The 143548-nt window shown below is 45.8% G+C and overlaps 3 protein-coding genes and 2 long non-coding RNA genes across 7 annotated transcripts in view; 3 read left to right on the top strand and 2 right to left on the bottom strand.

Moving 5' to 3' along the window:
* Nucleotides 1–4119: 4119 nt before the first annotated feature.
* On the bottom strand, nt 4120–5629 carry LOC133223561 (uncharacterized). The gene is made up of 3 exons (XR_009728607.1): nt 5531–5629; nt 5006–5171; nt 4120–4295 (listed from the first exon to the last, which is right to left on the bottom strand). It is a non-coding gene; the product is annotated as an uncharacterized LOC133223561 (long non-coding RNA).
* Nucleotides 5630–62816: 57187 nt separating this feature from the next.
* Nucleotides 62817–104460, top strand: SESN3 (sestrin 3). 2 transcript variants are annotated; one of them, XM_061374493.1, is made up of 10 exons: nt 62817–63045; nt 85592–85657; nt 88783–88980; nt 89750–89932; nt 90312–90548; nt 91843–92011; nt 94259–94374; nt 96717–96907; nt 97325–97469; nt 98282–104460. In XM_061374493.1, the coding sequence occupies exons 1-10, from the start codon at nt 62947–62949 to the stop codon at nt 98366–98368; spliced, it is 1491 nt and encodes a 496-aa protein (XP_061230477.1). In that variant the 5' UTR covers nt 62817–62946; the 3' UTR covers nt 98369–104460. The 2 variants fall into 2 exon arrangements, with proteins under 2 accessions (XP_061230477.1, XP_061230478.1); XM_061374494.1 differs by having other exon boundaries at nt 62819–63045; nt 91864–92011.
* A 10483-nt stretch (nt 104461–114943) lies between these two features.
* On the bottom strand, nt 114944–121643 carry ENDOD1 (endonuclease domain containing 1). The gene is made up of 2 exons (XM_061374343.1): nt 121054–121643; nt 114944–116322 (listed from the first exon to the last, which is right to left on the bottom strand). The coding sequence occupies exons 1-2, from the start codon at nt 121603–121605 to the stop codon at nt 115189–115191; spliced, it is 1686 nt and encodes a 561-aa protein (XP_061230327.1). The 5' UTR covers nt 121606–121643; the 3' UTR covers nt 114944–115188.
* On the top strand, nt 115934–124877 carry LOC133223549 (uncharacterized). Its single transcript, XR_009728603.1, has 3 exons — nt 115934–116034; nt 118641–118826; nt 124785–124877. It is a non-coding gene; the product is annotated as an uncharacterized LOC133223549 (long non-coding RNA).
* Nucleotides 124878–135302: 10425 nt separating this feature from the next.
* CWC15 (CWC15 spliceosome associated protein homolog) overlaps nt 135303–143548 on the top strand; it is a 17339-nt gene continuing 9093 nt past the window's right edge. Inside the window, exons 1-5 of one of the 2 annotated variants that reach the window (XM_061374362.1) lie at nt 135303–135432; nt 137723–137861; nt 139842–139954; nt 140868–140959; nt 141733–141843. In XM_061374362.1, the coding sequence (XP_061230346.1) occupies nt 137731–137861; nt 139842–139954; nt 140868–140959; nt 141733–141843 (447 nt within the window). In that variant the 5' untranslated portion in view covers nt 135303–135432; nt 137723–137730. The other variant, XM_061374363.1, reaches the window with a different exon arrangement.

Here is a 143548-nt window from a genome sequence, read left to right as displayed (position 1 = left end):
AGTAAGTTTAAGCCATCTAACAACTAAAGTTCAAGGCTAGACTAGTAATTTTGGGTTCCTCTACAGACAATTTGTGGTTACCTTCAGAGAGCAGCTTAGAGACATCTAGGTTGAATTGTCCTTTCAAGGTGCCTTTCTCCATTGCCTAGAGTGGAAGCCTAAAAGGCCAAACTGCTAATCTTTAAATAGCCAAAGGCAGATAAAACAAGTTCCAGTGGCTTTCAGTAGTGCGTGGTAGAGCCCTGTGAAAGGTAGAAAGTTCAACTGTCCACTCAATGAACCATAAAGTCTCTCTTGTGCAGTTAATTCTGTCTGAGGCTGAAGACGACCGCTTTGCCATCGGCTTTCGTGCTGTAATCATCTCCCATTATCTTAAAAGACCTATTTCTGGGAGCTTTTTTATGCTTTATTGTTGATATTAATTGAAGCCAAAGGAAAAGAAAGAAATGGTTAGTGAACACCAAAGTAAGAAGGGAAGGACGTTGTGGTTGTCCTGCCAAACCTATATGGAGTCAAGGCAGATTTCGTGTCTTCTGGCTCTTCTGTGCTGCTGAAAGGATTCATTGAGTATTCTGTGACAAGTAATGACCTTTCCTCTCCCACTCATTGGGTTAAGGTCCTGAAGCCAGTTATAGGGTGTATTAGGGAGCTGTAAACACAAATAAGTGCTGCTCTTTCAGCTACTAGAGACAAAAAAAATGGATCTCATGACTTCCTGCCAATAGAAAGGCACATGTGTTTTCTATCTGTTGGTAAAGAACCCAGTGATACCGAGCTTTGCTGGAGGAACATCTGTATTTTTTAATGGACATATAAAACCTTTCCTTCATGAACCAAGATTCATTTCACATCCAATATGTAATTCCACCAGTCTGCAAAGGCTTCTGTGGCTCACTAAACAGTTCTTAGACATATTTTCAGTTCCAAAAGACAGATCAAGAAATGAAAAATCTCTGCTCCCCAGCCCACTCTTCATCTCACCACCAGTAGTTAGGGGAGCAGTGGGTATGGAGGAGGAAAGAAGCAAGTTCCTGTGCGGTGTAGAGAAATGGAGCAGCAAATGGAGAATCCTCATAGAGCTGAGCTGAAAAAGCATGGGTAAAAAGGAGTAAAAGAGTAGGACCCTGGCTGGATAGAGAAAGAAGAAAATCTCCATCCATAATGACTGAGTGACATGAGGTAGACAAAAGAAGCTAATACCCATCATTTTCTTGCACACGTATAGAGTTACCTGCTAAAGACAACTGAGATGGCTGATGGAGAAGAAGACAGGATATTTGGAAGTGAGCAGCTTAAAGGAACGTGAATAGATATGTATATTTGTCAGTAATTGAAGTTGGAGCCAATGCTGGGGTAGAGTCATTACCAACTGGGGTAAGAGATGGAGACTGATATGAGAAATCCATTCTCTAAATGGAAGTGACTGGCCAAAAACAGTGATATGATGAGAATATGACTAATAATGTGACAAGGGCCCAAACCACAGACATTAGGCCTCGATTCAGAGCTGGATCTCTCTCAGTGCAGTGGCAGTGAGAGCCAGCCCGTACAAGAGCAGGACTGAACTGTGAAGGCTGGATACAAACTTGGTCTTGCAGAGATTTGGGTTTGGCTTCTCTTTACTGAAAATGACATTTATTATAATAAATGGTGGCTGAATTTCCAAAATCTCGAGGCTGAAGCGTGTTCCTGCTGCTTCTGTGTTTACCTTGAACAAAGCTGAATACCTGCATTTAAAGCACAGCTCCAGAAATCCCACAGGAAAAGAAAACTTTCAGTAAGAACCAGAAATATGCAGGAAGCACAGCTTCTTTGACAGAAATGGTCTCTTTCATCATGAATCCCGTCCAAAATCCCAATAGGCAAAGACAAGTGGGTATGAGCAGAGACTCGTCTAAATGAAGTTCATCTCAGGGTCAGTACTAAAAAGGGTGGAAGGGTGGAGGAAGAGGGATCCCATTTTGGTGAAAGGTTTTATCCCTTAAAGCCTACCTTACATTGTGCATTTTCAGAGTCAGATAAGGGAAGAACATCCCCTATGGCTGCTTATATATATTGAGTTACAGCTCATTATGTGGAGGAGAGGAGCTGCTAGCCTACAGCAGTTTCAGGCTGTTCATACTGCAGTTGTGAACGAATTAGGTGGTCTCTTCCTGTGCCTCATTAACCCTTAGAGGCACAATGTCATGGAGAAACAGGAGAGATTATTTACAGTAGACAGTAGATACAGTTTTAATTAAGGCAAGGTCCACGCTGAGGCATCCCATCCAAGGTCTGAGTCTCCTTGAAGCTCAAAGTAAATTGGATAATCTGGAATTCCACTTTGAAAGCAACCCCCTACAATCCACAGAGTATCTCTAAAGCACAGCTGCCTTCTGCATAACCAGGCAGAGGTTGATTCATCTCATCGCTCATTACTTTTATTGCCAACTTCATAGGTTTTGATTGCACAATGCAAAAGTGATAACAGCACCGCAGGGCAGCAGAATGACTCATCAGGCATTACTGCTCCCTGTTAGCAAAGGCTTTTCTATTTACCTAGGTGCTTGTGCTGCCTTCATCTCCCTGGTGTTTGAGTGCTTCCCAAACAAATAGAACTCCATCTCTGCCCGTGCTTCCTCTGCAGACCCAGCAGGAGTGTTAGGCTGCTGCGTGTGCCAAGGTTCTGAGACTAATATGCAATATAAGGCATGACCTGTCCCCACCAGACCATTGCCAGCTGTGAGATGGAGACTAGGAATATGGTGCCCCAGCAGAGAGGTAAACAGGGAATTCACACAGTTGGTGACACTCATAAACATAAATAGCCAGTCTCCTTACATATTTTTTTGAGACTAATAGAACTTAATGCCCTCAAAGATTTGTTTCTTTGGCACAGATTTTGCAAGGGGAAACAGAGCCAAACTTAGCTCCCAGATCACTGGACATGAGGTATGCCTTCCATCTCATCCCAGGCAACAGCAGGGAAAGCAGTGTATTTTCAGATTTGTTCTGTGTGATGATGTTCCCAGGAGCTTGGATCTGCAGGAGAAAGTGAGGATAACAGCAAATGGGATAACCCCCGTGTTGTCCTTTGGGAAACAGCTGCCTGCTGAATACTGAAAACAGGGACAAATTTGCTCTGGATAACCCCTCACAAATGTGCATGCTCATCACCATCCCCTTCAGATCCCGGAGGACAGTAACACCATTGATCTGCAGTCACAGAAGAGGATAGTTCCCCTTGAACCTGGGTTTAAGTGAACCTGACAACCCAAAGAAAATGTGGGTCTTGAATGCCCATCCCTTGCCCCTTGGCTTACAAGACCAACATGAAACCTAAACTGTAGTCCTCAAACAGCTTGGGACAGTGGATTAAAAACCCCACTGCAGTCACATTCAAGCATGCACAATTGGACTTGAACCAGGGAATGGTTGCACAGGGACTGATCCATCATTCTGTCTTGTTGAGGACTGACTCAACTCTGAGTTTTCCTACAACCCCAGAAGCATTTGGTCCGGGGCTGACACTGCAGGCACCATCCTGTATTAGTAACACAGTCTCCAATGGCCAGATCAGGGTCTGGGGCTCCAGATCACACCCACCTCTAATGACATGATGGTCCAAAACTTCTGATAAGAAGAAAGACCTACACATGCCACCAGGGCAGTTTCAGACAGCATGGATGCTGACCTGCACCCTCTCTTCACCCTCCTGCAGATCTTCTGCATACAGGGACCATGATGGCTGCAGAATGTGGCCCGCAGCGGGTTTGGAGTGGGACCAGAGACAACATAATTCCTGGAGAGCACTGCACACCAGGGATGTCAGAGGGGCAGGGACAAGTATTAGTTTAACATGTTTAACTTGAGCTTGTACTATTTTAAGATGCAAAACCTCACAGAGGCTCCAAACTGATTGCAGCTAAAAAAGACTTACTCTGCTATTTGAGTTTATTTCTTTATAAAAGGCAGAATTTATGCTTTATTTAAAAATACAGTTTCTCTAAGTTGGCAAGGTCTTCATAGCTATGTGGCAAGGATTAATATATCTGAGTTTCTAACCGGATTTTTTATCTCCCAAATATCTTTCCTGCCATTACACAGGACCAGGACCGTATGTGATAACATCACATCTAGCTTTGTGATGGAATGAAGACATGTAATGAGGCTGGCCTCAGCGTGGGGTCTCCCCATTTGAGTCCTTGCAGAGGAACGGGAACAACAAGAGCCAGTTGCATTCAGGATCCCATAGGTCTGCACAAAGACCGGTGTCACCGAAGCCTACTGTTGCTGAGCCACAGGCGGTTTCCTTCCTACCACAGACATCAAAGGAGAATATAGCTTCTTAATTTGCAGTCAGAAGATGACACTGAGATGTCCGTGTCCTCTGCGGAGCAGCAATAGGCTACCCTAAATTATAAAGGGCAGGGAAGAACTGTTTTGGTTTGTTTTTATGAGAAAATAGAGTTTGAGGTTATGGGAATTCCATAAAGGACAATGTCTCACAGTAGTAAAAGATTATAAAACCGAATTACAGTTCAAACCAGTAAGTGTTACATTATGCACGGAGACACATTGACTGTAAGGCTTAACAATACACCAAAGCCGCCAACACTAGAGCAAGGCAAAGGGCCTCCTTTTAAAACTCAGTTTAATAGTGCCTGACATAGAATGAGTAATAATGTTAAGCAACAGAGAATGGACCATAAAACAGTGCTATATGCAATAGCTATTATCCTATGTGCTAATCTTCATATCACATTATTTCCTCAAATAATCATAATATTGTGCCAACAGCCCCTTCATTCCAACTCATTATTTCTCCAGCTTGCTTCCTTCACAAGGAATAGGACTCATGCTAACAATGCCCTCAGGGTCCATGAGCAAAGCTGCGTGCTCGGGTACCCAGAACAGAGGAAGTCTCTTTCTTGGTCCTTTTCTTCAGTTGTCTCTGTTTGTTCCTTCATGCAATTACAAGGTAGTAGGAAAGATTTTCATGGAATAGAATAAAGAAATCCTTTACTGTCACAAGTCTTCTGACTGCTCTTCTGGTTTATGCCTGTCACGTGTTTATTCTCCTTGTTCTCACTTCTCACCAGTTGGGTTCTAATGTTTGCGCCTCTCTTGGTGCAGTCTCTGCTCTAACATTGTACAGCGTGTTCCTGCTGAGAACTATCAGCTTTGACTTTCTGCAAATAAAAAACCCTCTTGTCATTATTTTGTCACACTTTCAGCTTCTACTAAATAACTAATTCACAACAATAAACCTCCTGGTTGCCATTAGAGGCAGGCTGCCAAGCGGTTCAGATGCAATCTCGTGTTATGTTGTTTTTATAAAGGTTTCCCAAAACCCAGCGTGAATAGACTCGGGTTTTGTGACTTAAAGTAAAATATTTGTTTAATTTTACATTCAAAATGTTGCTACCCAGAGCTGGAAATGTGAATGCAATGATTTGAGGCCATTACGCCAGCACAAACAAACTTCTCGTGCAAGCTCATACACAAACCCAAATGTCTACATGGAAGAGGTTAAAATAAGTAAGCTCACCTTGTTCTTTCTTTGCATCTCCCTCTCTGTCCATGTCTGTCCCCTACTATCTGCCCTTACATTTCAGTTCCTGGCACTGGGTCTGGGTTTTTGGGGTGATTTGTACAGCATCTATCACAGTGGGAGGGGAACATAAATAAACAGCAGTGAAGTTGTCATTTCAGATCACAAGGTGTACGTGCGTCTTACCTGTGGCCCGTATCGGGCCAAATGCATCATTTCTGCCATGCAGCAAACAAAGCCCTGGATGCTGATCAGACGTGAGGACCAGGCGTAATGCTGATAAGGCAGAAGGAGGAGGGGGGCCCAGGGTGGGATGTGAGCAGTCTGACATCCCTGACAGGGCTGAAGGAACTGAAATGGCTTTGAGCGATGTCAGCAGCAGAATACCAGATGCATTATGGAAAACTTCGTTTCAGTGGCCTCAGAGGGTACAAACCATCCCTCACATTTTCCTACACTGTTGTTTATGAATTCCACCGTGACACGGTCCCACCAACCAACACAGAATGGCTTTAGCAAGATTTTTCTTCTACTTGTATATTAACCAATTCATTGGTGCACTGATGCTTGTTCCATCCATCTAATGACACAACTCAATGGGTCTTTGCAAGATTTTGTGCAATAAATGTGGCGGCCATTAACTTTCCCTCCTCTTGGGCACTTGAGAAGATAAAAACCCCCTCTTTCTGCTGTAAATTTCTGCTATAAATCCACAGATGCAATTGCACACAATCCAATTTCAGCCTCTTGGGCCCACATTCATCCTTGTCCAACTATTCCTCTTGACTGAGCTGATTAGATTATAGACAAGGGCAGGCTCTCTAAATGCAAGGTCATGTGGCTTAAATTAAATCTAAAGGAGCTACAATAATATATATAACAGAACTTAGACATCTTTACTATGAAAGAGGTGGGGAAAAGGTGCTCAGCTGGCTCCACTCTGGCATCATTTGGTCTTGAGAAGAATAAAGTGGCTTGGTCTTCCTTTGGAAATCCATAGGGACCTGGTTCCCAGAAATGTTCATAATCTGATTTCTCCCAGAAGCCAAATTTCTGAAACCATTTGATGTTCCTGCAGGTACTGTGTAACCTATGGGTGACATGCTGCCCTCACCACTGCCTTTGAGCAACCAAATGGGAGGAAATGGGACAGACGCCAGAGCGAGCAATAATGCTGCCTCCCGTAAATCACACTGCAACTTACTGTACACCATGTCTGGGCTGCAGAGTACAGGTTTGAAACCTATGCTGTTTTAAAAAGCTTGTTGGCGTGGTGTACCATACAGTTATTTTATCCTACGAACAAAGCAGCTCGCGATTTTCTGGCTATTGTCTGCCTTTTTTTCCCTTCCTTTTAGAACAAACGGATGATGGAGTTACACAATATGTGACACACGCTGCTTATTTACCAGGATCATAAAAGGCCCCTATTTCCCAACACACAGAGTGAACTGAACAAGCCTCTGTGCTCAGAGTTCCCAGCCTTGGTCTGGCTAGCCATCAGCCCAAAAGCGCTTCCTTACGAGTGCTTCCCCACTCCTCCTCATTGCCTGCTTGCCCTCCTTATTGCTTTGTTTGCCCTCCTCACTACTGTTTCTGCTCCTCTCACCCCCCTGCATTCAGCTTTATCCAGCAAAGCATTTTCTCTTGGACCCCATCAATACTGTCCCTGTTAACAAGCACTAGAAGTGAAAATCTGAGATTTCATTCGTGGGAATTAGAATGAGAATAAAGTGATTTGGCTTGAACTGAAAGGTTGACCAGCTGAAGTAATGAGAACAAGGCAAGAGTGGTATGGAAAGGGTAGCTAATCTGCATTTTGCTAATCTGATCTAGCCACAGAGCCAGGAGAAGCAGCTCATCAAGCAGAACAAATGCTGAATGCTCATGCATTTCTGAAATGTACTGTCATCAGCTTACATCTCAAAACCAGAACCGTTCTGGGTATTTAACTGGAAACAACTGAAATTCTAGAGCTGGATGTGAAATTCTGCTTTGAGGTAAGAACTGAGGCAGAACTAGAGCTGGCCTGCTGCACAAGGGGTAGAATATGAGCTATAAGTGCTTCATTGCTAAAACAAGCTGCATTAGCACTGGTCCCCCAGCAGCCTCACCAGGCAGCCTGGCTCAATCCTCACTGCTGTGATGCATATTTTGGGCATCTACTGCCACTATTTAACTGCACAGAGCTACTCCAACTCATAGTTTTGGGGTGATCCAGCAGGTGAATGAGAGTTAAGTCCTGGGAATAAACCAGGACCTCGTCTTTCTGAATCCAGCTCTTCCCCAAGAGCCCAAGTGCAGGGAAAGCTGCATGGCCTCCAGCAATGTGGGAATGGTGAGCAGTAGCAGAGAGGCTGGAGTTAAAACAAAGCTCCTCTCTCAAGCATTTGAGCTTAGGCAGAAAACATTCGAGCAAGTGTTACCAGATGGGAGATGGGATGCTACAGCAGGGCCTCATGGAGGCTGGGGGCATTGGTCTCCTGGTGGTACCCCTGAGAAGCTGGCGTTTCACCAGCCCGTGCAAGTCCAGCAGGTACAAATGAACTGATGTTGGAGTAGTGCTTTCCAAAGCAGAAAGGGGAAGGGCAAGCATAGAATATGAAGGAGGGAAGAAAACATCAAACACAAGGAAAGAGCAAATGAAAAAGGATAAGAATGGAGGAAGAGTGGGGGAGAGCTGACACACAGAAACAAGTGAAACATGGCAGGAAACTGACAAGAGACAGGGACCTTAAATGCACCCTTACAGGTGCCTTTGCTTCATTTTCACCTGCACGTGCCTTTTGACCCTTTGTAGGTCAAGCTCAAGATTGCAAGTCATGAACCTTGCAGAGGAATGTGCCTTGTTTTGAAGGGTTTTCCTTCAAATTCCAGTCAGTCACACCAACAAAAATACTGAGCAAAAGCCACAGCTTCGTTTGATTCAGTGCAAAGGTCAGCCTGAATGAGAGCTTGGACGAAGCCAAGGAAACAGCCCAAAACACACTGTTAAAAGAAGCAACAGATTCACCTCTAGTGGTTCATGCCCAGGGTGGCTATTTCTGTTATTATTTATACCCTTTATGGGATAAGATGAAGATGTTCATTCTATCTTGGGAACAGCTGCTGGCTGCTGATGCCATGTCTCTCTACCACATCTCGCCAGCTTCAATCCAGCCAGATCAACCCCCACCACACAGATGCAACTTAAGCCAGCATCAAAGTCCTTTCCCCAGACAAGCTCTGTATGCCTGTGCAGATGGGTCCTGAACGGTTCCATTCAGGTTTTGGGAATGCTAAATGCTCATCGAAAACATGCCATTTATCACGCTCCAAACCCATCCATGTGACCCCTGGGATCATTTGTTTGCAGGAGTTTGACTGCTGGCATCCATGTGAATGCAGTACCACAGATGCCCCTGCTTAGGACACCCTGGCTAATCTTTATGTCTATATAACACTCTGAGGATGGTTCTGTCCATGAAATTTAGCTTTCATGGGAATTGCACTGAATAAAGAAGTGGGTGCAAGGACCAGGTCCTTGAGACCTCATGGGGAATCCCAGCTGGGTCCCAGTGCATCCTCAGGAGAGGACATCAAGCACCAAGGGAGGTGTCACAGACACAGGCTCCCCAAAGCAGACGCTGCTGAGGCCAGGGCTGGTTGAGCTTCCCAGCTACAGGGCCTTGGTAGCCACAGGGAACATGACTCAGCCTCCAGGAGGGGCTGTGGGTTGGGTGTGAAGAGCAAAGATTGTATTCTATAGCAAACAAAACCCCCTAGATTTGAAGAGATGGAATAAAGATGTAAATGCTCTGCCCCGCAGCAGAAGCATGGGGAGAGTCAAAACACCCTGGTGGGAAGGGGCTGAGTCCCACCCTGCGGGTGCAGTTAGGGACTGCAGCCCTGCTCATGGGATGTGAAAAGAAAACATGGCAACAACAGAGGAGAGACAGGAAAACCACCCTGCAGCAGCACACAACAAAACCTCAGTGTCTGTGTTGGTGGTAGTGTGAGTACCTAAACCAAGGAAAACAAAACAGACCCAATGGAGGGACACACAAAGTGCAGATGTGCTTCATCCACCCTGCACACCAGGGGCCAAGCACCAAAGGACTGAGCTCCCCATTCTCTCCGCACACTGTGAAGGCTGCATGTGCCCATGTGGGTCTGGGCCATTCCCAGCTGCAATCCCACAGTCCCAGCACCCACTGGGCGAAGGCATTGGGCATACAAAGTGCCTATGGTTTGATGAAATGCACTTCAACTCCCCCAAGGCTCTTCCCTACTGGGATCACCCTGATGGAAACAGCGTCGGAAACATTCCTGTTTGTAGCCCCAAATCCCTTCAGCTGCAAAACAAATAGTTTGGTCTCTTGTGCCAAACCTTCCCCCTTCTGTTGCCGCTCCTGCTTTTTCTGCCATGCCCCAGCACTCACTGATCTTGGTTCAGGTTAAAGCTGGTGGGAAATGACAAATCCTTTCCACATAAATCTTAACACTGGCTTGAGTTCGTTGAGAAACAGTGGTGATTTATGGGGGATTAGCAGATCAGAGTTGAGGAATGTAAAGAGGTTTAGGCTAACTAAGTGGAATGCTTAGAGCTGGGTCACGGAGAATTTGATGCAGGCTCAGGACTCTTAAATGGTGTGCAATAAAAAGCAGAAGAGGGAAGCGTGCGTTTCAAATGCCCCTTGCAGCATGGGAAATTGTTTTCCTATGTTACAATATGGAGATAAAGCTTAGGCAGCCTTCTGTGTGATGCTGGTTCCTGAAGGTTAGCGTAAACAGAACACTAAAGGTGCATTTATTTATGGTGTATTTTTATTGATTGTAGTTATACATTCCCAGCAGATGGAGGAATAGTAAGACAGTAAAGTCAGAAGGCAAATGGAGTGAAGTCAGGAGGCAGTGAGTCCCTATGAAATGTTAAAGGCAATGCAGTCAAGAAAGGGCTAATGGGTCTTTTTTTTTAATGGGAGAAGAAAGAGAGTCAAAAATAGAACAAATAGAAAAAACATCTTTTCTTTGGTCATGATGGGGAAAGTGAGGAATAACCCCCTTGTGCCTTGCTTTGATTTTGTTTTCCCCATTTGCTTTGTGGTGCTCTGTATCGTAAGTAAGCACATGACACTTCCTGAAGCTCAGGGCTTAATATCAAATCCCCAGGCTCGTAAACCAGCAGCCCCTCACTGGGCTTGTCAACAGCTGCCTTCTGCTGTTGGCTCACCCCAAACTTCGAGGCACATCACCAGCCCCGTGCATCGCACCCCACACAGGAGCACAGCCCTGCCCTGCCTCTGTGTGCGAGAAGCAAGCAGTGAGTATCAGCCAGGCAATCAAACGCTGAGGTTCAGCAGGCCAGGGGGATAATTACACATAGGCCAGCTCGAGTAAAATTATTTGGAATGACGCAAGTTGGTGCAGAATAATGCTGGTGTCAGAAGCCCTGACAGGGCCAGTGGTCTCACTGCAATTACTCATGTGAATTGCATTACGCAGGACTAGACCCTGTTTATTGCGTAACACTTACATATTTCGCTGCCCTGTAGTAGAATAATCTCTTTATCCGAGTAGTAATGAATATTTCTTATACGTTTTGCAATAAAACTTCAGAGCACTGCCAGACGGTTCTCTTCCTGAATTACCCCCTCTACTTAGTTCATAAGGCCAAAATTTCCTTTAATTTCACCAACTGCAAGACAAGAAGAGCAGCAATTAAACTCACCCGTATAAACTTTTTAATGTGGTTTTAGGGGATTCTTTAATGTTTGTATGTTACAGATAAGCCACGCATCCACCCATCCACTTAATTACAGGCCTAGTACCTCCAGTCACTCTGTTTTTTAATTGAATTCACTGCCCAGTTAGAATCTGGAGGAGCCTTTGCCATAACACGCCTGCCACCTGCACCTTCTACCGTCTTAGCTATGAGCGTCCAAAATGAACAGTTCTTTACCACTGTGGGACACTGCAAGCAGGTTTATTTTATAGCATTTCTTCCTTCATTCTCATGTAGAGGGCAAGAAATCACATCTCAGTATCCTGAGCTCTGAGCAGAGAGAGATGCACAGGGGTTAAATGATTACCTGTCACCTCCATTAAATGCAATCCTTTTGGAAGTGGCAAGTGATTCTCACTTGACTTGCTTCTGCGTAGAATCATAGAATAACTAGGGCTGGAAAGGACCTTAAGATCATCAAGTTCCAACCCCCCTGCCATGGGCAGGGACACCTCACACTAAACCATGTCACCCAAGGCTCTGTCCAACCTGGCCTTGAACACAGCCAGGGATGGAGCATTCACAACTTCCCTGGGCAACCCATTCCAGTGCCTCACCACCCTAACAGGAAAGAACTTCTTCCTTATATCCAATCTAAACTTCCCCTGTTTAAGTTTGAACCCATTATCCCTTGCCCTATCACTGCAGTCCCCAGTGAAGAGTCCAATGCACAACCCAAGACCCTTTCAGAGAACCTGTGTCTCCAGGCTGGGGTGTGACCAAGAAGCTCTGGACATCTCAATGTGGGCACCTTGTTCCTGATTCACAATCACCTGAAAACAGGGAGTAGAACCAAGACAGGCATGGATGAGCTAAGCAAAGAAACCTACCTTCCTATAAGAAGCCCACCATGCCCACCCAGGCACAGCAGCACTTCTCTTTCCAGCCCCTCTGATTATTAATTGCAAATAGTTCAGACAAACACCACTGGTCAGTGGTATTTCAAGCCACCCTTCAGTGACAGAGCAACATGTATTTGCATAATAATCTTCAAATCACCCATGGACTTTGACTGAACAAGGTTTCATTAGTGGATGGTAACAAAAGCTTGAGCTTGCTGTAATGGGGTGAGATATTCATCACTGAGATGTGAAGGTTAGTTGCTGCAGTGCAGCTATTTGTGTCAACTGAAAGAAAACAACCATGGGGAGGATACTGAAAAAGACCTAATTAACACACGGCCCCTGTGTTCAGCTATTGGGTCACTGCAAGAACCACCAGGGGTCACTTATCTGATCCCAAGGGTGGCAAAACCCAACTTGTTAAAATGCAGTTCACTTCACCAAAAAGAATATTAACATTTGCATAAGTCATTAAAGAGCGATGTCCTTTCCGACCCTAACTGTTCTGTGATTCCACGATTCTATGATGGGGATGGAACACTGTACCTTAAAGAAGCTGATGGACTCTCAACAATGACACCCTGCACTGCAAACTGCATTTCCACCAGCACCAGGGGAATTTCTGCCATTCAACACCAACGTCAGCAGAGTCACAGCAAAGATGAGGAACTGGTCTCTGGCTATTTGGCTGTCAAAGACCAATGCCATAAGGCAGCCACTAAGGGCTTTTGTCCTCTCTGCATCAGCAGCTCTCAGGGCATGAGTGCAAAACTGACTTGATGAAACACAAAACCCACATGGGAAAATTCGTATGGCTTAGTGCTTCAGAGCTGAAGTCTGCACTGCCAGTGACACCTGTATAAACCTCAAAGCGGGCGTCACCGAAGCTTGTACTTGGCCTGTTGGGGCAGGGAGCAATGCAGAAAGGATTAAGCCCAGGACTGGATCCAGCAAGCAGTAACATAAACCTCAGTTTGGCCACAGGGTGGATGGGGCGAGAAGTGCTGCAAGCGGTATGACATGTCTTTAGAACAAACCACAGCTGGTGTCACTGCTGGAACATGCAGAAGGGGTGGGAGGAGGGTCGCTCATAACCCCCTGGACCCATGTTCCAGACAGAAACCACCTCACTGCTGGGGTCTGGGATGGGTGAAAAGATCAGTCCTTCAGAAAGTTTTGGGCATGGCCCTGAAGTCACTGCAGCCCAGACTGAGCAAAGAGGCACTTTGCATTAGGAAAGACCGAAAGTAATAACACAGAGCACAGGGAGAGCAGTCCTGACCCCAGCCCTGCTGCTGACTCTGTCATCTCATGGGATGTTTCCACCAAAAAGCTCATTATGGCGAGTGGCATCAGGGACCAAAGCTGTCTGTGAGCCTGGCAATGGGTTAGCTTCCGTTCGCCAGAAACACTTTCACTTTCAGGCTTTCCCTACCATTGAGTGTGTTGTGTTTTGGTGTTTCTCTCTTCTCATCCAGGCTGTGAAAGGGGCAGTGTTAATACCCCCTGCAGAGGGGATGTTGAGGTACACCTAAGCCAAGCCTATGGAGGATTTATGCGAGGTCGCATAGGAAATACATGGTGAGACACATATAGGGACTTGGAGCAATACTGAGCAAGCCCTAGGTCAGTGTTGTAATGACCAGTCAAACGCTGACTGTAATGACGAGCTCCATATGCTCACTCTGCTAACAGATACAACTGTTGCCAGGCTCAATTATCAATAGCTGTACAGGCCTTTGGATGGAAGTTTCTCTAGATGTAGACAGTCCCAAATTGATCCTGCACTTGCTCATCAAAGCAAGGACTATAGTAAGACAAGCGTGTTTGCACTGCACTTAATGAATAGAGCTTTGGCTCTGACTTGGGATCAGGGTGCTACTGCAATGTAAATACAGAAGAGTAATGATTACCAGGAGAGGGGCTCTTGAAAGGCTCCATCCCTCACAACGGAGATTTCTGACAGTCAGTGACTCAATGTTCTCTCTTTCATAACCATAATGACTCACAGCCCCAGGATGGAGAACGAGTGCAAGACAGCGAGTGTTATTGTTCCAGAGCCATCAAAATAAGCAAGGTCATTTTCAGTATTTAAAAGAAAATGAAAGCCCATTGGATTAATTTGGGGGGGGGGGGGGTTGGGAAGAGGGGAAATGCACAGGAAAAAAAAAAAAGATAGATGAGTAAATCTTCAAAGATTAAAGTTCACAAGGAGATTCAATCTTGAATTTTATAACCACAAGCAAGAGAGAGCAGGAGCTTGACTTTGATACCATTTGCTCAGCTATAAATCAAGATTAACCCCATGTGGATTTATGAGGGGTAAATCTGGCATAACACAAGAGAAGGATCAGGCTTTGAGTGCTAAGTGCATCTGGGTACCTTCTGCATTGCCTGACACTACGAGGATCAGAGAGACTGCTCCTCACCACTCTGTGGCCTTACAACTTAGAAACACGTCTTAGGATAAGTAAATTATCTCTGAACATGTAGGAAGGATTGCTTAAACACAGGAGGTAAGTAGCATCAGCTGCAGCACTCGCTGCAGTATGTCCCAAGTGATCTGCAGCTCCTCAAATCAGATGTCAAGGTTAGGCTTTGAGATGGCTGATGCAATGCAGCTTGGAATTTGTATTTAAAACTAAGGCAGTGTTTTTACACTTAATGACATACCAGCTGTAGATGAGAAGCTGGAGTCTCTCACTGTCATCAGTGGATGTACAGCCAGAGTCTTCCAGTTTATCCTACCTGAGGAACACAGACACTGGCCTCCACCAGACCACAACCAGCTCAAGGGCTCGACTGTTACAAGGTCAATAAACAAGAGCACTATGCTCACTTCTGAACAAGGTGGACTGTGATTTTTAATGCATTCCTGAAGTGGAAACCTGCTTGGCTAAGTGGTGTGGTTTCCCAGAAGTACTGAGTACCTACCAGGAGGTCACTGGGTACTTGGTACACCTGAAAATCAGCCCAGTCAAATGATGCCATCAGGGAGAAAAGCCTCTTCAGTGGGGCCATTTCTGTAGCTGTTGTCTGATGGTGAGATTTCTAAAGGTCAGCAGTAGCTCCCACAAATGTTTTTTACACATGGATGGTACACCCCGATGAGCCTCATCCCTCTCTTGTGCAATGTCCCTGCACACCATTTGGTTTCTGTCTTTCACACAGTAAGTTACACCACAAGGGGTAAATGATCCATTCAGGTGATTGACAGCTGGACAACATTTCTATCCTTCCTAAGAGGACACACGATACTCTCTCCCCATCAGAGAAGCATTTCTGCCAGTGGCATCACCAGATCAGTTTCCTAGATCACAGGGAAACTGTTCCTTCATGTTGGTGTCATGTGGCCTGACCCTGCTAGCCTTGCTCATGCAAAATGCCACTGGTGGATACTCCACAGTGTTGGGGCTCATCAGAGGGAAGAGAATGCTTTGGAGCGAGGTGACAAGTGCCAAGGGGTGAATGCTGGCTTCATCTTTCCAGCCTGGCAGAGGGAGAAAGCACAGCCCATCATGCCCCAGAGAGTTTGTGATTCTGTGAGAGGCAGCTCCTACCCAGACCCCAGCCACTGGAGAACTTCAACCTCCTGATTGTAAATGTAGCCTGGAGGGTCATTGACTAAGCAGGATGCCTGTTAGTGTCCCCTGGTGCTGCATGTAGGACAATGAGCCCTACGCACCACCCTTGGGAAGAGGAAATAGCACCTATAAACTTTAAACAGGGAGAAGAATAAGGGGCAAGTTCGGCATTAGATCCCTGGTGGTAGGCACTACCTGGGCAAATATTTGTCAAAGATAGCTCCATCTCTTTGAACAAGGAAGGGAAGTGGAGGGGCAGGGACCTGCCCAAGGTCAACCAGACAATCTGGGGCAGATCCAGAGACCTTTGGGTCCCAACCCAGCCCCCATGCTCTAAACAGGGCCATGTCTCACCAAGAGCCAACAGCTTTGCAGCTTGCCTTGCCTGTGTTATGTTTTCCTTCTTCTCAGTGCCTGAGCCTTGCTGGATGTTCTCCCGATTTCCTGAATCATGTTTCTAATTTCCTTTCACTGTAGTGAGCAGTACTCGTGCAGGCAGTTGCTTGAGTCACTGAATCCAAAGCATCTGAGACCTAGGAATAATGTCAGCCTTCTAAACATCTAATCAGCAAGCCTTCCCTCTTGCCAATCAAAAATGCCATAAAGCTGATATGGTCCTTTGCTACAGACAGCCTGAGGTCCTTGATTACCACCAAGGACTGGCATACAAACAAGTATCCCATGAAGGTCAGAAACTGCTTCTGCATAACATACGGACTAGGTCACTGGGATTTCTGGGGCATGGTGGTGTACCTGGAGTATAAGGAATGGGGCACATCAATACATGATGTACGGTTGACCCAAGTTTCCCATTCTTTGGAAGCGTGAATGAAGCTAACTAATGTCTGGATGAAGGAGAAAGGAAGCCACACTTTTCCCATGGATAAGTTTGGTTGCAGGTCTAACATGACACAATGTCTGCTGAAAACTGGGGCATTTTCTGTGGACTTCTCTGGGCTTTGGGCAGACACGTGCTTTGGAAGGACCAAAATGGCACCAGCCTGATACAGACATTTCAAAAGCCCACTGGGGAGGTTTTGCTTCTGTTTTTTACAGTGTTTCCTTAGTGGGAACCAGGTGCTCCAGTAACAATACAGAAACCTCATAAAATCCCACAGCAAGCCTTGCTTATCTAAACATGAAAACCAGCTCCTGCCCTGCAATGATTTCTGATCTACAATCACCTGAAGCCTGCAGATGATCTGCAAAGAGGGACTCTGCACACCAGTCACCCACTCCCACCTGCCCACTCCCTCGTATGTGGGAGCAACCATCAACAGAAGGAGAGGAGAAGGAGAGCTCTGTTCTGCAGAGAGGAGCTCCCAGAAACTGCTCTTTTACTGTCAAAGTAATTGCTGCTTTGCACAGTCCCCCTTGCTCCACATGTCCCTTAGAGTTCTCTTTTCTTCTACCTGACGAGTAGAATATCAGCCATGCTAATGCAGCTGGTAATTGCACTCATGTTGCTTATACATAGCCTCACATCATCCTTGTGGCCTGTTAAAGACCTGGTGCATTCACTGTGTCTCCTGCTTAACTCAAGGAGGCTCCTTGAGGTGCAGAGCATCTCCAGCTGCTTGCTGGGCTCCTTCCATGCCCACCAGCAAGGGAAGGCTGAGATAAGGTCCAGACCCCAGCCAAGCAGCAAAACACATCTCTTGAACCTGTGCTGGTGCTACCTGGGGCTGTTCAGGTGGTTTCACACACACCGTGCAGGCCCCCAGCACACTCTGCTACTGCAAACACAGCAGTGGTGATAACCAGCAGCGACAGTGTGGTGTAGTCAATGCACTGGAGGGAAGGGATGCCATCCAGAGGGATCTTAATAAGCTTGGGATATGGGCTAGAGCAAACCTCATGAAGTTCTACAAGGCCAAGTGCAAGGTCCTGCACCTGGGTCGGAGCAATCCCAAGCACAAACACAGTCTGGGCAGAGAATGGATTCAGAGCAGCCCTGAAGAGGGACTTGGGGGTATTGGTTGAAGTGAAGCTCAACATGAGCTGGCAGTGTGCGTTTGCAGCCCAGAAAGTCAAACACATACTGGGCTGCATCAGAAGCAGCGTGATCAGCAGGTCAAGGGAGGTGATGGATGCGCCCTTCCTGGAATCATTAAGGCCGGGCTGGATGTGGTTCCGGGCAACCTGATTTAGTTGAAGATGTCCCAGCTCATTGCGGGGGGTTGGACGAGGTAACTTTGAAGGTCCCTTCCAACCCAAACTGTTCTATGATTCATTGCTGACAAGGTATCGGGGTGATCTGGTACAGACAGAAGAGTAAATAATGAGATCGTTGTACACAGCAATTAGGATCCATTCAAACAAAATATAGTTTCATAAAGCCTGATTTGTATCTACTGGTACATGGAGCAAAGCTCAGATGATTTAGGGCCAGAGACGAGGAGCATCTCCCCACAGCACATAGCATGAGAGGGTAAATGACCTTTGGATATTTAAACAAGAGAATGATGATGACAAGGAAGGTGATTTTACCTCTTCATATGGATTTGATAAGTACCATAAAACTGTATTCAACTTAAATGTCAGCGCTTTTAAAGGGCTTTGAAAACAATTGTAGAGGTGGCAAAAACCTACACAAACAGTGTGAGGGTAAGAAATTCTTGCAATGAGAGTTATGTGAGTCTTGTACTGTTCAGTTTATAGGAAGAAAACCAAGAGGCAGCTCTGACTGGTGTGGATAAGGACACTCACCACGAGAAATGGGGGATCTCAGTTGGCTATGATGCTCAGCAGGAAAAGACATGAAAACCTGAAACCTCTGACCAGATGAATGAAAAGGGAATTAAAATGCACAAGGAGAACTTTATCCAGATGTAGGTAACTGGGCTCAAAACAGAGGTTCATTGGCCTAGAACACATGACAGATCACACTGTTTGAAAGAATGCTAGACAAGATTTAAGCTCAATTCACTGACCTTCACCTCCAAACCTAATGTTGGGGGCTGCTTCATGTAGGAGATGAGAAGGCACAGAGCAGGGTCTGGATGGGGCCCGCAAGAAGAGCATCCCCACATCAGAGACCCACAGCATCAGTCCTCCCAGTCTTGCAAATACAAACAGCAAACCCTGGGAAACAATTAGCAATCAATGTTTGGGGTTTTATCCTTGCAAGACAATTCTGTATCAGGTAGCTGAAGTTGCTTACCTGGCAAGAGGTTGCACTTTGCATGCTGTTGTGGAAAGGGGTCCTCAGCAGTGAGGGCAGAGGAGGGGTTCTCTTCTGCTTGCAATGGGTAGCACAGCACCCTGGCTTCTCCAGTGCACCCTGTGCTGCTCTTCTGGATAATTTCCAGTGCAGTCCCACAGTGCTGAACCTTTGAAGCAATTGTTGGGCAGAAATAAGCACATGATGGTATATGGAGCTGTTAGTGTGACCTAAGTGGAACAAACAGGAACCTGGGACCCTTTGCTGGGGAAAACTAGACACCTAAGCTGATCCTGACCCTGCATGTCAGATGGGAGTTATAACCCAAGGGCAAAAGCAGCACCAACAATAGCCTGGGGAGGTTTCCACCCATTAAGGAGAGATGCTGCTGTGTTCTCCTGTGCATAACTTCATACAATCAGCCTGGGGAATGTCCGGGCTCTTGAACAAGAATTGCTTCCCGTGTTTGCTGCGCAGTGAGATATCTGAAACAGCTAAACTGAAGCTGATTCTTCCTGCCAGTGCAATCGAGCAAGGAAACTCCTGTTTGCCTGAAGCTGATGGCAACTGGCAGTGTATGTTTTCCTATGGTGGACAACACCTAAAGAAGGATGTAAAGGTTGATAGGACTCAGAGTTCACAAGCTCAGAGCAGTGCAAGTAACACCCTTTCCACTTCCCCCAAGCTATCAGTGGGGACAGCAACTGCTTCCTCTCTCGCACACAGCGATTTTGGGGCTCCATGTCCAAACCGCCAGCACCATGTTAGTAACCAGGTCCTCCTGCTCCTGCTGAGGTTGTCTTTTCCCCCACCCTGCTCCATTTGAGGGGCTCAGGAACTGGGCAGTCAGCACTGACCCTCCACAGCACTTGGGTGGATCTCATCTTTGCAAGCGGGATGTTTGAGAAGAAATGGGTGTCACTGCCCAGTCCCCACTGGTAACAGTAGGCCATCAAGTCTGAAACTATACAGGACAAGTGCTTGAAGGACAAGTTAGTCCTGCTTCCCACAAGAACACAATGGTTTCCTTCAGAGATCATCACACATGCATGCCACTCAGGTCAACAAGTGGTAGCATTCATCAGAACTAATACAGCCAGCTTGGATAAGAAGGTTACATGGATATCCTGTACCCTACAAAACTCGCTTTTGCAGGCATTAAATCACCATATTTATCCTGGTACTTGGTTCCCATCTCCTCTACTATTTGGCTTCAATTCCTCATGTTCACTCCAGAGTATGATCAGGGGGCAGCACAGATTTTGCTGTTGTAACTCACAGGAAGGTCACAGTATTAACCACAGGCAGTATTGCAGACGGGATTCATATGCATTTTCCTTTTGTGAGCCATCTGCAGACAGGGATGGCCTTCTCACTCTCTAAGCCCTGGAAGGGAACATAGGGCTGAATGACCACAAAATAGATTCAATATTTTCCCTTCAACCTAGTGGGATTTTTATCCAACTGAGATGATCTGCACTGGGACCTTGGATGATGTTGGCACTGGTGGTTTCTACTTGGTTCGTTCCTCAAGATCCTGTCACAAAGGGGCACAAAGCAGGGACAGATTTAGTGGGTTGCCTTAGGAGACTTCAGCTTTCTTACAGATCACATCAGTGACATGGGCCTATTTGCATCTTCCCTGCTTGCCTCCAGTTCCTCCACACAATCCATTAGACCTAAGAAGCAAGACGGGAGCTGTGGTGAGCTACCAGGAAAACAGGAGGTGGAAGACCATGGGGTGGTCTTGCACCTTTCCCAAGCAAAGTCCCACTCCACAAACCCTTCCTTGCCAAGTGACTCAATGCAGGGAGTTCCGTCACCCCATGGGTATGAAAACTCACCTCATCAGGGCTGTCTTCAGGCTGACCTGTGCACTTTACTCGTGTCTGGATCTCAGTGAAACAAGATTCTTGCACCCTGTGTCCTCATCAAAGTAAAACCAGGGACAGAATGGGCTACAGGTAGATGCTGGAGAGAGGCAAGTCTGGCAACAGCATGGTGATTGCTGAAATGAAAGTGCTTGTCTCTTTCTTATTGCATATTCACCACTCAGAACCAGTACCCACCAAAGCAGAACTGGTAAAATGAATGTCCTTTCCAGCTCTGTCCTTGCCCCAGCTGCCTCTGTATTACCCACTACTCATGGCAAACAGACACATCTGACACTGTTGTGCGAGGAAAGGAGCAAGAGCCCGCTTTGTGTGGTGCCTTCTTTACCAAAGGGATTTAGGGTTTTGGAGGGGCAGAAGGTGAAGGACAGCACACCAGCACGAGGCAAAGAGTCAGTCAGTGTAATCCACACATTTCTACAGCTGAATGGCTTCTGCCCTCAACTCAGGGGTGTGAGTTTGACCTTTCATCTTGGTTTGTGCTGGTGGTCACTGCAGGCAGTTGCACCACAGAGCATGGACTGGACAGTCCAAAGCGGATGGACAGGATGGTAACCACTCATCAGGTGCCAGCATGTCTCCACCACGTTAGCTCATTCACCTGCTAGGCTTGGGATATCCCTTTGGCAGATCAGGGAGTTGGTATAAACAAGCTGCCTGAGAACACCTGGAAATAAACAGCAGGTTCTTCCTAACATGATTTCTTACACCTTCTTCTGAAGCAGCTTCAGTTGGTCCTTCAGTGTTCCTTTATCTGTGCCAAGATCCCCAGGTGGGAGAGTCTCTATTCATGCAGATGACGAGAGTGGCTGTCCATGGGTGATGCTCATGACCTACAGCCCTTCTTTCACCATAGCAACTACCTGGACTGTGCTGAGCAAACTCCCACATCAGTGACTGCTGCCTTTTGACTGCTGTCACCTCACCTCTGTCCTGAGGGCTTAGCAGAGAGTGAAGGGGGAATGGAGGACCCAAGGACACTGTGGCCATGTAAGTCTGTAGGATAAGACACTTACCCTGGCACCCTCAGAAGATCAAAGGGGATCCCCAGAAGACCTCACATGTACTGTGCTTCCCCCCGTGGCTGCTGGACTAGTCTGTGTTCATCCCGCGGGGTGGAAGAGCCAACCTCAAACCATACTTCAAGCATTCCATCACTTACATAGTCCTAAAAGCAATAGCAACAGGTAAGCACCAAGCACCAAGCCCTTTGTGATGATTTAGCTAAAGGAACAGCAGACTTGAAATAGGATCTCTAACTGCAGTCTGCAAAGACACTGGCACTGCATGCTCAGATGTTCAGTTTATGTTCTCAGGTTGCCACAATAAAATACACTCCTTCATTTCAGTAGTGCAGAGATAAGCCTTGTTTGTGGGAGTTGTTATTCCTATCTAGCTTTGCATGCTGGTGATGCAGCCAAGAGGGAATGTGTAGGGCTGCAGACAGTCTTAATATCTTGAGCCAAACCTGAACTCTATAAAGTCAGACTTGGACCAGCAGTGTTTATATAGGACAGCATGTGGTCCTTCTGCTCTGTTATGTGAGGTAGGCACCAAGACTTCTCAGCTCTGCAGAGAGGAAATAGGAAATACTTTGAATGTATGCATCTTTACTTTCATTTCCTTTATTTTTTTGCATTATTATGTGTAGCCAAACATTTGCATTTGTTACAGCCTGCTACTTCTAGCAGAGACCCAGGGTTTCACTGTGCTCCAAAAGTTTCTTGAAGTAGGTTTTCTAATGGTTTTCTCTTCCTGAAGGTGAAATTTCAGCCTGTATCTGCAATAGCTTCACAGAACTGCATCCTGCCTTCTGTCCATGCCTCATTCAGCACCTCAGCTGTAACACTAGGGCAAATACCCTGAGGTCAATACAGTTAATTACCTTTGGTGGAACTGGGATCAGTATCTGTCCTTCATATGCTCTCTCCATTCTCCTGAAGAATTCTTTATGGGCTGCCAGGGTCTCTTCGCTGGTGGGCTGGCTTTAAAGCGTTTCTCTTCTTGGTAGTAAACTGCCTTTTCCACTGTTTCCTCTGGTAATATCTAGATTTTTGTAGGCCACCTCCATAGGTGGTCTAATTTGTGCCAGATGCACACACTTGTTAATGTGCCCATGATGATATATTAAAGCTCTATATTTAGAAATGCCTAATAGGGTATTTCAATGGTAAAGATTAGAAAGGAAAAAAGTGAAATAAAGTTCTGTTCCATAAGTGCATGAGACACCAGTGAAAATTAACTGAAAAGCTGGGTTTCAGTGACTGCTGAAACCAGCATCGGATCTAGGTGCAACAGACTAGTGGAAATTCACCCTGACGGTAAATAACCTCAAGCACAGATGCCCGTTTCAGTGCTGCAGCAGCTCAGAGAAGCTTTGAGATTCAGGCTCAACAAATCACTTCAGGTTTGGTTGCTGTATTCATGGGGATAACACCTCAGTAAACCTAGGGAAACAGAGCCATGCTTTCTCTCCATCCCATTTGAAGCAGTCCAGTTATAATCTTAAAACCTCTTTCCAGACAAGCCACTGCTGACCACAAAAAAAAATATACTGCAATTGCTGAAAATACTCATCAGTCTTGAAGAGTCTGAGCCCTTTTGAGACAATGGACCAAATCTGGCCTTGAACACTGCCAGGGATGGGGCAGTCACAGCTTCTCTGGGCACCCTGTGCCAGTGCCTCAGCACCCTCACAGGGGAGAACTTCTTCCTAAGAGCTCATCTCAGCCTCCGCTCTGTCAGTTCAAAGCCATTCCCCCTTGACCTCTGCCTACGTGGCCTTGGGAAGTTCCTCTTAAGCTTTCTTGTAGGCCCCTTTAGGGCACTGGAAGCAGCTCTAAAGCCTCCCTGGAGCCTTCTCTTCTTCAGGCAAGCTGCATGGAAATCTCCTGATCTGTACACTCTCATCAGATGTGATGGAGAACCAGTGCAGAGGAGTTTCAGAGACATCCAGCTGGTTCCGTTAAAGAACATAGAGCCTGAGCACCAAAATCTAGGTAAGAATATCCCAGGGTTTGCAAGACTTGAAATTCCTGAAAACTTTGCCAATTCATTCTTTCAGGGAATAAATCAACAGCCTTCAACTCACTCTTTCTTACTCCCTACCCCACCTCAGGTGGGTAGTCTAAACATATCTGGAATTAAGCAAGTAACTGCTTTATAAGTAGGTCTTTTCTTTTTGCCACTGCTCTATCAGTGCTTGAACAAACCCATGAACTTAACTCAGGTTTCTCAGCTAAACAGAACAAAAGGATGAAAGCATCACCTGTGCAACAAGAACCCTCTGAGCTAAGTTCCATGAGCTCTCAGCATATTCTTTCTCCTTAAAGTGGTCTTCAGCTGCCGTAGATTGCTGCAGCACTATCTTAATTAATCCCAGATGGAGATCTCAGTTTTTTCCCCCTTTCTTCTTTCCCTCCCCACAAATTTTAACCAAGTCCAGACTCTGAGAGCCTCTGGCACCATTCCTATAAGCCCGCAGGATTCACAGTATTCAGAAGCTGCGGTAAACAGTCTGAGGATAGTGATGTTCACTGCTGATCCAGTGAGGATTCGCAGTGTAGCAGGAGCCTTATGACAAAACCATGTGAGCAGGAGCAGATGACTGTAACAGCACAGCATCGCTATACTGTTTTCTCACATTCAAGCCATGATTTGTAAAATACCCAGTTACCCAGATGGCTCACAGAGCCAAAAATACTCACAATTTCAGGGTTTAAAACTTAACTATGAATTTTCTACATCGCTTTTACCTCTTTCTGTTCCCCGCATATTATATTCAATTTCATCAATAATATATGTATCTTTTATTCTTCCCTTCCTACCTCCATATCCTTTTAGTAATTCACTGTACATATGGTGAATGCTATTGTATTTTGAAACCAATGCTTTGTCAAATTAAGCTTGATATCACTCCCTCAATTTCAGTGACTTTGCTGTCTGTGAGCTGGCATGGTGCAGGGAGCTAGTAGAATAATGTCAATAGTTTGTGCTGTTTTGGTCCCCTCACTTCCATAATCTTATATATTATTCAAACTACACTACCAAAGTGTTACTATGCCTTGTGGCCTCCTGAAGACTGAGCATACGGCTGAAGTGCAACCCCTTTTGTGATGGTCCTCTTTGCACTTTTTAGCATAGAGTTGTAAATTTAAGCAGGGCTGTGGACTAGCACTGATTTAATAATGATAACACTTCATGCTCTTAGAATGCTCTCCACTTCCAGAGGGCTGTTGAAGCAATCATTAACTCGGCATGGTGTCAAAGCAAAGCAAGTGGGTTGGTGTTGGCTGTGACTACAAACAGAAGAAGGCAGAGCAGTGAGGCTGGGTGAGCTATGGCAGCACTCCCTGATCCTGCTCCTCCATGCAGGATCCGGTCCCACTGTGCTCCTGAGCCGGGCCATGCTTAAGCAGCAGTCCTTAGGAAGCAGGCAGGGCAAGCAGCTCCAGCAAAGCCCTGCAAGGATGAACCTCTCCATTGCCACCCAATGCCACTGGTGCTTGACGTGGTATTGGGCCACTTATGTATTCTGTGTGTCCATCCTCCAGAAGACAAGGAAGGAGACTGTCCTCATTGAAAAGGAAAAGTCACTGGACAGAGAAAGGATTCTTTCTGTCAGGATACTGGTATATAACGTACTATGACAAGATATACCTTGCTATATTCTAATGATGAAATTATAGGCTGGGTTGATAAAGGCCACAGAGCTCATCTAAGAGATTCCCAGAAGGTATCACAATTGCTTATACATGGCACTGGGTCTCAAACAGTGGGAAAACCAGCAGAGCATGGTTGAACATCAGTTAAACACCAGCAATGACAAGTTTCTAATGTAAGGGTAATCGGGAAAATATCCCCAAACAGGATCCCAGCAGACCTTTTCTTGACCTTATTTTATTTAACATTTTTGATTATGACGTGGAAAGAAAAGTTATTTAATAAAGTTGGTAGCATAAACATAGGCATAATAGCAATTAATGATGACAGTGCACCACTGACAGGGCAAATATCTAACAACAAAGGCAACTGATTTTACATACAAGCTGGGGGATGTTGTGGAAAACTGACTAAGGCCACACACGGATGAACAAAACCTTGTAGCCAAAAGCAAATGCAACTGAAGTGATTGAATGAACACAGAAACCCTCAGTAGGAGTTCAGAGATCATGGTATCTGTGGTGTGATCATCCAGCTTTGGTGAGAACACCTCAAGAGCAATTTCAAAACACTGGGTACCATTCAGGCTAAAGCTCTGGGAACAACCAAGGGAAACACGTTTGGAAGACTCAGAGAGTACAGTCTTTTCAGCTACAGAAAAAGAGACTAAATGGTGCCTTGAAGATACCATGTAAGTGAGGAGGAATTTGAACCACTAAGGGTTCACTACTCTCATGGACAAACCTACAACACGATCCAATGTCTATAAGCTGTCGTTTGACCCATTCAGAGCAGAAAGATGCATTTCAAAGGGTTAACCACCAGAACAGCTCCCTGATGGCTACGGAGAATTAACTGTCAAAGGAAAATCTAGAATCAGGGCTCATGTTATCTTGTAAAAGTCCTGCCCTTGTTCTGGCAGATTCGTGGCAGTCACAGCTTTACAGATTCTGGCTTCAGTGAGTGACCAGGACTTGGGATAAGGCCTGTGTTATGCAGGACATCAGACACCTGATACGATTTCTAAGCTTTACAGTCTCAACTGAGAAACCCAGCAGACGACCATGCTCCAGCTATGTGAGCACTCGGGTTTGTAGGTGTATCCTGAACTGAAGCTAACTCCCAAGGTAAGACTTGGCTGATAAGTAGTAACTCCCTTCCTCCTCAAAGCACTTAAATGCATGAAAAGTCAGAAATGCAGTGGATTGAGTCAACTAGAGCTTTTTAAAGATCCATTTTAAAAGTGGGGTAAAATTCTTCTTTCACCATCTGAAAGCTAGCAGTGAGATTCAGTTGCAGTGACACCTTTACAAGGGTGTCTGCCACATTAAGCATGTGTATGTGATCTAGGTTTATAAGTTCCTCTGTACCCCATTGAGGTCTAGAGTCTCAATACACATGGGCAGGTATCTGAGATGTCCCAGGATATCCTGCCTATCCTCCAGCTGCTTTTCCAGAAGGTCTCAGATCTGCCTCCTATCTACCTGCCCTGCATGGATATCTTGATATTGCAAATCACCTCATATGGCACTATATGCCATGTGTAGGCTGCCAAATCTTACCCCAGCCAATGGAGCCTAGAGACTGTTACCTTAAAGTAGGTATGTGCCCACCGGAATCTCTCACTGATTGCATTGATTAGATCTTCCTTGATTACAGTGAGAGTTTGGACACCCAACTCATATGTAGTCAATATCCAAAAGTAGGTGTCTGAATCTGCAGCTGCACCCCACCCTCGAGGCTTGCTTTGGTTTGGTTTGGTTTGGTTTGATTGCCCACCATGAACATCCTGAGCCACATGATGTATCCTTGACTACCCTGCCTGCCTTCCAACTATCATTCATTGGGATGCTCCTGTCCACCAGCCTCATGCAGGTGTCTCACATGCCCTCAAAAGTCTCAAGCAGCACAAAATGCTGTTTTCAGGTAATCTAATAATGACTTAGCACTTACTGTAAGGTATTTGTCTGTGATCACTGATGAAGAACAAGGATCATATTCAGAAGGTGATCAATCCCATCTGTTCTAGGATTATTTGTTTCACAGCACACCAGCCTTGCAATGTGCTATTGGTTTAATCCAATCTTGAACATTACATGTAAAACCTTTTGTGCAACTGTATTTTGCTCACTTCCTATCCGCTTCTTCTTGCCCAAGAGCCTGCCTCACATTGACAGAACAATTTCCTCTAGTCCAACAATCAACTGAATCAGACAAATAGGAGGTGACATTTGCAACTTGCTTTTTTTCCCCTTCAGCAGGATGGGAATAAATTGCTGAGTACAAGTACATCCAATGGCTCCAGGCATGCTATAAAGGAGGTATAGAAAGGGAAACTATTCAACAGCAGGCAAGCATTTGGGGAAATATCCACTTCTGCGGTTAAGCCAAAGCCTGCACTCAAAAGCAACCAGGTACAAGAAATAATCCTTCAGCAAAACAAAATGGGAAAAGGAACCCTTATTGGGATGCTTTGTTTGGTGATGGGCCTTTGTGCAGAGACTGCCCAACGCTCCAGCTGCTTCTGAGTTGTGCTCAGCATTAGCTTGACATAGGGAACCTTCTCCCCATGGATACAGCCATGGCAATGCTGATCCTGCCAAGGATCCAGCCCATCATCCATGCTCCCCAGGCAGGCCTGGGCTGAGCGGACTCACTGCTAAAGCCTTCCCTAGCTCATTTCAGAGAAGAGACATGCCCTATGTGTTCAGTGCTGGCCCTCAGTGATGGAAATAAAGCTGAGAGCAGTTCCATGGCCCTCCGCCAAGAGTTGTATCATTCAATTCTTTTTAATAGGAAATGCATGTCTGTCTTCATTTGCCCACTGGCGTCCAAGCTTTTAGAGCTCCTCACTTTGTTTGCGAGCCTTCTCTTCAACTTTAAAAACTAGACGTTCTCTAATAAAGACAATCATTGATCATTCTGTAAGATCACTTAGCTCCAGAAGCCAGAGCTTTGAGACAGCAGATACCTCAAGGTTAGCGAGTGAAAAACTGAGCTCTGCCTGCCAGGCACCCACTGGTGTCAATGTGGAGGAGGGATGAAGAGAAGAGGGCCCACAGTCCTAAACCTAGACACGGGCTCATGAGCAAAATGCAGACCTCCTGTCCTTTGTTACCTCCTGAGCTAATATGTTGAACCTGTTTGACTTCAAACATCTCTGAGGATGTTCGCAGCCTCCCATTAGAAATGACAACATTTGCACTAGTTATTTTCTAAACTATTCATTATGAGCATGGCTCAGTATCTGAAACACACATATTTATGAAAAAGAAAGAGAGAAATGGAACTCCCCTCCTGTCCAGTTGGTTGAGACTAGTTTCTCGTGATTAGCAGAACAAGCTCTTGATAAACTACAAAATGCAGCGATCAGGGCTCTGATAATCTGCATGCTGCAAGCAGCACACAAAGCTATAAATACAGGATGGGAAAAAACAGTGATCTCAGCAAGGCAACTGCCAGTAGGTGAGCTAATGAAGCAGACACAATATTAACGTCAATCCCATAGTCTCGTCTGAGCACTGGTAGAAATAGGAAAGGCCATTATCAGATTGACATCATCTCAGTCCTTGCAAGCACACTTTTACAGGAAAACAAGCCAGAAGGGTCTGCCAAGCTTAATGGCTCTTTGTTCAGGAGCCTTCCCGGTGTTTAGATAAACTGCCTTCTAAATTACGGAGGTTAAAAGTGAGTGATTCTGCTAACACAGCTCTTACCAGCAGGCTTACAAGCATGTGCCTAGACTTCACTTGCAATGCACTCAACCAGCAGCGTAAGACACAGCATGAAGACTGGTTAGAAGTTCTTCCCTGTGAGGATGCTGTGGCACTGGCACAGGGTGCCCAGAGAACTTGTGGCTGCCCCATCCCTGACAGTGTTAGACCAGGGGCTTGGAGCAACCTGCTCTAGTGGAAGGTGTCCCTGCCTGTGGCAGGGGTTTGGAACTGAATGAGCTTTAAGGTCCCTTCCAACCCAAACATTCCGTGATTCTATGATTGGTACAAAGATTCGATGCCATGTGCCATAAATGGCAGGCCCATGTTTGGATCCAAAGTCTCTGTAAGTCTCTGGAAACTCTTGGTTAAGATAATAGCCAAATTGTGCAAGGCACCCTAAAATTGGCTAATTCCACCCTGTGTTCTTCAACTTGGACATGCAAACTGTGCTTCTTCCACCCAAAAAGAACACTTCTCCAGCTACTCAGTTGGAGAAGGTAATACTAGCATCGAGCATTCCTTAAAGACCCTTTTGTGTTGTTTCCATAAGTTCAGCTGCACAGGACTAAAACCAAGAAAAAATACACAATTAATGAATTTTGAACAACTCTAAAACTCATGTAAATTCTGTTTTATGCAGCAAAAAACATCATGACTTTAAGGTCTGCTCAATTTGTCAGTCAAAGAAGATGTCAGTGGTCCCTAAAAAAGGCTGAGAATTTATCTTTTGGTCATATAAAGTTCCCTTTCTCTATCCTGCACAGTCACACAATAATTGGATTTCAACCTCATTTTTGGTCCAGGACCCAATATTGTGTAGCCTGCATTTCTATGGGTAATTATATGGGGTGTGTGGGAAAGGAATTTCCCAACAGGGGGAAGAAGGGAAGCAGTTTTGTGCAGGTTGGTCTCGCTTCAAGGCCCACCGGCTGCTGGCAGCCTCAGGGAGGTTTTGGAGCAAGAGAAGCACCCTTAGGAGATGGATTAGCGTGGCTGAGCACAGCAGAGGTGGTCAAAGGTGCACAATCCATCAGGATCACTGCCACGGATCCTGTGTGTGTGTACGTGGGTATTTACGTGCGCGTGTAACGTAATACATCCCCATTGTCAGTTTAAAGGATCACTGCCATCTCGCCAAGTATTTCATGGTTTTTTATGGTCTGCTTAGCCTTGGATCAGCTGAATCACTGAAACGGACCGGGAAGTGCTGTCTAATAGACTGCAGGCCTCTGTGAAAAACCACTGTCAGTGCTGCAGCAGCGCGCTGTGCATGTGTCAGAGAAGTGCACTGTCAGCAGGACAGCGCCTGGGCGTCTATCCACGTTCCCCTTACTTCTAAAAGAGCCAATGACCTTCCAGAGGCCTTGATCAAAATGGGATGAATAAAAACTAGGTTAGGCATCGTAGTTCTCCATGCTGCTCCTTTTGTTTTGCATGAAGTGGTCTGCATGTCCATTTGCGGGTATGGAGATGGGGTGTGAGCACTTCTTGGGCACTCGGTGTGAATTCATCCACACAGGCTGCTACTGTGGTGCCAGGAGCAAACTGCACCTCCAGAAGAGAATCTCTGAAGCTACAGAACAAACAAGTGACAAATGAAAGGCAGCATCAAAGCACAAAACTCAGCCCACAAACCCAGGCTGCTTTCCTTGTTTGGTTGCTGCTCTCTTTGCTCTCCTGCAGCCCCTTTGGGTGAAGGTATGGGCAGAATGTGCCTGCTCCTACAGTTTGGGTGTGTTTTGAGCCAATGTGCTTGCACAAGATACAAAAAGCACTGGGTGCACAAGGGGAAGAGGCAGGGAGAAGCAGAACCAGTATGATGAGGAGATGGAACGTAAGCTTATAAGGTACCCTAGATACCTGGCTTTCAGTGCTTCTTCCCAGCACTGGGAATTTGGTCAGGCAACAGCTGCCAAAACCTTGCTATTAGCATTATTGAGGGACAAGGCATGCCCCTTGTCCCTCAATAGGGAGGGATGGAAAAGGGACCATGAAACACTCTTTTTGGGACTGAAGTCCCTCACAAGCACTGGAAATCCTTATGCTGATTTCACCAGCCTTTGGATCAGGACTCCCATCCACTGAGGAAGATGGAACAATGGCTGCAGGACTGCTGATTAAGCTCATTATGGTACACTGCTGTGCCAGAATGTACCAGCCCTACCAGGACTATGTGAGCTTCTCAAAGGGGCCCATGTATTTGTCCAAGTGGTAATGACTCGGGAGTCATTAGGGACCAGAAAGGCTGATTGCCACTAAAAATCCCACACCCTGGCTGGGCATAACAACTGGTTCTAGCTACCCTTGGTGAGTTAGGAGGTAACAGCCCTTAAATCTCTTGCTTCTTATTCTCATATCTTATATCTGGGATGAACCTTGTGTCTGTTCTTATGGGGTCAGAATCCTGCTTGTACTTCTGCCTGGGAAGGAGACACATCCGACACATCCTGCTATGGAAGCAGGTCTCTGACCTGCTGCTGAGCCTCTCAGATGTATGAATGACCCAGCAGTGAAAATTCAAACCCCAGACCTGACTGCATCCTCCATCCCTTGTTGCTGCTGGTGGCTTCCCTCCTGCCTGTGCCACATGCCAGGCATGGATGGGATGTGTGACCTAACTGTGGGCCAGGGACACCCTGCAGGGCACCACATGCAGTGATCTTTGATCAAGTCCTTGCACAGTCCCAGCACTGTGGTCTTCCCTTGATGCCTGATATGAAGCAGCAACTCACATAAGGACCAGCAGCAGGGTCCTGCTGGTACCACTCGGAACACTTCATATACCCATCAATGGCTTCTGAGGTGTATGGACCCCTTAGTGGCTGCATGGAGGAACAGAAGCAGAAGGGAGGGTCTACAAATGGCTCAAAGTGATGTATTGCTGTCAAAACTGAAGAGATTTCTAGGCTTTCTAAGGAGGCAGGCCATGCTCAAACAGTGCCTGAGATAAGGGGTCCCTGGCTTTGGAGGACCTCAGCAAACTGTTGACACACAGATGATAAATGCATTATTGAGAGCTTGCTAACAAAGCTGGAAGCACAGGAGCAGGCAGAGTCCTTTGCACACTGCATGGCTGATGCTGTACTTCCACCAGCAGGCCTCAAGGCCTTTCAGGATGATTATCCCCACTCATGGATGGGGAAACTGAGGCAGCACCAGTGGCAGCTCACAGCCACCCCACAGGCTGGCGAGCACAAGGAGGGGGAGCACTTGGATGCCACACTCAAGCCTTGTGTTAGGAGATAATATGGTAGCAAAACCAGGCAAGCCTAATCTGTCCCATCCTAAAGAGAAAGTACCCCATTGGGCTTTACTTCTGTGCCAAGCACTACAGATTAAACCAGATCTTTCCTTGCTCACTGCATCCCAGCACAGAAAGGAACTATTCAGGAGTTGCTGGCAGGAACAGTGTGAGCTGCCCAGGCTCTCGGAGGCACCAGGACTACCTGCAGGCACCCAGGGAAAAGCTCAAGGTGCTACTGAAAGTAAATCACGCATCAGGGTACGACAACATTCACATACAATGCTGCAAGGAAGCGTTATTTAAAAGCCGTGAGTCAGGCTGCAGGTATTGTACCATTCAGCTTTGCTGAGTGCTCTTTATAGCACCCTCTACAAGGATATGGCCGGAAGAAAATAAAGAGGGGAAGAACAGAGATGAAGCAAATCTTTCAGAGCAGGAGAGGATGAATCACAGGTTCCCAAGCACTCTTTCCCATATTTTGTCAAAGCCAGTGGTTCCCGTGCTGTGTATTTCAAATGAAATCTGTAATGGAAAATGATGTGAGATGGAAAATCCAACTTTCTAACCAGCCTCTGCCCCTTCCTCATTCCTTTGCTCTTCCATCCTTCTCCAGGTGTCTGCTCCTTGCTTTCCCATCCATCAGCTCCTGCAGCTCCCCTGTTCCAAGCCTTAACCATCACTCCCCATTCTGCCTCTCTTGGGTGTTACCACATCCTGCTACCCACCAGTGCTTGCCAGGGTACTGGGCACTAGCCAGGGTACTGGGCACATGGGGCAACCCCTGTGACTCACTGTGTGCCTTTCCTCACATGGGCCCTGGGCTGTGCTACACATCCCTTACAGGGGACACAAATACGATACTGCAGGGCACAACAGGACATTATAGTGTGAAAAAAACACAAAGAAGAGGTCAAGAGGTATTTTTGCCACTGCTTTCTGCAGGGCAGGGATGGGCATGTTGAATTTGAGATGGCTTAACTCTCTTTTCTTGGGATGTCCCTTTTGAGAGCAATGCCAGGAATCCCTCCATCCGGCAGAGTGTACTTCATCTTCAGTCTGACGGGGAGGGTTCCACTGCTCTGTTTCAGCAGAAGGCTCCCAGAGGTAAGCTAGCCTTCCCTGACAGCGCGCTCGCCTTCCTCCCCCACGCTCCCCCTCACCCCTGCCAAACTGGATGGACTGGATACCTTCCCAAGATACACCCCGGCTTTCAAAGTGCCGCTCTGCTGACATGGTTCAATTCATGTCTCCCTTCGGCTCCTCCATGTACAGTGACACAAACTCCAGCTGCCTCCCAGGAGAGCGGGAATCAAGGGGGCCCGAGGTGCTGTACAGCCTGGGAGGGCAGGCTCAGGGCCACCAGGAGCAGCCAGGAGGAGGTTTATCCCCAGGGGATGAGCCCTCAGCAGAGCTGTGCGTCTGTGGTGCCCATGGGAAGCTTATTCAGTCTATCAATCAATCAATCAATCACGTTCCTCTTCTATACTCACAGTGGCTTAAGATGCATCATCATAAATTACCATAGCAGGAAAGGTGGCCCACATACTTTCAGTATGGGTTTGGTACCCTTGACTGGGAGAAGATGGTTGGTTTCCATTGATGTAGAACCCAACTGACTCTAACTTAAATAAGAAGATCATGAGGAGCAAAGATGAGCTGATCCACAGCATTCACCTCTCCTCCCACTGGTGAAAGCCCCATTTTGCCCTTATCCTTAGAAACCTTTGTCCCCTCCATACAAAGCTCCCCAAGGACAGGACAGCACCATCAGGGTTTATGTGGCCCTGCACAGGATTTGGTTTCTGGACACTCAAAAATACAAGAGCAATTTTTGGTCACACAGTCTCAGTATTAACTTACTCAACTGGAGTGAAAAGAAATTGGGTCATATTTTGAGGATGTGTGTGCAAATAATAGCTCTCAAAGTCCCATTTATTTTTCTAGCTTTCTCTTTATTCGATCTGCAATAGCCCAGCACCCAGAGTGACCTCTAAAACAAACAAGTAGATGTACTTTTTCACCCAACACACAATTAAATTGTGATACTCGGTGGCATGAAATGCTGTGCAGGCCAATAATTTACACAAGGTCATAGAGGCCAATAATTTACACAAGTTCATAGAGGCCAGACCTACCGAGGGCTGCTGAAAGTAATGTTCTGGATATAACTCCCTGGCCAGGAAGATCTCAGACTGCCAACTGTGAGAAGATGCGTCTATTTACTGAACTCCTATCACTGACCAGATCGAGCCTGGACCAAGCTCAGAGGACTTCTGCTCTGCAAAAGGATGGCTCTTCCCTCCATGCATGACCTCTCTGCCATGAACATAAAGCTTTTATTTCTCCAGCATAGCTGGAGAGCCACACTTTGAGGTCAGATGTTTGCTTGTTCTGGAGGGGTATTTGTTTGCTTGGGTTTTGGTTGGTTTTGTTTTGAAGAGTGATGCGGTTAAATAAAAAGAGGTGCAGGCTGGACTCTTGCATTATTCATCAGTTAGGCAATCCCAAACAAAAGCCAGGTTGGCATTAGTGGGAGTTTCATGTGCTACTTGTTCCTCAAGGAGATCTGCTCCATCAGTGCTAATTGGTAGCCTCTACACCAGGAGTCCATGTCTCCATCTCCAACTTTCCCAGGGTATGATGACATGGAAGTCACTTGTGGCTGCTGTAGATTGCAGACACCGTCCAGCCACCCACCTTCCCCATGGGTTCAAAGGGAGGACGCAGGAGTATTGAGGCAGATAACCCACACGAGGTTGCAAGGAAAAGCAGAGAAAAGTGAGATGGATGAGCGACATCTGAATAGGAAATGGGATGCATTACATTGGGTTTTCTCTTTGTGTACAGAGACACATAGCAAGGCTTGCAGGGACGAAGAGCTGATGGTAATGGTCCAGTAGAGACCCCATGGAGCCAGAGATGTGCTCAGCTATTCCTGTGGTGTTGAAGTGTGATGTACCCATGGGCTGACTCATCCTCATGCTACTTTGGTGGATCCCCTTTGTTGTCAGGGCAGCACTGTCAGAACAAAACAAGGAACCACAGAGCAGTGATTTCAGAAGCTGAGGAGCAGCATTTCCACTGGAATCGTCCTATGTTTGCCATGGTCTTTGCTGTGAAGAACACATAAGGCTATGGCATGAACTGAACTTTTAAACCCAGGCCATTCAGGTGGGTTTGAAATTGGGACATTCTTTACTTAATTAAAAATGAAAGGCTCTTTACAGCATTAATCTGGCCTTTGATACAGTTAAAACTGTAAGGAGGGAGACAAACCAGAATCCTAGCTGGGGTTTGGAGATGTTGCTTCTTCACCTCAGTGGAGCACAAGTTGTTTACAAAACTGATGTTTACAATAGGAACAAAGTGCCCTCAGATAAAGCAAGAAAACCCCCTTTCACCTGTGGGGAGAACTGGTAACAAGATGCCTGAGCTAAAACCCCTAGTTGTGCAGGGCATAGCAAAATGAGTTATTTTGTGCTGCTTTCTGTTGATTTAAAGTGAGATGACACAGAGACAGATTATCTAAAACCACAGACATTATAAATTGCAATTTGGCCTCCAAAGCTGAAATGCTTTGATCTGTGACTCGATTGGGGCCAAACTGAAGAGCATTTAAAGAGGGGGAAACACGTACAGGGGGGAAAAGGCTTGGACATAAACATTTTCTCAAGTTACCGTAGCTGACCTGAATGTCTTTGCCATTACTTTCATCAGAGTTTAATCGGGTCCACCAGGAAAGGTGCACGGAAGCATCCACACATGGAGTTTCTAAGACAAAACATGGGAGTGTCTAGTATGTTCATTAACCACAAGCCTAGAAAGTGTTCCTTCTTTGCTGCCCAGTTTGGGGCTTATATTTGGTCTGGCTTTTCTGTGAGAAGTGTGCTAAGAGATTTTGGAGCTGATACAGAAGAAATTGGTTTGATTTGATTTTTTCAACTAGAGTCAGAAAACCTAGAATTCGGCAGCTTTGAAAGTCCTTAAGTGTTAAGAATATGCTTGAAGGTAGGTGTGCGAGTCAGTGTGAGCAAAACTGTCCTGCTCTTTAGTGAAAAAGATTCCCCATCTCTCCCTCCCTCCCTCCCTTTGGAAAGGTTTCTGCTCCATGCTGCCCTTCCCACTCTACCCAACAGGTCATGGGGCAAAAACCTGGCTCATTTTCTCATCAAGTTATCTCCTCTCACTGCCCTTTATGCAGTCTGGAGGCCTTCTGCCACCTCTTCCAATATTTACCTTTTAAAATTACTTTTTTCTTTCACCTTGTGAGCAGTTCTCCTTTGTGCTCTCAGCTCCCTTTGCACATGCCCTCACTACATCCCAGTGTCAGAGGGAATCCAGTGGAGTTTCTCTGGAGCACAGCAGAGAAGAGTTGTCTGATTTGTTTTGCCAGGAGTTTGGCACAGGTAGTTTAAAGCCAGAGGATTTTCCCACTTCCCAAAGCATAAGAAAAATGCACTTCCAGTCCTTCTCCTCTTGCCCCTGTTAGTGCTCAGCGAGCATTAGCACAGCAACATGAAGAACCCCTCCACACCCATCAGTGCCACCCTCTCCTCTTTTAGGGGTGCAGTCATACCTGGGGGAGGGGGTTACATTGTTTTTCAGAGGCTGACCAGCACAGTGCTGCAAATGCTACTTTCCATCCCAAGAAGTGTCCTTCCAGATGAGAAGAGAGCCCTGGACTTCCTAGGATTATCCTAGTCTGGAGGCAGGATGCTTTTGGTGATGGTCTTTGGTGGTCCTATGGTCTAGTCCTGTGTCTGCCATGGCACTGACTGATTCCCTGCACACCATAACTCACTTGGTTGTTCTGCCTCAGCAAACCTTTGGAGAAAAATCAGTAGTCATTTATCCCAGGATAATTGCACTGTTTAATGAGATAGCGGCCCTTGTCTTGCTTTTCTTCCTTTAATTGCTCCTACTGAAGACAGATCCATCTCCAGAGTAGGAGGAGGAGGATTTAATGCAGTATTTGCACAGACCTGAGGGATGAAATGCTGATACAAAAGTGTTTGGATGAGGGAGTAAAGATGACTTAGAGGAGCAAAGACTTTCAGAAAGGCTCAGCTTGGAGAGGTCAGTAATTTAGCTACCAATCAACGTACTGCTGAACCAAATGCCGCTCTTTTGTGTGCGATTCCACTCTCACCACTCATGTGCTTAAAATTAAGCATATGCTTAAATACTTTGCCAGATGAGGTCTTCAGAGCTCCATTAGTGCTGTATGTTTTTTCTCTAAATTCACTGTAATTGTTTCTCATTGAATAGATGCTCACTAAGTAAGATATAAAAAGAGCATGGGAACAAAGGGGCCCTCAATCTGAGACTTTGATCCACATATTATTCAAATACATAATGACTGCTTTGATTTATGGATTTATAATTCTATTGAGGCATTCTGGAGATTACCCAAAACATTCCAGCTCCAGTCGATGCTGGAGGGTGTTACCAGAGCCCCTGCCTGGAATTAGAGGGATAAAATTTAGTTGCCTGTTTGCTGCTGAGATTACATCACAGATTGCAGGATAAGAGCAAGCTGCACAGCAATGCACTCACTTATATTTGGTGCTAATTGCAAAGGCTTTTTCCCCCCCCCATCACCCAAGAAAAGCATCTGAAAGTACAGACTCTCTTCTACCCGCAGTATATAGAGTTTTGGCAGTATAACAAGACAGCAGACTACATAGTGGGTGTGTTGAAAGAAGGAGCAGATGGTAGCTTGCTAGCACAAGGATTTAGCAATGCATTTAGAAAACAGATTATTTTGGAAGATGAGAAATTATGAAGTATGATTATCCCCATCCCTCTACTCCCACTCCCCTCCCCAAACATATCCCCACAAAATGTTCCTTTGGCCATGCACCGCAGGAGTGACTCAGCTCTGACACTCCGTAAGACTACTGCAAGAACTCAAATAGGTGACTGCTGTCAAGAATAAGATGCTCTGCTTTTCATTTGCACCAATACCAGCTTGGACCCTTAAAGTCACCTCACCTAACACAGCAGGCCCACCTTGTTGCTAGCAGAGAGATTACTAGTAAAGGGACGTGGCCTGCAAGAGGGACTGTTCCTAGATGTTGGGACTCATCACCTATCTCAGGACCTGGTCTTGCTACCGCCACTGCTGTGGGTAGAGATGTTTCGCTGTCAGTGGTTACTTGGATCTTGGATAAGGACTTACCTTCACACCTCCCTGGCTGTAAAATTTCCTTTCTCCCATTGATTGTATGTTGAGAGGTTTAGGTGTGGGATAGAGTGTGATGATTGCGCTGTGTGGGTGAGCAGAAAGAATAAGACTTTGTTAAGCGACAAATCTCTCAATATGATCCATATAGTCTGGCTTCTGGGAAAGAAAGAGAAATGGGGGGAACCTGTACTGGTAAACCCTAGAGAGCCTTGTTTCTACTTAAGGAGTCATCTCCTTCTTCAAAGGTGGTCTTATCATGGGGAGAAGAAAGGTGAAGGGCTTTCTACTGCAACTGGGTGAAATCCCTAGCAGTGACAGGGACCTAATATGAGTATCAGCAGGGGAATCTCATGCCCTCAGCCCCTGTGGCATCTTGAAATTAGATAATGGGAAACCACAGAGACAATGCAGATCCTGAACAAAGAGTTTAATTTGGGTCCTTTCCAGTTCAGCCTATCAGGATCTCAAATTCTTGAGACAAAAGGGTGAGATTCACCTGGAGACCTGGGTCACTTTGGGTGTTTCAACTCATGTCACCCTAAATAAGAGGTCTAAAATTGCATTCTGAAGGTGCCTGCTTCTTCCAGCAACTATATAAAGAGCCCAGAGTAATCAACATAGATGATTACTTTGTAGTATTGTATTTACTTATCTCACCCAGCTTAACTGTATGACCCAGTTAAGCTGTGTGAGATAAATGCCACCCAAAGATCCTGGTTAACTTCATGTTCTGGTGGTAGGAAAACCAGACACCTGCAACCCAAAAAAATAACTGTGTTATCTGTGCATGAGAATAGCATTGAACATGGCTGTCCTTCAGCAGTGCACCCTGACTTAAAGCCATAAGGAAGAGGAGGAGGCTGTACCTGCGAGTATATTCACTTTGGAGATGAAAATGTCTACTTCAGCATGAAATGACACCAGGCTTAGTGTGTTATTTCACCAGCTGCACCATCAGATTAGTTCATATCACTGCACAGCTGAAAGGAGTTCTTCAGTGCAGTGACACTGGACATGGTCACTCCAGCAGTGTCCATCTGACTGGAGGTGATGAACAGCAGCTATGTCTCAGTGATTACCACCAGCTGAGTGTTTGGATCTCATTTCTCAGCTGTGAGAGGAGTGCAGGAAACCTGATCTTACACCATGCATCAACCACTACCTCAGTGTTTCAGAGGCGAGGCACATACCTCCAGAAACCACCTATTTTCCATTCATGCTAAGGCTGTGTCCTTTCGCTATCCAGGATCCCAGGAGAGGTTTCTTCTCTTTTAGATAGACTGGTAAGTCTGGATGGTCTTGATCTCACAGCAAAGCTGGGTGCCTATAATCAGGAAGGAATTGCTTTTTTTGTGGATGGGGCTGATCTGGTGGTGGAACAAATACAGTCCCATCTTCTCCTGTGGAATGTGGACTACTCCTAAGATCATAGAATCATAGAATGGTTATGGTTGGAAAGATCCTTAGGACCATCTAGTTCCAAATGCTGGAAGAACAGACTTTTATCTTGCACCTGTGTCATCTGTGGCTTATGAAAGCTGGTGAAGAACTATCAGGTCCTTCACTTAGAGATAGTCAGCACGGCTTTCACAGAGCTGATTCTGCTTTGAAGGAGTCAGTAAAGTGTTTTTTGCTCAAGAGGTCTTTGCTGAGTATTTGTTGTCCCGGTCACTCTCATCTACAGCATTTTCTTTCGGGATCAGTTTGTGGGGAGACAAATCTCAGAGGAATCAAGTGCCTTTGCTCTCCTTAGTCTCATTATAGCACTGTGTAAAGTGCAGAGGTGGCTTAGAAACCTCCTTCTGGTCGCCTGTGTCACCAGGGCCATACTGCCATTGGGCTGGCTGCTGGTTGCAGACTTCCCAATTAGCTGCTGCTTCTTTTTTTCCCCCTTAAAACGCTGATCCGACACAAAGACAGACACTTCGGGAATGGGATGATCCTGACAATACTCTGACAGAAACCAGGCACGTTTCCAGAGCAGCCCCACTTGCCAGGTGGGTTTCCAAACCCTCCTCGCTTCTTGTCGGCTCACACACAGCACCCCTGGCAGGATGCCCTGCTGAATCCCAGGAATAGGGATGTGGGATACAGAAAGTTTCCAGAGCTTCCCTATACTGCATGGAAAGAGGCCAGCAAAGGTGTCTGAGTTGCAATGCTAAGAAAGGCACCCTTCCCAAGTCTTCTCTGATTGGGAATGCTTGTAAGCGGTTGACACACAAAACACCATCTTAAAGTTTTTTCAGATGACTTTTGGAACTTTGCCATCTCAAAGTTTTGTTTGCTTTTGGAGCAGACTTTTCCCTCTTTTTTGGTCCCATCCGTGGAACTGAGCATGGAATATAACACAGATCCATCTGTTCGAAACTATGGATTACCTCTGACTCCATCAATAGGAAGGTGTTGCTGCACTGCCTGAAAACACTTCTAGTTGTAGCTGTGACATTTCCTTGGCAGCTTCATTCTTTCTCCCTGGAAGATCACCATAAACAGCCCCACTCCCTACACATCCTCCCAAAGGGTTCTCAGTCATGGGGCAGAAGAAGGTGTTAATCTGGTCAACCTCTCTCGTTCCTGGTGGCCACAAGGAAAAACCATTCAGCAAGATGCAGCTCTTTCTTTTTTATCAAGTCCACAATGGTCAAAGGCATGTCACTGTTTCCTCTGGGCTGGAGGACACAGATCAGGCTCTGTGTGGGACTGATGCACTCCCAAGGACAATCCAGAGGGAACCCCGGGCAGATGAGATGTGGAGTATTATGGCAGCCTGCAGACATGATGGAAGCCACAACAGCTCTTTTGACTACAGGATTACATTTAGGGAAATCTTCGATTCAGGACTGACTTTAGACACGCTGCTTGTCCCTTGGTGGTGTGATTGCAGCAGTGACACACCAGCTTTACAGAGCCTGCGCCTCCAGCCCATCCTTTCCATCCTTTTCTCGCCAGGCAACCAGGTGGCGGCAATGCCCCAGTGTGTTCAATGGTGCTGCACTCGGAACCCTGTGAGAGCCTGACTCTGCTGCACAGACCTTACAGCTCATCCAGTTCCAAACCCCTGCCATGGGCAGGGACACCTTCCACTAGACCAGGTCGCTCCAAGCCCCTGTGTCCAACCTGGCCTTAAACACTGCTAGGGATGGGGCAGCCATAGCTTCTCTGGGCACCCTGTGCCAGCGCCTCAGCACCTTCACAGTAAAGAAATTCTTCCTAAAATCTAATCTAAATCTACCCCCTTTCATTACCCCTCCTCCTGTCCCTACTTTCTCTTATATGAAGTCTCCCTCCAGATTTCTTGTAGCCCCTTTAGGCACTGGAGCTGCTCTAAGGTCTCCCTGGAGCCTTCTGTCCTCCAGGCTGAACAAGCCCAGCTCTCTCAGCCTGTCTCCATAGCAGAGCCGCTCCAGCCCTTGGAGCATCTTCGTGGCCTCTTCTGGACTTGCTCCAACAGCTCCACGTCCCTCTTTAGTTTGGGACCCCAGAGCTGGGTGCAGCACTGCAGGTGGGGTCTCACAAGAGCAGAGCAGAGGGTTGGAATCCCCTTCCTTGGCATGCTGCAGTGCCAGGCACTGCTCTCTTATGCTGCAGCTGCAAGCAGGGCCAGGAGCAGCCAGGAGCCCCTTGCTGGCACAGGGCTGGGCTGGCAGCTGATTGAAAGCACTTGGTTCCCTCTTTAAAGAAAGACTTGAAAGGCTCCACCATGGGGGAAGAAAAACACAGGAGCAGTGGTATGAGGAGCTGGCTGGAGGGACAGAGACAGGCTGCAAGCTGGGGTTTAGCAGCTGAAGCCTATTAAATAGAGAGATCAATCAATACCCCTTTGAATGGGAAGGAAAGATCAATCTTTCCTCTTTCCCTGCTGCATGGTTTACCACTACCTCTGCTCCTTTGTATTCACTTCTTACAGCCAGGTGAATCTGGGAGAGGTGGACTGTGGGAGGCTGGATTTGGCCTAAGAAACTGGCACTGGAGCAGGATCCTGCTGTGCTGTGCTGTCTGTGGCAAGGGTCCCCTCTGCATCCCAGTCTGGCCAGCTGGTATTCACCTGCCCCTGGCACAGGACTTGGTGCTGTGCAATGGACACATCGCTCTAGGCACGGGGGTGGGAAGTTAGTGACAGCCACACTGGTATAACTCATACTGTTCAACAACAGGGTGAGTGAGGTACAACACCTGGTTTTGACCAGAATCAAGTGAAAGAGCCATCCTTATGATTTATACCCACGGCTGAGGAGGTTGCTCTCCTGTTTCCCACAGTGAGCAACACTGGAAGCTTCAGAAGATGAATCTAGCACCTCTTCAATAAGCAGATACGGTCTCTCCCAGTTGGAGATTAGCTTCAACCCTAATGTGTTGCTTCAGAACTGTTCCTGTCAGCATTTTGCTGGGATCCTGTACTTGTCCATGGCTAAGCAGAAAGCCCACAAGTCTCAAGAGACTGGCCTTCAGCAGTGGCCCATCCCCTGCCTACTTAATTTGGGAAGCTCCAAGGCACAGGCCAGCATTCTCCCATAGTCATCCGTCCCCCCCCCCCCCCCAAGAAACGTGCAGTGCTCTAAGCATGGTTTTTATTCAGAGTCATGGAAATAGTCCCCCAGTCAGACAGGCACAGCTTTGTATTGTTAGGAGCTGGTTCCACTGGGGAATTTCTGAACTGAGATTGCCCAACTCCCGCTCGGCAGGGCCGGCTGCCAAGGTATTTGGGCACAAAACGGTCAAGTGAGGTTTCATTCTTTTCTCTTCTTGTTTTTTTGTAGGCAGACAATATTTTTATGCCCCGTCATGGCTGGGCAATCAAAACAGCAATTAGGTTGCATCAGCAGATGTGCTTGCTTTCAGTGACTGCCGGTCTCAGCGGCGCACAAGCTGTGTTCTGTTTGGTACAAAGATCTTTTGATTTCCAAATAAAACTTGGACCTTTTAAAGTGCTTCATCAACCATCTGTAAGCTGAGCAGGGCATTTGCTTCTAGCACTCTCAGCCCAGAGAGCTGCAGCTGCTTATCCTGAGCAGCCACGGTAGGTGAGCAGAAAATAGAGCCCCTGCATCTGCTCGGCGAGGGCAGGCAGAGCACAGCCTGTGCCATCGCTCGCAGTGCTGGATTGGAACAACAGAGCTTGTTTTGTTTCCATATCAGCACAAAACCAGCCCAGGTTTTGTTCCCAGGTCTGCCATGGCCAGCACAGCTCCATGCCATTGCTCTTTCCCCCAGAGTGGCCTGGCCCAAAGTTAAGCAGCTCTCCTGAAAACCACATATTGTTCCTATGGGATCAGGGATGGTGATGGTACTGCATGAGGAGTCATCTGCCATGAGCTCCCCATGTCAACAGAGAGAGAAATAGAGAGAGAAAACAGAGTAGATGTTTTCCCCATGCCAACAGAGAGAAAGCAGGATAGATCATCTCCTAAGGGCTCCTGCCTCTATAAGTGACAGGAGAAGATGAGCCACTGAAATGTGGCACTTCTTCGCCTATAGATGGCCAAAGCTAGGTGCCAGGAATCCTGCCCTCTACCTATACATAGCATCTGCACCCATCACTTCCCAAACATCCTGCATTCCCCAAGCAGCAATGAAACTTGCTGGTACCTGTCACTTCGGAAAGCCAGGTCTCAGCCATGCCTCAAGCTTTGCAGGAATTTCTGCAGGTTGGAGCAACTTGGGGATTAACTACAATAATACACATGAATTTCACTCAAATTAGCTGGGATGCAGCAAAGTGGATATATAGGTCTAGAAGAGAGATTTGTCTCCTGCCAGCTCAGGTCATCATGAGTGCATTCTGGCACCAAGGGAGGGCAGGAACATCTACCTCGTGGCATGAGCACCTTGTGTTACAGCACACCACCCTGGAATCATGCTGCAAGGAGACAATGCAGGGAAAGCTCAGGGCTTGAAAAGCACTTAAGAAAATGGGGCTCCATTTTCATTTGAGCTCCTTTGGTATTAATAGAGTATGAACAGAGTTTAACATGTTACTTCATATGGCAAGAGCACAAGCTGCTCACCTCTAGGTTGTCATTAGGCTGCCTGGAAGGAAAAACAGTTTCATTTCTCCATGTTAAGTCATAGAAATAATGTTTGAAGTTAAGATAAGCCTCTTATTTTTTTCATATTGCTCTTACTTCTGTTACATTCACTTTGCTCTTTTCTTTCCCCTCAGGTCTGCACATGCAGTTGTGCACTGAGGATGGTCAGCTTGTAGGAAGTATGTGATTCAATGGATGCTGCTCGAACTGGCTCAGAAATGAATTCCACTTCCAGGGTCTGCACCAAGGCAAGTGAAGATCACCTAAAAGTCTGTTTCTGGCTTCAAGGGAATCCTACATATTTTGTGCATGTAAGGAAAAAGCCTCCCAAAACAAAACCCATAAAAAAGCCCCCAGCAATAAAAAGAAGAGAAGCAAATTCTGCACCTTCCAGCTTTGGCCCTGGCCCATCGGTTAGTGACTCTGTGTGGCAATGGCCAAAGCACCAGCTTCATGGTGAACGTGGGAGGAGCCAGAGAAAGGGTTCATGAATGCTGAGAGGGCAGGGACTTTTCCACATGAAGTTATGAGGGCCCTGAGCTAGGGCTGATGGAGTGGTTGTGATGGATGAGCCCAGCACTGAGAGCCAAAGGGTTCCCTGGGGCTTTCTCTCCAATTTGCCCCTTGCGGGCAGATTTCATCAGATGCAATTTAAAAGATATCAAGCTCTTTGCTAACTTCATTTGTCTGTATAAATAACTGCTGCAGCTGACAAAGGGCTGTTGCAGCATCACAAAAGGGATGGGAGTTAGTACCCAGAGCTGGAAATAGGATGACAGGCTTGATACAGCAGTGTTATTTCTAGGTGAGCCGTCCAGGGCATCTTTTAAATCCTCTGCAGCACCCTGAAACCTCATCACTCCTGCTTGGCTGGGACACTCAGGCTGGGTGCAAAAGGTTGGCTGATGAACTTCCACTCATTACATGGATGGAGGATTTCAGCTGTGCACATCCCTTTCAATAGACAGGGGTTTGGTATCCAATGCTACTCATCATACGTTACTGTGCAATTTATGTCTACTAGAGCCCTTATAAAATCACCTCTATTTCACCAGCCTGTGTAACCTCCTTACTGAAGCAGAACCACTAAGGCTAAGGGCAGTAAGTGACTACCAAAACAGTCCACTGCACTGTGGCTCCTGGTTTCTCCTGCCTATACCAGGACACGGCTCTCACCAACACTAAGCCTTGGTTTGTCTTCTTACCCTGGACCCATGGCTGGAGAGTGGCTACCAATGGTAGCCTCAAGGATCTATGTTTATTGACCTACGCACTGGGGACTGACCTGCCCAGAGCCCTGGGGGGACTCAGCCATTTCTCTCATGGTGTACAGAGCTGGGCATCAGGACATGGCCCTGGAGCAACCCAGGAACCAAGGAGGGTCCCCAAACCATGCTGACTGCAGTATCGGGGAGGGCATGGCTATACGCACAGGACACATCACCCAGGCTAAGGGGGGGAACCCAAAGATCAGCATCAGACACATGTAAACCCTGAAACGCCAATATACCAATATACTGTAAGGCTCAGACTCATCCCGTGTCACTCACAGGAATTTACAGTGATGCTTCAGATGTCAAATGAACTGATTTACCCTTTGGGAGGCTCCATCTCTTTGGGAAGCTCACTGCAAAGGGAGTCTGGCACATCTATTGTCCAAACTTAAACACCTCTGCTCTGCATATAACTCAGGTGAGCCAAATAATGCCCAAGAGATGTTTGTGAAACTGCACAAACACACACTGAGTTCCTGGGAGGAAAATGTTTGTTCATTCCTTAATCCCTTATCTGGTGTGCTGCAAATGCTAAAAGAGGCCAAGGAATTTTGCTCAAGATTAGTGATGAACTAGGAACAGAGATTAGCAATGTGTACCAAACAGGGGCTCCTGATGCAGTGGGATTTTGAAACAGGTGGCAAAAGGAAGGTATGAATCACAAAGGAAGATGCTGTTTGCTTTTGAAAGAAAGCCTCAGCCTATATATATATATATATATATATATATATATATGTTCAGTTTTGAAGTTGCCTGAGACTCTCATTTTTTCCTACCTCATTCTTACAAGAAGAACAAATGCAAGGGGCAAGCAGGGGAACTGCAGCACCCCCTAAATACTTTGTCAGCCCATTTGTGTTCCTCTGCACTTCAGCAACTACAGAAGTGACCAGATTTCTACAAGAGCAGTTCACAGCACAGTGCTGCCTGTTGCATGTATTCAGTAAAAGCTGCTACTGAACATCTTATTCCTTTGTGGCTTTTTCAAATAAGGTTTACACCCAAGGACCTGCTTTACATGCAACACCTAGGCAGAAACACCAATAAAGACTTCTCATAACAGTGGCTGTTATAAAAGTACTATTTAGGCAAAATCTCCATCTCCCTTGTTGGATCCTATCCCTTTAAATGATGACTTTGCAGTATCCCCAGGATGTCCTGTGTAATGCCCTTAGCTAAAGAGCATCTCTGCTGGCAAGGGATTTTTCAGCTGCTGTGCTTGCAGTACAACCTAACGTAAGAGTACAGCCAAGTCAAATGGTTTCTGGAGTGCACCACTGCAGTAAGACAGATACAGAAGTCCAGTTCTCAGCTGTGCCCGTGACCTGCACCATGACCTGCACCGAGTCACTTCATCTTCCTGTTTCCGCTCCAACCTTTTCCCATTTATCTCCATGACTTGTGAGCTGGGCAGATGAGTTTCACTGTGTTTGTACAATATATGCTAAACCAGAGCTGTCAGCCTGATTTGTGCCTCTTGGCATTGCCAATGGTACCAGTTCTTAGGGATTTACTGCATGTCTGCATGGTTGGTGGCTCTCATGAAGGCTCCTTTCCTGGGATGATGCACTGAATTAATCTTCCTTTGGAAAGGAAAGTACATATTTAGGCAAACTTGAAAAGGCAGGAGCTAAGCTCATACTTGAGAATGGAAATAATGCAGAGGTAAGGTGGTGCTACTTTGGGTGTGCTAATCATTATTTTTAACACTTGGTTAAAACACGTGCTTTAACAGCAGCGCGGCACCAACATGGAAAGAGCGCAAACTACATACTCACAACAGTAAAATTAGTACAGAGTCAAAATGCTCCTGTTGCAAAGGCACTAGACAAGCAAGCATCTAATTACCATGTTTTAGCAGTATGGAAACACAGTTAATTTACTCAGGGTTGCATAATGCGTCTGCATATTGTGTTTACAAAGGGAGATGCTGCCATTCAAAGGCTGTGGGGTTGTCGGTGGGGATTTTTCAGTGTGTTTATCAGCCCCACGCTCCTCTGCACAATGCCACTGGCGGCTCCTCCTCCAAACAGTGCTGCTGAGCCAAAATCTGTTTGCTCCTTTTGCACTGTGCAGAGCAGGCTTCCAGAGAACAAGAAAAGGGGCTGGCAAGGAGGAAACATGGACTTTCTACTTTGCTGTTGTTGATTCCACGGCTGGCTTGTTACAGCATGTGTTGGCCTGCTAGCCCGCCTCTAGAATGGGGATAATGAGTCATTATTCTGCCAATAACAATGTGTATCTTTATTTAATTCTCCTCCTGGCACTGTCTGCCAGCAGGTGATGGAGATGGCCTGTTTTGGGTGACAGCAAGCAACTGCCAAGCATCTGGTGTGCCCGGGTGTATGGACACACCGGCTAGGCGACAGCACCCAAAGGCCACCTCACCCATGGGCCTTTTGGGGAGGTGCTGGGCAGGCAATCACCACCCCAGGGAGCTGGGCACAGTGTGCAGGGGCAGCCTCCCACTGCATTCACTTGCGTGGAATTCAAAAGCAGGTTTATTGTATTGCCCCTCAAAAGGTAGGAGGCAAAAGTACTTGCCTGCAGGCTATCCCAGGAGCCTGTGGCAAAGTGCAGCCTGCAGCTAGATTTGTGAAGGGAGACAGAGGAGGTGAGACCTTCCCCTGATCTCACCCATAAGATGCCCTGAGACTTCAGGGGAAAAGCTTGCTGCTACCTTACAAGTAATTTGATAAAGTAAATCCTGAGGTGAGCAAGTCATATTGCTCACTTTGGTAGCTTTATCCTCGGATCCATCCTATCTTGTTATTTCATGAGTTTCCCAGTTTATCTGATGCTGGGGGTGCACAGATGCTGCTGTGCTGTTTTCCACCAAGGGTACCTGCTCCATCCCAGTGTTGCCTGTATCTTGGCATCAGATCTCACTGGGCTGGCATGCCGCGTACAAACCATTACATGCAATAACAAGTAAAGCACTGCTTGAACCTTAGCACAAAGAAGCGAAAAAACAAAAACAATAAATGCATTTTCCACAAGGGCAGAGACAGCAGCCTTTGAATGGGAATTGCTGATCGGCTTATGACTCAGCTGGCTGCTCGCAGAGCACTTCAGTACATGCTCAACTTGGGACAGCAGCTGGGGCTCTGATGGATTTGATAATTCCAAAGCCAGATGCACACCGAAATGCGTGGCAAAGGGTGTGGGATATGGTCGAGGTCTGTAGCACTGGTAGAGCATGGGGACATGTTGCCCACATCCCTCCTCATGAGGGGATCACCCTGCTGCAGGCGGCCCCTCAGGATGAGCTGGGTTGCACAGTGGTGGATGAAGGGCACTGTGCTCGATGTGGTGTGGGGTGCAAAACATAGGGCTTGTGGGATACATTTCACCACCCAGGTCAAGCCCTGCTTGTTGTAGTGGGAGGAGGGAACTGGCCCAGGCGCCAAAATGTCTGTGACTCTGCTTAGATCATACTTATAATGTTTTTCTGCATACGGATCTACGTAAATAGAAAGGAACCATTCATCTCAGCTGGGAGGACTGGCAGCCTTTGGAGTCACCCTGTCCACTGATAGCCAGGCACCTTGTTTTTTCACCCGGTCTTTGATTTCTGCCTTCCTCCCCCCACCAGCACTGTTCCCAGGGCATCATCCTCGTGAAACAGCCTTTTGTTCATAGGTGCCTGAAGCCAACATGCCTCTTTGACTGGCTGCTTCATTTCACGCCGACACCCTTAACTGCTGGTTTCATCTTCCTGGTAGCGATTGTCTCAGATGAAGTTTCAGTATCACTGTTTCTCATCTGCGGCTTCAGAGTCGCATTTTCACCAGCCAGAAGCCAAAACCCTTGCACTTGCCTGACCTCTGCAATTACCAGCAGGACTCTTGCTCCATGGCGCTGCAGCCTCTGGCCATGGGGAAACTTTAGATAAGTTCATCCCATATGGATAAGCCACAGGGCACCCAGGAACGGCACAGAGTTTGCTTTAAATGTCTGGCTCTTCCTGCAGTCTCATTCAGACTCGCTGCTGAGGCCTCACTTGCTGTGAAGTAGTTTTGATTGCAGAGTCACTTGAATACTGCCTATGATGGCAAAGGGCCTGTCCTCACCTCTGGAGGGTCCACTTGTTTTCTACTGGTTTTGCTTCTTAATCTAAAAGCCACTAGCCACTCTAGACTGCAAGTCTCTCATAGATCTTCCTGAGCAAGAAGCAAAGGAAAGCGTTAAACACAACTATTTGGGCATTTCTCACCTCCAATGCGTATTTATGCAAAAGTTTATGCAAGTCTCTTGGAGCTGCTCGGGATATTCTGCCAGATGCACACCACCTTTGGTTTTCATTAACCATGAACATCCGTCTGACTTCAGCCAGCAGCTTTTAATAGCTCTGCAGCAAACCCCACACATTTGCCAATGCCTTCAGTGGTGTGAGGAGCCCACAGCATTGTATATTTACCATGTTCTTAAAAGGTGATGAGCAAAGAGTGCTAATACTTCGCAAGAGATTTGAGTGGCAAAATGGCAAGCCCACCAAATGCCCATAATGCTGTCGCACCGAGTGGGTCCGGTTTTGATTTCAGCTACACATTTCAGCTGCAGCACATGGGAGTCTGAGCTGGAAACCCCCGTTACATCATTGCTGCACTGTGGGTGTGATGAGGTCCAAATGTGAACTGTGAAGACCATCAAGTCACCCACAAGCTGGTATCTGGGTGCAGTGCCATGGGAAGCATCAGGTTCACTCCAAGCCCCCTGGAGATTCTGCAGCAATTAGACCTGACATTTAAGATAACTGAGAGGCCCAGGACCTGACTGCCTTCCTAGAGGTTCTTCTGAGTCAGCTGTTTGTCCCCAAAGGGAAAGCTGTCCTATGGAGCAGCAGCACCCTGCAATGGGCTGGAGGCTTATGGTGCTGCTCACTGGCTCTACTCAGGGCTGGAAGAGGGACAGACATCCAGACCATCATCAGGGAAGCTAATGTGCTCTGGTCATGGGCTAGATGTATCAGTACAAGCTCCAGGAAACACAAGCTTGGAGGTTTGGCACTGGCTATGGCCATGCAATGGTTTACCCAGGACAAGAAGTATTCTTCTCTTTCCATTCATTCCCCTTTTCCCAGCTTTGGGGGATGGATGGAACTGTGGTAGTGAGGGGGAGGGAAAATCTGCTGCTCAGGTTTTCCCCTGTACTAACCAGTGGCAGCTAATTAGATGGCTAATGTCCCACCAGGCCTTGTATTTCTCCTAGGAAACCCTGCCTTGGCTAACCACTTTAGCATGAACTGCAGGGAAGTGTTGATAGCAGAAGAAAACGAGATCACGCTAAAGCTATCACACTGTCCTTCTTGGTGAGAAGAATAAAATGTATTCCCATCCGTCACTCAGACAATGGTGCATGATCTGTTTAGCTCTTCCCATTGCTGTCATTATCAAGAGCTCAGCAGCCACATCAGCTTTGTCTTCAGTTTGAGTATTTTCCCGATTTACTTTCTCTGCAGTTTATCAAGTGTAGACACTGTTCTTTGATAAATCCATGGATAACTGTTCTTTCTGGACTCCTATTTTCACCATTCAACACCTCGCATAAGTGTATCTTAACATAATTCAGGAAGTCTTGAAAGGTGAGTATCAGTAGGCAGATTGGGGTCTGATTCTGCAGTGCCTCGTGTCCTTTGTAACTCCACAAAGCTTAAAGACCTCCAAAGCAATTCTAGGTGTAGGAAAGGAGAATCCAGTCTCATGGAATTGCAAATCCTGTCTGTTTTTCAATATGAAGCTGGATGTCGGTGAGCAACATGTCTCTAGAGACCAACTCTCACACAAAACAAGACACAAGACGCCTGTGGCAGCCCCAGAAAACAGCAGTCCCAGCTCCCAGTGCCTTGTATGAAGAGTGAGCCACAGCACACCGAGCCAGCTTGGGTAGCAGGCAGCTTGGGAAGATGATGGTATTTTTAGCATTGAGGATCTTCATTGCTGCTGCAATGCCTGCCCAAGACAGGTGCCTCCACAGCAGCCAATCCTTCTTGCTTCTGAATAATCTCTCACATCCATCACCCAGTGGGTAAAAGGAAAACATGCTGCAGAAAGGATATGCCCCGATTAGGATTTTCACTGGACACCAACTATTTTGTCCAGTATTTTTCAGATTAAATGCCAACTTCTCTGCTTTAAGACAGATACCTACAGGTCTGTGAAGCCAAAGACATGATTTACTCACTGATGTTCCTCTCTCCCACTGATAGCCAACTTGGTGATGCTTTAACAGCTGCCCTTGGGGCTCAGAACACAACTGACAAAAATACCTGGCACGGTTGCAAGTTGCTCACCACACTGACAAACAGTTACCAGTCACTTTCTTCTGCCTTCCCTAGCTTAATCATATTGCAGACACCACTTGCAAACCACATCCTTCTGTTGCAGGATGACTTGTCTCCACCGCTTGTGACACGTTTTCTGATTAGATGCATGAATGCCATGTTTATCATGGGGAGAAGTCGCTGCAGAGGTGTGGAGGATCCCCAGTCTGAACAAAGGATGCTTTGCCTACCAGAAGTGGGAGCTTACTCAAAGCACCAGGACCCCTTAGCCTTTAACTAAGCACTATCCTTATCCAGTGATTGAATTCTTGGCTCACATTACTTGCATGGTAGCACATCACTGCTACTTCACTCAAAGGGAATCTCACAATCTTGCCAGGGAAGTAGAGGGAGAAATTCACTTCTCATAAACTGACTGTGAAGAGACAAATTCTCTGCCTCCCAACAGGAACGTGCCTATGCATAGCCTCTGTGTTAACACAGATTACAAATTGCAGAATGACACTGAGCATGGTTACCACCAGACATCTCTTCCTGAAATTCAATAGACATTGACATTTATATCCAGCCTTTGAGATTTAGCATGCTTCAGCACAAATGCACATTTATTAATACCGCAATACACTGGGTCTTATTGACTGTTACTGAGTCTCATTCCACTCACAGATGCACTTTTTTCCCGGACTGTCATGCTTGAAATAAGTTAAGCCAAGAGTGAATGATCTTTCAACAGAATAAGTAATATGCTTAAGGCCACATTCAGCATTATTTTCCTTACCTCCCTTGACCAAAGTGATATTTATAGAGAGGGTTACATTCTGCTCAGCAGTACATTTGTGTCAATGATATGTGACTCCAGTGATTGCAGCAGAGTGGCTCTGAACATATATTGACAAAACAGGGAGCGGGAATTTGGCCCAGCATTCTCAGAATAGGAGAACTGGGACTGGAGTTATGCCAGGGAAGAATTTGGCCTGTGCTGTTTCTGAAATGAGGGAGCCAAATAACACAAAAATGTAAACTGATCTGTAGTCTGTTTATAAGAAAACCCTGATTTCCAGTGATTTAAAGAGCCCAGCTAGAGAAAGGTTAAGTTTCAAGAGCAATACAACATGACTAGAAGTTATTTCTCCCTGTAAAAGGACATTTTCATAAAAAGAGGAGGAATAAAATTCTAGAGACATGACCTTTCTGTGAAAACACAATACTTTTATGTTTTCCATCTCGGATCATGCTCCTGTGTTGTACAAAGACATTGCTCTGCCTATTAAAGTTATTTCTCTGCTTCTGCTGTCCAGCATTCCCCTGAATCTTCATCAATAAAAATGCTTCAGTAGCGATAGTAAACAGGTCTGCATGCCTACGGCTCAGTTATACCAGACAGATCTGGCAGTGAGCAGAGCGGATGCAATGACCCCTGTTATTATTCATTTATGTGCCCAAACAAGAGTCAGGTTCTACCATTTCCAGCTCTGGGGCTCCAGCTCTGAGGCTGTGATGCATAAAGCTTCACCAGCAGAACAAGGTGCATTGTTTACAACCTGTTTTCCAGTTAGAATTAAACCTGGCCAGGGATGTGAAAGATAACAGGAAGGGATTCTGTAAGTACATAGCGAATAAAAGACAGACTAGGGACAACATAGGCCCCCTCTGGAAGCTATTGGGAGAGCTAGCTACCCTGGATTTCAAGAAGGCTGAAGTTCTGAATGACTACTTTGCCTCGGTCTTCACTGGCAAAGGCTCTGACCGCACCACCCAAGTCTTGGAAGGCAGATGCAGGGACTGTGAGAATGAAGACCTTGGGCCCACTGTAGGAGAGGAACTGGTTCAAGACCATCTTAAGAACCTGAACGTGCACAAATCCATGGGTCCTGATGAAATCCATCTGTGGGTCCTGAACCAGCTGGCAAATGAAGTTGCTAAGCCGCTGGCCATCATATTTGAAAAATCATGGCAGTCAGGTGAAGTTCCCGATGACTGGAAAAAGGGAAATATAACCCCCATTTTCAAGAAGGGGAAATTCGATGACCCAGGGAATTACAGACCAGTCAGTCTCACCTCTGTGCCTGGCAAAATCTTGGAGCAAATTCTCCTGGAACGCATGCTAAGGCACATGAAAAACAACAAGGTGCTTGGTGACAGCCAGCATGGCTTCACTAAGGGGAAGAGTCCTGCCTGACCAATCTGGTGGCCTTCTATGATGGGGCTACAGAACTGATGGACAGGGGTAGAGCAGCTGATGTCATCTACCTGGACTTGTGCAAAGCGTTCAACACTGTCCCACACGACATCCTCGTCTCTAAATTGGAGAGACATCAATTTGATGGATGGACCACTTGGTGGATAAAGAACTGGCTGGATGGCCGCACACAAAGAGTTGTGGTCAATGGCTCAATGTCCAGCTGGAGACCAGTAATGAGTGGTGTCCCGCAGGGATCGGGGTTGGAACCGGTTTTGTTTAACATCTTTGTCGCTGACATGGACAGTGGGATTGAGTGCATCCTCAGCAAGTTTGCTGATGACACCAAGCTGTGTGGTTCGGTTGATACGCTGGAGGGAAGGAATGCCATCCAGAGGGACCTTGACGCGCTTGTGAGGTGGGCTGATGCCAACCTCATGAAGTTTAACCATGGCAAGTGCAAGGTCCTACACCTGGGTCGGAGCAATCCCAGGCACAGCTACAAGTTGGGCAGAGAAGAGATTCAGAGCAGCCCTGTGGAGAAGGACTTGGGGGTGTTGGTCGATGAAAAAATTAACATGAGCCATCTTCAGTGTGTGCTCACAGGCCAGAAAGCGGACAGTATCCTGAGCTGCATCAAAAGGAGCATGACCAGCAGGTCGAAGGAGGTGATCCTGCCCCTCTACTCTGCTCTTGTGAGACCTCATCTGGAGTTTTGTGTGCAGTTCTGGTGTCCTCAACATAAAAAGGACATGGATCTGTTGGAACAAGTCCAGAGGAGGGCCACGAGGATGATCAGGGGACTGGAGCACCTCCTGTATGAAGATCGGCTGAGAAAGTTGGGGCTGTTCGGCTTGGAGATGAGAAGGCTGCGTGGAGACCTCATAGCAGCCTTCCAGTATCTGAAGGGGAGCTGTAAGAATGCTGGGGATGGACTCTTCATTAGGGACTGTAGTGATAGGACAAGGGGTAACAGGTTAAAACTTAAAATGGGCGGTTTGGATATAAGGAAGAAGTTCTTTACTATAGGGCTGGTGAGGCACTGGAATGGGTTGCTCAAGGAAGTTGTGAAAGCTCCATCCCTGGCAGTGTTCAAGGCCAGGTTGGACAGAGCCTTGGGTGACTTGGTTTAGTGTGAGGTGTCCTTCCCCATGGCAGGGGGGTTGGAACTATATATCTTAAGGTCCTTTCCAACCATAACTATTCTATGATCTTTTCTATGATCTTTTCTATGATCTTTTCAATTTTTCTCCTTCCAGACTGACCCTCCCTTTCCCCTCTCCAAAGATTATAAATAGAGCTTTTACCTACTGCAAAGCCAGGATGAAATAAGGTCAGAGAGTCTTCAAAGGCAAATCTACATGCAGGAGTCATGCATTTCCATCTGGCAGCAGACAAACTGGCAGGCTAGAGGAGATGGGAGCAGAAAGGAGTTGGCTGATGTTGGTCCAGGGAAGCTGCTGCTCCTTTTCTCTTGCTCTGCAGTACCAGATGGCTGGGCCCATCCTGTCTGCTGTATTTTGGAATGTCACAGCGGGCACTGCCTGGCCATGAAGGAGGGAAGGAGACAGAAGTGCCAAGGTTAGTGGGCTGCATGGCTCCTCACAGGCATGCTGTGCTGCTGGTTCAGTCAGCCAGGTCCCCCTCAGGGGTCTTGCTTTAAGGCTAAATCTCAACATTTGGGACCTCTCCTGTCCAAGGATATTCCTGGCATCTGGATGGCAGTCGATGAAAGAAGAAACATGCCATGCAAACAAGCCTTCAGCACTTAGCTGATTTTGCTGGGGAAGATCCCATGTGCTAACTGCCTTCACTCACATGCCTAATTGCTTCTAAGTGTGGTACCTTCTGAGGAAATCCCATTTCACTAACACCCTTGTTTCTTCAGGGTGTAACTGCCAGAAAAATAATGAAACAGGGTAAAACCATTTTTAAATCAAAAGAAGCCAAGTCCATAACAGATGCAAATCTTTCAGCACTTCAGCTCTTCTTTGTCTAGAAACAAAGAATAAAACTCTGCCATAATTCAGCCTGACCTTCCGACATACTTACGTTCATACCTCAGGGTCTTTAGGAAATGGACCTAAATTATGTGCCATATCCCAAAAGCTGTTGAGTTTTGTATTTGCTTTTTGTATTTGTATTTGAAAATAATGAAAGTCATAATATTGCCAGTGAATACAGGAAGCTAATTTCACTGATCGGCTCCATCCTTAATGTGGCATCCTGCCGTACCATGTGTTTCATTTGCAAAATAGGAACAGACAAGTTCTGCTGCTTGAGACATTTTAGGACTTTTCAGCCAAAGACATTTGTGGGCTTCTCACTGGCTGGGCACAGAATGGAGCCAAAGCAGTGCACGGAAACAGGCAGCAAAACCCAGTTTCCAGTTCACCACCCCAGCCAGCAGGCATCTGAGCCAGCCACCTCCTGCTTGCTCTCTCTGGGCTACTTGGCTTTTGAACTCATGGTATGCAGAGGAGGGCTCAACCTGTTTTTACACAGCCTGACCTGCAGTGGCTGGGTTGTACTCTTCAGCGGTGTGTGATGTACCTGGGAGCCAAGGCACAAGCTCTCATGTCCCAGCCAAAGGTCAGCAGCATTCCTCTGTCTTCTGGAGGAAGTCTTGCCTCCTGGACCCAGACCCACAGCACTGCAGACCACCAACATCTCACAGAGATGCCATAACCACAGCTTTGATGCAGGCACCCATGTTTAGGAAAGGGATGAAACTTCAGGTGCATTCTCCAGAGCGCCTCACATCATGGTTGCATGGCCAGTGCCAAGACCCAGACTTGTCCCTGTTCCACATGTACGATCCCAGGCATTCGTGTCCATCCCATGAACTCCACATCCAGCCCTGGAGGAGAGATGCATTTCTGTCACCAAAGATAGTCCTGTTGCTGTCGTTAAATCTGCTAGGTATGGCTATCTTCAACACTAATATGAATACATTGCAAGCGATTACTTGTAGTTCTCCTTTTGCAGAGAGTAAGACCAGGCTACCTTTGCCCTGCCTTTCAGATTCTTTTTCAATTAATGCATTTCCCTGCTGTATCACTCCCAGAAACTGTACAGGACAAAATCCTTCAAAGTTAACTCAAAGCATAGCCTATTTTTTCCAGATGATCCCTATTTACAGGCTCGCAGCATTGGCCAGTGTGGTCTCAGAAGGCTGAAGTAAACAACATGTTGAAATATATTTAGGGAATTACCATGCAAACCACAGCAGAACATAAAGAGAGAGGACAAGAGATTTCTTGGCTGGGTAGCGATTTAATGCTTTTTTTTTTTTTGAGTTATTTAACTGTCAAAGAAATTAGATATTAAAAAGGCCTATTAGGTCAGTAAACTCAGCTCCCCTGCGCCAGGCTGTAATTGTTTCTTATGATAAACATAATTTTGAGTGCTTTATCTAGTCAGGGTTTAAAGGCTGCAAATGAAAAGGCGTGTGCCCCCACCCTGGAGGAAGAATTCCACAAACTATCACATCTCCCTGTCTCGTGCAATTATCTGAACACTCATTTTGCAAATTAGGACGTGTAATCATAAGGATGGGAAGTCGTTTTGGAGTGTCAAAGTGTGCGTAACATAACTCAGGGCACAAACTTATCTGCTGCCCTTCCTTCCCCTAACAGTGTAAAACAAATCCTGTGCAAATGAGAGCAAAACGGTGCAACAAACACCATGATAATGAAAGCAGGATTATCACTCGCTTGACGTAATAGCAATGGGCTGGATTTTTGGCCTGGAGAAACCACATTTATTTTCCTATGTATCCATGTTTGGGATGGCTTTACTGAATGATTCATGGGCTCTTGAAACGTAAGGCATGTGACATGTGTCAATCACCTCGTCTAACCACGCACGCAGCACTTCATTGTGGCAGTCAGACAGGGAGAGTGGGTACAGCTCCAGAGCTGGGTGCTCCGGCATGCCCTCCTTCCGTGCTCCTGGGCAAACCTTGGGGATCTTTTAATTTCATGCAGGATTTCTAGTCTTGCAGCAATCCTGTCAGAACTCTTGCGTGGCAGCTGCCCCCTCCTTTCCTCTCTCTGCAAGCTGCTGGAGGTCTATGAATCACAAACATATTCACTGCATAACGAGTTCGATTTTACAGCTCTTGATCTTGTCAGTCCAATCTTTTCAGGAAGCATCAAGCTGTTGCATTAATGTATGAACAACAAAAGCACTGCACACTTTGTGCAGTAGGTGCACAGCTTGGGAAGCATCATGTAGACCTACCAAGTGCTCTGATAGTGCCTGCACAGCACGTAGCAGCTAGACTGGCTTTGCCAGGACACAATGCAGAGCCAATACTGTACAGCTGATCTACAAAGCTACTTCTTATTGCAAGAACAATCATAGGATCATAGAATCATAGAAGGCTTTGGGCTGGAAAGGATCTTAAGACCACTAGATCATGATGCCCAAGGCCCTGTCCAACCTGGCCTTGAACACTTCCAGGGATGGAGCATTCACAACTTCCTTGGACAACTTGTGCCATTGTCTCATGACCCTCATAATAAAGACCTTCTTCCTTATATCTTACCTGAACCTCCCCTGTTAAGTTTTAACTTATCACTCTGTGCTCTCTCATGGACTGGTTGTGCAGGGGACGGTTGTTGGTTGTAACGATTCTTTAGTATGGGGATGATGAGGTGCTGCCCCATCCCTGGTGGACGCATGCAATTGTGTCCCCATCTTAACCTTCTCTTCACTAAATTCCAGGCAGAAATACTGGATCCCCAGCAGGGGTTCAGAGCTGGTATCACAGTGTTAAACCATGGTATAAATGCTCATTCTGGGGGATGGAGCAGCTTGATGTTTGGATGAGCTACGGCTTTTAGTCAATCTGTTTGAACCATGTTAGCTTGAAGGCTAACATAGAGTAAGCGACTGGGAAAGCTTTGGCCTTCTAGCAAAGGCTGTCACATCTCATCCACTCCTACAGCAAGGGCAGCAGTCCACACCTGGCTGCAATGTGCCTGCCAAAAATGCATCTGATGATTTCAGGAGGCAGAGAAAGCCATACTTCCTTTGGAAGTTTGCTCCTGTCTTGTTTCATCATAGTGTTGGTTTTCAAACTTTGCAAAAGTTATGATCATTGATGATAAAAATCTGTCTAAAGCCATACCACTTGTGCAACTCTATCTTGGCAGGTCAGTAATCTCTTTGGAAGGATGTGATGGTCTCAAGTCAGTATGCTCCGTGTCATCAAGAAAACAGAGGTCTCCACCTTTCCCACACACGGCAATGACTTGCAGCCTCTCCAGGTGACCTCAACAGACTGGTTGGGTTTATAGAACTGACAACCTTCTTTGAGTTTCCTGGCAGGTCTAGATGCTAGGCTGCCCGTAACTCATTTACCTCTTGTTTCCAGGTTTCTGCTTTCCTATACAACTCAGTAACTGGGCAAAACCTGAAAGAAATCCATAACAGTGGATGGAGAGTGAGGTGCAGTTGGATCATAAAAGCTGTTAGACAATTGTGAAGGGAGCACTGAATGTTTTTTGCAATATTTCTTCTCAGAAATCAGTTTACAAGGAGAACTTCCAAGAATATGAGTACATTCACAAAGAAGCCAGCTTGCACAAAGAGAGAGGCTTTTACTCTGCAGAACTTCTGCATATGTTTAACTCAAAATGGAACAAGCGAAGTTCTTATAATCTATACATTATACACTAATTACCTAGTACTGGATAAGCACTGCATCTAGCCCTATTAGGTCAACTTCTGATCTATATTAGGTATCAAAACTCTTTATAAAAAGAAAATACAGTGAAAAAAAAAACAAACTTCAGAAAATATATCCAAGAGAATTCCTGTTGGGTGCAGGAAAGGATTACAGGCAACTTCCACTTGCAGTATTGTTTCCAAAACCAATGAAACACTTTCAAAGTTTATGCTTCTCTTGACACTTCTCAGCTACTAAAGCACTGAAAGGCAAGACTGGGAGCCACAAAGGTACTTAAGTGCTTATGGTTTAAGTAAGGGTTAGTCAACCAAATACTTCAAGCATCTGGGCATACACATCCCACCCGTTGCACAAGAGGTTTGTGGCAGAACAGAGACCAGATATCAAATTTCTCCAATTTTCAGCCTAACTTTCACACTTGGGAAATGGGAAATTTTCCTAGGTTTAATGGGCTCTGCTAACAGCCTGAAGTTGTCACTCAAGGCAGAAATCATTTCAGTGCAGAGAAAAGGGACCCAACCCCGTTTCTGAGGATGTCCAGTCATGTGTTCTTGCCACTGTGGAAATAAAAATAAATTAATGGATGCAGTTATTAAAATGTCCCAATGTTAAATACTAAGAATAGCTGAGTCAAAATTATTCTCCAACCTGTGTTTCAAACTTGCCTGCTACCACCCTTGCCAATGGATTTGAGTTTTGAACCAGGCACTTCGACAGTAAATGACTCAAAGGGATGCTTCTTGTGCTGAAGAGTCAACTCTCCATTGCTTGTGGCTATAACTGATCCTATTCTGCTTCTTTCAAAACTTATTTCAGATAACATTATCACAGAGTTCAGCAAGAAATAAAAAGCCATTTACACCATTCATGTTGTTTACTTACATTTTTACATGTGTGGCACGTGGGTACATGGTTTAGTGGTGGACTTGGCAGTGCTGGGTTAACAGTTGGACTTGATAATCATAAAGGTCTTTTCCCAGCCTAAACAATTATATGATTTTAGCATTACATTCAAATTAAGTGATGGAAACCAACTTGTCTGGCTCCCCTTTGTCACTCAGTTTAAAAGCACCATGCTGCAGCACATGGGATTCAGACTTGGCACAGCAAATACCTACACTCAAGCAAACTGCTTTCTCACATTGGGATGCCTTTTCTATGACACTGCTTGGAAAAAGAAACCCACTTCCATTTATTCCTCTCCAAGCATTTTGCATGGCAGCCTGTGAGTGCAACATTTGGATGCATTCCACACTGAATTGACTGGCAATAACAGAGTCCATAGAGCGCCTGTCTGCTGAAGGGAGCTCTGCCTGAGGAAAAGATCCCTTTGGAAACGGGTGGAAGGGGAAGGATGGAGGAGGATTTTGCTGTCATGGAAGAGGAAGGATGGAAGAGGATTTGCTGTGGATGGAAGGGGGAGAATGGAGGGGGGTGTTTCTGTGGATGGGGTTCTACTTGCGGTGGCAAAGTCTTATCAGAGGAGTTTTTCAGCAGTTCTCAATCCGATCTAGGTACAATCAGTCTCCTTTAAGAGATGTAAATCACTAATTGCATTGTGCCATTTTTAGGCAGCCAGTTGACTAAATTACACAACACTTCATTCTGCAGAAACAGAAAGTATTCGCAGGCAAAGCAGATGATGGTTCTCAAGCAGCTGATTTACAAGTGCTTTGCCAGGAGAAACCTTGAAAACAATGTATGTAACATCCCAAATCTGCTTGGAAATTTCATAGGGCTGTAGCATTGTTTCCCTAACGAAATCAAATCCATCTATGCCATCATCTTTCAAGACAGGAATTATATAATGGTCGATATTTAATAAAGTTTTATGTCAGTGGGACTACCCATTAAATCTCATTATAGACGTATTTAAAACCTAAAGCTGAAGAGCACACAAACAAGGAAAACTTTGGCGATGCCATGATGTAAAGAAGAGGTTTATACCCCTATCTCAGGCTGCAGATTATAGATTTGCCTCTGTCCTAATTACACACTCCATCTCCGTGCATTAGCATGGAGCCTAGAAAACCTGACTCATCATTTCTAACAATCCCGGCTTCCCGAGGCAAACACACACACACATGCGTGCTCCCATCGTTCCCCTAAAGCAAATACCTAATGCTGCTCTGCCTGGCAGCACAGCAGTCTTGTCCCTACATGAGCGGCCTGCCGCCTCGGAGCGGGAACTGCTGCAGAGAAGCTCGGTCTCCACACAGGCAGCCCCCTGCCGCCGACTCCTTTGGCCACATTTACGGACCAGCGGCTGTAGGAAGGGGCACCGAGGGCCTGGCGGGCCCGCACTCAGCACACCGGTAACCCCGGGTCCCCACCCTTACACTTGGGCCTCCGGGGATGGCTCCGGTCGCGGGACCGCGGTCACAGCCGCAGCCAACCGCGGAGCGCAGAGCCCCGTGCGAGCCCGCCTGCCCGATGCTCCCTCACAGCCCACCGCGCCGGGGGAGGGGCCTGCCTCTCGTCATTTGCATACGACACACCCCATTGGTCAGCAGAAGGCACGCGGCCGGGGCACCGCCCCGCCCCTCTCCCCAACGCTGCCCAGAGACGCGGCAGGCTCCGCCCCTCCGCGACCATGGCCGCGCCCCTTCCCCCGCCCCAGCTCGGAGGCTGCCTGGAGATGGGAGCCGGGCAGAGCTCACCTCATTGGTCAGCGGCGGGAAGCCTCTGTGATTGGCCCATCGAGACGGCGGGGGGCGTGGCGGCGGGCGCGGATTGGCGGAGCGCTCAGGGGTGTGCGCGGGGGGCAGCGGCCCGGAGCGGGGCGCTGGGGCCGCGGCTGGAGGATGGGGGCGGCCGGCGGCGCGGGCTGCTGAGCGGCGCGGAGCGGAGCTGCCGCCTCCCCGCGTCCCGCCCGGCCTGCGCCGCGCTCCCCGGCACCATGAACCGCCTCGGCTCCGGCCCCGTGGGCAGCGCCACTGCCGCCTCCGCCGCCGGCCAGTACCGGGTGTGCGGCATTTGCCGGAAGGTGCCGAGACAGGTACCGGAGGGGGGGGGGTTGGTTCGCTGTGAGGCGGTGGGAGCTGAGGGCCTGCGAGAGACGAGAAGGGAAAGACTTGGAGCAGGGCGATGGGGCAGAGACTTGGGGGGTGGGGTTTGCCAGGAGAAGTGGGCCATAGGGCAGCAGTGGGGCGGGGGGATGGAGGGGAGGGGGGCTGTGGGGCAGTGGGGTGGGGGCTGTGGGGCACCCGCGGCAGTGTGTGGGGATCTGGGGGGCATTCCTTGAGGTGGGTGCCGGGGGGGGTGGGGTGTGGGGCAGGGGGGATCGGCCCCAGCGGCTCCGGGGGGTGCCAGGTCCCGCACTCCCATTGCCTTCCCCTCATCGGGGCAGGTGTCACCTGCCCCTGCACAGGGCTGCCCCCCCACCCTCCGGAGGGTTATGGGGTGCTTGGCCTCCCCCATGGCAGGAGGGGGTTGAGTTGGGGCCCAGCCGCTCTTGGAAAGTTTATCCACGTACTTAACCGGCAGAATTCATCACTGCAGTCCCCGTCCGGTCTTTGGGGAGGGCTTTAAAGACATAGAAAATCAGAGCTTTAAGGACATAGAAAAAGCCCCCCAAAGCCCCTACCCCCCTTCCCAACCCGCTAACCCCTATCCCTGCAGTGTCCAGCCGCCCCTTTGCTGAACCCTGGGTGCTTCAGGAGAAGGGTAATCCCTTTACCACCTCCTCCCGACATCTGCTTAACGGGGAGCATGAGTTGAGGTGCTTTTTGTTTGTCCAGCGCAAATGAATTAAAATTGCTGAGCTGTGCAAACGCGCCGAGCCAGCCCGAGCGCCCGGGATGAACGCGGTGCCGTCCGGGGGTTTGGTTTAATTCAATCTCTTCCCCATACATTCAGCTCCAGGTTGGTTCTTGCAAGCGCTAAGAAAAGCCTGTAAGTCAATGAGCTCAAATATTTGCGCTCTTTGTCCAAAAACTGTTTTTCTTCCTCTGTGGGTCAGGCCAAGTGCCAATCAAAGTTGTTTTTCAAGCCTCTCTTCCCTGCAGTAGGACTGCTTTTTTTTTTCCCTTCTTCTTCTTAAGGGTTTGGTTTTTTGGAAAGGAGGTGTGTGTTTAGGAGAGAGGGGGAGGAGAAACACCGAAAAATCATTCGGAGGGAGAAGCAGATCCTAAAAAATCGTGTTTTTCCAATATTTTAATGGCAACAAAATCTTATTAAATGTGCATGCTTGGTATGTGCAGTTATTTTTTCCATAAACTCTTGGATCATGTTACAGTTGATACTTGGTGCTCAGCTCTTAGCTCAGCTTGTGAGAAATGGAATGGATCAGAGAAGCCCACATCAGCAGAGTCTGATTTTTAACCGTTTCGTTGCAGGATCGAATCCCTCCTTGGCTTTAACTTGCTGCTGTTACTGCTTTAAGAAAAAACAAGTACTTAAAAGAGAGAAGTTCTGCGGGGTTAAAGCCTGAAACAGCTTCAGACTTGACATATGTCTAAAGACATACAAATTAACCGGTGCCAAATATGTCTGTGGAGAAAGCAGGGAGGGAGCTTGCTTTGTTCTGCCAAATAATCAAAACGTTTTGTTGACAAATAAAGTGGTGCTTGGCAGTGCTTGCAGATCTAAAATTACATTTAAATCATTGGATTTTTTTTTGAAGCCATAGCCTCATCCTGCTGGGTAGGACTTCTTTGTATACCTCGTTAATATCAGGGAGCGTGGGGGGGAGCAACAGCACAGCAGGGCTAGATGTTGCTTTTCTGGTAACAGGAAACTCGCCAGATTAGGTTTATTTTTTACTTTATTCTTTCTTTTCTTTAATCATTTTGGGGGAGGGTAATGGTAAAACGTAAGTACCCGGCTGGGTCTCTTGGGGCAGGCAGCTCAACGCTGTCCTGCTTTGTCTGTGGTTATTTCAAGTACTTTCATTGCAAAACTGGGGAGAGAAAAGAAGAAACTGAGTGACAGCCCATGAAACCCACTTGAAATATGGGTGTTTTGTGGTTGTGCTAGGACATCGTTGCATCTGTGTCTTAGGCTGGACAATAAACACAAGTACAAAGCTTCTGACTACATCTGTAATTATTTAAAAGCTGGTGTAATAAAAATTACTGTAAATTTTAACCTTTTGCACTTCATTGGCAAGGATGCAAGTAGAAAACGGGGGGGGAAAAAAAGGCTTGGTGGAAGTGAGATGCAAATTTGACCTGAGTCTCAGAGTAATAATCTTCAGCTAAGTGCTGCCTCATCTGTTCTTTTGATGGTGTTGGGGTTTTTTTAATGCTCATGTGATAATATACTGGGAAAATGATTGGCCTTAAAACATGTTGAATCTCTTCTGCCCTCCTCAGTCTTGAGTCTTTACTTGAAGCCACTGGAACACTCGCAGCTTAGGTAGTGCTGTTGTCAGAATTAGAAGGGAGAAAGGGAGCTTTCTACTCAGTGGGATGTAATGAAATCTAAAATAGCCTAGCAGGTTTTGGATGCTCATAGGTGAAGGAAAGTTTCTCTTTCAACAGGGAAACAGGAAAATCTAGGTGCAATGCTTTAGGTTTTAGCTAATCTCAAATAAGCTATGTTTTAATGTATGAAGTTCTATTAGGATAGCACTAGAAACTTGCTGCAGTTCCATGGGTTAAATTTGCCTATGAGGAAGGATTTCAGTATTAAAAAGATACGATTTCCGGTTGGGTTTATTGTTATGAGACACTTTAAATAACCAGATCTACTTGCAGAACAATTGCTGCTAATCAGAAGTGCTTAGGCATAGATAGGACAGCTAAATCATTATTTGGTTTGGGGGAAAAAAAAAGAAGACAAGCAGTAATAGGTAATGCTGGTTTGGCTTTGGTGAGTGAGCTTGTTGAACAGAGGGCTGAGGATAATGCTTTAACTCAGCTTAACATAAATGGACGAATGGGCAAAACAAGGTGAGTAGCTCTGGTTCATGGGATTGATGGGCAGGCTTTGTAACAGAAGTGTGGCATATCAGTGGGAAAAGTGCTTTAAATGGCATAGGAGTGCTGTAGCCAAGTCTTTCATAGAGGTGGCTGAGACTTGCTGCCATTGCAGTAACCAGGACAGCATCCAACTCTCAGGTTTGAAAATGCAACATCTAGGGGAGTCTCTGGGCAGGGAGCTATGGGGTATAAATCTGGAGGGGGTCTAGAGCCTGATGGAAACCGTGGGATCTCCTGCCTAAACAGAATCAATAGCCCTAGTAAGCAAGAAGAGAATATATAGGAAGGGCTCAGTATTTCTTTGGACAAATAACTGCTTCAGGAAGGCTTTTAGGAATAAGCAAAAAGTCTTCAGGGGATGGAAAAATCCTGATATGTCAGGAAATGTAGGAAGAGGGAGAGTTTGCCAACTGTTCAGGCTTAGCTGCAAATTGCAAAGCATGTGAAGTAAAAGGTTCTTTTACATGTACATACAAGTCGGTAGGATAGAAAAGAAAATGAGTATAAACATCCTGGTTCCAGGATTAAATATTTGGTTTGTGTTAGGTTTCAGTGAGGGAGATACGTGGGCAATGAGAAAATGGGTGACGAGGGAGTGTCGTTTGTAAGGATCCATTGCTGTTAGCAAGGTGGAAATGAACCCGGCTTAGCTGACCCTTCTGGCTTGAGCCAGTCTCTGTGCTGGAGTCCTGGATAAAGGCCTATTAAATTCAGGATATGTTCCCATTTCTCATAAACATACCCAATCAGGGTGATCCTGTGAGAGGGAAATAGCCATCAACATGATGGATAGAATTAATCAGTGCTCCTCACCACCCTGAGTTACTGAAGCAAATTTTGGTGGAAAAGCATACAAATATAAGAATCATAAAATCCCAGACTGGTTTGGATTGAAGGGACCTTAAAGCTCATCCAGTTCTGCCCCCCTGCCACAGGCAGGGACACCTTCCACTAGACCAGGTTTCTCCAAGCCCTGTCCAATCTGGCCTTGAAGACTGTCAGGGATGGGGCAACCACAGCTTCTCTGAGCACTCTGGGCCAGTGCCTCAGCACCTTCACAAAGAAGAATTTTAATGTAATATCTAATCTAAATCTCTCATCTTCCAGTTTAAAGCCATTCTCCCTTGTCCTGTCACTACATGTCCTTGTGAAAAGCCCCTCTACAGATTTCTTGTTGGCCCCTTTAGGCACTGGAAGCTGCTCTGAGATCTCCCCAAAGGCTTCTCTTCACCAGGCTGAGCAAGCCCAGCTCTCTCAGCCTGTCTCCAGAGCAGAGCTGCTTCAGCCTCTGATCATCCTTTTGGCCTCCTATGGACTTCCTCCAACAGCTCCACATCCCTCTTGCACTGTTGGCCCCAGAGCTGGATGCAGCACTGCAGGTGGGATCTCACCAGAGAAGAGGGGGAGAATCAGCTCCTTCAGAGGTGAAAAAATGTGTATGACATGATACCTCCAGAAGTAGGTCACACTGGTCTGATGTACTACTCTGCTGTTGGTAAGACATCTGCTGGAGTGTCCTGCTCTAGAAGCTTTGTATGGACTAAAGCTAGACTTCGTTTATTAAACATCTAACAATGTCAAAGGTTTGAAGTCCTTGCTGCACTAGCAAGTCAGGTGAAATTAAACTTTGGGATTTACTACCACAAAATGTTCCAAATACAAAACCAAGTTTAAGTGGGCTTGAAAAATATTTGGGAAATTCATAGCAGCAAAAATCAAACAAGATCTGTCTATTGAAAGAGCAACACTTTCCGGTATAGTGCCTGTATGCTTTCCTGGTTGTTAACATGTCTGTTATTGTCCCCTGGCAGTGACAGGTTACTGGGCAATAGGGACCTTTGATCTGACACATTTTGTCTATTTTCCTGTTCCTGATAATTATGGAGGAGTGACTGGGAGCTGATGGGACTGGTGATGGCAGTGGGCCATGCTGAGTGGAGCAGTCACAGTGCTGAGAGGAGACTACCAGTGATTTTCAAAGGATCACGTGAAGCTAATCTGGTTTAAAACTGCCTCAAATCACAATGAGAGCATGACTTTCTAGAAGACATACACATAGCAGAAGGAGTAAATGTTGTTGGCTCAGGGAAAGAGAGTAACATCTCACAGTTGGGAGACCTTGAGTGCTGGTGTAGTTAGAAGTGAGGTGAAATGCAGTGGTTTGAAATGTAAGAGTTATAGGCTTGGCTGTTTGTTACTCATAACTTTTAATAAGAGCAGCTCCTTGGAAGAGGTAGAAGGATGTCAGTGTGCAGGAGGACCAGCAACTTACTTTCGCCCTGCAGGGTAGTGCTGGTGGGGAGGAGGGAAACCAGGAAGGAGGGACCCTAATGAAACAGGCTCAGAGGTGAGCTGGGAGAAAGGGAGTACTAATTTTGCAGGAGGAGACTAAGAGAGTTTGCTTTTTTTAATCCAGCAGAAACAAAGGCTGAGGAGATATGATCCATGTCTATAAATACATCCGATGGCAAGAGCCAGCGAGGAGAAATTAGCTGAAGAGTAAATGGATATAAAATGGTCATAAATACATTTAAGCTGGAAAATTGAAGTGTCCAGAGGTGTGAGGTTCTGGAAGAGCTTGTTCTAGTTCTGGTGCAGTCAAAAAAAGCACCTACTTTTAAGATAGAAAAATGGGCGAGTGGCATTAAATGATGCAGTGCTTACAATAGCACTAACCTGAGCTCAGGAGCTGAGGTCATACCCCAAAAAACCAAAAAACCCAAAAAAAGACACACTTTCATTCATTTTATTGTTTTGTGTGGGTGAGTAAGAAAATAACCCAAAAGTGAACCAAAAATAGTCTAATGTCATGTCTCATAAGCCTGTGTAAGCTAAAATATGTGTCACCATGAGTCATGAAGGTGCATGGAGATGCTGTTACCTGTTCTGTAGAAATCAAGAGGCCTTTCAAGGACATCTCAGCTATTTTGAGGAAAGTCAGCGTGGTTCAATCTACTCTGAACATAAGCAGATGAAAATTGCTGTGCCTTTGCTTGGAAAACACCCTGGGTTTTCCACAAGGCAACATCTTCTTATTTGTGAGTTGCATAGTGCAGTTGGGTTTGGAAATCCCAACCAACCTGACTGTCACAGAGAATCTTATTTTGTAAAATGAAATGATGTCTCCATAGTTTGACCACTCTTAATAATAGTCTCTTCACACTGTAGTTGTCTTAATTTACAGCTGCCTAGGTGGCTTTAAATCTCCGACGTGCCTCTTCCTGAAGAAGTTCTCAAAGTGATTTGCAAAGTCTGTCATGAAAACCCAACTGTGTTTGTATTGGTTCTAATTTTAGCAACTTTCTGTTGTGTAAAACATGGTGTCTGCCTTCACTGTTTGTGTCTTCCAGTCCCCTGGAGCACTGCCGTGGTGAAACCAGCTTGGGTTGCTCCTCCATTAACCCCACTTGTGCAGCTGGGGGAGAAAATGGGTCTTTGAGGGTCCAAAATCTGAAGCTATAAACCAAGAGCAACAAACCCAGCCTTTTAGGGCAGTTAAGACTGCCTATGGTTTTTGTCCTTCCACATCCTCTAGAGTCTTGCAGAATATTGTATCTTTTCAGAAATAAAAAGCCTTTTGAGCTAATTGTTCTCTCCCCATTCCCCATGTAATTATTGGCTTCATTACCTGGAATCGGGAGTGTTATGGCTCTTTGCACATGGGTGCTGGTCTTGAGGGTCCTTGTGTTCTTCCACTTTCACCTTAAAAGCTAGTGTAAAAATTCCCCTTGAACCTTTCTAGTCCTATGGGCTGCAAGTGAGAAGGCAGAACTATTGCATTTTCATTAGACCTGTAATGAGAGTGGCGTGAGTGAAGTGAGCCTCTGGTGAAGGACGCTGTTTTGCAATGGAAAGCTGCAAGATGAGGCCTCGTAAGAACCACACTGGTTTAGCATGGTCACCTTTATTTTAAAAAACAAAAGCAAAAACAATCTTCCCTGAATTATGGGCAGGGAGTGGAGGCAAGAAAGGAAAGAAAGTGGGGAGGAGGATTTTCTCCAAAAGGAACTTTGAGGTTCAGCGTTGGGAGTGGGCTCACCAAGCATGGAGGTTGTCCTCTGCTAAGACTGACTGCTGCAGGTAGGAGTGGTGCATTGCTTTAGCTGCATTGCAGGCTGTGGTTTGGAGATGTGGACTCTGTGAGCATTTGCTTTAAATGTATGCATGTTAGTTAATTAGTGCTTCAAATCTCATATCTCTCTAAATGGCGATGTTTTGAAATCTAAAAAATAGAATATGGTTGGTTGAGCATCTTTGGTTTTAATTCTCTCGCACATTGGCGAGGGAGCTGTTAATACTTGTTGGGTTCTTTATTTGAACCTTTTTATCTGACTAGGGAGATTTCAGCTAGAGAAGATAGTGGTAAAATTCTCCCCTGGCTTTGTGTAGCTAGGGGAGTTGGTCTGGAGACTTTATGATCGTATTTCCATTTCCAGGGCTGGAGAATAAAGAGGGATTGCAGTAGTTCGCTTGGCCAGGCTGAATATTGGCGTTTGTCTAAGTGGGTCAGGACAGACTGGGGGGAAAAGGGGTGTTTTCAGTAGAAAAGAAATTCAAATTGTCAGGAGGGAGACCTCAGTTAATGAGAAATTGCACCTCATCAGCTTTGGAAAAACCTGTATGGAAATAATTTATGCTGTTTAATTTCTCTGTTCGTTGCAGGTGTTCCTGTTTGTATGCAGAGGTCCTTCCCATTGTTGTCTCTGCTTCCCAGCCTGGTAGTCTGTGTGCTTTAAGTAGAAGCTATAGGGAGCATAATGCAGATGACTCAAATATCTTGTGAAATTCCATTACAGGGAGGTAGGGATATTATGCACAGGCAATTTTTTTCTGGCTGTTTATCTATCATTCAGTTCATTTAATATGTTAGGGGTAGTTTAAGAAATTTTATGGGGTTCTTGGTATGTCGCTCTGGGCAAACTGGGGTTATTAATAATAGGGAGGCTATGATCAAGGGGTACTAATTTGAAATATCTCTCAACCACTGATTTCAAAATGTTATTATAGGATAATCTTAAAGGGGTTTTTTTCAACCTAAAAGTTTCTGTGATGCTTTTTGCATGTCAGACATTGGATGACTGTCAGTTGGAGCAAAATGCCAGTGTAGATAGTAGTTAATATTACATGTTTAGAATGCTATTTTGTTCTTGATATAGACTGCATCCACCATTGGCTTATTGAAGTATCTTCATTCTCACATCTTATTTAAATTGAAAGTAAGGTGTTTTGAAGCAAGGGCTTTCTTCTTCTAGGGTATAGTGCTTGGGACAGCTGAACAGGCTGCAAGTGGTGGTGTTCAGGGTAGGAGAGAGAAGTCGGTGCTCTTAATCTAGAAAGATGTCTTAAGTCTTTCCTGAATGTCCCTGGTTACCTGATTTAGAGTAGACAAACAAACAGATACAACCTCCTCATTGAACAACTACTTTGTTCTTGTTAGTGACCCTCATATTTCTCTCAAGGTAAGCATCTTGTTTTGTTAGACCAACAAGGGATATCTCATGGATTCTGAGCTCAGCCTAGTGAACTTGGTAATGGTGTGAGGCTACTTGCAGTCCCCTTCCTCAGGGAATCAGGTGAATAATAATAACCATGGGAAGGAATGTGAAGTATTCCTGGCTTCATGTGTTGTGGGTAGGCTAGAATTGAAGTGATAAGCCTGCGTCACACAAGAAGTTCCTATGAACTTGCTCCGTATCGTGCGGTCAGTGTGTAGACCACCCCCTGGCTTGTGGTTTAAGTCTTCCCACACGCACACATGTTAGTTTACCTTGTATGAAAGCCAGGAGAAATTGCATTCTTTAGAATGTTGTGGAGCCATAGGTCTCTACTGTCTCATCAAGTGCAGAAGACATTTGGAAGAAAAGCGAAAGGTGACTTTAAAATCAGGTTTTCATCTATTCAGAATGAGCAATAAACTCATAAGTACAATCAATATGTCACAATTGTGTACCTGTTTTAAAGCATGTTAGAATTGAATTTAGTTTTAACATGAAACTATAGAGAATTGTTAATTGTTTCAGAGTCATTTGATACTTTAAAGGATCCATTAAATTATTCCTTAGGGAGAATGGTTGCAAGTAATATAACATTTTCACACAAAACATTAAATGTGACTCGGAGGTTATTTGGACATGAAGAACTTGTGCTTCTGAGCAATTTCAATTAGCCTCAGTAAAATAGAGTTCTGTTGATGATAGTGAAGAAGTACTAACTGTCTTGGTGTGAGCCACTTGTAGAGCACTACAGAGCTGCTTACTCAAAATCATCTTTCATCTGTCTCTGGGCTCTTCATTCTGCGTTGGATTTGATCTGGCTGATACCAACAAAACAACTGAATGCCAGCATATGTTCTCTCCTCTGTATGAATTGTGCTGTTAAAAACTACTTAATAAGACAGTATCTTAACAGCTTTGAACCTAATTTAATAGCATGTGCTTGTAAATATGTTTAATATCTCCTGCTTCAGCATGTGGTGAAGGGAATATAGTTGCATTATTGGCTAAATGTATCTGGAGGGGTTTGGGCCATATGGTTCTAAATCTGTTTTAATGTAATTATCCCTATTAACTGGAAAAATAAAAACTATTCCCTCTGAGCTGATTGACATTCTTCTCAGTAAAGCACCCTCGTTGCTGATTAGAGGTGTGGAAATAGTAATTTGTTCTAGCATTTGGAAACTTGATTAGACCTCTAGTGAAACGGAGCGCCTACCCGCTGTCTAAATATTCTACCTGACACCAGTTGGATCTCATCCAGTGTGGAGGAACACTTGAAATGTTGCTTTACTACATTATGTTTTGTGTCTTCAAATCAGCTGTGCTGCCTGCATGCAAATAACCAGTGGCTGCTCAGCGAGCGGAGTGAACCTTGGCTCTCCCTGGAAGTCAGCATCGGGATTTGGTTGTTCCACTGAGCACTCATTGCCTGACTCCAATAACTAGCTTAGAGTTAGAAAACCCAGACAATCGTTTATGTGGAAGCACCCATACTGCTCACTCCGTAATCTGGATTTTAGAGTGGCTGTGCACATACATTCTGCATAGTACGAAGTGTATATGAGGTAGAAGCATGCTGTTAAAGTTCACAAGTTGTCACTGTTCTTGTGTAGTAATAAGTTGATAACAACACACTACAAATGAAACTTTAAAGCACCACATTTCTCTCCCTGTTACGAGCTTGTTCTTTCCCTCCAAAGGCTGATTGAAACACCCACTGGATGCCATGGCAGCTGGTTTAGCACCCATGCTCTAAATCCTCTTTTAACTCAGTTGGAGCAGTTTTTGCTCAAGAACACTACTGCTGGAAAACCCTGCATCAGGACTGTCTGTTAGCATCCTGCAGTAGAAACATCCTGCGGTGGAAACTTCCAGGCCCTAGTGATAGGAAGTGAATGAAAACAACACTTGAGGTGCATGATGCTCATTAGTCAACAGTTCGTTTTGACTGGTTACCTTTTCCCGCTGAAATACAGAAGATAAGCTGTAAAGTTCTACTAGAATCTGATGTGGCCTTTTGTCTTGTCCCTCATAGGATTTTTTATTCTGTTTCTTTACCATATTTGATAGTTTTACATTTCGCAGTCACCACATTTAAACAAACAGTGGAAATGCTGAACCAGAAGAACTCCAACTAGTTTATGCTGTATTAACACTCAGGAGAAGTAAGAAATGTTCATCTTCTGTTCCTTCCAGAAAGCTCAAACAGACTGTTCAACAGGATTTGTGTTACTGGGAAAAGATTGGATGAGGCAGTAACATCAGGGCTCACGCAGGCAGAACCTGCTTTGAGATAGGTAACTTTTATGACAGTGGTTTAAAACTTGTCTCGCTTCAATGCTGCTGCTTCACAAGTAGTTAGAAGAAAAGGTGTGTTGGTTGAAAAGGTCAACTGTAACATAATTAAAGGCTGAAGGAGCCTGCAGCTGGCCTTGTAGTTCTTCAGGGGAGACGGAGCTAGGTGCTTGTTACACCTGAGCAGGACGAGTGGGAAGAGAAGGTTCTGCACAGGGGGAGGGTATGCTGGAGTTGTCTTTCGTGCTTTGCTTAGAAAAGCAGAATTGGAGTGGAGGTGGAATGAAGGTCTCCCTCCGTGCCCCTGCTCTTTAGGTCATTTATGCAAAAGGTATTAGATAAAGCTGTAGTTACTTGACCTATTTATCCAACAGAAACTTGCAGTACAAGCAAAAGCAGTTTGACTATCCAGTGCTGTTGCTGTTTTGTATGGGACACTCCTTTGGGTTAAGCTGTGCCTCATGAATACTTACAGGCAGCATCCAGCCATCCATCATGAGTAATTTGTCTTGTTTGAGGAGCTAGGTCTGCAGCATTGGTTCTGATTTCCCAGGAAAGCTGGAATACCCATTGAATGGGCTAACTTCTGTCTGTGCAGAGCTAAGATGGGCACAGATAAAAGGCTGTAGATGAGTCTCTTAGAAGGTGGGATTAGTGCGATGCAAAGGTCTCAGTTTGGGTTTGTGACTTCATTCAGAGAAAGGACAAGTAGACTGGAACAGTGGAATTTCTCATTAGACAATGAACATTAATCACTCTTCCATAACCACATAAGTCCTTATGGAGGCAGGGTATAAAGTGTATTTATTATTTCTGTAATACTCACTGGTGAGTTTTTTGTAGAGTCACTAAGTCACTAAAATGTAACCAGAAGTCCTCTTAGGAAAAGTGTAGGCATTAATCTAGGGAGACAGTAGTGCCTTCAGCTCCAAGGTTGGAGGTAAATCTGAAGTCCTGCCAGTCTGCTGGCCTGGATGGCTGAGGAGAGCAGGAATAGCTGATCTGTCTCTAGAGCTGCCTATTTACATGCAATAAATCTTCTGTAACTGTTACGAGTCTCCATTTTATAAAATCAGCATCTCTTTTAAGCTCTCTCAGGAACTCACATTTGTACTGTAGGTCTTTGCTGCCACCAGCTCAGCCGCATTAAGTCAGTGTGTTTTGGAGATTGTATCTCAGTCGTGACTCACTTTGGTAAGACATAGTTCAAGAGGCAAAATGTTCTTAAAAAAGAGGAAGAATCTGCCTGACTGCAAGTATTGTTATGGTTATTCCAGCAAGTTGGTGCTTCCAAGATGAAGCCTTTACTTCAGCAGTCTCTTGCCCAAACCTCTCCCAGTCTAATCAAACCGGTTAGCATGTCAGCTACTTGCTCATTGTCAAGCAGTCTCCAGCCTTTGCAAACAAGACTCCTTGGAGGAATAATTTGCTCTAATTGGTGACTATTTTAGGATTTCCTATCAGGTGAAGAATCAAGCGAGCTCACCTGTGGTTTTCCATCTGTGGCCCTACCACCTATAAGATTTCTCTGGACTTCTTTCAAGGAGACTCTGTATGAAAACTTATTTCAGTAAACTCAGAGGAATGGTGTAGATACCACCTCCTAAAAAATGCTTTTACGAGTCAACTAATCAAAAAAGGCTTAAAGTCCTGGCTTAGACAGCAAGGCGCTTGCTCTTGGAAATTGTACCTTTAGGCTAGAGGTGAAAGCATGTTAGTCAGGGAGATTTTACTTTTTGTCTGGCACGTTATTTCTGTTTGAGTCATTGACCAAAGAAAGATGGTAAAAAAAGGTGCTTCTCTTAAAGCAGGAGGACATTGCTGCTTCTGGATGTCCAGAGGGATTGTCCCTTTCCAGGCAGAGCTTTGAGAACAGCATCATAAGCGTTCCTTATGTTCTTTGAACTGCAATAAAGATGCTCAGTGGTCATCAATGGTACATGAGCATTTGTCTTAGAAACTTGTGCCAAGGGGGCTTCTTGGTTTTTAAAATGCTTTTCCAGTGGATTAACTTTTAGAATTTTAAGTTCAGTTTGCTGCAAACTAGAAACCTTTTATCAGCCTCTTGTTTTAGTATGTTTATGGCAGCTTGAATGTTCATGTGAACAGCTTAGCTGAAGTTCTTCACAGTGAGGTGGCATAGCCAATGCCTGCTTATATTCTTCCAGGTAGACACATCAATCTAAGCAAACATCATCTGCCCATCAGGTGAGTAGGGACATATTTTTGTTGTCTTCATATTTTAACTCTTAAGGGGTTTTTTGGTCAACTTTTTCAGATCTAAAGTGATGTAACTTCTGATGAGGTGCATTCAAAAAGGGAGAAAAATAACATTTCCTTCCTAAAAACAGTATTAATAAATAATTGAAGTGTAATGAACTCCAGATTAGGAAGTAAATTATATGATACCTAAACGATATGACATCACCTGATTTGAACAGACAGTGTGGAAATGTGCTCACCCAGGCACTAGTGAGCTCCATGATGTGGGCTGCATCTTTTAGCGTGGATTAGCACAATGCTTGTTTCTACAGTGGTCCAGTTTAGATAAAACAGCTCCCAGACTGGGTGATGCCAGTTCCTGCCTCTATTAGAAAACAGGGTTCATTTTTTTTTAGCATTTATAGACTAAGTAGGATTCTTGAACCAATCTGTTGCAGGTATATAGCAGCGATAGAGCAGGTATAGTGGGTCAGATTGCAGCTCAAGTGTCCTGGTCTCTGACAGTGGCCAAGGGAAGGTATCTAAGGAAGAGGACTTAAAATGGAGTAAGTTCATCATGACACTCCTTCAGTACTGTCTCCCAGTCTTCAAGTATTTGCAACTTGACTTTCTAAGATGGAGGTGTTATATTTAATATATGTACATTTAATAACTGTTATTGCATTCCCCTTCCATGAGCTTGAACAATTAACTTTCAAACACACGCTGACTTCAGGTGTCCACGGCATCTTACTGCAGGGATTTGCACAGCATAGTTGCACATTGTGGAAAAGGTTAAGTACCTCTGCTTGAGCTTGTCACCTGCTGGTTGGTTCCTAATCCTTTTATTGGAGGTGGTAAAAGCACACTATTCATGGACTGTGACAACCAGGAGGCAATCAATTAAAATAGCTTGACATGCTTGTGACAGCAAGCTCAGCAGTTCAGAGCTGCTTTCCAAGACTCAAGCTACTGTGTTTCACAATCCTATGTGAAAAAGATGGCAGAAAGCTGGCTGGGGAAGCTCCAGTACTAAGTTGAGCACATTTCCCTCTTTTATCTGGGCGAGAGGATCTGATTTTCTGAATTTTGGCAAGTTACTTCCACAACTCGGAAGCTAGTTCCCGCACACGGATTTAAAATAACTGCTGTGATCATTGTACATAAATGTGTGGCAAAAGCAGTTTGGAAACCTATGCTTTTGCCATCTGCTTGACTTTCTTATGTCTCAGAATAGAATTTGTTTTTATATAGTACCCGGTTAGTGAAAGGTGCTTGGCAGCGTGTTTCTGTAGCAGAGTGTTCTGGGACACTATTTATTTGCTCAGTAGTAGTTTCTGTTGAGCTGAATACACTCCAAGGACACAGACTTATCAAGGGGGATTGTCAGCAGGGACACATGGCAAGTTTATTTCTAGTCTGGGGCACCTGTGATTTTGCCTTTTCCTTGAGATGCCACAAAGAAGCACCTGTATTATGCTCCAGGTAACAAATGCTGCTGTGCAGAAGATGTGCTGCTCCTCTGCTGTAATTCAGACGTTCCTCTTGAACATCCTGGTTCAGTGGTTTCACCAGCTGGCTGATCAGGGGGGCAGGCAGACAGCATCGCCTCCTGCATTTTAAAGGAAGGGCTACAAGAAGCAAGTGCTGTAACGAGTGACATTGCACGGTGAAATATTTGGTGACAAGTGGTGGAAGTGCCTAGGAAGCAGGACTGTATGGTCTGAGATCTCATAGCCACAGGTCAAACAGCTTTTCACATTGGAAAGTTCCTCAGCCTTTGCCTCCTGATATTAAACCCTTTGGTGGGTTTCCATACTTTGCTAGTAAAGCTTTTTCAGTGTTCAGTAGTTAGTAAATATGTAGTGTTTGATGATAGTTATGAACATGGCTTGACTAACACAGCCAGCAAAATACCTTCAGTATTAATATACATATATATGCAATATATGTATATTAATATAGTATATGTATATATACAATATACCAGGACACCAGTCCAGCCTTGTTGCCTGTCATGCAAGTAGTTGAACCTGGGGAGGAAACAATTTTAGCGAGCTGGTGCAGAGGTCAGAGCCCAGCTTCCTCCCCTGCAACTGCAGTGGAATTGAGATGCTAATCAGAGGAGGATATTGTTATTATTTTTTCCATCAAAGTGCAAAGGTAGGACTCCATGCTTGCTGCGACCAGATCTCTTCATGCTACTGTTCATCTGACCTTTCTAGCTTCATCATTTCAACTGGAAACTCAGCAGTGGCTGGATTAGCGTTTGTCTGGTCTCTCAAGCAGGTTGTGCAGCTGAGCTCCATGCGCCCACGTGACATAGGAACCGTTAACCAGGGACTTCTGTAAAACTCCTGTTAGCCAAGGACTTCTTTAAAGCTAGCTTTCAGTATGTTAGAAGAGCAGGAGTTGTGCTAGCAGCTACGGTGCAAACGTGACTATAAGAGTCTTACCCGTGGCAAAAGTATAAATCTAAATGTTTTAAGGCACACTGCGCCTGAATTGTGTCTCTCTCTGCTCTTTGTTATAATGAATATGACAGCAGTGCCAAGGAGGAGAGGTAAGAGAATGTGGCCTCAGTGCCAGTCCCTGGTTAAACAATTCTCCCAGTCTGCTTTTATAGTAACCTGCAGTTAAACTCATCTTCTTCCTATAAACTCTTGGTGGTGATGATGATGTCTGCTGGAATACTGTAGCATTTGAGAATGTTCCAGCACGAATTGCAGTGGAGTCCGTTAGATACATTTATATTTAAATACTCTAAGAATATATTTTAAAGAAAATATATTCTTGGAGTATTTTGCTGTCTACTGCTCTTACATTAATATTTTGAACATTTACCAGTTTGAAATACTTTTAAAAAACCCCAGAACTAAGCCACTTTCTTCACAGTCGAAGGATGCCATTATGCATTTACAGCATGGATGAATACCATTCAATTTTCCTTGTTTACAAGGCATGTATTTTCAGACAATACTTCTATTAAAAATTCTGTAGAGCATTCTTGGGAGGCAGTTCTGCCAGAGATACATGATGGATTTACATAACCCTAGGGGGTTTTCTCTCTTTTTTTCTGTGTGTTTTAATATCCACCAGATATGCCTCTCTGATTGGCAGTATGCCCAATAAATCAAATGTGTGTGCCTTTATGAATTGAAGTATTTAACCATTCAATTCCTGTATTATAAAGAGGCTATGCTATCAATAGTTAATATAGGTATTAATTCAGGCTTGTCAAAGCAGCTGCTGATTTATCTGTACTTTCTGTCAGATGTTTGTTCTACCCATTGATGGTGGTTTGCTGCATGGACCAAGTAGGGAAGTTGATACAGTCTCTCTGTAGGAGGATGGAGACCATATGCGTGACCATGGTTGCTGCTCTTCCCATGCTAAGCATGCCTCTGGGCACATGGGACCCTGCTGGCAGAGTGAAACCAGGCTTGGCAAGATGGGCTGTGCTCGGGCAGGATGAAGCAGCCCTCTGCATGGGAAGCTGCGGATTAAAGGATATGCTGTGCTGCTTCAGAGGCTCTTCATTAGCAAGCATTGCTGTCCTGGCTGATGATGAGGCGGATTAACTCAATGCAGTTTTGCCAATTTAGTGGCTAAAGGCTTATGTTCCCCAAACCAGATAATATAGGTCTGTCTCAATATGTCAGACTTTGACTAAAGCTGAAGGTGGAAGTGGGCCAAGGTACGGATAAAGCAAGTCCTAGCTTAAACCACTGAAATTTTCCACTGTAGCTGTTGCTCTTGATACCTGATGCTGTTGAAACATAGAAAACACTCTTCTTCCATGCTTTTTGAAGGATTTGAGTCATCTTGATGATCATAAGATCTCCTGTCCTGATGGCACTTCTTGGGGACCACACTAACTTCAGTGTTACTGTTGTGTGTGTGGGGAGGAAAGGAGGTGAGGTTCTTCATGAACTGAGGAGGGAAGCCTTGTTTTCCTGAAGGCTGAAGTAGACCAGAAGACCTTTTGTTGTCTCTTTGGCGTCTTGCCTATCTTCAGACCACTGTGTTTGACCTTGTTTTAGCCATGGATTCCTCTTAGTCTGTGGAGGAAAATGAGGCCTTTCCATGGCACAATTCACAATTGATCTCATCCTGAGTTAGACATCACCTTTCTTTTTCAGTTGTAACCAGGATCCAGATGGCTGTCTCTGATCTGCACGTGTGTGTTTGGTCAGTTGAGTTTCACCCTCGATATCTGATAAGAACTGGGACATAGAATCATAGAATAGTTAGGGTTGGAAAGGGCCTTAAGATCATCTAGTTCCAAACCCCCTGCCGTTGGCAGGGACATGACGAACTCAGATGTTGAGATTTGGCTTAATGAGGAAGTAGAAAAGTCACTGTTTGTCTCTTATGCTTTTCATGGGTTAATAATCAATGTCTAGGTTTGACTTAGCATCTGTAGTTGAGGAAATGCCATCAAGATCTTCCCATTTTTCCAGTCAGAAGTCTCAGCTTTACTTTCTCAGTTAGATGTACTCTGCTTCAGTTATCTTAAGGTTAAGTGTATTTTACTTGATAAATTCAGGACTATTCCGACAAAAACACAAAACACATTTCAGGCTTCTTAAATAAAGAAGGTATCTGTCAAAGATCAAGGAACTGCCACTGGACTTCTGTTGCCTGGTCATCCATCTTGGCTGGGGTAGAAATTGCTGCCCTTTGGTTTCTAATTAGTGTGGATTGTGTTCTTAATAGCTGGTGGAGGGATTGGGAACTTGGGATAGGCTTCCTTTTATTGTGTGAAATCCAAAAGGGCTGTAACCTGTTACCAGAGTAAAAGCTCCCCATCAATTGTACTGTGCTGGCTCTCTTCCCAGCTCCTTGCACCACTTTATCAGCTGTTAGGCACAAAGATGCTAAATTCTTCATGTTAAAAGTGACTGGTTTAAGTATTTTGAAATGCTCTTCCATAAAAAAAAGATTTCCTACTGTTTGACTTCCTCTGCTAATTTTCATCTTTATTGCTTGGTTTGCATCTTTGGAGTTGTACAGTCTGTTAAGAGGAAGAAACCGTTGCAAAATCAGTTAAAATCCCCTTAACAAATGACTGTAGGCTAGGACTTTGCTTTGTGAACTCTTAACATTTTGACATTGTTTATTCTGAACATCTCTATTGCTTCTGGAGATAGGTCCTGGGTTTAATTATAAGAATGGGTCATTCATGAAGTAACTGCACTGTCAGCAAATAAAGTGTTGCGCAGCACTCCAGTTATTCCTTTCCACATTTTCTCTTTTGGCTTTTCTTTATGGAAATTGTTTCAAAAGACAGGACACCCAGTTCACCACCCAGTGTCAGACTTGACTATTGCCAAAGATGATAATGTGCATTATAAAGAGCTAGACCATGAATTTAAATAACAAAGATCCTTCAAGATGCTAGATGGTAGCAAAATTGCTTGTAGATTATAATGTAAGAAACAGTGTATTGAATAAGAAATACATACTCATCCCCTTACCCCCCCAAAAAAAATCCCTGTTTGTTTAGGAAAAATAGGTTGTTCCTCAGAAGCAACTAATTTTGGGATGCCCTTAGGCCTTATAAGTGATCCAGTGCTGTTTGTTATCCTGATGTCTTTGTGGTGGTGGCAGGTTTGGTCAGAGTGGTGGCTCTGAGCCCCTTTGTGAGTGTTGCCCATTCTCTTGCCATGCTCTGACAGTTCACAGGGAAGCATTGCCATGGCTCACAGAATGTTTCTTCCCGGTGATTTGCACACACACACCCAAAGTCACAGCATGACCACCTTGATACTGACTTCAGGATGAATTAGATTTTATGTGCCACCTGTGTTGGAAGCTCCCGTACACCCTCATCAGTGCAACCACTTGCATCTCTCCTGTGCTTTGTGTTCACGGGTATCGAGAAGCACTTTGTAACCAGCTGTTCCATCAGCCCCACTTGCGAGCAGCTCTGTTCTCACATCAGGCTGCCTCCTTTTACAGCTCACTAAAAATAGCCATTTCTTTAAAGCCTGAGGACGTGGTGACTCATGTGATAGCAAAGAGGAAGAAGGGTTATTTCTTTTGCTGCAGGCTCTGGGAGGAAAGCCACCGTGCTGTCCCAGGACTGGCTCATGATTGCTCCCGCTAGGGCTTCCTAGCCAAGTGGCTCTGGCATCCCTTCTTTTGCCGCAGCAGCCCGGCAGCTATTTGGGATGCAGGTGCCATGTCCCAGTGCCCGCAGCCTCTTGGCTCTGCAGGGAGGGTGTGCGGTCACTGCCACAGCTAAATATAAACCCCTGAGATGGCAAGTGGCAGCTTTTGGCTCTCTGGGGTTTGAGCAGAGCTCGCCCAAGGATGAAGGTGTTCCTTGCAATTTATAGACATGTGAATGGGAAATGGTTCTACTTTGTCACCGTTAACATTCCTGCAAAAGCTCCCGACACCATTGCAATTGCAGCTTAAGGACAGAAAGCAAGTCACTGATGAAGTGTGCTCAGAGCTGGTTCTTCATGGATTCCTGCAGCAGCTCTTCTGTGGTCTGCAAAGGTGTCATTCTGCTGCCCGTTGCTGCAGTGTGCTGCTGCAAAACCTGCTTCTAGGCTGTTGCTTGCCCTTCTCCCAGTAACCTGCTCAGTTTTCTCTGCTTGTCTTTGAAGCTCTTCGTCATCTTTGTCCTTCCAAAGAAGCACCCCCCCAAAAAACACTAGTCTTAATGTAAATGGAATTGACTGCAAACCTTTTAAGGTAACTTGCTTATACTCCAACAATGTGTTTCTGGAGGAAAGTGAAGCAGAAGATGGCTGATAATCAGCATTTTAGTTGCTGAGCAACCTGTTTCTTGCTTCAGCCACTTAGCATAAGATCTAATTTCAAATAAGATGTTTGGGACCCTGGCTGACTTGGTGGTAGTTAGTGCGACCTACAAAGACTTGTTGGACAGGAAAACAGACCTGCTTTCTTGGGAAAGAAGCAGCTTTGCAAGAATTTTCTCCACAAAGGACCATATATCTGCAATGTTGCTTTCTAATTCCCATACATAGTTTTTCATATTTGGGTTCTTGGGTAGGCCTTAAATCACTGCTTTAGATAAAGCATGCCCAGAAACAGTGGTTCTTATCTACAGCTCAACAAAGCCAGCATTATCATTCTTAATGCTTGCAAACTTCCCATGTTTTTATTAATAGCATCCTGAGAACTTATGCAACCAGATGACATTTGCTCTTTTTCTTCTGACAAGCTTGTTTTAACCAGTTTTAATAAAATAAAGGCTTTGGCGTGAAGGCAAAATAATCTTTCGTGTTGATGGAAGGGAAGAGTATACATTTCTAATGTAGAATAAAACAGCTCCCTGGAAGTGTGCTGTGATTAGACTCACTGACTTGAATTACCATGTTTAGGACTTTGGGGGTTTTATTCGTGTTGTGGTGCTTTGCCTGTTTTTTCCAGGCTTGTGTTTTTTAGAACTGCCACCACCCAAAAGGAGCTGGGTTTTGTCATTTTTGTAGTTTATTTAACACACCCCATTTTTCATGTCTGACTGGGCTTTTTGTCATCATTCACAGGAATTGGAGGTACTTGCCTATGTTCATCCACACAAGTACCATTTCCTCCTTTCCTTCTCAGCAGCAGCTTATCTGCAGGGTCAATGGCAGTCACATTGAATGGGGAAACAGCAGAATGGAGCCCAGCTCCTGCTAGAAGCGTATGCACTTTTTTGCCCTGATCTGGCTTTGAGGTTTTCTTTGCAGAACCTGAAGCAGCAGGGTATAGGTCAGAGAGCATGATGGGGAAGGCAGTGGTTCAGCTCTGGTTTGGACCCATGCTCCAGCAAGAGCTGGCAGTCTGCCGCTATCCAAGTTGTCTCACTTGTGCAAGCTGCTTCCTCTGGGTTATTCAGTATGGAATGAAGATTTTAAAATTCATAAAACACATAAAATGCAACCTTAATAGTAATCTTGGAAAGCATTGCTTGTTTTTAATGTTGGCAGGAATGACTGTCTGCTGTCAGGATTGTGTATTTCAAGCTAGAAGATGTCTTCCTCTGCCTTGTGTAGCTGTGTGAGGAAGGGGTTACATGTACAGACACCTGCTCTCTCTACACCCTGTCTTCTTACCTCAGACTGAGTACCTTTGAAACATAAGAAGTATTTTATGGGATTTTGGGGGCTGTGACAGCAGGCAGCGATTGCAGTAAGTTGTCTTCTGGCTGCTGGGATTCATACAGTAGATCCAGCTTATTTTTGCATCTTTTAGCAGTTAGTTATTACAAAGTCACAAATGTAATTGTCCTGCAAGAGTTTGCTTTGGAACATCTTTCCTGAATAATCACTGCTGATTTTTTGCATGTTTTTTCATAATCTAATTTAGAAAGGACAGGATGTTTTTAAAGATGAGGACAATAGTTACGCAGCTCCAATGGCTTCATTTTCCTGTGTGGAAATTGGTGGCATGCTCCTTCTGGGACCAGTGCTACTGTTCGTGCACATGGCAGTTAAGCTTAAGCCCCCCTCATAGAGGTATTTAAAGGCCATTTGTTATGGAAAACCTTAGAGTTTCGTGTTAGGGGCATGAAATATTTAGTATGCAAGTCCGATACTGCTGTTGATGGATAACTTATTAAGAGTCACCAGTGTTGCAGTGTAATTAGGGACTTGAGAAAGTGTGCAGCCATAGTTCCCAGGCGGGTGGAATATAATCCTAAAGAGGAAAATAAGACAAGAAGCAACTGATTTAAATTACTGCAAGGCAAATTCAGGTAGGACATTAGGAAAACTTTGTAATAATCTGAGGAGTTAGTCACTGAAATAAATGACCAAGAGAGACCGAAGAAACTCTTTAAGAGGAGGTTGGACCAACATTGGTTGGGAATGACATGGAGACTGCTGGTTCTGCCCCTGGTGAACCAGAGGAGCAGGCAGCCTCCCCAGGCCCCCTTCACTTCTCCATCACACTATGAATGCCTCCACAGTTTATCTTAGTTCAGTTTTTTACCACTAATAGATCAAAGAAGTCCTCTGGCCCTTGCTACGCTGTCAGCCTATCCTGTACTAAATACATCATTCTCACATGGCCTTTCATGACTTCTAGCTGGGGTTTGCACACCAAGGCTTGTGCTGTGTAGGGGGTTCTGGTTGCAGCAGCTGAGCGAGGCAGCTGTTTCAGCAGGTTCCTAGGAGGAGGCTTTAACTGGGTCTTGGGGTTCACACGGGCTGTGATTTTCATGCCAGTGTCTGGCATGCAAGGTGCTTACACTCTCCTCAACACTGAGGATCTCGTTAGATGCTGATATAACTTCCTGAGTGTACCTTTTCCCCCTTCCACTTTCCAAACATTTACAAATCCAGTAAATGACTACTTTTAATATTGTGCCAAATGTTTCATTGCTGCTGTTTGTGTATCTTCAGGCTGTTTGTAAACCAGTCAGGATTAGATTTCTGGGGGTTTTTCTGCCTTACCCTTCCCAAAACTGGTGCGCAAAGCACAGAGGTTGCAAAACGGATCTAACCAACGTTGTGTGGTGGCTTCACCTCCTCAGCAGGCTGTAAAACACCCTGGTGGCCTTGGGAAGAGAACCAAATTGAGGCCTTGAAGATCATATCTCATGAGATAAAGAGAGTTAGTATGTTCTTCCTGACACTGACCCAATTATGTGGCTGTTTTGCAGGAAAAAAGAGTACAAGTCTCCCCACCGCTGACAAGAGGACCAAGTGCCTTTATACCAGAGAACGAAGTAAGTTTGCGGTTTAGCTGGGCTGGGCAGGTGGCAGCTTTTCAAATGGGAATACTGAAGGGCAGTTTTATGTCCTGCTTGTCCATGGTACTTGGATGAGCTCCTCTGCAAGCAAAAGTGATGGTTTCTCTGGAGCAGGCTCCAGGGGGTAAGAACCACCCTGTCCTTCCACACTAGTGCCATCTGACATCATTTCAGTTGCCAGCACTCCTGGAATAGAGAGTGGCTCTGCTGTTCTCGTGGGGGATGGTCACTTCTCTTAATGCCAGGCCTAAGGGGAGGCCTATCCAGTATGCAGCAATATGATTATATAGCTCTCAGAGCTGTGTCTGACCTTCAGTTTGAGAGAACCTGAAAATATGGCTTAACTCAGACCAAAACTATGGTTCTCGAGAGGATTTATGGTTGAAAGGTACAGTTTGACTTCAAACGCAAGATTTCTGCCCACGATTTAATGTTCAGCTTAAGCCGTGGTTTGTAGCTTGATGAAGTAAGTAGAAACTTTGCTGTGATGCTGTTCTCTGTGATCTTGGTCTTCACAGAATCTTACTTCTTGATAAATTAATTATTTGGGATGGCCAGCTATAAACCTAGGACCTTTTGTTTTGTTTTAAGCAGTTTCTAAAAGCAGATAATTCACATGCTAGAAGGGCCAAAAAGACATTTTGAACTATGAGATAGCTGCTGTTTCCCAAGTCTTTCTCCATTTATACACTGGCAAGTTTTGAGTTTAAAGAAAAACAGAGTCAAAAGGCTGGCAACAAGAAAACATACAGAAGCAAAAAGGAAAAGAGGTCAGAAAGAGTCTTTTAGACTTGGGAAGAGGGGAGCAGGATGAGTTCCAGCTAGCCAAACTTGTGAAGGGGGTTTCTCTCTTGTATGAAATATGAAACGAAATGAAGAATCAAACTTCATAATAACTTAATTTGTTTCAAGAAGTCAATAATTATACAGAAACTAGAAAAATAATTGTAGTTAAAATGATGTATTTTGAGAGAATTGTTAATGAATTTATTTCATGGCTGATGCACCTGGAAGGCACTAGTCAAGGGTGCAGGAGGAATCACTGAGTAGCTCTCAGAAAGGAGTAACTGCAGTGGTTACCCAGGACAAGGAGGGAACCTCCATTTGTATGGATAAAAACAGGTATTCATTTTCACAAACAAATGCAAAATACTGGTTGTTAAGCAAATAAATACCTTTTTCCCCCATTCATTGGCATGAAGTAATACAGTGGAAAGGAAGGATATCGTTAGAGATTAGTAACACACTGAATATCTCACAAATCTTTATAATAACGCTGCTCGTGTCAAAGCCTGCTTTATTGTCATAATGGAAAGAATATGAACAGAGCAATAACAGTCTAATTGTAAAGGTTCCTGTTAAACTACCATAAAGCTTTACAAGCAGAATAAAAAGAACCCCATGTTTGTAGATCCATAGATGGTAATAAATCCGGAGGAAGTATATACACAGTATGAAGAGGACAGTAAATATAGGTGGAGATAAATTTCAGAAGCAATAATGCAGCATACTGCTATACCTAACATAGCAATAGTGCAGTCCTACAGGATTATATTCCAATTTCATCAGCAAAATTTGTTCTTCAGAACTTGTACTGTTACAAGGAAGACTCCTGGCAAGCTGGAGAAGATTAGAAACCTTACCAGGGACACTAAAAGTATGATTTCCCCAAGAAACTACTAAATGAGACAATGGTCTCTGAAATACATAGGAGAAACACTTGCTGAAGAAGAAGGAGGATTCCTTGGAGTGGAGCAAGGGATGTACAGTAGTGAGATAAAATGATCTCTCATGTGTGAATAGATTTCAGGTGGTAAAAAAATTCTTAAGGAAAACTGAGGAGGAATCATTTTGGATACAGAACTAAAGAAAAGCTGCCTAAGTGCATAGCTGCTTCTTCCCTTTCTTTATAGAATCATAGAACAGTCAGGGTTGGAAAGGACCTTAAGATCATCTAGTTCCAACCCCCCTGCCATGGGCAGGGACACCTCACACTAAACCACAGCTTTCTGGGCCCACAGATTAAAACCAGGCAGCTGAAGTGGCGAGAAATTAAGAAGGTGGCATGTTTCTCATGTTTCTTTGTATGTAACTTCTATATAAGATTTAATGGGAAAATATTTAAGACATGGTCCATTCATCAGCCCATCATAAAGAAGGAAAATACATTACAAATAGAATATTTCAGCAAAAGCATTTCATCTTCTTGGCTTTAGGCACTCTGTTTCTTCATGTGCAGGAAACCAGCTAAAATGTCTCATCTCATGGTGTGTGCAATAGTAAGCTGGTTAGTTTAATACTGTGCTGTTTAAGAATAAATACTGGGTATTCTCTTCTTGTGCTTGTAACTTCAGTGGTGAACATGTTGAGAATGGCTGCTCTTGGTGATAAACACTGAGTAATAGCACTAATACTGTGTCAGGGCTTGCAGTGAAAGAGCTACTTACTCTTTTGCTGTTTCATTTCATCTCGTGCCCAAGGTTTGGATTGGTTGGAATAATTAAAGAACAGCTTTTGTTTAAAGAAAGCATTAAATTCCTATTCTAAATAATACTTGAATGTTATGGACAAATTAGCATTTGATCTCCTCTTCAATTATACAGGCGCAGAAGGGGTAGACTGCCAGGGCTGTTTCTGTAATTTGGTTACATAGCCCAGTTCCTCTCTATTAATTTTGAAATTGGTTTTAGGGCTGAATGCTGGGGTGGTGTGTGTCTGTACAGCCTGACTTCCATAAAGACTTGACTTTCCATCAGCTCTTGCTTGCTTCCAGATCTCTGTACAGGTTTGATATTAAGCATCTGCAAGTTTAGGTGTTTTGGAGAGATCTACAGAAAATGGCTTTTGGATTTTGTAGAAACATATTAAAATAACAGAGGTACAGTGTAGAGTGTTGTTCAGTTCTTAGTATACAAGTAGCATCTCTAGGTGCATATTTGCATGCATGCGAGCATGTGTATTTACAAGCATATGTCTGGATCTCCAGCATTGCCTTTGAGTTGGTACACAAGTAAACCTTTCATAGTGCAATATATTACTCTGCAGGTCTAAAACTAGAGAAAATTTCTTTCTCTGTTAAGTTCTTCCATCTTGTTTTCAAGGTTATGCAAGCAAATGGTTTGGATGAACGTACTAATCTTCTTGTGGAAGAATATTCTACGTCTGGTCGCCTGGACAACATCACACAGGTCATGAGCATCCATACTCAGTACCTGGAGTCTTTCCTGCGCAGCCAGTTCTACATGCTGCGCATGGATGGGCCCCTTCCTTTGCCCTATAGGCATTACATTGCTATAATGGTATGTACCAAATAGCTATATATTTTATTCTGTGACCTTGAATTGTGTATTTAAAAGAGAAGAAGAAAGGAAGACTTTAGAAAGGAGAGACTAGGGTGATGTTTTGACAAGGGACAAATTTGTATAGTTGATTTTCATCAGAATAAAGCATGCCCAGCCAGAAGGTTTTCAATGAGAAGGGAGAACTGGCACTGTGTGTTTCCCTGTTTCCCACAGTGATAGACTTCTCCCATGCCCACTAGGGTGAGGTTTTACAGACTGCAATGAAAACTGTGTAACCTTATTTCTGGATATTTAACCCTCAGTGCGCAGCAGCAGGTTAAGATGCAGTGGATTTAAGTCACAACAAATGCCAGATGGACACTACGAAAACAACATTTACCATGAGGATGTAAACGGGGGCCAGGAGAGGTTGTGTGACCTCCAAGGATGGAGATGTTGTCTGGACAAGGCTCCGAGCAACTTGATCTGAGTCAGCCCTCCTGTGAGCAGGGACTTGGACCAGATATCCTCTAGAGTTCTCTTCCAACCTAAATTAGGTTCTGCAATTCAGAGTAATGTGATGAATCGTATTTTTATTGGAGAATCCTCCATATGTATAGAAATGAATATAAAACGTGGCCCTTTGGAATGAAATTGTTTGGGGGTTTGTGTGTCTTCCACCCCCTTTGGAATGAAATTGTTTGGGGGTTTGTGTGTCTTCCACCTGCAGCGAAATCAGATTACACAGTAATGGGCTGCACTTCTCCCTCTGTTTTAACTGTTCCAGGCTGCTGCCAGGCATCAGTGTTCCTACCTAATAAATATGCACGTGGATGAGTTTCTGAAGACTGGAGGGATTGCAGAGTGGTTGAATGGTTTGGAATACATTCCCCAAAGACTGAAAAACCTGAATGAAATAAACAAGCTCCTTGCACACCGGCCCTGGCTGATCACAAAAGAGCACATTCAGGTACCTGCTCAGTCCTGCCCTGTAACAGTGGTAAATGTCCGGTAATAAGAACTGCTCAGAACTATGCAAGTGTCTGGTTAGGCTTCATTACCCTGAGTTAAAGCATTCAGGGAAGTACTAGAGCATGGAATAAGCCAATAAATTCTCTGTGACAAAGCCAACAGGGTTTACTTTTTAGGAACAGCACTGGCTAAAATAACCCCAAAAGATAAGAGGTGATATATGAGGTGTCTCCTTTTTTAACCAGTGCAAGTTTGTGTGCAAGGGGACTATGGTATTCTTGGAAGAAAGGAATTGATCCCTTTTTAGAAGTGTTTTCTAGAAAAGCTGGGGTCCGAAAGAAATCTTATATTTACACTTTTTTTTATTCTCATTTCAGAAACTTGTCAAGACTGGGGAAAATAATTGGTCTCTTCCTGAACTGGTGCATGCTGTTGTCCTGTTGGCACATTATCATGCCTTGGCAAGTTTTGTATTTGGTAGTGGCATTAATCCAGAGAGAGATCCGGATACATCTAATGGAGTCAGACTTATAGCAGTCAACAACTTCTGTGTCTGTGATCTTGCCAATGACAACAACATAGAAAATGCATCCCTCACAAGTAGCAACTTTGGGGTTAGTGTTGCAAGAAGATTCTTTTGCTTGACTCTGTTTTGCATTAGAAAACTTTCTTCCATTCTTTCCTGTTTGAATTTCCGGGTACTTGGAAAGTTTTGTCTACTTTACTGGAATCCTTGAGTCTGGTAACTCTTCACATTCACTCCAGCAGTTTTCAGTGTCACCTATTGAAAACCACATTGTAATGGTGGATGGTAGTCAGAGCAAGGGGATTTCGATAGTTAATCTCACAGTCCATTGAGCAAGACTAAAACTTGGCTTCCAGCTGAAAGCTTAAAGTCCCAGTTTCTTCAGATAGTGTGTCAATGACTGAAGCATTGTATCATCCATGTTCCAAGCATGTAGAATGAAAAAAGAAATAGGGGGAAAAAAAGAAGAAAAAAAAGCCCCAACAGAAAGAATAATAATAATACTAATAATCTTAATAATAATTACAATAATAATAACGATAATTTTTACTTCAAGGCCTACAGTCACAAAACAGGTCAACTCTGAAACACTTCTGTGTAGGAAATGTCTGAAATAAAATGACTTAATTCTTCCTGCTGGTGTTCCTGTCTTGAATCAACCAATAGAGAACTTTGATTGCTACCTAATTCACTTAAATGTGGGACTTTTTTCCTGAAAGTAGCTCTATAATGCTTTGAAGACTTGTCCTCGAGTTAATGCCAGCTGAGGAACTCATCTCATTGCCTTTGATGGAAGATCAGAATTATGAGCAGTCACCAGACAGTACAATATGCACATGGGGTTACTCGATTCACTTGCTGTGTCTTACACTTCCAGGCTATAAGACATGCTAGTTCAAATCACAGGGATGGCTTACTCCCCATTCGTAGTGAACAAGGGGCTGCTGCTGACTGTGCTGCTTGTTGAGCAGTGAGCAGCACACTAGGAAACAGTTATAGCTATGGGCAGAAAAACAGAATCAAAAGGAAAAGATGGAAAAGAAAACCCAAACAAGTTATCCTATGAAAAATCTGAATGATAAGCCCAGATCACAGAACCCAAAACCATCTACGTGGTGGAATATGTATTATAGTTCAAGCGCCACCTCTTCAACTGTTAATCCTACCACAGGAGATTACTGTGACAGGTTATATCAGCACTTCCCAGCTCCCTTCTTCTCACTGTCCAAAAGCTGTGTGAAGCTGTTTGTCTGTGCTGTATGTGACAAAATGCATTCTGGCTTCAATTTCTGTGTTTGCTGCTGCTATCTGTTTTTGAGAACGTTTGTTGTCAAGCATGAAATCTGAAGATGACACACGTTGTCTATCTTCTAATTTTGCAGAATGTCATGGTGTTTTTGCAGATTGCAGATTCTTTAAGTGAGCTGGAAGCCTTAATGGAAAGGATGAAGAGGCTACAAGAAGATAAAGAGGATGAAGAAGCCTCTCAGGAAGAAATGGCAACTCGCTTTGAAAAGGAGAAGAAGGAGAGTCTGCTAGTAATTAGTGGAGGTATTTGTGCTTTTCCAGCTCTGTTCTGTTTGAGCTTTGTAAGAACTAAACACTTGAAGCCAGTTCAGTGACTAGAACTTTCTCTGTCCATGTCTTCATTCTGTCCTTGTCTAGGAAGAGTCTAGTAAAGGTGGTCCTGTGACTTGCTTCACCTGCTTAAGATTTCTTGATTGGCAAGAAGTTCTTTTTCTTTTTGCTACTTGAAATTTAGCTCAATGTATATGTAATGTATATTAACAAAAACAGGAAAAGGCCTGCATGCTTCTCTAACAAAACTAAAACTAAAAAGCTGGGTGTAATTTTCTTTCTTTATATGCCCTGAATCTTCAAATCCATTCATTCATGTAGGTATTCAGTAAATATTTCACAGGTGTAGGTTATACAGTGTGTAGATATTCAGTAAATATTTCACAGGTATCGGTTATACAGTGATTAGGACTTCACTGACACTCATAAGTAGCCTTCAGATACAACATTCAGTTCAGGAAATGGATTGGGAGGAGACTCAGCATCTTTACTATTTGTTGCCCACCTGGAAAGGACATTTCTGACTTGTCATTCTGAATGATTCTTAACAGGTCTTTTATTCTTAAACAATGTTCAAAATTCTGAGCTGAAAGCTTCTTTTCCAATATTCTTCATACGGTCTGAAGGCTTTCATCTCTAACACACCCTACAATTAAACCTGCTTCCTGTAGACAGGAAGGTGGGTTTGTTTTTCCAAAGAAAGTGTTCTAAGAAAGAGTATGGAAGGTGATCAGAATCTCCAGCCATTTCCTCATAGTATAAGCTACTTGAAGATGACGGCTTGTTTCTTTCTAAGAAGTGACCCATAAAATGCTTCACATTTTACGGACACTGTGAATTTAGATCTTGATAGCTTCAGACCAAATGTGTTTGAAGGTATCTAGTTTTGTGCACTGAGCCCAAAAGGGAGAAAGACTGTATTGTGGATCAGCAAAGAGATTGTTTTGTGGCTCTCAAAATCTCAGAAAGAAGATAAAACCAGCAATGAAATGGCTGTATTTTAAGAAATGGACATTGTCTATTTTTGCCCTTTTTCTCTGGACAGACAATATCAACACTGCAGATAAATAGATACCCATTGCAGTTTCATTATCAAATCAGGACTTTCCAAGAGTCTTTGCAACTTCAGGTGTATACAGAAGAGGAGTCTGGGACAGAAGGGGCTTTTTGATGGAGTTGCTGATAGTCTTGTTGACTTTCCTCTTTGCCTTTCGCTGGTTTGAGTTAAGGAGTCTGTATGTGTTGGGCCTTTTTCTTTTATGGAGGTCAGTCCTTGTCAGGGGAGAGGAGCGTTTATGTGCAAGGCTTTTATTCTTCACTGAGGATTTGCTGCAGCAGATGTTGTGCGAGCTTCCTCCTACACAGTTATGTTTTGATTGTTTAATGAGGCAAAGAGGAGATAAAGCACTTCTGCAATTCTTAGATTAACTGACTTTTCAAGGTGCTAACAGTGGACATATGGCAACTGTTGTGTCAATGCATGTGGAAGCGAGCCAGGATTTTAACATCAGGGTCAAATGGAGTCAGCTATGCAGTAGTCAACTTCTGCAGAGGTAGTTACACAATCAAGCCACCTGTTTATTTGGGAGGGAAAGATTGATTCCTGATAGAGAACCTGTGCTTGCTTAGTGACATGGTTTGGAGCTCTTTGAAGATGCTTAGTTACTAAAGCTTCTGGCAGAATTTCAGCCTGATGTACTGTAGAGCTCTTTGCTTTCACATACTCTTCAACTGGTATTTACAAGTGGAGTGTTGCATTGCTTGCTGGTTGCTCATACTCCAGGTTATAGAACAGAGCTGGTGTAATTCCTGACACCATACCTGCTCAGCATAGCAATCCTGTTTTGAAGGGTACATTTTTCTGTTTCTTATCCCAGCATAGTGGCTTTACCAAAGGGATTCATCTTCCTGATTTAAGATACCTAGCCTCCCTCTGAGGTTAACACAGAGAAAAGCATACCTCCAGACGGAACTTAGCCCTCTCTTCCCCTTGTTTAGAAGTACATTGCATGTTTGGTGTAGGCTGACATTTAGTTGGCTCAATGAAAGGGATGGTTCCCATACAAGCAGGTTGGGATTGAACTGTTTATTTCCTTTGTACCGCTCTCTTCCTTTGCACAACTAAAATTGTTCTCTAGCCCTGTAGTAGGGTGATAGATGGGAGTCAGCACTAACTCTTGTGCTAGCCTAAAGCAAAGCATTTTGCTGTTTTATTCACAGCATTTGACGATGAAATAGTTTCTACAGATGTCTCCCGCTATGTTGAAGATCCTGGATTTGGGTACAAAGACTTCGCAAGGCGAGGAGAAGATCATCTGCCAACATTCAGAGCTCAGGTACTGTGTCTTTACAGTACATTCACTGAAACAATGTTTGTATATCTCATGACAGGGCACGTAGCATAAAGTGGTTGTAGTGGGGCATGTTTGTCACATGCTCCTTTTCTTGTTCTGGTCCATTAAACAACTTCCATAAATCCATCTGAGATGAGCATTTTACTATTCAGTCAAGGGATTATTGAGCTTTCAGTCTTACTGCAATTATTACCACAATTAATGTTTGAAAACCATAAAGCATATCACTAAATCTGCCATAAAAGTGAAAGGCAGAAAAGAAAGAATTTCTTTCCTGTCCCTTTAGATGTTGTAGAAAAAAATCCACTGGAAGAACTCTTTATTCCTGCCATTTTATCAAGTATTCTCTATCCAGTGGTTATCAATACATAGATGTATATATAAGAGTAGTTTGGTGAGTATCATTCTCATATATGATCTGAATCACTGGACTTTAAAGGTCAGGAAAGAAAAGGAATTCCTAAACACAATTACTGAAGTTTATGGCTATATTAGAATATTATTTTTAGTGCTGTTGAAAGAAAAATAATACTTGTTTTAACTGCACCTTTTCTTACATATTGGCATCTTTTTCCATTACCAGACTCATAAACTTCATAATATATATAACAGGATTGACTTTCTATGTGCTTCTGTTCCAGCTTATAAAGTAGATAAATCAGCAGTCTGGTAATAAATTAAAAGCAGTGGAAGAAATCTTAAACCAAATCAGAGCATTTCAATTAAAAACACAGCGAGTGCAGGAAAACTCATGGTCAGAAGATGGATCTAAGAATGTAAAATGAAGAATCCATGATCACTCTCAGGAAATGTATTTAGCTCTATAGCAGTCTCTGTTGATCAGGGTAATTTAGTCTCTGGTCTTTATATGAACCTGAAGTAGGTAGGTACTGCCAAAAAGAATAAGGCAGAGTGAGTGCCTGTAAATCAGACATTCTGCTTAACTACTTTAGGAGCATCAGGCTTCCATGGAAAAAAGCTCTACAGAAGTTGAAATTGGATCTAAAATATCTGCTCTTAAATAAATGGGACAGGTTCTGCCTTCATTCAGAGAAGTCACCTCGATAATTTATTAGTAAGTCCTATACTTAAGCAGGTAGATATATATACCCACAGCCTCCCAAAAGCTCTGCTTTTAATGTTGTTCAGATTGCAGTAGCATCCCAAAACCTTGCAACGGATCTAATCCCTATTCTGATAAAACAAGACTGCCTTTATCTGTGTGCGTAATAGAAAAAGGTATTCCATACACCATGGAACGTCTTTAAACTGTTTTTTTCCCCCTTTTTCATTGTTAGTATGGATCAGCTGCTGTTAGTAAACAGCACTTTCCCCTTCATGGGGCTTCTGGCTTTCAGAGGCTTTTATGATGCCCCTGGTGTCCTGGACACCTTTACAGGGATGGTAGGTACAACATACATCCAATAAGCCTTACAGTCTTTTGGATTGGCAGCTGAAGACCAAATATGATGTGATACATTTCAGACATCACTGAATGCCTCTGTTAGGCAGTTGAATAATATCCTACCTACTCTTTCCCCCTATCCTCATCAGAGGACCAGTCTCTAAAGCACCTGGGTGAGGACCCTTGCCTAACAGTAACATTTGAAACCAGCCAGACACAGGGAGGATGTGGAGATGATGCCCTCAATTGTAAAGATAGTATCAGTTATTGAATGATTGAGCACTTGCCAAGGATGTGGGCAAACTAACATGTTCTGTGTAACCGCAGCATGGAAAGTGGTTGCACACTGCTCTGAAACAGGGTCATTCTCCCTGCTGATGCAGGGCCACCACTCTGCAAAGATTTCCCATTCCTGATAAGAGCAGGCAAGCTTTGATCCTTGCAATCTGGGTGCTTGTCTAAGACCAGGGAGTCCTGGATTTTATTAGTTTGTTCAAGGGTGGTTTAGCACTTTACTCACTGATTGTACATCCTGGCTGGAAGCAAATACTCTGTCTCTGCTCAGAGCTATTCATCAAAGCCTCCAAGAAGATCAAGTTTTTAAACTCACAGGCCCTCCAACATAGAATGGCACTGGTTGGAGTGGCAAAGCAGACAGTGGAAAATTGCCTCAGCATTTCAGGAGAAGTTTGGGTTTTTTCTTCTGTAGGGTCATGCTATCCAGCTGAGGTGGGGTGTTGTGATTTGATATTCACTGCCAGGAAGCCTAAGGGAATGGAGCAGGTGATATGGATGAAGGATTCAAAATCTTCTGAAGAGAATAAAGTTATAGCTAGCAGACAACAAAACTACTGAGCTACAGAGAGGACCATATGGGGATTTCATTTGTACATTTATGTATTTCCTTCTCTTTCTGCAGGATTATACTTGGGAAAATCATGGCTTTTCCCTTGTAAACAGGCTTTATTCTGATATTGGGCATCTCCTCGATGAGAAGTTTCGGATGGTATATAACCTCACGTATAACACTATGGCAACACATGAAGATGTTGATACAACTACGCTACGAAGAGCTTTATTTAACTATGTCCACTGTATGTATGGAATCAGGTATGGACAAAAATCCCGTGGCTGTTAGGAGTGTGTTTTGAACTGTGTAAACAGAATGAAAACTGAGTCATGAGAAAAGCATGATTTTAGGCTCCAGGTGTTAAAAGTGGAGATAGTATCTGGGTCTGGAAGTTAGAATGGTTTTGCTGGCATATCAGTGTAACTTCTACTTCCAGTGGAGAAAATTATTATGAATATGGATGGAAATTTGACAGAACTACCTTTCTGAAGCCAGCATGTATGCTTTGTTCAGGAAAGGCAGCATCCTAGTACTAAACCTTTGAGATGCTCTGTTAATGGGGGGGGTTGTAGTATGTATAATAAACACTCCAATTCCCAAACATACAAACATAATGCTGCAAAAGACCATGCTTTTAAAAACTCACGTCCAACAGACTGCTTGCCTGTGTTATTTAGGTATGATGACTATGATTATGGAGAAGTTAATCAGTTACTTGAACGCAGCCTGAAGGTTTACATAAAGACAGTGACCTGCTACCCAGAGAGAACTACCAAGCGCATGTACGATAGTTACTGGCGTCAGTTCAAGCACTCGGAGAAGGTACGGATTTCACAGCCAAACTGGCTTCATGGAAACCCCCATGCTGTTTAAGGATTAAAGTATGGTGACACCTTGGCATACAGTATCTGTCAAATAAGTTGTTTTTACCTAGAAAAAAACCAAATGAGATGCATTCATTGAGTGTTAGGTATCAGTTTTACAGAAATACTTATTAGCATCCTGGAAATGCCAATTCTGTTATTTTGAGTGATCTCTACATAAAATTGAACTGACAGCTGTGAAAGAGAAGTGGATAAACTTGGGAATGCAGAAGCAGTCAACTACGCCAATACTTGGGATTTGGGGATCAAAAAGGGCCTTAACTCATACATATGAGTTAATCCTCGTGGTGTTTTTCATCAATAAATATGTCAGTGTGCTTTCATGTATCCAAGTTAAATGCTTCCTGACAAGAATCAGTGCCTGTGTGCCTGATAACCTATCTGTAATGTAAACCATGCCTTAGTCTGTGCTCCTGTATAACGATCACAGGTGGTAGTGAAGAAAGCAAAATATAATTCATAGAGAACTGATGCCATTAGTAGACAAAAATGGTTTTATTGGGGCTTCTGAGATGGAAGATTGCTCGAACCTGCAGCTGGGGCGAGTTCCTTGCAGTCTTGTGATGTGGTCCGGTATTACGTACGGCACAGCTGTTTGAAGAGGAACTGGAGTCCTGCAGCAGGGTGCAGACAGAAAGGATGTAGTTTCTTGCAGTGATACTTTACTAAAGTCTATACATTTTTTAGCCTGAATGGATAAATAATGATGCATTCAGAGGTGAACTAAATGGCTGATTTAATTTCTAACAGGTTCATGTCAATCTACTTCTAATGGAAGCTCGTATGCAAGCGGAACTTCTGTATGCCCTTCGTGCCATAACTCGTCACTTAACCTGAAGCATCGGCTGGGCAGGAGTAAAGGAGTTTTACTGAGTATGTAAAGACCTTTTGAAATAGATACACACCAGAAGCTGTTTGTGATGTAGCATCAGGTTATTCAATTCTCTAGTGTCAAAGTTTAGCCGTGCTTCTTGGCGGCTGTAATGTGCAATGACGTGTTTTATTTTTCTTGATGCTTAACATTACTAATGATAACAAAAGTAACACTGAGGAGCACTACTCTGCATTGTTTCCGGCTGGATTTCTGCGCAGTGGTCAGGATCCTGAAACTGGTTTTGTTATATCCAATCCTAGTGCTTTGTTCTTTAAGCACCGGAGTGAAGTGCTTAGAGACTTCTTTTTCCAAGCAATCATTTTTCAGATTAGTGGAGTCCAGCAGGAGATGGGTTCTGCCTGTCCTGAGAACACACCACCATGTCGTGACTTGTGATGGAGACACACACGCTGGGTTGCGTTGAATTGCCCACTGGATTCTCCTGTGTCTTCTGGAGATGGCTTGCCAGTCACTGTCTTACTACAGCAATTGAAGGTGATGCGAGATGCGGATGCGAACATTGAGCACACTGTAATGTGAAATGAATCATGATAAATCCTACAGCATGCTACTGAAGTACAGAATTCATCTGCTTTGTCATGCCCCTTCCCAAGAGAAGAGGCCTCACAATTTCCCATTTCAGCCACACTTACTGTGTTTCAATCATGCATAATCTTGTTTTACTGACAGTCACCCTCAGTTGTCCTTACAATACCCATGTTCATCACATGTTGCAATCTGTTTAGTTGGCACCTATAAACTTAATACACAGGCTGACCAAAAACAGGGTGGTGGGTTTTTTTGCACTCTCTTCTTTCTCAATGTTCTACCTAAGGAAAGTAAAGGAAGGCTAGCATATCTGTTCTTTCATATTGGATGTGTAGAAATTTATTTCCCATAACTTTCATAGCATGAAATTTTAATACTTAAAGAAGTTTCTATGCATTAGTGTGAGTGAACAAAAGAAAAGTGCAATATTTAAAAAGAAAGCAAGCTTTTTTCCCTATCATGCCACTGCTAAAGTGTCCTTCTTATATAGCCATAAAGAAATTTTAAAACCAAATTTCTTTATTGTCTAAGGCCTAGCAGTTTTGTTTTAGCTTTTATGGCTTCAGACAACCTGATACTGAGATGCCAAAGCATCCCCAAAACAAAGCATTCTTGGACAACCAGTAATATTGGGGAAGGGAAGAAATAAGCTGCCAAAAATGTCACACACTTTTGTGCTGTTTTCTGTTGCTTTCAACTAATTTCTAAGAGCACAAAATGTTGATATTTATAGCTTTATTTTGTATTGCATTTAATGAACCAGTGAAGTGCCTAAAGAGATGCTTAAACTTACCCAGTAGGATGCAAGTTGTCACCACTTCAGCTTCCGTCTGTTGGTTTGGGCTTTTCATATTTCTTTGAGGAGGGTGACCTTTATTTCTGTTGCATACATTCAAAACTAACTGGATAGGTTTATGTTTAATGTGCCATTGGACTGTACAAGTTAATACCAGATTTTTTTTCATCTGTGATTGCAGAATAGTTTAAAAACCTACTATTCATATTCTAACACTTTTCATTGACAAAATCATGGACCAGAACACTGCTAAAGTCAGTTCTCTCTTTTCTTCCCTTTTCCTGAACCTTGCTGTGACTCCACATGTTGGTTTTTTCGCTTTATCTGTCTGTTCCGGACTGGAAAGCTAAATGATTGTACACTTTCCTGCACTTTCAGACTGCAGACTCTGCATGTGAAACCTTTTGAGGAAGAAGTCAGTAATTATGTTTTTCTTTAATGTAATGTTGGCTGTTTAGCACACTACCCAATAGAGAGCATCAGAGAGAGCACTGGGTAAAACATCACGTTTATTTATCTTGTATAGCTAACTGCAAAGATTTATCACAAGTATTGAGATGCTCATATATATGAACTTAGGTTTACTTCCTAAGTTGTTATGACCCTTTTTGCTCCCTCCTGTGAGTGTAGTGGCCGTACCTAATGGCTTTTGTGCATAGAACAGTTCTGCTGAGAGAAGTTTTCATGCAATACTTTTTGTTTTCCTCAAGTGATGGGGACTGTACAGAACTATTTTAAATCCCTTTGCTTTGAGAAGTCAAGTAGTTCTCAAGAAGCACAGTTGGGCTCTGGAAAGGAGGTGAAACTTGATTTGGATAACTAATACGATGGCTTCGTTTCCCTTCAGAAAAGCAAAGACTCTTAGAGTAGACTGAGTTTTACATTTGGAAACATGAGTGCCTTTACTTCTTTCCTTATGATACATACTTGCCAGCTCAAATGCCTTCTGAGCAAAGTGCATGAGCAGATTTGAAAAACAGAAACCATCAATGGATTGCTTTGTGAAATTCATAGTAAACCAGTGATTTCTTCTTTTTTTAAGGTGCCATATCACATCGCATATGGCCTGCAAGACATTCCGCTATAGGAAATGTCATTGTACAACTAGTTTGCTCTTTCTCTCTCTTTTTCTTTTAACATTAAATGCAAACTTGAAACTTCTGGAAATGTTTTCCACGTGGCATTTTTTTTTCCCCCCAAGTATTGCATTTACAGTGTAACAATTTATAGCCTAGTTTTTATACTCAAATTTATGATTTTGAATAGGTGTTTGTTCAGAATAGGTGTTTAAAGTCAGACAACTCTGCCATACACTTTATGCACGCTTTAGGCTCACACTGTGCCAAATTTCAATGTGCAAGTGTTCTTGGATGTTTCTGCATTTTGAAAGCACTCGTGAATGTGAATCTTTACACTTTGTTTATTAATATTATCTGTATGAGTACCGTAATCATTGCAAGTGTAGATACTCACCCTCCGTGTTCCTTTATTGGAATTGGTATTTACCAGCATTAATGTTAGTCCACAAAATGCCAGCCGTGACCAACATAAAAGCAAGTGTACAGTCTCCTGCCTACAGAAGAGAAAGCTTGGTAGGCACAAATTAACCAGCTACACAGGGAATGCTCTTAAGTAAGGAGCAGAGGGTTTGAGCATGGACAGCTTCTTATTATTGCAGAATCACTTCAAACTCTGTGCTGGGACAGATACATTCTCGCTGAAATTGCTCTGTTTTTTTGCTAATGAAGAGAAATGGAAAAGATGCCGATTGGAGACAGCATTTGCATTTCCCAGAACACTCCACCTGCAGCTGAACATCACAAGAGTGGCATCAGACAGGAATAGAAACCATTTTAAACTAGGGAACAGTTTGTGCAGATAGCTACTCAAGCCAGCATTGTGGTACCCTGAGAGAATTTTGGTGAGCTGTAGATGGATTTATTTTCATCAAGACTGAACTGAAACATAAATTCTTTGTCTTAAAGCCTTCATTGCAATGAAAAGGATGTACTTTCAGCAGTAAGAGTTAAAGAATTGCCCCTCTCAGCTCTTCCTAGGTATTAAAAAACCTTAAAGACAGGAAAATCAGTGGTTGTAAACAATTATAATTGTAAGTCTCTATATATAATATAGAGAACAGATCAGAACAGAACAAAAAGGAAAACATTTTGCTTCTCTGTCGAGTGCAGAAAGTCAAAGCTCCAGATTCCTCAAAGTATTTTTCTTCGTAGTGATACTCATAGATAATTAATGGGATGTGGAAAAAGCAGGAGTTGCCTAAATTTCAATGGGAATTTAAGCACTTAGCAAAATCCTACAAGGTGCCCACTTGCATTTTTGAGTCAGGTTTTTAAAGATACTTAGTCACCTAAATCCAACAGCATAAAATCAGTTTCCATAGAGATTAAAGGAATAATGTGTAGCAGACCCACGTGATTCACAGTGATTGTTAATGAAATGGGTTGTTCTGGGGACTTAATATAGGCTTAGAGAAATCTTTCCCAAAGCAGTTAAACTGTAAGCTGCTGCTCTTGCAGAACAGGTTCTTGATGTTTCTCATGCATGTGTGTTTTCCATGAACATAGGCATGCATTTCAGACTCATGTTCCAGAGTTCGGACTCCCTTTTAGAAGAGATGAATTGGATTTAGAGTTACTGGTGGTAGCAAGTGGATACTTGGTAGCTTGTGCCCAGACCAAAAAGTTCTGGGTAAAAAGAAGTATTTCAGATCTTGATTTCAAGTGTTCAGATAATTTCCTTAGAGGTTTGGATCCTTCTCCCATAAATAAGAGGTGATGTTGCACAAAATAAAGGGAGAAAGGAGTGGATTCATTGTAAGTGAACCTTCCCAAACCCAATCTGAATATAAAGCTGTAAGAGTTGGTTTGCTGTAAGCGATCATTCCAAGAGCTGGACAGAAATGTCAGTTTTCACTATATGAACTTCAGATTTATTCTCCCTAATGTCCCCCAGCACGGTGTTTGTCAGAAGAGGTGCACCCACCAGCTTTTCCATGTTTGGGAATTGAGAATGTTTATCTCCAAATGAAACTGAATTTAGCATTTCATCCTTACTGCATAGATCACAGCTATGGGAGATGGAGAGAGCACAGTAGCATGGAAACTTTAGGAGCACCTTGATCAGTGTTAATGCATCCCTTAGAGCACATTTCCTGGCATGTGGTCATGCTGCTGCTCCCACAGCTTACATCAGGTCTCTCTTGCAGATATTTAATCCTTCTGCTGCTCAAAAGGGGCAAAAATTGCATTTTACAGCCTGCCACCCTGCATCGAGTGCTTCCTTTCTTCCCAGCTCACAACCCCTTGCAATCATGCAGGGGCAGCCTCCTAGCCTTAGCCTTGTAAAACAATGCTAGGTTCCTCTATTGCCATTTGAGTTCAGAGGGACTTTCTCATGTTCAGAAGCACTCAATTGTTGTATTAGGTTATTTCTGGATAGGCAAATTCCAAATCTGGTTCAAAAGGATGACAGTCAGTACTCGCTTACAGCATCTAGGTAGCATTTGCCAGTAGCATGTTAGGTCCCATCTCTGGAGTTACAGTGATAATCCAGTGAATCCAGTAAGGAAATGCTTTCTTTGGCAAGACTCCCCATGCTTGAGCTGTTCAGCCATGCAGGTTTCTTTGGGGGACATGTAATGGGGATTTGAGGTCCTCTTGTGACAGGCAGCTCCTTGTGTGCCCTGCAGCTGGCCTCTGAACAAGTGGATTTGGGTTTTTCACTTACCTATGGGATAAATCCAAATGCACTCCATGGAGTGGCTGCTGGAGAGATGGGCAGGGTTGGGTGTTCCTACAGGTACTGAGTATCACCAGGGCTCGTGGAAAATAGAAACCTGAGTTCTGCTTTTGTTCCCAACAGTAGTTAGAGGTGGTATTGAAGACGCCAGTTAATACACTGACGGTGGGGAGCAATCCATGCTGTCAGCATCAGAAAGTAGAGACCACAGGCACCCGTGAGGGGACACAACCAGTGCAGGAGGGGCTGACACGTTGGTCAGTTGGAGAAACTTGACCAATGTGCCTGAGAGGTTCCTGTGCTTCTCTCTGCTTAGAGATGGTGGGAGATGCCTCATTCCGAGGTGTCCAAAGGGCTTCTGTAGGACAAGAGCTGGCACCCTTTCCTTGCTCCACAGCTGGAGCAGGGGAAGGGACCCGCTCACTTCTGCCCAAGAAGAGCGTGCTGCTCTTGAACTGCGTCTTCTTGCCCCCACCAGATGGGTGAACCCCCAAGCGTTGTGTCTGCAGCTCAGGGCCCTGGGGGACAGCGACAGCAGCAGGTCCAAGCACCCACAGTCCAGAACCCTTCCTCATTGCCCATTTCACGCTCATGTCGTGGCACCAGACCCGAGCCTCCTCCCTCCAGCCCAGCCGCCGCGTGCCCGGGTGGCTGCAGGAGATACTGGCTTTTAGGGGGAAAACAATCCCAGCTAGGCTACAGCCCTTGGACTCGACAAGGCAACGCAGTCAGGAATCCTTTCACGACTGTGACCTGGAACTGGATATAAACTGTAGCTTATAAAAGAAACGGGAACTTTGTAAACTTGAAATCTTGGTTTTACCCTTTTCTCCTTTTGCTGGAAAGCCACACGATGAATGTATATGCTTTTCTCTTTCTATATCCAACCTAACTGAGAACCAGACTGCCAACTCCTTGTTTTGTATTAGCCTTTTTTCCTTCTTTTTTTTTTTTTTTTAAGAGAAAAACAACAACAACAAAAAAAAAGAGTTTGTGAGCAATATATGTAGCATGCTGTGAACGTCTGTTTTGATCCTTATAGTTACTCTTTAATCCATCAGTATTAACACCAGTTCTTTTTCGTGTTCCCCTTGGTACTTCGTATGCGGTGTAAGCAGAAGCTGTGATCGGCTTTGCAGTCCTGTGCCGTGTTACTGTAACTCCTTGATTCCTTAGGAAGCACCTGACTGTGGGCCACCCCTGGCGCAGGCAGCGTGCCCGGACACGACTGCCACTCTTCAAGTCTCTTGTACTATGTATAGTTTTAAGTAGAATAAGCTTTTTAACAGAATATTGATGCGGTTTATGAGTCACGCAGGCTGCAAGTGTCTGGTGTGTGAGAGTCTTTGTATTTATAGTTGTTGGGGTTTGGTTTATTTCTCGTTTTGTTGATGTTTTTTGAATTCATAAAGTAGCAGACTTGATAAACATAGCCACTTTAAACTGCTCTTGCTAAACAGACCCTGCTGTAGATAAAATACCACTGTAGATACAGGGAGGTGCTCCAGCAGACCCTGGGTGAGCACAGCCGCTCTTTGCATAAAGCACGGTCCAAGCTGCGTGGCCGCCCCGTGTTTGGACCCATTTGGACCCAAACGTGGGGCAGGCTGAGATCTGGGGGTGTTTCATCCCCTGTACCATGAGCCCACCGCTGGCATGGTCTGCTCACTGTGCATGAGCCTTGCTGGTGTGTGGAGGGACGGATGGACCAGGCGCCACACCAAAACCATGGGCATGGCCTTTCTGCAGCCCGAAAGCTTCCGAGCCCCTCTGAGTGCAAGTGTTAGCCCTTATTTGCTGTGTGCAGAGCCCGGCATGGTGGGATAAGGAGGAGTATCGGCTCCCCATGGGCGGCTGTGGGTCGGAGGGGCTGTGGCAAGGCAGTGCCCAGGGGTTGGCATTTCACTGCATCTCCCCCCTCTGACATGGGGTGAGTTGTACCCAGCTCCTTGCCTCTGCTGCCATGGCCCCAGAGGGGTTCCAGGATGGAGGATTAAGGACAAAGCTCTGGTCCTGCTGCTCCATCCCACCCATCCCCTGGAAGCGAGGTGGCTCCATGGGTACCACGCTCCCTCCAGCATCCCGCGGGCCTCCCGTCCTGCCTGCCCTGAGCTCCGGAGACACGCTGCAGACCCCATACTGTCCTAGAGGGTTTGCTGCAAGGTGAGGCAGCTGCTAGGAGCTCCCTGCTGGTCTCCACAGCAGCTTTTACCAGTTCCTTGTTCTGTTATTGCTGGTTGGGCTTTTCTTTGTTGGATTCCTTTCTGTTCCCAGAGGACGGGCTGACCTGGCGGGATGGATTTTCTCTTTGTGTGTGACTTGTGTTAGTTTTTAAGTTACCCGACTTGAATTTATCTGAACAGATGCAGAAGGAGCTCTTTTTTTTTTTTCTTCTTTTTTTTTTTTTTGGTGAGTTAAGAGACAAAAAAAAAAAAGCATTTTTAAACAAAGGAATCGTGTGTTAACATTTTAACAGCAATTCATAAATCTGCACTTTTTATGAGGTTTTGAAAAATCTATTTATAGGTACGGAACAATGGGGTTTGTTTAAAACTGTTATCGCATTTATACTTGCTGAAATTACTTTCATTGTTATCAGTAGGAATTTCATTGGTTAAATAAAATGGATAAAACCTGTCTCCTCTTGGAGCTGTCATTTGGCACACACTGGGGAACACATCTCCGGAGCACAGCATCCTGTGGTTTGGGGTGAGATCCAGTCCTGGAACTGACCTTCCCCTCCATGCCCTTGTCCTGGATTCTGATTTAATGTACAGATTGTTGTAATCCTATTTAATCTGTGTGAACACAGGTCCTGGAAAATGGATAGCACTTGCCTAAGGGCATCACCAGTTAGTGATGAGGTATGGGGTGATGGGCATCACAGTGTTCACTCCTGATATGGGGCTGGTCACCTTCTCCTTGGAAATCTGATCTGGGAAAACCATACATGATGGGATGCACCAGGAGCTGCTCCCACTTCCAGGGCTGAGAGCCATAAAACCATGCGGGAAATGCAAAGGAGAGCAGAAGTGTGTGCTGAGGGTGCTGGCTTGGGGCAGTGCCAAGCTGATCCTGAAGCCAAAGTACCCCCAGGTGCCTGCAGTCCTGCCCTCTGCCCCATCCTGCCCCAGGGAAGGTGGCATAGGGCTGGGGATGACCAAGGGGGTTGTGCTGGGAGAGGTGCTCATCTCCCCTCCAAAAAGACAAAAGTGGTTTACACAAGGCACAGACCTGGGGTGTTTGAGTGTGTTATAGAGCCCCAGACTGGTTTGGGTTGGAAGGGACCTCAAACCTCATCCAGTTCCAACCCCTGCCATGGGGCAGGGACACCTTCCACTAGAGCAGGTTGCTCCAAGCCCCTGTGTCCAACCTGGCCCTGAACACTGCCAGGGATGGGGCAGCCACAGCTTCTCTGGGCAACCTGTGCCAGCGCCTCAGCACCCTCACAGGGGAGAGCTTCTGCCTAAGACCTAATCTCAACCTCCCCTCTGTCAGTCTAAAGCCATTCCCCTTGTCCTGTCACTGCAGGCCCTTGTAAAAAGTCCCTCGTCAGCACCAAATGTGATCTCAAGTGAGCCCAGCCCTGAATTTGGTCCCTGCACTTTCCTGATGCATGGTCTGAGTGCTCAAGGGGGGACCAGCACAGGTGGGGGCCAGCTGCACTCCCCAGGGGCTATGGGTTTCCCATACACCATCCTCCCCTCTCCACCTGGTTCCCAGAGTGCGGAACGCACTGTGTGTGTTGGTGGTAACTCCAGGCCATTGGCCTCAGGTCTCTCCAGCTCTGCTGCCTCTGGCTCTGTTCAAAACCCAGCCCAGGGCCAGAGGAACACAGAACCCAAAGGGCAGTGACAGACCAGGGACCGTGTCACAGGGATGCTCCTGTGCCCACCTGGCTGCAGGACCCCCCTGCATCCCATAGGTGATCCCCATGGGATCTGGGAAAGCCCATGCCCAGGTTGAGGGTGCGCAGGCCGGCACTGCAGCATGTCCTTGGGGAAACCTGGCTGGGCTGACCCTGGTGTGCTCCATGGGCAGCATCACCCGAGAGCGTGGCCATTCCCAGCCTCCTGGATGCAGGAGCTCCAGCAGGGTGGCTGCAGCAGTGATTGCTACCACAGGGGCAGCCCAGGTACCCAGCCCTGCCTTGAGCAAGCCTTACCTGTAAGGTTGGATTTCAGCTTGTGCTGGGCTCTCCTTGGCCTCTTCCCAGCACCCCCTCAGGCCATGGCACTGGGAAGAAGCAGAGACAAGCCCCAGACCCCATAGAGGGCCATGAGCAAATCCTCCTTACCAAGCGTTTGCATTAATGGCTGCTGAAGTGCACCCACCAGCAAGAGGCTTGGTTTCAGCTCCCCATGCTCCATCACCCCAATGACACACCACGTGGGAGCATCCAAACTGCCCCCAATAGCTTTAAATTGGACTGTGACAGAGCAATCTGGTGGGACCCGTGGACAGCACAGCAGAGGCTCTGAAGATCCAGGCTATAGATGTTATAAATAGCATCATGCTAATGGGTTCATGTAAATATCATCTGTTTTTTGCAGGCTTTTCGGTGTGTAAGAAGGTAATCACTGGATTTGTGTTTCCTGCTGAAGTAACGCCCTCACCCCCCCCCTGCACCCTCCACTTGTGCTTTTTGTCCTCAGGCTTTCTTCAGGCCCTTGAAGAAAACCTTGAGCAGGAAGAGTGCTTTTGCAGAAGGGAAGCCCTCCTCCTGCTCCTGCCTGGGCTCCTGGTGCAGTATCAGCATAGCCAGGGGATAAAATGGTGCCAGAAAGCTGGATTTCAGTCAAAACTCGATTGTTTCAGCAGCCACGTCCTGCAACACCCAGTGCTGACCTGCCCAGCAGTGAGCTCCCCAGCAGTTCTGCTGCAGCCTGCGACCCCACAGAGCAGGGTTTAGCTCTGTTGTCCCCATGGGCCGGTGCCTCTTGTGATGCGCTGAGGGCAGCAGGAGGTGATGCTGCCTGAGCACACACCCTTACTCAGGGTTGCTGGATCCCCTTGCTAATCCCTCCTGGGCAACCAGCTCTGTTTGTAGACCTGAGTGCAAATCACCCCCATCAGAGCGGTCCAGAACCTCAGCACTGTGTCCCAGCAGTGCCAGCAAGAACATGCTCATGGCTGGTAATGGGATGGAGAAAGAGTGGGGCTGGAATAGACTCATGATGGGCGTAAAGGACAGGTACCACCTTCCCAAACCTCCCTGTGGCTGGGCCTGCGGGGTATCTGTGGCATTACAGCCTGTGGGGATGGACAAAACCATCCTCCATCCCTGGATCCTGAGCGCCTGGTCCTTAGTCCTTCATGCCACCCAGCACCAGAGTTGTCACCCTTTCTCCTGGTGGGATGGTGAGCCCCAGGGATCACCCACACCTCTCTGCATCAGCCCCTGGTACCATCGCTACCTGCATGGGTGGACTTGGTGATCCAAGAGCTTTCCAAGCAGCTGTGGGAAAGACCCCACCTGTACACTCACCTGGGTGGGACAAGCACCCTCAGCCATCGGCCCCAGTTAAGCTTCATTGGCCCCAGCTTTAGGCATCCAGCTGAGGTGCCTGGGTGAAAGCCAGGTGAGATATTTGTATTGGATGGAGGGAGCCCAGCACTGCCCGTGCTTGGGGAGCATAAATCCAGATAGCAAAGCCCACCTGGGTCCATTGCATCATCCCTCTGGAGCTGCTCCACTCATCCCAGCAGCTTGTTGGTGTCAGGACCACGCAGAGACCACTTCTCATCCTCCCTGTTCACCATTTACCTACAGGCCACTCGGTTTCATAGAATCACAGAATGGTTTGGCTTGAAGGGACCTTTGGAGATCATCCAGTTCCAACCCGCTGCAATGAACAGGGACACATTCAACTAGATCTGATTGCTCACAGCCCGTCCAGCCTGGCCTTGGGTGTTTCATGGGATGGGGCATCCACCACCCCTCTGGGCAGCCTGTGCCAGTGCCTCACCACCCTCATTGTAAGAAACCTCTTCCTTACATCAAGTGTGAAACACCCCGTCCATCTGCTGCTCTTCCCCCCCCCAAGTGATGAACTCCCATTGTTCCTCTCCTGCCCATCACCATCACCCTGCACCCCTGCTGCAGCTCCTGGCTTTGGTCCATAACCATCTCCTACCAGCAGATACTGGGAGGCTTGGCAGGACCCTCAGTATCACAGCAGTAACCACACAGTGACATCTGCTCCAAATGTCCATTCCCCTCCATGTTAAATTGGTTTAAAACATCGAGTTTTTAATAAAGATGAGAAACTTGAAGCCACTGCTCCAGCTTAGTGCCTTCAACAGCTTTGCTGCTGGCTCAGTGGAAAACAGGTTTCTGCCTCCCAGGAAATGGTCACAGATCCAGTAGCTTTGGAAAGGAAACAGTTTATGTTCACCCTTCTGAATGGGACAAAATGAGACATACGGTAAGAGGGGCCGCGGCTGTGAGAGCGCTCCTCTGAGATGGAAACAGCCGCATTCACATGCCAGGAGAGGGTGCTGGATATCCATGTCCAAACCTCTAACCCAGCCCCTGGGCCGCTCTTGGATGATTCTCTCCTTGTTCCAGCCTGGACCTGGAAAACCTTTTCCACTGGAAACAGCAGAAGGAGCCCTGTTTGATAAATCACCCTGCTCTGATGGGATAGATCTCCTTGGAGGGATTCCAGCCATCTGGAACACTAGCATCGCTGGGAAGCCTGCAGCCTTTCTGCTTGGCTGGAAACAGCAGCTCTGTGGAAATCAATGGCAGATGTTCCCCAGTGTGAGATCCATCTGCAAATCAATGTAAATCCAACAGCACGGGAGGCTGTGCAGTGAAGAGGAATGGTCCATGCTGAGCCCCACCTAGACAGAGCTCACGCTCCCTGCTCCCAGGCAGTCCTTCCTGCCCAGGCTGGATTATGGTTTGTTAGATAAATCACACTGCTGTTTACCTCCCGGTGCCTTTCCATTTACTGGCACTGACTAAGCTGGAGAGATAACCTATGGCCAAGCATGGCTCCGGTCCCTGCCCTGCTGGAGCAGCTCCCTGGCTGGCAGGAGGCACGGAGCTGGTGATGGAGGTGAGCAGCTCCAGCGCCTGCAATGGGAGCAGAGCGGTGGCCCAGAGGACCTGAGCCCAGGGCTGTGACCAAGGGGCCGTGCTGCTGGGGGTGCTGTTATCGGTGCTCAGCCCAGGGTGACTGCAGCAGGGACACCTCGAGGTGCACAGAGACCCCTGTATCAAAGTGCCTGGTGACCCGGTTGCTCAGAGCCCCATCCAACGTGATCTTAATCACTGCCATGATGGGACATCCACAGCTTCTCTGAGCACCCTGTGCCAGTGCCCCACCAGCTCCCGCAGACGTCAGAGGGACACTGGAACCAAAGAGAGGTACCTGCAAAACGCAGATGCCAACATCTGGTTTACTCATCCCAGGACCCCTATACTGTCCCTGGAGGAATGTGGCCGTGTTCAGGGAGCGCTTGTTCTCCCTCTAAAGAAGCTGTGCTAAGACCAGCCAAGGGAACCCCATCACAAGAGGCAGTTTGTCCCTGTCAGCCACGAGCAATCATCCTGTTGGGATGTGATTTGTCTGTATCCACACCAGCCATCGTGCTGCACCTCGGGTGCATCTCACCAGAGCAAAGCATCCCCTCTCCCTTCTCTTCTGGCACACACAGGGCTGCATCCCCTGCCTGCAACCCCTCAGCTTTTATCTGTGCACTCTGTAGCTTAATGAATTGACTTTCTCAGCCCTCTGAGAGGAAAGGTGCTTTAAAGGACAAAAGGACCATTAATATCAGATGTCAAGCTGTAACAAAGAACAACTGTGCCACTGGTGCTTTCCTGATTAGTCAGAGCACCCCAGGTTGCATTATCTTGTTTGCAGCTGTGACAGGAACGTGATAGCAGCCCCTCTTTGGAAAAGTAACTTTTATTTTGTGGAAGCCATTTGTTCCCAAGGACAGAGCAAAGCTCAGAAGCCATAAACCATGCCCAGAGACGGATGACCTCAACCAATGGTTAAGTTTGTAGCAGGATATTGCTTGTTCTGCGGTGATTGCTCAGTGCTTGAGGCACGGTTCCCATTGCCCGCTCAGACATGCAGCACAGGATCACAATGCCCCGTGCAGGTTTGGAATCCGAGCATGTTTAGACAATGTTAGTGATGCTGTTCCACATCAGCCCAAATCCCACAGTGCCACGGACCCTTAGATCTCAAGGGCTGTTCACTGCTGGCCTGAAGACGTGATTGCAGCACCAAGCTAGGCTGGGTAGCGATGGGGATGGGGATGCAGACCTGAGGTGCATCAGCTCTGCTGCATCTCAGCACATGAACTTCCACGTCACTGTGAGCAGGGGTGCACTGGAGATGCTGGGATGTGGAAGCTGCTGGGTTCAAGTGTGGGGAAGCTGCTCTGGGTGCAGGACCCCCCCCCCCAAAGTGCATCACAGCCAAGATGGGGCACAGATAACGCAGAAGGCACAAGACAGGAGGCTGTGGGGCAGCCACCTCCTGCACAGGGCCTGGGAGCTGCTGACACCACAAGTGCCCTCAGAGGCTGCTGCGGACGCTGGGTCACCCCTCCTGCACTGGCTGCTTCCCTGCCTTGGTGGCTGCCATAGCCTGAGAGCAGTGCTGGGGTTGGGACAGGCTTGAAGGGGTGGAATCCAGCTCTACATCTGGCTCTGCAGCAGGGAAGGCACGCGTGAGTAGGCAGAGATGCATCCTTTGGTTTGGAGAGCATCCACAGGCTGCTGTCTGTGTGCTGGGAGGAGCAACCTGCACCTTGCCCCTTGCACCTGAAATGCCCAAACCAACAGCTCCAACACGAAGGAGGGGCTTGTAAAACACCACTGACCTCACAAAACTATACCCATATTGGCACACCAAAGCTGCCTTTGCTTTCCAATACAGCCAAGCTTGCAGGAGGCTTTTTCCCACAACCTAGCCATGGTCCATGACAAGGAGTCATCCTCTGACCCCTCTCATACCACTGCCTCCCCACTTCATCCCCATTGTTGGCATCTCCATTGATGCCATTAGCATCACTGCTGAACAGAGTACCTCCTGGTCGGGGTGTGCTGCTCTGGGACATGCACACACAGCTGGTTGTGTTGAACGCAGCCCCCAAGCTAAGGAAACAACCCTCTGTCACCCCCAGGAACCAACCAAATCTCCTGTACCCTCTAAATCTGTCTACCCCCAGCTCAGCCCTGCTGCAGGCAGCATGAGGCAGAGAGGCAAAGCTGCCCTCTTGAGTTAACTGGGCTTTCTTCAACCCAGGGCTGGCCAACCCAGCACCACTGGGTTCCCTGTGGGGACAGCAGCACCAGCTTGCACACCCCTAGGACTCCCTGTGGATGCTATGGCAGATGAAGGGGCCAAAACCAACCTGGCACTGTAGGGAGGGACAGAGGAGCAGGTGAAGGGAAGGATCCGTGTATGTAGGACTCCCAGATGCCTCCTTGAGCCCAGCCAGAGCAAACACTGCTGAGACCAAGAGCCTCCCTCCTGCACCAAGAGGTCCGGAGCCCTGGGGCAGGCAGCTCCTCTGTGCCCTCCTCCAGCAGCAGTGATGTCCCTGTGCCCCTCATCCAGCTGCAAACCCCTGCAGGCGCCTGTGCTCCCTGGCTCCAGTGTTCCAGATGTGTGGGTTCTCGCTCACACCAGTGAGCAGGAGTGAAGAGCAAGCAGAGCGGATGAGTAGCGCAGGAGAGGGCTTGGATCTCCTTCTAACATAAAGGTGCATGGGCTCACAGATGGGTATTTGCCAGTGCTGCAGCCCCAGGCAGTCCACAGTCCCCATGGGGAGACAGAGGATGTGAAACTGCCCTTTTCCTCCTCCAGGTATCCAAAACCAGTGGGAAATGCCCAGCAGAAGGCTGATGCTGGAGCTCAGGGTGAGCTTGGCCGTGCTGTTTCCTGCAGCTGCAACAGCCACACTGACCTCTCTTTCTCTCACAAGTGGCAAAGGCCTCTTCTATGAGAGCTGCCGAACCTCCAAGTGCAAGTGACTCACCACGAGTGTCCTATTCCCTCTGCCTTTGCTCTCCGGATGGCAGGAATACCTTCCTTGGCATCCTGCTGACCAGCTTCCCTCCCCGCACAGCACCAAGGGATTTGGGGATTGTTTACACTGGAGAAAAGGAGACTCAGGAGGGACCTCTTTGCTCTCTATAACTACCTGACAGGAGGTTGCAGTGAGGTGGGTGCTGGTCTCTTCTCCCAAGTAACAAGGGACAGGACAAAAGGAAATGGCTTCAAGCTGCACCAGGGGACGTTTAGATTGGATATGGGGAAAAATTTCTTCCCAGGGAGGGTGCTCAGGCATTGGAACAGGGTGTACAGGGTAGCAGTGCAGTCACCATCCCTGGAAGTGTTCAAAACCCATGTAGATGGGGCCCCAGTGCCATGGTTCAGTGCTGGAGTAAAGGTTGGACTTAATGATCTTAAAGTTCTTTTCCAACCCAGTTGATTCTATGATTCTATTCTAAGGGGACCCCCTGCTCAGGGCTGGCTCCTGGCCCACTCCAGCTCTACCTCCTGGTGGGGGCTATGAAAACACCAAATCACCTCATGTGAAAGCAGCAAAATCCCAACACAAGCTCCTCATGCACCTCCTCTGCCACGTCCCCTTCCTACAAGGACATCCCTGCTGCCAGCCCAGGCTGGTGGGAAGGGCAGAGCTGCTTTATCTGCCCTAGAGGGACACCCAGGAGGATCATCTTCCCCAGCCTCAGAAGGACATCTTGGTGATACCCATCACCATCACCATCATCTCATGCTGACCTCGCACACCTGCACACCACTGCACACCTGGGGAGCTGGCAGCAACCAAGGGAGGCAGAGCGGGTGGCAACTGATCCAAGCCAAAAGCATAACACCAGGATGCTGCTGTTGGAGCTTATTCAGGGGCTCAGACCTTCAGGGAATGCTGTGCCTTGAAGCTGCAGGGCTTAGACCCTCAGTGGTCTCCAGAGAGTTGGGGGAAGGTGATCGTGGTTATGCTAAGGGAAACTGTTTTCCCACCCTGCAAAAGAAGAGGCAGCAGGTCTTTCCTCACAGTAACATCCATGTGATTCCAGCTGCTTGGAAAGGCCTGAGGACTATGAGATACACCCAGTCACATTCCCTCCACCAGTGGAACCCCAGTGCAGTGAGCAGCACAACCAACAGCATGACCTTGCCCCCATCTTTCCCTGCTCCTCACTGTTTCCCATCCCCAAATCCTCATACCTTTCCCTCTTTTCCTTTCTCCAGGCCCTGGAAACCCCTCCATAACTAAAACCCTCACCACCACCTCCTCCCTAGCAGGGATGGGCTCTGCAGAGCTCGCTGCCGGTGCCTAGGGTTCAGTGTTATCATAGCTGGAAAGAAATAATCTTGTACCACATTTAGGGCACATCTACCCCGAGGAAGCATCTTGAGATCTGCAAATCACATGAAGTTTGTGGCCTGCACCAATGAAACCAGAACACTTGACAAGAGACAAAACTTGAGTTACAGTGGTGGTGGCCCCCAGCAATGTCACTTCAGCCTTCCCTGTTACTCCCCAGTTGGTTCGTTATTATTAATGTCACTACAATAAATACCAGAACAAAATGGACAGCGCTTGGCCACGTATCTTAAAGCATTGCCCCACTCCCTCCTTTACTCCGTGTCTTTGCAGCCTTGGTTTCCATCCATATCAGTCATCAGAAGAGGCTTTAGGGACAAAGCGTTTGACTATGTGACAAGCCAGGTAATAGAAGCCGTGCAGAATGGTGGCTGTGGCATCAATGACCAGGGAGAAGGTGCCCCCAATCCCGTTGGCCATGTCTTTGAGGACAGAGGGAATGGCACAGATGGAGTGGTAAGGGAAAGCAGCGAGGTGAAGGACAAACCCCACGGGGATGCGCAGGATCCTGTAGGTGAGGAACGCCACATCTTCAACAATTTGCAGGAAGCCCATGCAGATGTTGACGATGACCCTCCCCACATCATAAGGGATGCTGATGAGCACCATGGTGATGTTTTTAAGGTAGGACACCAAACCGTTCCACAGGTTGCAGACTCCATCCAGAACTGTACCACCAGCCCGCTTGATAACAAGCCACAGAAAATAGAACACGTATTTCACCAGCTCCACAAGCACATAGATGAGGAGTTCCAGAAGTTTGATGAAAGGGGTAGCGATGATGCCAGCCACTTTCCTCACCAACCCGCTCTCCTTGGCATCCTGGCTGTCACTTGCTCTCTCTTGCTCTCCAGAGCGGACCTGACTGACAGCTTGCAGTATTGCTCTTGTTTTCTCCTGGCTTTGGTTGTCTTCCCCACAGCTGCCCTTGAACAAGTGAACTCCTGTTAGAAGCTTCTTCTCCAGCTCTCTTACTGTGAGGTCTGCCAAGCTGTTGTCATCATTCGTGTTTTTCACTATTCCCAGGGACCATCCGTCTGCAGCATCACAGCAGGCTGCCAGCCACAGCGTCTCTGGCACCGACAGCTTGCCTTTAACCCGGGCTCTGGAAGGAATTGCCCCTGCAAGGAGATAAAGGTGATCCTTCTTGGAGCAGTGAGGGACCAGAGCTTGCTCCACTACCTTCCCAATGTCTCTGTGCCAGCTTTTGCTCACAGATGGGCTCAGAGGGACGGCGTTTGTGAGGGTGTAAGTGGCCATCTGGAAATCCTCCTCATTGAGCAGGCTGGGATTGAGCAGCCCTCTCTCATAGCCAGAGCCCACGTAGTCTGAGGTCAGGGCTTGGTTTGCACCAAGGTTGGCCACAGTGCCAGCAATATCAGCTTCATGCACCATCTCCTGCAGGTCATTTTCTGGGTCATCTATCTGAAATAGCAGAGAGAAGAGTTACTGGATGCAATTTGCCTTCTTAGGAAGCAACGTGTAAAATGGGCCTTTAAGTATATTTTCTATTATGACTGCTACTACATATTATGCCTTAGACTACATCCTTCTCTCCCTCCTTACTTTCCCTGTGGCACTTCGGATGAGCACATGCTCTACTTAGCTGCCCTGTCGAACACATTAGTTTAAGCTGCAAGGGATCCTTGCAGCTCTGCAGCCTGGTCTGCAACACAGCCTCAAAAACCCATCAGACACCGGTCACCAAGCCTCTAACTTGTGCAAAGAGGTTTTTAGGACCAATCGATGCTTGGCTTAGGGCCTTGTTCTCACCTCCTGTGGTGGTGGTACCTCCAGTTCACGTAAGCACCTATGGCACCTTAATTCAGTCCCTCTGAACTATCAAATTCAAACCATGGGGGAAAAAAAACATGGTATATCAGACACCTACCAAAGACATTTACCCCTCACCACTGCGTAGGAAGCCAGAATGAAGGCAGGCACCATGGCAGGTGACCTCAACTTGCCTGCCTAGAACACAGACACAGCAGAGAGTTCCCAGGGCTCTCTCAGGGCTCGTCATTACTAGTCTGAACCTCATCCTTAATGAAGGCACAGCTCCTGGCATAACATGGGTGAGGATGCCATCAGTGCAGGTCCCTGATGGAATCTGTGCTACCTGCTTGTGTCTGCCATTCCCATGCTGAGGAGCCATAGGTGGCAATTGCAGCAGCAGGAATTCTTCCTGGAGCCATGCACAGAGCCATTCCCATGCTGCAGAGCCATAGGTGGCAATTGCAGCAGCAGGAATTCTTCCTGGAGCCATGCACAGAGCCATTCCCATGCTGCGGAGCCATAGGTGGCAATTGCAGCAGCAGGAATTCTTCCTGGAGCCATGCACAGAGCCATGCTCATGGAGGTAACACCCAGTGGGAGCAGGGCACACTCAGCTCTTCCCTGGGTGGCCAGGACACTCTCTGCTCCTTACCCCTGTTGACAGTGCCTGCAGCAGTGCTGGAGGTGTGCCAGATGGTTGTCATTTTCCCCCCCAAATTAGAGGGTGAATGTGTTGGTACAAGCTTGGGGGTGGCAGACGGTCTCTGGCCTCGGTGCCTCCTGTAGCCTCTGTTTCAGTGGCTGTGGCTCTCCGCTTCCAGCACTGTGCTGGCCCAATTAAACCTGCACTCCTTGCTCCTGGCCTATAAACTGATTACTGTGCTACATAATACGTACTTTGGAGACATGTGTGGCAGAGAGTTCATAGTTTACCTTGAACCACTCCCCAGTCATCCACCTTACCCAGTGTTTGTATCCCCTTAGTGCCGCATTGCCTGCTCACAGCTCTGTGCCAGCCTGTGCTGAGAGTCAATGTGACAGCCCCAGTGCCAGTGAGTGTCAGCAGCTATCCATCACTGAGCTCAGGCTGGCCTCCTGCACCAGCCAAACCCCTGCGGTCCTGGCCCAGGGCTCTCTCTGCACCAAGGCTGGTCACAGTGCCGTTGCAGAGGGCTGCATTACCCCCATCTCCTGCTAAGCATCTGATGCTTATTGCTTCAGGACTGAAAGGATCACTGTGAGCCCTATGTGCTGATGCACAAGTCACAGCTTTTTCTAAACACACCACTTAAAATGACTTATTCTGCTCTGCTTGTGCTTTATTCTGCTCCTCTTGCTCAGACACCCCAAACTCACAGGCTGCAACTGGCTGATGAGGTCAGACAATGTGTTCCACAAAATCACTGTCCCTTCCTGCCCCCCTCCCCAGCTGCTTCTCCCTGTTCTGATGAGATGATTGTGTTGTGCCATGGGACAAGGGATGCACCCGCTGTGTTTAACCCTGCAGTACCATGAGGGGAGAGCAGGCACAATGTAAGGCTGTGCCTGGGAACTGCCCTCCATCCTACGGCCCTTCCAAGCCTGACTGACATCCTCACTCATGCCCCCTCGCTCCCATAGCATTGCTGCCATACCACAAGGACACATAGACCCAAGACTGATCAGCTCTACCCCGTGGCAGAGATTCCCAGCCTACAGGAAGCATATGGTATAAACCTAATTTTCTCTCTTTATGAGCTGATGCATGCAAACCTTGAGGTGCCTATCAGGAAAATATGTCTCTGGTTACCTGTTCAGCTGCAGGCTTTTGCACATACCATTGGGGATGTTTAGGTGCAATTAAAAAAGAACATGTTAAAAATGCTGCTCATGTGTAAGGCTCTGACATCACCCAGTTGTGTTTATAATAACTCACCTAATGGTTTGTAATAACTCCTGTGTAACTGAGGTTTCCACGCCTCCCCCAGCTCAGCCTCAGAGCCAAGCTGCCGCCAGCACCCCATCTAATCTGCACTGCAAGCCACCTTTCCTCACTGCTTCAAAAAGCTTTTGGGTTGTGTCACTGCCAAAGCACATCTTCATTCAGGGAGTCAGCCGTGAGGCCATCTGTCCAAACAACCTGCAACAGCCAAGGGCAGGATCCAAGCAGACAGGTAAACACCTTGTTCACTGCATGGGATGTAGAAATGAGTTATGCATCTGAGCACCTGTATGGATGTAGCACCTAGCTCATACATCTGAGCATACGTATGGTTGTAGCACCTAACTCATACATCAATGTGTTCCACAAAGCAGGGGTTGCAGTTCCCAGGCAGAGTATAAGAGGGATTTAAAGTATGGCAACACACAGTTATTAGGGCAGGCAGCTTCCATCAGGTTTGGTCACAGGACCAAGGCAGGACGCTGTTACCTCCCACCTCCCCTACACTAGTACTTAGGATCGCAGGCGAACTTCAGCATCTCACTGCCCTCACTACTGCCTCAGGCACGCTTATACCTTTGATTGCAGTGGAAATATTTCACCCAGCCTCAGTGTGGGACTCATTCCTCAGGGAGGAGGCACAGTGCCTCTTACACCAAGGTTTCTGTGGTAGGACATTCACATGGGTGGCTCTAGAAGTACCTGTTTGTCCTGACTGTCTACCAAGAAAGATGGCAAGAGCAGCTGAGGGAGCTATACTGTACATAGCTGGGCAATGCAAGTCCCCCCTTGGTCATCTGGCTGGTTGCAGTCATCAACCAAACTAAGCCACAAAGTGATTCATGCAGCCCCTTATACATTAGGACAGAAAAGGCAACTCCAGGGTTTTCCACCTCTCTCTAAGGCTGCAGAGCCAAACCCATAGGTTTTCAGACAGCCAAAATGAAATGAGGTGAAAGCCACCTGAGGGACTTGCCCTCAACCCCTAGGAAACCTGTGGTAAAGCAGGTTTCCAGCCCTGAGCCTGGGAGAGTCCTGTCAGTACCCAGCTCATCAGCCTGCCCTTCCTGTCACTAATTGCTGAATTAATGGGCTGTTTCCAGCTGCCGATGGGCAGTGGGTGGCACTGGCATTCCTCACCCTCCTCACCCAATTACTGCCTCCCTGCTACATTTGGCATTTGCTCCTCAGGCAGACATTCCTGAGGAGGCAGCACCCAGGGGGGGGAGACAGTGCCCTCACCACTGACATCACTACCCCCAAAACAGCATGGGGCAGCCCTGCGGCCCTCACCTGAGTGCTGAGAGTGGTTTACAGTGATTTCTCTCTGCTCGCTCTGTTTCTGCATCTCCATGTGTATGCACATAGGTGTAAGCACAAAGGGTATTGGTTGGGCTTGATCTTAAGGGTCTTTTCCAAGCTAGTTGATTCTATGATCGCCTATCTTTATTGCCTGCAACCTCGTGGCCTTAGCACCTCATCACCCCACACAAGGAGGAAAATGATCACGGCAGCCATTCTCCTGGGACAGGGCTGAGCTTTGACTCCCACAGCATCGAACACCCGAGGTCCCAACGCACTGCTCTGATACTGCAGCCACTCCTCCCCTGACAAAGTGCCCTCAGATGCTGCCTGTCTTCCCTGAGCTCAGCAGATAGGGGCAGCTTGAAGTTTGTTACAGAACTCCCCATGCCCACTGCTGAAAAACAAGGAAAAAAGGCAGGAAAAAGAGAGGTGAAGTGTACCTGTTCTCTCAGGGCACTAGCAACTTTTTAAGGATTTCCCTGAACTTCAACAGCTTGAAGGACTTGCTTAAACTTGCCAGGTTTTGCCAAGGGGAGACAAAAACTGCTGAGACTCTGGCAAAGTTAACTTTATACCGCACACTTCTGACTCCGGGATAGGGCAACTCATTTCCCTAAGGGAGTCTGCACCACCGGGACACAACAAAAAGCTGCAGCATCAACTTGGTGAACCGCAAATGGATGTTTTATCCCTGCGCAGCGAAGCTAAAGACCTCCTATCAACACAGAAAGAACTCTTATCAACACTGCAGTCGCACTGGCAACAGAACAAACTTCCCCTTGACACTATGACGGTTAACCCTGCTGCCCACCAGCAGCCCGTGATGAGCTGGTACCAAAGAGACTTTCCTCTTCCCTGGTATTGCGTGTCCCATGCAGCAGCCTCTCAGCTTTTATTGGAACTAAAAGATCTTAAGGTCCTTTCCAACCCTAAGTATTCTATGGTTCTATTATTATAAGCACTGCGGGACAAGGAACTATTTGTTTCCTCAGTTCCAAGCACAAAAACAAGTCTGCTTGCATTAAATTCCTATCAACATAAGTTAAACAAGCAGAGCGCCCACCTCCTTTGCAAAATCCTCTCTCCAGCTTCACCCCAGAGGAAAATGTTCCCTAGGAAACATTTGCTTTATAGGGATGGAAAAGCTGACTTACCTGCGGTTCGACCAGCCAGCTCTCCTCCTCGCTTTGGGCTGGCTTTGTGTACTTAAAAGCCGAATAAAGAGGGATTTTGTCCTTCGTGCTGTAGAGGGTTGCAAAGCGCGGCTCTTTGTTGTACTGCTGACAGATTTTCACGTGGAAGGGCTGTGTAAACCCTTCGGGTGGGACTTGCCCAGGGAAGAACACGTTACACTCAGCAAAGCCAGCTTCATCCTTTCCGACCACTCTGCCTTGGGAAAAGCCTGGGAAAACCGAGATGCAAAGCAGAAACACAACTGGCGTCTTCATGGTCCACTCCCTGGAGCCCAGGGGAGCCCCGTCTGCCTCCGCTGGGTACGGCAAGGGACCTGTGCCCTGAGTCCATGCAGCGGCCAAGCCAGAGAGCGTCTGGAATCCGGGTGTAGCGTGCGGGGGAAACGAAACGCGCAGCCACAGCCGATCCCTGCGGGGAGCCGGCGCGTTGTGAAACCGACCGTGCGCCGCGCCGCGCCGCGCTGACACACGCCAAGTGCCCGCAGGAGGGAATGCCGAGCAACCTGGAGTCATCGGGGCTCGGTGGGAAGAGGAGGAGGGCAGCGCATGGCGGGCGGGGTGTGCCGTGCTGCATTGCAGCACAGTCCCCGGCAGGGATTTTGGCTGACGCAGGCAGAAGCGCTCCCGGGGCTGCCAAGGGGGATGCTGCAAAGTCAGGCTTACTTCCTCCAGCAAGGTGCTGGCTGTCCCTCTTCACTGCCAGCCTGGACCGAGGTGAGCGGAGGAGGAAGAGAGGTGACGGGATACTGGAACTGCTCCTTTTGGGGATGTCTGTCATCGGTATTGCTGCTCTAAGGTGCCTGGGAAAGGTGTTCTCCTCCCGTCTCTACTGGAGCTGTATAGGGCATCCAAACCCCTCCAGTATCACCTCACCTGGGCAGATTGCCTCTTAAAGAGATTAACGAAAGGTAGAAGGATGCGGATCCTTAGATCACACCCCTCTAATGAACACCCACCTCTGAATAGTTTGACCAAACCTATAGAAGACAAAGAAAAAAGACAAAGGAAAAGGAAAAGAAAAAAAAGAGAAAAATCTACCTACAGGGAATGAAACTGCTCCTCTGAGTTTATGATAATCTGCCCAGTGGCCAGCTGACCATGGTACCTTGGCTACTGGTGGGTAAAAGGCTGTGCTCTTTCAGTGACAGGGAAAATGAGTGTTTTCAGAGTAGTGGGGATGGAGACCACAGAGCAGCCTCCTCAGCATCAAGAACATAAGCAATTTTCCACCCAAGAAGTTGCATGTGATCAGCTGTGTTGCAACAACTTCAGAATCCTGGTGTTGGTAAGGAGCAGCTCTCTTGTGATTTCCAACCAAAAAAAATGGCAAGTGCTACCAACCCACCAGTGCTTTGCAAAGTAGGAGCAGTCCATCCAGCAGATGATGAGATGAGATGAGACAGCGTGTGGTTAAAGTGCCTGCCCAAGGTCAGAGAACGAGCATGTAAAAGCACTAAAAATAGACCGGACTCTAAGACTATCATTCCTCTACTCAATACTTAATACTTCTAGAAGTATTAAGGCATGGAAATACGTCAGCATCTTTTGGTGCAGTGTAATCATCTGGGGGAGACAGGCAGGCTGGGGAGCAATAGGAAATGTATAAAGTGGGCTTGGTTTTGGTCCAGGCAAAACCTGGTCACCCAGCCCTGACACAAAGTGTCATGTTCAGGAAAGGTGGTGTAAATGAAAGCACAGGAACAGCCTGACCTTAACACAGCAGCTCCAAAAGTTAGGCTTAAAACTTCATACTCCTGGATGGCAGAAGGCACCTGGGAAATCAAGAGCAGAAGCCAAACCTCAGCTATGAGGTGTTCTTTCTGATCCCAGGCTTGCAATTACCTGGGTAGCAGAAGAAAATATCTGTACAAACATGGCGAGCCCTGCTCCCCAGCAAACCCAGGCCTTTAAACACCCCACTCCAAGACAGGCATGCATCACCCCAGGATAGGCACGGTCCCAGCCCAACAAAAAGGCAGCATGAGGTTTCTCAGGATGGGTATAACAGTGACCAGCATGCTGACTTCCACCAGGAAACATCCTGCTTCTGTCCTGGACTTGGGCATCAATCTCCTGCCTCAAAGCAGCACATCTGTCCCTTTGGGTGCACACCCCTAAGCTGTCTTCTGAACCTCAAGGGGTTTTTACCTGCTTCTTGGGAACTCTGAGTATCTCTTTCCTTTAGGGCTGTGAGGCTGGGGTCTGCCTCTTTAGCTCTGTATTTACCAGCTAACAGATAAGCCTTGGCTCAATCTGAAGAGCAAGAGCCTGGGGCTCTCATGTCCCAGAAAGAGCATCAGTGTGAAACCCAGTATGGAGTCACACTCCTCAAATCCCAATCCCATTTTCTCTCCATGTGAGGCCCCTGTCCAGTTTCTATCTAATTCAAGATAGCTGTTGTGACCCTTAAATGTGGGGCTGCATATTTTTTCATGTTCCTGCTAACATCACTATTACTAAAGAGACTAGTGCCATCATCATGGTATGGCACTCACTGTGATGAGAAGACAAAGGCCAAAGGACTGTCCCTGCCTCAGGAAGATCACACTTTCAGCCAAGGGATCTCTGACAGCTGAAAGAGTCAAACATGTCAGAGGTTTTGGCAATTCAGTGCTCCAGTAGCTTATCTGCTACCACACACTTTTATAGGCATCACAGGGAGCAATTGCCTATAGGCAGTGATAAGGAGTGATGCCTATAGGGACTGCTGCACAAGGGAGTTTTAAGGTCAGATCCAAAACAAGGACCCTAAGGCTGTAGATGGGAGCAGCAGGGCTCTGGCAAAATGGGGTTGGAACTGGGCAGTGTGAGCTGGTGGCAGCAGTGTGGCCTCGCAGGAGCTGGGGCTGCCTCCTCCAAACTCACTGCACAAGCCCAGCAGTGCAGGCAAGCCCCTGAGGTTTAATATGAGGGAGGCAAGGGAGGATGAAGGGGCAGGTGATGTGGTCAAAGGGATGTGAGAAAAGTGATCTCCCAGTGGCAGACAGTGTATGGGAAGACAAGAGAGGCTGTAGGCAATAGGCTGTGTGGACACAGAGTTTGCAAGGAATACCAGAGACAAAGTGTGTCAGGGAAAACGACATTTAAGGCAGACTGAAGAAAGGGAAGGTCAATAAAAGAGGTTAGGGTCCAGAAAATGCTGTTGAACAGGAGGAAAAGGAGTAAAAATTAGAGATGAGGAGGATCTGAATTCTTTAAAAAACTGGGGAAATAAGGGAAGAGTAAGGAGGAAAATGAGTAGAAATAGGAGTGAGAAAACCCAGGAGATGGACTGTGATAGGTCAAGTGAGGAGATGATAGCAAGCTGATGAAATCTGTCTCCTTTGGTTGTAAGAAAATGAAAACATTGGGGGGGGAAAGGGGGAAAGCAGAATGAAAGGAGGTTTTCATCCATATTCATTGACCTGACATAATGACCAGTCCTCCTCTTCCCTAAGGGTCTCAAGCACCAATGTCTCAAAGAAAATAGTACCTCCCTGCAAAACAAACATGAGAAGCATGCCAGCATCCAAACCCTTTAGTTACAGAGAAGCTGCCGGGCTTGTTTGCCTGCTTTCCTATGCTGTGCCTCCAGCCCTGCCTGTTCACAGAGCTGACACTGGGTTTGCTACAAATAGCATATTTTTCTCCCCACATTCCTGACCCCTCTGGTCTGGTCTTTCAAAACATTCTTGATTCCAAATATTTTCCAGGCTGGATCTCCTGTCTCCTACCATGAACTCTGTCCAGGGCCCTGCTGCTTTCTATATGTCACTGTCCTATTCGCATGAGAAGGAAGAGGAAAGTGTCTGCAAGAACAAACAGTCCCACTGGAGAGACACCATCTGATTCAGTGGAGATACCAAGGATTGGGATTGGAGCATGGCAGTGCCAGCAGACGTGCCATGGCATGTCAGAGAGCACATCAGCCTCCTCACTGTCTCATGGGGAAACAGCCTCTCATTAAAATTAGCTTAAAAACTCCATCTGGGAAAGGAGCCCAGTGTTGAGCTGGGGAGAAAAGCAGGAATGAAACGATTTTCCTGTTGAAATTAAGACATTCAAGGGATGGGGGGCAAAAAGACAATAAACTCTTTGAGGAAGAACTTAGTTAGCAGTACGCTGTTGGGATTTTGATTCCCACCTTAAACCAGGTCTTGATGTCAGTCTCTGCTGCCTACTTGTTAGGTGTTCAAACGTTTTCATGCCTTCCCCCTTGTGCTGGTGAGGAATGGCTCACCACTGATAGTGCTGATTGGTGCTTGCTTCTGCTGAGATGCTCACAAACAGGGGTGGGCAAGAGAGGGACCACTACCCACCCAAAATTGCCAGGGATGCGCTGGTCTGGCTCCTCTGCTGCCTCACTTGCCTTTTCTTTCTGCCACGCTCGGAGCCACCAACCACAGCAGCCAGTGGATGCCTTGAAGTGGTGAAATCAGAAGAGGAAAAGATGTGGAAGTTTAAAGCATAAAATTATGGAGGAAGTTGTGTGTGGTGCCCATTCAGAGGAGAGGGTAACAATTGGGAATGGTGAAGCAGCTCTCTGGGTGATAACACCATTAGGAGAGGGACCAGTTCTGGGTTTCTATAAACACTTGCACAGTGGGAGTCCAACAGGGACCTCGTAAACTGTGAAGTACAAATGCACTGCATAAATACTGGATAAAATGAATAAATTCCAGAGCCCACATCCTTCAGCACTCTACCACAACCTTCATGTTCAATGGATCTCTGCTAATCTTCAGGCTGTTAGAAACTAGCACAACCACGATCCCATGCTTGACAGGAGTAGGATAAATCTGGATTAGCAATACAAGGAAACGTTCTTAATAGTGCAAATGATTTATTATCAAAACAAATTATTTAGAGATGCACTAAAAGCCCCAATACTTTCATTCTTTAAATCAAGAAATGTTTTTTAACATAAAAACAACTGCAATAAAAGAATTGATGCTTCAACTGTAATGGAGTTGTTTTACAGATTGGTCTACAGCCTTTGTTTTACAGATTGTCAGTTGGTCAGAACCACAGCAGTTCTTTCCCACTTTAAATCTGTTTTGGACAGGAAAGTTACCCACTTGTATGTTTGTCTTCTAGGTATTATTACTGACTTTCTATCATTTGTTAGATTTTGTGCTATGTGCGGTGTGATTCAGTCAATGCTGAGAGCTCTGTGCTAGGTGCTGACTGAAAACAAGGTGCAAGACAGCTCCTGACTATCTGCATTGACAGGAGGCTGATGAGTGGGAACAAAATCAGAGGTACAGACTTGCTAGGCTTGCATCATCTTTGAAGAGGGAATGTGCAAGCCATAATCCTTGAGAAAGCTAAACCTGCTGGCAGGATCCAGAAGCTTTCATCAAGAGGCAAGATAGCAGCCGCACCCAGGACTGCCTGTCTCCAGTAACACCACCGTGTTTTGGAACCAAAGAGTGGGAGCACTGAGATATTCTCCATTAAGGGTTGATGGAGGTGAGGTTCCAGCTGCTCCAGGCTCTGATGATGTCTGTGCCACTCAGATCACCAGCGGAGTTGCCCACACAGAGTCCAGTTTTCCCAACAGGCAAAGCAGAGAAGTAGGCAACACAAGTGTGACTTGCACTCCAGATGTGCTGTCTCTGCACCAGATGTAAAGTATGCCCAGGGTGTCCACACCTGGTTAGACAAACCTTGGGCAGGACCTAATGTACTCCTGTCACCACAGGGATTTAGCCCATGAAAATCAAGTGGGTTGGCTGTGTGAAGGATGAGCGAGCAGGTCTTTCTCCATGTTCCTTTCAGGCCTTTGCTACTGAAATACCTATTGTAACTGCTGCTAGGTGTTAACATAGGATCATATTTTCCACATATGTTGTGCCTTGGCCAGTGCTGCCTGGAGGAAGATTCAAACGTGAAAAATGCAAACACCACTCCCAAGATCCTGTCATTCCATGAGTACAGGGCACAGCTCCTGCCCTTAGAGGTCACAGAACAGCATCATTGTACAGCAGCCAGGACTAAGTGTTTCCTCTAAAAAACAAAAGCAGCAGTGCTTTTAGTCACACAAACTGATAGCAGGGTGGAAGGAAGTACGAGCCTTAAATCAGTGCTTTAAATAAGTGGGTGGCTGGTTGGGACTGCAGGTTACATTGCAAAAACCCAAAGCCTTTCGAGATCAGACCTGGAAACCTCTGGATTTCAAAAACAGCTCAGAAGAACAGAAGAACTGGACTTTGCAGTGTCTCTGCTGCATAACTGCATGACTTGACTTGCTTGGGAGATGGTATGAGCTTGTCTGTGTCTGTGCAACACTTATCATATACCAGGCTGGGGACCAGCCAGTGCCCACATACATGGTTCACCAGGTGATATTCAGGTGCACTCCACATCAGTGCTGTAGTGTCTCACATCTAGATCTCCTTCCATGCAGTAAAACTCAAGATCTTGAGATAGGCATTACAGCTCCCCAGAAATCATAGAAGCCAACACATTACACAGGGACCGTCATAAGCTAGACAGTCACTAAGGACAAAATATAAGGCTTTGGCACTGCTTTGCAAAGAGAATTAAAAGCCTCAATATCCTCAAGATTTGTAATCATGAATCCTCTCCTGGCTGCAGGCACTCAAGGAGAGATAACTTTGTTCTCTTTCTCTTAAGCTTAGTATTAGCATCTGGGAGATCAGCATCTAAACTAAACCTTGAAGACCAGGTTCTAGTCTTACCTCCACCAGGACACAGGAGAGGTTTGGGGTCAACTGTCTTGCTTCCATATGAGTGCTTCAGTCCCTGTCCTGCTTGCTATTGGACTTTGCATTATCACCTATTCATGAAATCAGAAGGTGCAACACCTTCTGCCCTTCAGTTCTGTAGTGAAAGTGTAAGAGCAAGAGACTTATGGTCCAGGTGCTCTCAATCACCTCTGTGCATCACCCAAGTGAACCAGAACTGGAGGGCACCCCAGCTCTCTCCCCTTCCTCCAGCACAAGGCAGTGCATAACCACTCCATGTTTCTAACTGAACATCCTTTACCCCTGATGGGAAAGGCTTTGAAGCCTACCTAGGACAGATTACAGAGCTCATGGCTGGTGAAGACGACAGGAGTTGGAGTTGTTGGAGTAGGCAGGCTTCAACACAATGAAAACTTGAAGGGGGGGAAGATGTGAATAGTTCAGAAAGCACATTCATCACACGCCAAGCATTCCTGTGCAAGCCCTACCCCCACAGGCACCAGCTCCACCAGTGCTTCCCTCCACAGCTGCCCACTGAACTGTGGTGCTGTGGTGGGACTCCCCACCAGTGGGACACAGCATCTTGCACAGGACCAGCACTCCTCCCTCTAAATTTTACCTGCAAGGACAGCACAACAAAGTTGCTAAGGGCACAGTAAAGCAGTACTGAACAAGAATGATCAGGTCAAGCTGCTTCTCTTGTGTGTTTTTGCAAGGACAGAAGAGAGATGTGGCTCTTGCACCATGATCATGAGAGAAAACAAGCAGAGGAGAACAGGAAAGGAGGGAGGGTAATGCCAAGTTCGGTTTCAGTTACTAATCCTTGGCACCAGTGATACAGAAACAGGCAGAGTCTTGCCAAGACAAGGCATGTCCGCAGATGTGTTCGCAGCACACACCTTCTCATTGTGCCCCTAGTTTGCAGGGAAGCATGAGACACCCTGTCCAAAAGGCCTTCTGATTCTACAGGTAGCCTTTGCCTGGCTCATCTTATTAAGGAAGGGCTTCAGTCCTGATCTTGCATGAGTCTGCTGCATCCCTAGTCTCTGTCCCACAGCTCAGGTGTACACAAGACTCGGTGTACAACTGTAACTCAGATAGATGCGATGATTGTTCTGATAGTAAAATAACGCAGCAAAACCCTCTGGGCTTTGTAATACAGGAAACCAAATTTCATAACCTGCTCTAACATGGGATATTGTAGCTACAGATTGTAAAGCAAAAGCCTTTGGTCTATTATCTGTGGGTTTACAAGGAAGGAAAAGCACAGGACTTGGGGAAAGGGGCTAGTTTTTCAATACCCCAAGGCTGGTGGCAGTGCTGAGAAGAAAATATCAGTTTCCTGACTGCCAGCCCTCTGCACTGACACAGCCCTACATAAGCAAAAGCCTCCCTTGAGGCCTTAGCAGCTAAAATACTGTGAATTTACAATCGAAAGCGAAGGGAAAATAAACGCTGTTGATCCCATTTGTGGGTCAGGAGTTCATTGTTTTCCAAGCTGATCTTTGTTTTCATCTGAATCAGAGTAAACTCGCTTCTGCCCACATCTGAAAGAAACAATGCAAGTGGCTAAAACCCTTCTGTAGCCAGAACTGCCTCACTACTAGGCGAACCCTTTGTGCAATGTGTTAACTGCAGCAACTGAAGCATAGCTAAGGATAACTAAGGGTTATCACAGTGGTTAAGAGAAGTCACTGCTGAGTGATACCAGCTAGAATCCTCTTAGGTAGGAAAACGTGACACATTCATATGGCATCTTTGGAGGAGGTGAGGGTTGATTCCATGGCTGACCTTTACAATGAGTTTGAGGACTGCATTACTGAGATATTGCTGCAAAGGAACCTGAATTGTATTTTACCTTGATTGGGGTGACACATCATAAAATCAGAGAATGGTTTAAGTTCATCCAGTTCCAACCCCTTGCCATGGCCAGGGTCACCTTTCACCAGACCAGGTTGCTCCAAGTCCCATCCAACCTCACCTTGAACACTACCAGGGATGGTGCATTCACAGATTCCCTTGGCAACCTGTGCCAGTGCCTCAGCACTCTCACAAGGAAGAATTTCTTCCTCATATCTAATCTAAATCTATCCCCTTTCAGTTTAAAACCATCTAACTTAACCTCATCTCTGGAACAAAACTACTTAGTTTATTTTACCTTCTTCTGCCTGCCTTGATAACACACTAGTGAAATACAGGGCAGGATTTTCTGAGACTGCCCAAGACAAGTAAGTGAAAGCACCTTCCATAGGAACCTGCCATTGTCCACTGAACAGAGAAGGAGCCTTAAGGATTTGCCAAGACTAGGTACCTCACTTACCTGGAGCCCTGTGAAAGCAAGCCTCAAGGGAGAGTGGCCCATTAACTGAGGGCTGACCCAGGCAGAAAACATTGATAAAGAACTAAAACTGAGAAAAGAATTATAGAGCAATATGGGTACCAGCCTGATGCTCTTGTGTTATAGCTACAGCTGGCTCTTAGAGAGGCGAGAGCATTTCCACTCCTTCTGCCTGACAAGCTCACTTGTGGAATACTTCACTGGTTTCTTTGTTTCATGCACACATAGAAGACGCTGGAAAAGGAAGAAGGTCCAGAGCCAGCGGGTGGACAGCCAGCCCTTCCTTCTGCGTAACACCAGTTTTCAGAGCCTGGGCACTGTGCTATGAACTCCTCCCAGTGAGACTGAGTCATCGTCAGCCAGCAGTAAGGAAAGGATAAAATTAGCTCAGCTATTAGTAGAAACGTTTGGCTAATAAATAAAACAGTGGGACATTTTTGTTTAGCAGTGGATGCAACCATAGACAGAGGTATGTCCTGGCTGCTCGCCTGCATGTAAATACTGCATGGCTAAAATGATTTGTTTTGTCCAATCTCAATTAAATTCAACTGAGTGGAAACAAGAGAGCTTCCATGGAGCTGAGCATGTGCCTAAGACTGTGAGGCCAGGAAGCATGAGCTGTGTGTGTCTCAGGGCGTCACTCTTTCCTCCAGCACCCTCCTCCCCACGTCCCTGAGTGCCTTTTGGTTGACATCATGTCTCACGTTGAAAGAGCACTGGGATCTCAGTGGAGAGCCCCGCATGGGGAAGCAGACACTGTAAACACAACATGCATTCAAGTACAGCATGCTGGACCTGCAGCACTGGTCCAGCTCGTTTCATGACACTACAGTCTGCAGTGTGTGATGGAGGTCATCACTGCCCTGGGCAGGACCTGGATCAGGTCCTCACCCTGTGCTTTTCCTTGCAGTGAATTCTTGCTGACTCCCAGGATTTTCCCTCCATTGAGAATAGATCACAAGGTCTCTCCATTGCTGCAGAGCAGGAGCTCACACCAACTAAATCCACCCAGCACTGGAGGCACAACAGGAGACAACACCCATGGGGATGGAGCTGGGAAGCAGGAAGTTGGTGAGAGTGCAGTGGGAGGTGGTAGGGAAGAGATTAAGGACCGGGATAACTTTGTGAACACAGAGAAGCAGCAGCACAAGGTTTTTACTGATCCATGGCAGCAGGGAGGGTGTCACAGTGCTAAACAGCACAGGATGGCCTCACTGGAAAGCAGACCCTGCTGACTCACTGGCTGAGTCACAGCCTTACCCGGCCTCTATTCTTTTCCCAATCAAGGAAACAGCACTTCCCACAAGCTTCTTTTAAGGCTACCGTTTGGATGCTGAGCATTCCTACAGCAAGCCTCCACTCTCAGCAGTCCCCTGTTGAGCCCTTCCATGTCCACAACCCGGCAGGGGGCAGGACCTTTCAAAGCACATGATGTTCTGAGGGAAGAAATGTGCTGCTGCCTTTCCAAAGCAGAAATGGGATTTACTGCTGGTTGGACCCGGACGGCAAAAGACGGTGCTCCTACAGGAAGGGAGGCAAGGGGAAAATTCGATCTGGGAGATTTCCATTCTGGCACTGAACCTCTGCCCTGCTGGGGGACAATGCTCATGGTCACAGTACCAGGCTGCTTGGAAAGAGGAGACCCCATGCCCTGATGGTGGATTTTAAGGGTGGGCAGAAGATAGCTCCAGAGTCTACAGTGAGAGACCCAAAAAATCAGGAAATGAAAATTACCTCGACTAGATTCCCATCTGGATTCAGAAACAATCTGTGGAAAGCAACAATTAAGAGCAATGTTGAAGATGGAAGAAAGGAGAGCCAGGTAACAAAGAGTATGTATGGGAAGCATTAAATAACAGAAAACCACAGGAAATGGGGGAAAAAATCCCTGCATTGGCAAGGCTAAGAGGGAGTTTTTAAAGTCCATGAGGAACATAAACAATCTTCATAATGCTACAGGCCAGGAAGTAGAAGAGAAAACATTAACAAGGTTCCAAACATGCACCAGATTTTTAGAGATGTCTCTATTCTCTTCAGGTGATGACTTCTGCAGTCTTGCAGTAATCTCAGAGAAGGGCCAGCACTTAGTAGAGACCTGCCTCTGAGAGCACTGAGATAATCAAAGAACATTGGTCTCCCAGTGTGATCCACAAGCAGATGTAAAATTGCACTGAGAATATGTACAGGTACCATAAAGTATCTGGGACAGTAACTAAGCAGCCATACCAGTGACACCAGCAAAGCATTTCTTTTCCAGACAGACGCCTTTAACACAGTCAAACATGTTTATTTGTCTCAGCGCAAAGACTACATAGAATTCTTTAACCTGGAAAGCAACAACCATGAGGATTCAGGAGTCACACACACCGGACTCAAGCACCTAGGGTAGTGGCATGGGTAAAAAGGCCAGTGTGATCCTCAGATACATAAACAACCTTGTAGAAAGCTGGGGGAGGAAAGTGATTTTCTCTCTTTAGTTCCTATTAGTGGAGATGACGTTGAAATGGTTCTTATGGTTTTGATGTTATAAATTAAATAGAGAACAAGAAGCAACCTGGTATAGTGGAAGGTGTCCCTGCCTGTGGCAGGGGGGTTGGAACTGTTTATCTTTAAGGTCCCTTCCAACCTAAACCATTCCATGACTCTATGAAAAAGACCTCAAATGGGAGGAAGCAGACAATTCTAAGAGACTAGAAGAGCCCAGCCTGCTTACCTTATCCAAAGGCAGTTGCAAGACTAGACTACAAAGTATAAATACCTGGAGAGAAAACAGGCTTCTAAAATTACCAGAGAAAGGCACAACAGGCAAACATGGCTGGGAATAAAGCCAACTGAAATTAAAACTAAGGTGCAGTTCTCAACTGTGAGCATAATTAATCACTGGAGAAAACGATCAAGGGAAGTGGTGACTTCTGCATTTCATGTTTTCCATGCAGTACGTAATAGCTTTCATGGGGCTCCTACAGCAGAGGAATAACTGAGGGTGCATCCTCAGTGTCAATTACTGTGTGCAAAGAGATCCAAGGCTTAACATGCCACAGGAAAAAAGATACCTTCAGACTTGAGCTGTTTGGTGATTAGAGCAGCCATGGAACAGGGAAGACCTGGGTTTTGTCATTGGTTGTTTAGGTTGCCTGATGACATTTTAATGCATAATCATGGAATCCAGGAATTCCCACTTGCCACCTGTACCACTGAACTTGACTGGTGCTCCCTTTTACATACATGCTCTCTTTCTCAATGAATCTTTAATTCCTTCCCTTACAATCAACTAGTCAGCTTCAAAAACACAGCGAGAACATCCCTAAATATCAAAGCAGTCTAGAGCTGCCTGACTGATGAGGCAATGGTTCTCCACATGTGAGGTCAGCCCTGCTTGGGAAACAGCTATAGGATGTGTCCCGGGGGGGCTGAGAGGCTGCAGTGATATCCACAAGTGCTGGACATGCACTGAGAATAACTGTTGCATGGAAGTCTAAGCATTTGAGCTGGGAGATATACCTGTTATGCCATGGTGAAAGCATGATGTTGAACTTCCTAGTCCTAAACTAAGTCCAGACAAGTTCAAAACTGGGCAAAACTCTGCATGTTTAGAGGTCTTAAAACCCATAAGTTGTGGACCTGTGAAGGCTGGGCTCCTCTGCAACAACACTAAGGTTGGATATTCAGGAGTCTGGACTCGGGCACCTCTGTACCACCAGAATCCTCCTTGAGTGCCCAAGTCTTCTAAGGAAACCAAACCCTTGAGCATAAATCACATCCGTAGCTATTTGTACTGCACACTGATACACACAAGTTGGGTTAAAGAGAAGCACCTCGGGGTTGTGGGGAACACTTCTGGCCAAAGACATTAAGCCATGCCTTTACTATGGCTTAAGAAGAATCATTGTATCTGTTAAGAGGAGAAACTGTGCCAGTTTTTTGACTCTCATCTTTAATTAATCCTCCACACAGGGAACGCTTGCCATTAACTCAAACCCAAGAGCAGGAGAACTCTCTTCAGTTCTTGAAGTCTTTAATCAAGACTTGATTCCTTCTGCTAGATTGATATTACGACTGAACAGTAGGCACTGCCTTCAGAACAGGTTACTGAGCAAACCACAGCATTCTGCCGCACCACGACAGTCAGATTAGCAGAACAGCTCCTCCTGGTTTCAAGCCCATGGGTTTATAATCTATAACACCCACCATCACAGGACGCTGCGCTGATTTCAGCTGCTGTCTCCTGTAGCCCAATACTGGATTCCCGAGTTCTCACTGGAAAGCCAGGCCCCTCTGTGAGTCTAAGCTGCCTGTAGTGACAGAAACCATAAACCTATTTCACACGGTGCAGGCTGAAGCTTGCAGATAAGAGAATGCAGTGCCAGGGATACATGGTTACTGACAGGAGTTGCTCTCCGGAAAAGACACAGTAATTATTGTTACTGTTTACCTGACTTCCGAGTGAAGATTAACATTTATGACAAGGTGCTTAAAATAACCGGTTTCTTTGTATACCGCTGCTTCCAGGTGCTTTCCTTGCTGGCTCGCTGACCCAAGGGGTGTAACTTACACTGTTGCTTCAGCTCTCTGGATAGCAGCAGCTTTGAGGACCTCTCGTGGGCTCTCCCCTAAACTGCATGCTGGGTGAAGACAGCACAGGAAAACGCTTCCGTGTTAACTTGTAAACGCATCAAAGAGCCTTTTACTCCACATGCTTCCGTGTGGATTCGCTTTATAATAAAGTGCGTCTAAAAGCAGCATAAAACACAAGAGAGCTGCATCTTAAGAAGGCGAACCTAATCCCTAAGTGATGCTCATTCAAGCTTTGGCTTCTTTACAGAATTAACAGTGAATATAGACCCCGTAAAGTTCTTTGTAGGAGGATGGGAAGGAAGGAATGTGCTGACTGACAACTGGGCTTAGGCTGGCTTTGCTAATACATGTTACTAGTAATGTGAAGTATTCCCTTCTCCATCTGCCATTGTTCCTATCTTTCCCCATCATCCCTACAAGACATAGGCACAGGTCTGCCCAGAGAAGCTGTGGCTGCCCCATCCCTGGCAGTGTTCAGGGCCAGGTTGGACGAGGTCTGCAGCAACCTGCTCTAGTGGAAGGTGTCCCTGCCCGTGGCAGGGGGTTGGAACTGGATGAGTTTTAAAGTCCCTTCCAACCCAGACCAGTCTGGGATTCTATGAGGAAAAGGAGAAAGAGGAGGAGGCTGCCATTGCTCCCCAGGCAGCACCACTGCTCCAGCCCCACTTCCGCCTCGGTAGCCATCATGGCGGACACGATAGCCTTCCTCAGGTGACAGTCCCGCCAGCCCTCTCTATGGTAAGTCCTCCTCCGGCGGAGGCTTCCGTCACGTTACGTCTGGTCCCCGCGCGGTGCATTGCGGGTGTTTGGCGGAATGATGGTGGTGGCGTAGGGCCTGGTCAGCGCGAGGTGGGAGAGGGTCGCTGTGTGAGTACCTGGGCAGGCGGCGGGCGGGCGGACGAGGGGCAGGGTACCTGCGGGGAAACAGGGCGGCTTTGGGGCACGGAGTGTTGGGGGGCTGCGGCAGGGTCGCGGGGCTGAGGCAGGACAGGGCCCTTGGGTGGATGAGGGGCAGCGTTTCTGAGGAGAGCCGGGAGGGTGGCGGGGTCGGTCAGGAGGTGAAGGGGCCGCCGGCGGGCGCTGTCTCTCGGCCCGGACTGCCCGTGAAGGCGGTCGGGAGGGTCTGGCTGTGGGCAGTTCAGCTCCAGGCCGAGCCCGGGCACTGTGTCGGGTGTTAACCCCAGCGTGACCGGTCCTGTCTCAGTGTAGCGCTATCCAGGATTCTGCAGGGCTGAGTTTCTGCAACCCGAGAGGCTGGTGACGGTCCCTGAGTGGTTTCAGGTCGAGTTTGAGTCCTTTAAAGCCGTGCCGAATACAAACTGATCTAAGAAAAGCAGGGACAGTTTCTGGAGGATTTCTTAATGCTTCATGCAGTTATGCAGCAACATTGGATCTGGCTCTTCACCTGAATTCGTGGATCCCCGGGTTGCATCTAATTAGCAGGGATAATTCTGAGAGCAAGTGGCTTTCTTGGATCGGAGGGCTGCAGAGCTGAAGTGTCTTGCTGAGCCCCAGCTGACTTGGACAGTGCTACTGAAAGATGTCAGTGAGCCAAGGCTGGGTACTGCCTCACTGAGTTCAGTTCTGCCCAATGGGATGTCATTTTGAGCAACAAATTATTTTATCGTTTCAACACTGAAGTCGTGTTTTGTGATCTCATTGAAAGTGAAAAAAATAACCAGCAGTGGAAGCAGAGCATTAATAACTTTTATTTGTGTATCACAAAAGCATATGAAGCAATAGCATGTTTTCTTTGCTTTTTAACATTCTTTAGTATGTTCTTTTGTCATACATGCATACATCTGCAGATGCGTCTCTCGTGTCTTGTCTTCAGTCTGTGGCTAATGGATGTGTGTGTCTTTGTGAAGCAGAAACGAGCATAGTTTCAGATAGTAGATTTAAGATGGCACTGGTTCATCATGTTGAGTTTTTTGGCATTGGTTAAACATCTTAAACCCCTCATCTTAACATCTTAAACATCTTAAAACTGAGGCCCCCAGTGACATGGTTTAGTGGTGGTCTTGGCAGTCCTGAGGTAATGGTTGGACTTGATGATCTTAAAGGTCTTTTCCAACCTAGTTAATTCTATGGTTCTTGGCACAGTGGTTTGGGGTTGCAAGGGTCCCCATCCCCCGTGTGCAGCACTGAATGCAGTACATGCTGATGGGCTGTTTGTGTGGCTGAGGCCGATGGAGTCTGTTCCAGTCCTTTGCCACACAAGAATCGATAGTAACGATTTTGGGTAGGGAATTTTTTAGGACATGCTGGTGGTGTACAAGTTCCTGCAGGTTCTTTGTGAGAACTGGTGAAAACTCTTGTGTTTGTCTGAACTTTTGTAATTGCACTTGGCTTACTAAAGGGTAAAGCTTTGTGCTACCAGGGAGACACTGACAGCAGCCCTTCAGAAGGTTTTGCTGGCCAGCTGGAGCTCTGTGCAGGTTGCTCCCAAAGGATTGTGCTGCAGCACTAGTGAGAGTGCTGTGCCTGGAACTACAGAGCTGAACAAGGGCTGGAGCATTCAAGTTGCATGATCTTCATCAGTTATTTAGTTGTCAACACCATCCCTGGCATGCTGTGCTGTATGTCAGCCTGCATTTCTTATTATGATACCTAGATATGGTTTGGGGAATAAGTAAGGAGTCATTCCTAGGAGCCTGTTATTTTTGGCTGTCATATTTCAGGAGGGGAAAGAGTTTAGTTACAAGACTGTACTGCTGTCTTAAGGACAGGAGACCATCTCCTGGACAGTTCTATTTACTTTACAGACATAGCTTCATATTCTTGTTAGAGTCTGTGTATCCTCTTTCAAGCATGTTGGGAAAGACTTTACTTTGAAAATCTGCATAGATTCTGACAATTCTATCAATAAAAAGCTCCTTAAATGTCAAGGATTGTGAGCCAAGTGGTAGCTGGTATTCTGTAGTGGGACTTGTCATAACTTCAGTAATTCCAGGAACAGAGTAGCTCTCAGTGGAAGTCTTTCAATGTACGTTCTAGTAACACCTGGCTTTATCCCTTCATTCTGTAGTAGTTAAAATGACGACAGCAGCGAGGCCGACATTTGAACCTGCAAGAGGAGGAAGAGGAAAAGGTGAAGGAGACTTAAGTCAGCTATCCAAACAGTATTCCAGCAGAGACCTTCCTTCTCATACTAAAATCAAATACAGGTTAGTATTGGGTTTTTTAGTCTTACAGCAAAATAGGCTGGGAATTTTCACAGTAGATGTTGATGTGCTTGAACAGACACTGGAGACTGTGTGGCAGTGTTGAGTGAGAGGGCTGAAAGTGTAAGTCTTAGAAGCAGACTTAGGAGAGGTTTAATTTTGGTGATATTTATTACTGCTTATGAACATGGTGTTAGAAGAAGGTGAGCTTTGGACACCAAACATTTTGGGCAGTGGAGTAGAAGAAAGTTGTCATTGGGACTGAGCCACAGAGGGCTCAATGGGCAAGATGGGATAAGAGGAGCAAAGTTGAGCATATCTTTAAAGTAAGGTAAAGCCATATCATGTATTTGGCATTGACCACTTGAGAAGAGCATTAGGAGGAGACAGGGAAATCACGGAATAACACTTGGGCAATAGCACATATTGGAAGAGCTGATGTTAAACACTGCAGGTGCTGGGAGAGGAAGTGGATTTAATCAGTGAGAAAGATAACGGGATACTAGGAATATTTTCCTCTCTTTGAAATGCGTAATAAATCTTTGTTATCCTTTTGAAAGATTAAGTGAAAACTGGAGTCAGTGTGATACGATGCCTAGAATTTAAATTGTGTCAGCCTAAAAATGTTCTTTTTATCTAACCGATGTTACTCTTGTCAGTGAAATTACTGCAGAGGTTTTATGTTTGCACTTTTTTGTCCAGATACTTACCCTTTCACCTCTTCCCTCCTGCCCCTTTGGTTTTTAGGAACATCTATGGATAAGGGAGTTGGAGTGTTTTGAAGAATACCAAAATCAGCAGCACAAAAAGTGTTCTCACATGCATTTTGTTGTTATGGGAAACATTTCTGTGGGTTTCTTTCTTTAAATAAAAGTGGGGTTGGGGCACGGGTCTGTTGTTTGAATGAAGTGTGCGGGGACAAACATGTACAGGAATATACAATGTATGTTTTAACAAGTATCTCCCTGTGTGTGAGAGAGGTGGAGGGGCCATTAAGTGTCTTCTGGTCTTTCTTCCAAATACCTCATACAGTGTGGTCTTTGTTAAATTGCCAGGACTGCATCATTGCAAGAGAAGTTCAGTGTTTTAGTCCCACTCAAGTTCAGAGTTTGGAGGGATTTTTCAGCTATATTAGGGATTCCAAGTCCATGTTTTTAATTACACAAGCAAACTAAATACTTCATTATAAAGACAGGCTGTGCACACTGTTTATTTATAATGGCTCGTGCCTGTGTTTCTTCCAGGCACTCCTACTTCCAGCACTGAGTTCACAGAAAGGTGAAAGGAATTGCTGCTTTTTTTTTATTCATTAGCTCTTTTCAAGATTGCAACAAAAATTCAGTGCTCTCTAGGTGGAACTTTGTGCGACTCAAATATAAATAGTCTGTTGCTTTTGGCCAATGTTTATTATAGAAAAAGGGGAGAAACACGTATTCACAATATGTTTCACCAAAACTAGCGTTTTGCCTGTTCTCCCAGCTCTTGTTTTTAATGGTCATGGGAGATTATCTGTCTCTCAGAGGGGAAAAGTTTATGAAAGGTATGTTCTAGTCTTGGTCTTACCTGTAAGCTTTAGAGACTGGGCTTGCAGCGGCAACTTCGATAAAACAGTGAGGGAAGTTGACCATGATTCTCGTGGATGTCTCCTAGGACACTCATTTTGGACTGCTGGGGAACAGGAGATTTAGCCATAGCTACAAAAAGTAGATGTAGTCATCCTGCTTTTGTAGGAATTTACGTAGGGTCTTTTAATTTGAGAGCCACTGAAAGTATCGTATGTGTGGCATAGCATGTCTGTGTGTGTAATGCATACAGAAAAGAAGACTGATGAAGAGTGAATAAACAAGCATGTCTGCATGGTACCCAGTTCTTACTCTCTGTACATACTTGTTCACCCAAGGATTTATATGCCTCCATGAAAAAATTGCTCTCAGCTGCAAACTGTCAACTTCAGCTTTTTCCTCCGCTCTTGTGTTGTTGTAGACAGGCCACTCAGGATGCTCCTGAGGAGGTGCGTAACCGGGATTTCAGAAGGGAGCTGGAGGAGAGAGAACGCGTTGCTGCAAGAGAGAAGAACAGAGACAGGCAAACCAGAGGTAAAAACAAAGAAACAAACATCCTAATATCTTTTTGTGGCATTGCTCTTCCACAAAACCTGGTAAGAAGTTTGCATGTTGCAGACGGCATGTCATGAGAGTAGAATCTGGGGTATTGGTCTGATAGTTCAGAGCTGCTGACCTGAAAGGGAATGTCCGCTGGCTTTCCTCTTGGCTTTGTGCTGTCAGAAATCCAGGCCAGCAGTAGGAGAGCACAGGCTATCCTGCAGGCCAGCTGATACAGTGTGAGTGTAATGAATTGGCAACAAGTCTGAACAGCTAATAGAGGGCTCTTTTCTGTGCTTGGACAAGTGAGACAGGAAGGAGAGGGAGAATGACTCATCTTCTAGTGTTACAGCACTAGTGTAACAATAAATCTGTTTTTGAACTGTGGAATTCTGTTCAGATAAGGTGAAGTGATAATTAAAATGAAAACCTGAGGGGTTTGTTTTGATAAATACTCATTTTTAGTATTTTTAGTATTAAGCTTGACAGAATTTACGTACTTCAGGTTTAGGTGTGGTGGTATAGTGGGGCTTTCAAATTCACAGATGAAAGCAGATGTGGTTTGGACCATACTAGACAACAGTAATGCTCAATGGGAACCTTACAATTGGATATGTAGAATAAGGATACTTGTGCACAGGTTTTTCTTCTGCTGTTCTTTCTTTGTGAAATAATAACTTCAGAAAACTTCTAGAGGCCTAGATGGAAGTTTGGGCATGTTTCTGGTTCCCTTGAGCAGAGGCAGGGAGGAACTGGGCATGGTGTTAAGAAGTGAGGAAGAAGTGTAAGCTTGTATCTCTTACTCTTAAACAAGACAATCTGTGAAGATTTTTGCTTTCTGACATTTGATTCTGTTAAATGGAATGACTTAGTCATTTTTTGTTGTTTTTTAAATCTTATGCCATAGAACACACAACATCATCATCTTCTGTGTCTAAGAAGCCTCGGCTAGACCAGATTCCAGCAGCAAATCTTGATGCAGATGATCCCCTTACTGATGTATGTATCTTTTTTCTGTCTTTCCTTTTTTAGTGTCATGCATTCAGGATTTGCTGTTAATAGAAATGTGTTTTTAGGTTTGCTAAAGATTTAAGACAGATTCCAACAGATCTTCATTGTAGGATTGCTTTACTTTGGTGGAAGTCCAGAGTGGTTTGGAGGATTCTGGTCCATAGTCTAATGTTATTCTTGGAAAGGACACAAAAATTAGGGAACTGAAAATACCACTTGAAGTATGGAGCATGGGAGGCTTTTTACACTTCAGTCAGCTACTGGGTTAGTTAGAATTCGCCAAGGTAGAACTGTTGAGACACACTGACTGTATGGGCAGTGGATTCTTGCTCCTGGCTCCTCTTCTCCTGCTAACGTCTAGAAGTTCAGTCTGGGGTTTGACAGTGCAGGGGTTTTTTAATCCTCTTATATTTGGTCCTGTCAATATTGGACAGGGTATTCAGGCACACTGTTATAATGACTTAAATTGCAATGATTGGAGAGTGATTTGGGGCAGCCATGTTCTAGAATCTATTAGCTACTTAGCATTTGAATTGTAAAAGCTTTAACTGCAGTCATCCAAAAACCACAAACATGTTTTTGTCTTGACTTTACTGTACAAGAGCAAATAAACCATTTGTATTGTGTTTGCTGCTGCTACAAGCACCCAAGTACTTCAGAAATCAGCCATTAGCAAATTGCAACCTTAGATGGGCAGACCGTGGCTATTTCTATTTAATGAAATGAACAAGCAGCTTCTTGTTTCCATTTATTGTTCTTAGGAAGATGATGAAGATGAGGAGTTGGAAGACAGCGATGATGATGACACTGCAGCTCTTCTGGCTGAACTGGAAAAAATCAAGAAAGAACGAGCTGAGGAACAGGCTCGAAAGGTAAAATCTCACCCATTAAAAAGCGTCTGCTTTTTGCAGACTGGTGTTTGTTACAACTGGTGTGCCTTAAGTACTTGGGATGAGTGAGAACTGGTAAAATGTAAGTGTCCTTCAAAACTCTTCTCAGATATATGATGAATTTGTTTTTTTGTCTAATAATTGGTGTCAAGATTACTTTTTCCTTTAATGGACATCCTGTGGTTAGAGATTGTTTCCCCATGAACGGGATCAAGTCCTATGCTATTGGCTCCCCACCTCCTTGGTGTAAGAGAGATTGTTGGGATGGAGTGCATAAGCAAAATCTCTGATGGTTGAATGGACTTCTAGGGACTGCTTGTGCGTATAGTCTGTGTTGCCAAGGTGATCAGGATTTAGGATGAACTGTACTGGCTCTAACATTGTATTACAGCAGAATTTAGAGCCCAGGTGTTTCATCTGCAGTACTGAAATGCTCTGCCTCTGGTGGTGCCGCAGCAGTTGTGGGTATGTGCAGGATTCCCTCTTCCACTTTTAGTAGGCACTTTCATTTTCATAGTAGGGCTTAAATAGTTTTAGTGCTTTTGAAATATGTTGCATGCTTCAGTTGGAGTAGTTTTGTGTGTTTGGAACAGGCTGCCCAGGGCAGTAATAGAATCACCATCCCTGGAAGTGTTCAGAAACCATGTAGATGAGGCCCTTAGTGGTATGGTTTAGTGGTGGCCTTGACAGTCCTGAGGTAGTGATTGGACTTGATGATATTAGATGTCCTATCCATCCTAGCTGATTCTATGATTAGTGTAAAAAAAACAAAACAAAAACTCCAGAGCAAATGAACACACCCCCCACATCCCCCAAACTAGCCACCTGTCATGTTTGTATAGGGTAATCTGAGATGTTTTTAGAGCATGCTAAATAAACATATTAAATGTTGATCAAGAGGCTAATCAAAGGGTGCTGTGACAACTTTGATGTCTCTGAACTGTTTGTAGCCTTTCCTCTGGATTAATACACAAACTTTTATAGTTTAATGGTTTTGAAGAATGCTCTTCAGAAGAGTGAGCTGGCAGTGAACAGGGCACAGCATCTAGCAGCCACTAGGAAAGCCAGCAGGGAATAATGTTTTAACTGCACTAGGCAGCAATGGAGTGCTTGCTTAATCCAGGTTAATACAGAAATCTACCTTTAGAATCAGCAGGGTCAGCAAAACCACTGAGCTCTGTGCAGAGTTTGAAGCAGTTTTGGAATGAAGTACTTTGGAAGAGTAAAAGCTTCTATACTGTGCTGCTTCAGTGCAGAAATGTTGCTGTAGAAGGCTGTTGATACCCGATTCTCTGTCTGGCTTGTGAGGGGTCTTTTACATTGGAGTGTGTCTGAAAGCATCTCTCATCTCTATACTGAGGCATTTGAAGTACATCACATAGTAATTAAATTGTATTCTGCAATAATAACATGGTAAAAATGACTGAAAAACACTGGCAACAGTTATTCCAGGTGTTCTTGTGTGAAATGTACTTACAAATTAAGGGTAGCAATGTCTGGGAAAGACTTCGACTTCAGCTGTTCTGAACAGCGCATAAAATGAAAGCTTAGATCAGCAGGGGGTTTTTACTTTGCCCGGTAGTTGTAATTGCTCATCTGGATTGAAGAGCATAACTTGTCACATTTCACTATAGAAAACTTGCATTATAAAAAGTATGGCAGTAAATTGCAGCACAGACCAAATGCA

Source organism: Neopsephotus bourkii, unplaced genomic scaffold (genome assembly GCF_033783945.1).
Source record: "Neopsephotus bourkii isolate Nb327-2 ecotype Australia unplaced genomic scaffold, CSIRO-AGI_Nbou_v1 NB_1638, whole genome shotgun sequence".
In the NCBI taxonomy this organism is placed as follows: Eukaryota; Metazoa; Chordata; class Aves; order Psittaciformes; family Psittacidae; genus Neopsephotus; species Neopsephotus bourkii.
Note: the sequence above shows the minus strand (reverse complement) of the source record. Positions and strands in the feature narration are given on the sequence as shown.

Bases quoted from the DNA above. Each gene is read 5' to 3' on its own strand.
- SESN3 (XM_061374493.1), top strand. From the start codon at position 62,947: ATGAACCGCCTCGGCTCCGGCCCCGTGGGCAGCGCCACTGCCGCCTCC. The intron at 92,012-94,258 runs GTATTTGTGCTT...TTTTATTCACAG, and splicing joins TCTGCTAGTAATTAGTGGAG to CATTTGACGATGAAATAGTT. The intron at 97,470-98,281 runs GTACGGATTTCA...AATTTCTAACAG, and splicing joins AGTTCAAGCACTCGGAGAAG to GTTCATGTCAATCTACTTCT.
- ENDOD1 (XM_061374343.1), bottom strand. From the start codon at position 121,605: ATGACTCCAGGTTGCTCGGCATTCCCTCCTGCGGGCACTTGGCGTGTG. The intron at 116,323-121,053 runs GTAAGTCAGCTT...CTGCTATTTCAG, and splicing joins GCTGGCTGGTCGAACCGCAG to ATAGATGACCCAGAAAATGA.